Source organism: Salmo salar, chromosome ssa01, assembly GCF_905237065.1.
Source record: "Salmo salar chromosome ssa01, Ssal_v3.1, whole genome shotgun sequence".
Taxonomy (NCBI): domain Eukaryota; kingdom Metazoa; phylum Chordata; class Actinopteri; order Salmoniformes; family Salmonidae; genus Salmo; species Salmo salar.
In genome coordinates, this window is record NC_059442.1 from 164909915 (window position 1) to 165054093 (window position 144179).

The 144179-nt window shown below is 41.3% G+C and overlaps 4 protein-coding genes across 25 annotated transcripts; 3 read left to right on the forward strand and 1 right to left on the reverse strand.

Annotated features, from left to right (window-relative positions):
• Window positions 1-298: 298 nt before the first annotated feature.
• Window positions 299-87866, forward strand: ppip5k2 (diphosphoinositol pentakisphosphate kinase 2). Of its 18 annotated transcripts, none has more exons than XM_014145523.2 (33): window positions 299-679; window positions 3709-4300; window positions 5603-5798; window positions 9804-9894; window positions 18036-18121; window positions 22601-22755; window positions 25861-25962; window positions 26692-26853; window positions 27504-27625; window positions 33521-33622; window positions 33901-33987; window positions 34128-34203; window positions 34303-34412; window positions 34505-34590; window positions 34740-34865; window positions 43186-43307; window positions 43891-44073; window positions 44428-44569; window positions 47235-47458; window positions 47898-48025; window positions 48367-48481; window positions 48748-48855; window positions 49473-49589; window positions 50015-50188; window positions 54111-54152; window positions 54298-54471; window positions 63011-63086; window positions 65322-65441; window positions 72802-72864; window positions 73774-73794; window positions 79933-80076; window positions 80166-80261; window positions 86570-87866. In XM_014145523.2, the coding sequence occupies exons 2-33, from the start codon at window positions 4127-4129 to the stop codon at window positions 87181-87183; spliced, it is 4338 nt and encodes a 1445-aa protein (XP_014000998.1). In that variant the 5' UTR covers window positions 299-679; window positions 3709-4126; the 3' UTR covers window positions 87184-87866. The 18 variants fall into 18 exon arrangements, with proteins under 18 accessions (XP_014000998.1, XP_045549707.1, XP_014001016.1 ...); XM_045693751.1 differs by having other exon boundaries at window positions 26692-26835; XM_014145534.2 differs by having other exon boundaries at window positions 300-462.
• A 22287-nt stretch (window positions 87867-110153) lies between these two features.
• macir (macrophage immunometabolism regulator) lies at window positions 110154-117961 on the forward strand. Its single transcript, XM_014145509.2, has 2 exons — window positions 110154-110273; window positions 112766-117961. The coding sequence occupies exon 2, from the start codon at window positions 112769-112771 to the stop codon at window positions 113453-113455; it is 687 nt and encodes a 228-aa protein (XP_014000984.1). The 5' UTR covers window positions 110154-110273; window positions 112766-112768; the 3' UTR covers window positions 113456-117961.
• Window positions 117962-126029: 8068 nt separating this feature from the next.
• lyz (lysozyme) lies at window positions 126030-129685 on the forward strand. 4 transcript variants are annotated; one of them, XR_006758701.1, is made up of 5 exons: window positions 126030-126329; window positions 126509-126670; window positions 128643-128721; window positions 129084-129314; window positions 129397-129685. XR_006758701.1 is itself a non-coding variant. In XM_014145497.2 (4 exons), the coding sequence occupies exons 1-4, from the start codon at window positions 126203-126205 to the stop codon at window positions 129148-129150; spliced, it is 435 nt and encodes a 144-aa protein (XP_014000972.1). In that variant the 5' UTR covers window positions 126030-126202; the 3' UTR covers window positions 129151-129685. The 4 variants fall into 4 exon arrangements, 1 of the variants encoding a protein (XP_014000972.1); XR_006758699.1 differs by having other exon boundaries at window positions 129084-129310; window positions 129393-129685; XR_006758702.1 differs by having other exon boundaries at window positions 129084-129310; window positions 129396-129685.
• A 44-nt stretch (window positions 129686-129729) lies between these two features.
• Window positions 129730-142415, reverse strand: pdzph1 (PDZ and pleckstrin homology domains 1). 2 transcript variants are annotated; one of them, XM_014145476.2, is made up of 13 exons: window positions 142249-142415; window positions 139998-140096; window positions 137157-139382; window positions 136867-136992; window positions 135986-136150; window positions 135365-135466; window positions 134927-135037; window positions 134372-134550; window positions 132982-133139; window positions 132461-132503; window positions 132003-132192; window positions 131295-131430; window positions 129730-130814 (listed from the first exon to the last, which is right to left on the reverse strand). In XM_014145476.2, exons 2-13 carry the CDS (start codon window positions 140059-140061, stop codon window positions 130544-130546), a joined length of 3771 nt encoding a protein of 1256 aa, XP_014000951.1. In that variant the 5' UTR covers window positions 140062-140096; window positions 142249-142415; the 3' UTR covers window positions 129730-130543. The 2 variants fall into 2 exon arrangements, with proteins under 2 accessions (XP_014000951.1, XP_014000958.1); XM_014145483.2 differs by having other exon boundaries at window positions 129730-130798; window positions 142249-142409.
• Between the last annotated feature and the right edge of the window lie 1764 nt (window positions 142416-144179).

The window sequence follows — 144179 nt, forward strand, 5'->3', positions numbered from 1 at the left end:
AATCAATACTTTCACCAAAGAAGATCCTGTATACTCTGCTTCTTGTTTTTCAAGTTTGCTTCTACCCATACTTGTGTTTTTGAGGCTTTGGAGGAATTATGTCTCTTTTCCCGCCCCTTAGTGACGACATACAAATTACGTTTTTTGGTTATTGGGGTGTATTCATTACGACAATTTTGTTGCAAAACGTTTCTTAACCGGAAGCACACTGAGCGAATTTGGGGCGGGACCTACCTGAATTAGTCCAATAGAAACTCTCGTTTTGCTCTGTTTGCTTACTTTTGGTTCTTAAACGGTGAACGGTTTCCGTAATGAATTAGCCACCATGGAGTGGAGTTTAGTCCGCTAGTAATGAATACGCCCCTGGTATGTTGAGATTTTTAATGATAGCTGTGATAGCGCAAAATGAACATCACCATGCATAATTGGTAGAGTAAAACTGCAAAACACACTTGGAATAAGGTAGCTAAATCAGCATCCCTGCTAGTAACAGTGTCGGAACAATGTTGGCTACAAACTAGCAACAACCTTTTTTTCAATGCACACACATTCAGTAAGGTGTACTACTGTGTAGTTGGCAGGCTAGCTAGCTAAGCTGTCCGTGTTGTCAGAAGCCAAGCAGGACTAACTTACTTTGAAGGCATACAGACTCGACTAAGGGCGTTTCATATTAGATAAGGTAAGAGACATTTTTTTTTTTACATTAAGTAAAAAAAACAACACATTTGACATTAAGTTCACTAAGCCTAACATAAGAAGGGGAGGCACGCGTGCCTGGCCAGTGTTAACAAGTCGAAGCTAGACATTTGTCAGGAAGTACAAGCTAACTGTGCTAGGTAGCTAACGCCGTTAGCCATGGACTAGGCTAACGTTAGCGAGGTGATGTTGCACCTGTCTGGATGGAGGAAGGCCGATGAGTCATTCAATAATTTTATCTGATGAAAAGCTTTTTGAATTCCCCATTCAACTGAAGAAGAAAAAAATGCTAGTTAGCTAACCATAAGAAGGTTTGGAGAAGCATATCATCCAACGCCGATGTGATTTAGAACTGTACACGTCCTTTCCCGTTGCCCGAGTGAATGTTGATTTTTTTTTTAACGTCGTTAATATTATTACACTGTCTGTGTCAGCTTGTCATCATTACATGTTGTAGAAGCTAGTTTACTAATGGAAAGTATCAGACCCAATGTTACTCATATTATTCACAGACTAATAATCCTGATCAGAATGCGTTTCTAGGACACAGTCAGAGAACTGGTTCACTATCAGAAGGCTATTCAATACATCTTCCTTGAACCCCATTGCAGTCTAGCCTAGTGTGTATGTATGTATGTATGTATGTATGTATGTATGTATGTATGTGTGTGTGTGTGTGTGGTCCACACAGAAAGGAAAAAAACATAAATCAGTAGCTACATTCCAACCTGGAGACCTTCCCTTGCATTTCAAGGTTGCACGTGTTTTGGATTGGGCATCATCTAACTATCCTGGGCTGATTGTAGCATCCTGGTCGTGCTGTGACTGACAGTTTGTTCCCATGACAGATGTCCAGTCTGAGGGTGATGGAAGGTTGCATGGTGGTGTGTGTGTGTGTGCCCAGGCAGATAACAGTGTGTCACGAATAGCCCTCCCTATACACTACTTCTGACCAAAGCCCGATTGCACTGTATAGGGAATACGGTGCCATTTGGGACACAGCCAGTGTCGTCCAGACCGGTTTGTCTGTTTATTGAACAGACTAGCGGGAGGTGTGGGTGGAGCGACAACAACGTCAAGTAGTCACTGGCATTTGAGTGGGATACTGTTATTTTATTGTTGCTCTTTTTTTTTCTCTTTTCCCCAAATATTTTAGTAAATACTTTAACACTTATTTTTCCTTAACTTGCATTGTTGGTTAAGGGCTTGTAAGTAAGCATTTCACTGTAAGGTCTACACCTGTTCTGTTCCGCGCATGTGACAAATACACTTTGATTTGATGTCAGCGAAACGGTGTGGTCTTATCTCTGTCAAGCAAAAGAAGGAGAATGCTGCTGAATGCACATTTTCAGCAAAATGCTCTATTTGAGCTTTCTAGCCTGTGTTCATTTGTGTTGAAAGTCACTGATAAAATGTAGGTCCTTTCTAGATGACAGCTGAGAGTAGGCTACTTCCTAGTCAGGTGAACAGGATGTCAGCTAGGCCTAATATCGATGTGGAAACATTCGAAAGAAAAACAGATATATAATTGGTTGATGGTTACAGTGCTAGAACAACATAATACACATTACTGTTATTTAACAAGGCTATTTTTGGCTAGTGTTCAACCTTTGGAAAGTGTGTCCATACTCTCCTGTTATAAATCCATCATGGAACCTTTCACTTCAGGTGAGTGGCTAGCCACTGCCGCATTAATCCTGGTTCACTTGTGTCCCAGTTCAGCTGTAGACCTATGCAATTCACTATGTTGTTTTTCTCTGCATTGGGCTGTATTCAAATCAATTCAATTGTTATTGGTCACATACATATATTTAGTAGATGTTATTGCGTGTGTAGCGAAATGCTTGTGGTCCTAGCTCCAACAGTACAGTAATATCTAACAATTCATAACAATACACACATCTAAAAAAAAAAAAATGGAATTAAGGATATTAGGACGAGCAATGTCTGAGTGGCATTGAATAAAATACAGTAGAGTACAGTGTATAAATATGAAATGAGTAAAACAGATTGGAAACATTATTCAGGGTAAAATGAGCGCGCACACAGTGTCTGTTGCACCCGTTCATAGTTAGCTACCCTTTAGTTCTTCAAAAGAGCAGATCTTGAAAGGGCATCGTTTTCCCAGAGCTGTCAACAGCCTGGAATATTTATGGTGGGTGAATTGGCTCAGTTCTTGTGGGCATTTGTTGAGCTACAACGACCCCAGGTGTATTTCACTCCAGAAATCCATTAGTTTTTTTCATGAGGAATATAAAAAAAAAAAAAAAGGCCTATGGCAGGAATAGTTAGGATGATAATGTATTATACAGACAATTCTGCTGCTAACCTGGATCTAACATGGATCTAGCATGGATCTAGCATGGATCTAGCATGGATCTAACATGGATCTAGCATGGATCTAACATGGATCTAACATGGATCTAGCTCTAGTGTCATTTAATTCAAGCTCCTTTTCCCTTGCCCCCTCATCTCCCTCTCAATGTCTCTTCACTGAATTAGGTCTATTCATTTGTGCCATTCTGTCAGACAATGCCCTCCATTTTATTTTTACTTCAGTGGCATTCCTCCCTTCCTCTCTGCTCGCTCAGACATGAGGATTACCCGGCTATAGCCGATAAGTACCCAGTGAAAAACTTCCAAAGTGTCTCTCATCCTGCACCGTTAAAGGGAGGTTCTTAGGACAGCACACGTAACGATCTGACCTTCCCTGTAATCTGTGTTTCACGTTCACTGTCTGCAATGACGTGACCCTGTTTGATAGTCCGCTCTGCTTCTTAATCAGCGGGAACCGGGAGGACAGCCGTGTGCGTCATGTTTCATTGCCGTCTTCCACTGTGTGTGTGTGTGTGTGTGTGTGTGTGTGTGTGTGTGCTGTATTAATGCTCACAATATGACTCATGTGGAGGATGGACAAGTTCAAATATCCTTATTGGCCTCCAAACATTTGGGGCCTTTGATCATTTATTTTGTGGTGGACAAATAAAGCACATACATGTTTGTGTGTTTCAGGCAAGATAGTTAGAGGACAAAAACAACATGCTGGGCTGTAAGGAACAGGACGGAGGGAGCATAGCACCAGCTCACTGGCTGTGACCCTCTAACGGAGTACGGTAACCCAGCACCCAGATAGTACAAGTAGACATGCACCAGGGATAAACACATTTCCTTCCCCATCAAGTTCTTTAAACTACCCCCACCTCTTTCTCAGGGGGTCTAGTGGACCGGTTTGGGTGCCAGACAGGCAGGCCCTGAGGTAGGGAAGAGAGGGTGAGGGATAAAGCCTAGTTCTTTGGGGGCTGGGAGGTGAGGTGAGTGAGAGGTGTGGCATTTGGGGGAGGGAGTGCAGCAGGAGGCACAGGGCCAGCCACAGACAGGTCTGAGGGACAGGCTTCAGCTCCAGGGTCCCCAGCCACAACACGGCCCAGCCATGTCTAAAGGAGGTGATGCTCCAGACGGCGGGGAACACCCTCGCTTCTTCGTAGGCTGCGACGACAATGAGGGCGAGGAACTGCTGGACCCCGGGCGGGTCATGGGCTACGACTGCCTCTACGAGAATGTGGAAGAAGAGGAGGAGGACGAGGACGACGAGATGTATGATTCGGTGAGTTGATTTGCCCATAGAGATTGTCAGTGACTGAAGATAAAGTGTCCATCTTTATAAAGAGAAGATCATCCAAGTCATAACACAAAGCCTAATAGGCACAACTGCAGTGGAGGCACTTCATTCTGCACTAAATGTAAATCTATGGCTTTTGATCGAAGTCCATTTTTAGGTGTAATATGCTCACGTATAAAGTTACTTTCCAGGTTCTGAATTGAGCAAAGGGTTCACACACAACAAAGGGAATCCTCAGTCTGTTCAAATCTTCACACAGACTGTTTCATTGTGTTTTTGGAGCATCTAATAGTACAACATCATGGAAATGAGAGATTTATGTCACAGTACATGTTATAGGATTTGATCAGGATTTGGCTGAGATGTTGCAGTGGAAATTTGGAGTTGATCTCATATATTTGCATTAGGCATCTTTCTGAACATGCATATCATTTGTAATGAATTGGGTATGTAACTCGAGAGACACCCAAATGAATTGCCTTCCATTCTAACGCTTGTGATGGTTGAACATTCTATTCTGAATCAGCTTTGCTGAATATTGTCAGTTGTTATATAACTGTCGATGCCGTTACATCTACTGTATGAAGAATTGATCGGCTTACATTTCCCCCCAAAAAATGTTCTTCTGTAATGTACCTTGAACAATCCTAAATACAATGGTTGGTTTACATAACAAGTGTGTTGTACCATTGTCATGCACGGTAAAATACTGGTATGATGACATCGTTTTTAGAAAATGACCCAGAGTGGAAAGTCAGTTGTCTAGAAAGAGGCTCATTAGGAAGTCTACCACCTGACCTAAAGTAGACAGACTGATAGCTGTCTAGGGAGAGTCTCATAGCATCAAGTTCCTCTCCCCTCCCTAATCTGTAATGATCTCAAACCAAATGGTTGTCTCCTGGGAATTGGCTTTCACCTGTCCAGTTTTTGCCCACGAGTGAAACTTACTAAAAGAAGACAAGGCGAGGAAAGCACTTGAGACTATTGAGATGCACCCATTGGTGCCTGTTCCTCCATCTCCTCTCCCTAGCGAGGGAGGCACACGAGAGACTATTGAGATGCACCCATTGGTGCCTGTTCCTCCATCTCCTCTCCCTAGCGAGGGAGGCACACGAGAGACTATTGAGATGCACCCATTGGTGCCTGTTCCTCCATCTCCTCTCCTTAGCGAGGGAGGCACACGAGAGACTATTGCATTGCACCAAGGTTATAGGCTGTGTTCCAATACTCTATAGCATCCTGTCCTCATCTCCTTAACCCCTATTCCTCCCATCTTTTCTCCCCTAGCCTCCTGAGAGGCAGATCGTTGTGGGCATCTGTGCCATGTCCAAGAAGTCCAAGTCCAAGCCCATGAAGGAGATCCTGGAGCGCCTCTGTCTGTTCAAGTACATCACGGTGGTGACCATCGAGGAGGAGGTCATCCTCAACGAGCCTGTGGACAACTGGCCACTCTGTGACTGCCTCATCTCATTTCACTCCAAAGGTGAGCGCTGGGTTACCATGCACGTGCGCATGAGCGTATCAACAAACACACAAGCGCATAAACACACGTACACATGAATAAACACACACGTACACCCTGGGTTACCATGGACACGCTGGGTTACCATGGACATGTGTGGACACACAAACAATTTATAAACAAACAAACACAGTAGGGATGTGGCAAGTGTACAATGTTTAAATGACCATTTTTTAAAATCTGTTTTCCATTAAAACAGTAAGTAAAATTCCATGTGAATTCACAATGCAGATGGTCTACATCGTGCTGCCCATGGAGAGAGAGAACATTTTATAATTTATGCTGCTCTTGCTTTTCACGAGAGTGGCGTGTGTAGGTTATTGTCGTCCAATCACAAGGCATCAAACCGGCTAGTAATCAGGAGATATCTAGGCTAATAGATTGGAAGGCTAGTTATCAGGAGATATCTAGGCTAATAGATTGGAAGGCTAGTTATCAGGAGATATCTAGGCTAATAGATTGGAAGGCTAGTTATCAGGAGATATCTAGGCTAATAGATTGGAAGGCTAGTAATCAGGAGATATCTAGGCTAATAGATTGGAAGGCTAGTAATCAGGAGATATCTAGGCTAATAGATTGGAAGGCTAGTTATCAGGAGATATCTAGGCTAATAGATTGGAAGGCTAGTTATCAGGAGATATCTAGGCTAATAGATTGGAAGGCTAGTAATCAGGAGATATCTAGGCTAATAGATTGGAAGGCTAGTAATCAGGAGATATCGAGGCTAATAGATTGGAAGGCTAGTTATCAGGAGATATCGAGGCTAATAGATTGGAAGGCTAGTTATCAGGAGATATCTAGGCTAATAGATTGGAAGGCTAGTAATCAGGAGATATCTAGGTTAATAGATTGGAAGGCTAGTAATCAGGAGATATCGAGGCTAATAGATTGGAAGGCTAGTTATCAGGAGATATCTAGGCTAATAGATTGGAAGGCTAGTAATCAGGAGATATCTAGGCTAATAGATTGGAAGGCTAGTTATCAGGAGATATCTAGGTTAATAGATTGGAAGGCTAGTAATCAGGAGATATCTAGGCTAATAGATTGGAAGGCTAGTAATCAGGAGATGTCTAGGCTAATAGATTGGAAGGCTAGTTATCAGGAGATATCTAGGCTAATAGATTGGAAGGCTAGTAATCAGGAGATGTCTAGGCTAATAGATTGGAAGGCTAGTTATCAGGAGATATCTAGGCTAATAGATTGGAAGGCTAGTAATCAGGAGATATCTAGGCTAATAGATTGGAAGGCTAGTAATCAGGAGATATCTAGGCTAATAGATTGGAAGGCTAGTAATCAGGAGATATCTAGGCTAATAGATTGGAAGGCTAGTAATCAGGAGATATCTAGGCTAATAGATTGGAAGGCTAGTTATCAGGAGATATCTAGGCTAATAGATTGGAAGGCTAGTTATCAGGAGATATCTAGGCTAATAGATTGGAAGGCTAGTTATCAGGAGATATCTAGGTTAATAGATTGGAAGGCTAGTTATCAGGAGATATCTAGGCTAATAGATTGGAAGGCTAGTTATCAGGAGATATCTAGGCTAATAGATTGGAAGGCTAGTTATCAGGAGATATCTAGGTTAATAGATTGGAAGGCTAGTAATCAGGAGATATCTAGGCTAATAGATTGGAAGGCTAGTTATCAGGAGATATCTAGGTTAATAGATTGGAAGGCTAGTAATCAGGAGATATCTAGGCTAATAGATTGGAAGGCTAGTTATCAGGAGATATCTAGGCTAATAGATTGGAAGGCTAGTAATCAGGAGATATCTAGGCTAATAGATTGGAAGGCTAGTAATCAGGAGATATCTAGGCTAATAGATTGGAAGGCTAGTAATCAGGAGATGTCTAGGCTAATAGATTGGAAGGCTAGTTATCAGGAGATGTCTAGGCTAATAGATTGGAAGGCTAGTAATCAGGAGATATCTAGGCTAATAGATTGGAAGGCTAGTTATCAGGAGATATCTAGGCTAATAGATTGGAAGGCTAGTAATCAGGAGATATCTAGGCTAATAGATTGGAAGGCTAGTTATCAGGAGATATCTAGGCTAATAGATTGGAAGGCTAGTAATCAGGAGATATCTAGGCTAATAGATTGGAAGGCTAGTTATCAGGGATTTTTTCAACATTATCGATCCCAACTTTGTTGAAACTTTCACACTCCGAACACATGCACATACATAAACACATATTTAAACACACGCACACACACATATAAACAAACTCATACATACTCACTTACCCACGCCCTCGCATACACAGCCCTCATTGTTTAGGTTGACACTGCTGTTCATTCATCACAAGACGGTCCAGTGTTTTGAAGTTTGCAACAACAGTAACCGTTACTGGAAGGAGGCATGGGGGTGTTTTTAAGAGGCATGTGCTTCAGCTCATACACTATTTCCTTTATGGGATACTTTACCCAAATTACTCAATTACATATTGTTTTCCTTATCCTTTTTCACGCTTCATGTGCAAATCATCCTAAAGTATCTTACACTGATTGTGTAGCTCAAAGTTACTTATAGATGATTTGGACATGAAGTGCAAAATACTCATATTGATAACATTGACTTGCATTGGATATGTGCCACAAATGCTGAGAAGTTTGCATTTGGAAACAGTGGCCAGGTAAACAAAAGACTAGACAGCTTACAAGGTATAACAACAGGGTAATGGAAACTACACATATTTTTATTTTATTTGGGTGAACTATCCCTTTTAAGGAGTTACAGCACCGGTGCTTCTGACTTTGTGTTGTAATTGACATGCAATGTGTACTCATTGTTTCCTGTGTCTGCACGTCCAAAGTTAAATGGGGGGGGGTGTCACCCTGCTTTTCTCCAACCATTGCTCCGTCCCAAATTAGGGCTGGGAATTGCCAGGGACCTCATGATACGATATTATCACGATACTTGTGTGCGATACAATATATATTGCCTATCTTTGTATTGCGATTCGGTACTGTGATATTATTGCGATTTGATGTTCCAAACATATTGCTGGTGCTGGGGGACAAGAGTGCCATGAGAAAACGAGTTTTGATCAGTCTTGGAAATAAAAGTGCTGAAAACACCTTGGCTACCTATTTAAAAGAAGATGAACGAGATATATGAAGAAAAAATACAGAGATGTTGGTGCAGGTACAGCAAAGTAGCGCAAAAATTATATTGCGATATTGTCAACAATATAATATATCGTCAAAATTAGCATCCTGATAAATAACAATCAAACCCCCCCCAACCCCCTTTCCAGCCTGCAATGCTTTGGACCAGGGCCCGTATGTAAACAGACCTCTCTCCAGACAAGCGATTTATTTACTACATAGACGTCGTCTGTCTGGCGCACCACACCTATGTCACCCAAGAAGCTGTGATGTGATTTGGTCAGCTGCCAAGCGGCCTGTAGTTAAGTTTGTTTACGGCTGGTGGTTTATTTCAGCTTGTTGTTTAGACTCGTCCCCCTAGTCATTGGTGGATAACTCTAGCTGGTAACCTAAGAGGTTTAGGCTTTGTCCCAAAATGCACCCTATTCCCTACAAAGTGCACTATTTTAGACCAGAGCTCTATGGCACCCTATTCTCTACATAGTGCACTACTTTAGACCAGAGCCCTGGTAGTGCACTGTGTAGGGAATATGATGCCATATTAGACGCTCATTAGTCATTTTGTCATATGAGCTAAACAGTAAAGCAAACATGTTATCTCTCAATGCATTGTAGAGAGAGAGAGAGCAACACATGCCTGTTCAGTTCACGCAATCTCTGCTAGTAAGGCCTTTAAAGCAAGGGCTTTACAAGAAAATGCCTTTGTATGAAGTGAAAAAGTTTCAAATGTTTTAGGAAATTAGCCGTTAGCAAATGTGCTTTCCTCCGTCCTCCTGGCACAGAGGTCTTTTGAATGAGCTTGACTTCACCTCTGTTCTCCTACAAACACATGTTGTTTTTATTGGTCTTTTTTTTCAGGTTTTCCATTGGACAAAGCAGTGGCCTATGAGAAACTCAGAAACCCGTTTGTAATCAACGATCTGGATCTCCAGTACTACATCCAAGACAGGTAAGGTGATTGACAGTTGCTATGGGAATCATGACCATATCTGGTCAAAAGAATGTGTTGGACAATAGGTCCTGACATGCTGTTGCCCATTCTTCACATTATGGTTGCTAATAGTCATTGGTGGATAACTGAGCAATGCTGAAGTTTATAATCAAAGGGGGAATGATGTTCCCTTCTGCCGATGTTTGATGTCTTGGTCTATGTCCCAATCAAGAGAATCTAGCGTTTTCATTTCTCATGAAACGAATACCACTGTTTCACTAAAGGCAAAGGTGTACAACTCTTGTCAGAGGGTAGCAGTGTATGCTTCCTCAAATGAAACTTGGGTTGGGTGATTGATCATTAATTAATCAATCATGTTGAATGAAACACTAGAAATACTCACTATAGACCATCCACAAAAATGTCCTTCACTCTTTTCTAAACTTTTGCATCGTTCAATAATCCACTAGACAATAGACCCTGACATGCTGTTGCCCATTCTTCACATTATGTTTGCTTTTAAAAGGGTTCCCGAGTGGCACAGCGGTCTAAAGCACTGCATCTCAGTGTTATAGGTGTCACTATAGACCCTGGTTCGATCCCGGGCTGTATCACAACCGGCTGTGATCAGGAGTCTCATAGGGCGGGCACACATTTGGCCCAGCGTCGTCCGGTTTAGGGGAGGGTTTGGCCGGGGTAGTCCGTCATTGTAAAATAAGAATTTGTTCTTAATTAACTTGCCTAGTTAAATAAAGGTTAAATAAAAAAAATAATACAATAAAAGCACTGGTGGTTTATTACTTTTGACCACAGCCTTTATGGACTCTGGTCGAAAGCTACGTGTTGGACAGTATCTCCCGACATGCTGCTGCCTGTGTTTTTACTGCAGCAATGGAAACATTAGAGGTTGCTTTCATTCTTCACATTATGGTTGAAACATTGGAGGTTGCTTTCATTCTTCATATTATGGTGGAAACATTGGAGGTTGCTTTCATTCTTCACATTATGGTTGAAACATTAGAGGTTGCTTTCATTCACTGCTAATGCTAATGTTTAGAAACGAGTGAAGGACATGAATCCCTTTTTGAGGGTGGTCTATAGTGAGTATGTTTAGTGTTTTCATTTTCTCATGCTTGATCAATCACCAAACCCAAGTTTTAATTTGAGGAAGCATGCAAACTAGCGTACACTGCTGCCCTCTGATAAGAGTTGTGAAACAGTTGTATTCATAATGTCTCTGTGGGTGGGTACAGTTTTATCATTCATGGAGTTTGTTCCAAATGGCACCCTATTCCCTATATAGTGCACTACTATAGGGCTCTGGTCAAAAGTTGTTTATTATTAAGGGAATAGGGTGCCATTTGGGATGCATACATACATGCTAGTGATGCGCAGGTTGACTCAGAACCCACGGTTATATCCGTGGGGTGGGCGGGTTTAGGGTCATGACATTTTGTGTGTGTGAACGATGGGTAAGTGGCGGGCGGGTTGAATAAAGATTAAACAATGCATTAAAACAAAAATCTATAAATGTATATTTTTTTGTGTAATTCATACCTATCGGCTAGATTGTTTAATTCATACCTATCAGCTATATCGTGTAATTCATATCAACAGGCCTTACACCGTTGCGCCACTCGGGAGCCCAAGATTAGTATTGCCGCCACACCGACGGTCACGGGTCATTGGAGGCAGTGAAATTCCACATGACCGTTTAGTCACGGTAATTAGGCTTCTCCAAGCTCTGATGCTGATGCTGGTCATTAGTAGCCTACCAAACTTACTAACTGCCTGGTACTCAGCACTCTCTTGTCCCTCTAATCACCCTGACATCAATGCAAATGTAATCGGAAATCGAATCAAACACTTCATGAGCTCATGTTGCGCAACATTTCTTTAGGCTATGAAATTGCAGGAGAAAACAAGAGTGATGGCCGCTAATAAAAAGAGGATCTCATCAGCTTTCTATAGACTAGGTCTACTATATTTCTCAACTTTCCTAATATTAAGCACATTGCTTATATTTACAACAGGAGTATAGTCTACCTGGCTGGCATGAAAATAAACCACGGGGAAAAGCGTCGTCCATTCGCTATTTTTTTAATTGAACCTTTATTTAACTAGGCAAGTCAGTTAAGAACAAATTCGTATTTACAATGACGGCCTACCCCCGGCCAAACCCGGACAACGCTGGGCCAATTGTGCGCTGCCCTATGGGACTCCCAATCACGGCCGGATGTGATGCAGCCTGGATTCGAACCAGGTACTGCAGTGACATCTCTTGCGCTGGGATGCAGTGACTTATGCATAGATTACATATTTGTTCCTGCTGCCCCTGTTTCGATACAGGTGCATGATAATTGTCCATTCTAAATCTAAGCAAATGTCACACATATATTGTTTAGTATATGTAAATACAAGTTTAAATCAAGAATAGTCTGATTACTTGTGAATTATATCTTGTGAATGATGCCCAACATAAGAAACAATGCCTTTTTTTTTGCGACTTGTTTGAGTCATAGTTGCACACCTCATGTAGTCTAGCCCATAGTCCTATATGTTTTAATAAGGTTTGTATCACACCTCATGTAGTCTAGCCCATAGTCCTATATGTTTTAATAAGGTTAGTATCACACCTCATGTAGCCTAGCCCATAGTCCTATATGTTTTAATAAGGTTAGTATCACACCTCATGTAGCCTAGCCCATAGTCCTATATGTTTTAATAAGGTTTGTATCACACCTCAGGTAGCCTAGCCCATAGGCCTATATGTTTTAATAAGGTTAGTAGCCCATAGTCCTATATGTTTTAATAAGGTTTGTATCACACCTCATGTAGCCTAGCCCATAGTCCTATATGTTTTAATAAGGTTTGTATCACACCTCATGTAGTCTAGCCCATAGGCCTATATGTTTTAATAAGGTTTGTATCACACCTCATGTAGCCTAGCCCATAGGCCTATATGTTTTAATAAGGTTAGTATCACACCTCATGTAACCTAGCCCATAGGCCTATATGTTTTAATAAGGTTAGTAGCCCATAGGCCTATATGTTTTAATAAGGTTAGTAGCCCATAGTCCTATATGTTTTAATAAGGTTAGTATCACACCTCATGTAGCCTAGCCCATAGGCCTATATGTTTTAATAAGGTTAGTAGCCCATAGGCCTATATGTTTTAATAAGGTTAGTATCACACCTCATGTAGCCTAGCCCATAGGCCTATATGTTTTAATAAGGTTTGTATCACAACTAAAGTTGCCAAATAAAATTAAGCGCATTAATCTGTTTTACAAGGGGTGTAGAGCCTAACTGGCATATATAAGCAGTGCGGAGTTTCAAGTTTGGGGAAGATCATTTTCACCATAAAAATGCACCTTTATAATAAAAGCATTACATGCATAATTGCATTTGCGGTCACTTTTGATAATGTTTTTTTTTCTCTTAATGGAACATTAGCACTTATAGCCTACTACCACGTGTGCATTGCTGTGCTTATAATGTGAAGAAATAGCCTAATAGTTTCTAACATTTCAAGCTAAATGTTCTGATCTGTTTAAAAAAGGTTTTTTGATGTTAGTGGTTGTATTCATTTGGGATCTATTGCATCCCACAACTGTCCCAGACTGTTGGGAATATTGAATGAATGTCTTGGAAGATAATGATTCATAACAGATATATATATTGGCCATATACCACAAACCCCCGAGGTGCCTTATTGCTATTAAAAACAGGTTACCAACGTAATTAGAGCACTACAATGATTAGTGCTCTTATATATATATATATATATATATATATATATATATATATATATATATATTATAAACTGGGTGGTTCGAGCCCTGAATGCTGATTGGCCTAAAGCCATGGTATATCAGACTGTATACCACAGGTATGACAACATTTTATTTTTACTGCTCTAATTACGTTGGTAACCAGTTTATAATAGCAATAAGGCACCTCGGGGGTTTGTGGTATATGGCCAATATACCACGGCTAAGGGCTGTATCCAGGCACTCCGCGTTGCGTCTTACGTAAGAACTGCTCTTAGCCGTGGTATATTGGCCATATACCACAAACCCCCGAGGTGCCTTATTGTTACTGATACACCAAACACACCACCTCATTTCCACGCACGAATGTCAGTTACTAGGCAGAATGAGCTTTTGATTGAAACAGCATGTGAATGCAGGTTACTAGGCAGAATTAGCTTTTGATTGAAACAGCGTGTGAATGCAGGTTACTAGGCAGAATGGGCTTTGATTGGAACAGCATGCGAATGTCGGTTACTAGGCAGAATGGGCTTTGATTGGAACAGCGTGCGAATGTCGGTTACTAGGCAGAATGGGCTTTGATTGGAACAGCGTGCGAATGTCGGTTACTAGGCAGAATGGGCTTTGATTGGAACAGCATGCGAATGTCGGTTACTAGGCAGAATGGGCTTTGATTGGAACAGCATGCGAATGTCGGTTACTAGGCAGAATGGGCTTTGATTGGAACAGCGTGCGAATGTCGGTTACTAGGCAGAATGGGCTTTGATTGGAACAGCATGCGAATGTCAGTTACTAGGCAGAATGGGCTTTGATTGGAACAGCGTGCGAATGTCGGTTACTAGGCAGAATGGGCTTTGATTGGAACAGCGTGCGAATGTCGGTTACTAGGCAGAATGGGCTTTGATTGGAACAGCGTGCGAATGTCGGTTACTAGGCAGAATGGGCTTTGATTGGAACAGCGTGCGAATGTCGGTTACTAGGCAGAATGGGCTTTGATTGGAACAGCGTGCGAATGTCGGTTACTAGGCAGAATGGGCTTTGATTGGAACAGCGTGCGAATGTCGGTTACTAGGCAGAATGGGCTTTGATTGAAACAAAATACAGGAAGGTTATATGTAAGCATTTCACTGTAAGACCTACACCTGTTGTATTCGGCGCATGTGAGAAATAAAATTTGATTCGAAAATTTGATTTGATTTATATAGTAAACACCATCTGCTCTAATTTTCTTACAAAACAGTTGCAATAAGATCTACATGCATATTCCGGTCCGCATGTAGGCTACGCTGGCCCACAAAACCATCCTGTTGTCCCGCATTTGAGTGTTTTTAAATGTGGTCACCCTAAAAAAGAACCTGCTGAAAAGTAGCCTCCATCTGCTATTGTATTGCAATGGATGACATGTCTTTATCCCCTGCCCCTGTTCCTGCCCATTTCCTAATGGTCCACTCTCAGTCAAAACTCATTTTACATATTAGTAAAGATGAGATTCAATTGAGAATAGTGTGATGGGTGAAAATATGATCACTTGATGAGAGAACAGTTTGTGCAGCCTGAGGCAAGGAACAGAGATCAAGTATTATTTTTTGTTGTGATTTTTCTCAAATCATCAATAGCCTATAGTCGCATCATGCAGCCCATATATGGTTTGATTTCTAAGACATTTTAAGGTTTGTATCATTCACAACTAAAGTTGCCAAATAAATCTAAATCTAGCATATAGGACCTGTTTCGAATGATCACTTTTACACTCAACATCAACACTTCATATGCTTGCGCACTTGCTCTGGAATGGGAGAAATATCCTTTCCATTTTATTCAGGTAAGTTTAATAATATTATTCTTAATATAAAATAAGGGCATGGGACTTATAAACCTATTTTGGGACTTATAAGACTTATAAGCCTTATAAGCCTATTTTGTCAGCTAAACAAATTAAACAGGAAAAAAATTAAACAGGAGTTGTTCAATTTGATAAACTCTTTGGTTAGTGTCAGTTGATCTCAAAATGTATTTGTATAGTTAGACAACCTTACATTTAAAAATATGAAATGATACCTCTTCAGCCCATGGCATGGAGCATAGCCAGATAACGTTAATTAAACAGGAGTTGTTCAATTTGATAAACTCTTTGGTTAGTGTCAGTTGATCTCAAAATGTATTTGTATAGTTAGACAACCTTACATTTAAAAATATGAAATGATACCTCTTCAGCCCATGGCATGGAGCATAGCCAGATAACGTACAGTATCTAGTCTGCTAAATGAACATGCAGTAGGCCAACTCATATTCTGCTCTTCTGAAATACATTTTCTTCATATCATAATGTTTCTTTAGACCTGCCTAAAATAAAAAATAGGTTTATTGTAATGGGGTTTATTAAAATGATTTATTAGGCTTTTATTTTTAGATGTAGATGTTCCAAAGACATGCATCAGTAGCGGCGTAATTAACGGTCGATTACCGTGAGACTGGCAGTCTTCTGCATGACCGGCTGACAAAGTTCAATGTCCACCGCAGCCCTAGTAGAGTCATCAAAGACATTAACATGATGAACCATATTAAGTTTGGCATTGATATTGTAAAAAATAAGGAAATTATTAACTATTAACTTTTTTGTCTGAAATGCTTAAAATAATCATAAATAAACCTTCTCATGGACTAAGTCAGATTCACTCCAAATGTACTCTTTGGACTCATCACAATAGTCCCTAAAGAGTTTCAGAAAGAAAAATGTTGAGGCATTGAGACGAACACACTATACAAGTAGATGCATATTAGCGCATACCCAGCTAAAAATGTAGGCTATTGTTTGAAATGTTTTGTTTCATCGAAACATTAGGCTGCTGTGCACTAGGGATGTGACAAATGGAAACATTTTCTGAACGTTTTAAACTGCAATTTATCAGTTTTCCGTTAAAAAAAAGTATAAAATTCCATATGGTTCACAATGCAGCAACAATGGTTTCAGAACGTTAAGCATTGCACCTGGACTAGCACGACTGACCTGGACTAGCACGACTGACCTGGACTAGCACGACTGACCTGGACTAGCACGACTGACCTGGACTAGCACGACTGACCTGGACTAGCACGACTGACCTGGACTAGCACTAGTGACCTGGACTAGCACGACTGACCTGGACTAGCACGACTGACCTGGACTAGCACGACTGACCTGGACTAGCACGACTGACCTGGACTAGCACGACTGACCTGGACTAGCACGACTGACCTGGACTAGCACTAGTGACCTGGACTAGCACTAGTGACCTGGACTAGCACTACTGACCTGGACTAGCACGACTGACCTGGACTAGCACGACTGACCTGGACTAGCACGACTGACCTGGACTAGCACTAGTGACCTGTATTAGCACTAGTGACCTGGACTAGCACTAGTGACCTGGACTAGCACTAGTGACCTGTATTAGCACTAGTGACCTGGACTAGCACTAGTGACCTGGACTAGCACTAGTGACCTGGACCACCATTACTGAGCCTCAATTCCACCCTGCAAAGTTTCCTTCTCATTTAACTTCTAAAATTATTGCCATACAGGGATTCACTTCTGTCCCTTGCCTTTCTCGGATTGTTCCAACTGTTAACGACGGCGGCGTTGTGGTGGAGAATCGACTCCAAATGTATTGATTCCTCGACTCTTTGCACGTCAACTCCCGATGTTGACTCCCATTTCTGAGTGTCGATGGTAAAAAGTAGTGCACTATATAGGTAATACTGTGCTGATTTGGAAGCACCCTATTGCTGATTGGCTGTACAATGGACCTATCTTATATTTACGATATGAAGAAACAAAACTTGACACCCACCACTTGATATAGTGTAAATGCTAAGTCAATAGATGCCATTGTACAGGCTAGTGAAAGGCCAGTTCAATCAAGAAGCAAGGTGAAAAGGGATACTTGGGGATTTTGCCAATCTACTTCCAAAAAGTAAATGAACTCATGGATACTATTTTTATGTCTGTGTCCAGTATCAAAGAAGTTAGAGGTAGTTTTGCGAGCCAATGCTAACTAGGGTTAGCACAATAACTGGAAGTCAGATACCCATAGACTTCGTCATTGCGCTAACGCTAGCTAGCGATTGCTCTAGCACTAGTTAGCAACTTCTATAAAACTACATGCAGAGACAGAACATTGGAATCCATGAGTTCATGTAACTCCGGGGAAGTGGATAAAGGGCTAAAATCCTGAAATATCCCTTTAAGAAAGTGGTCACATTCAAAAAGACTTGAAACGGCACACAGCTGTTTAAAGGTGAAGCCTTGCTGCAGGCTAACTGACTCCACACAGCTAATGAAAAGAGTGGTTCGATCCCTGTGTTGTTGATGCTCAGTCAGCTGATCTAGCATTTCTCTTCCTCCAGGAGGGAGGTGTACCGGATCCTGAAGAACCAGGGCATCCTGCTCCCACGTTACGCCGTTCTCAACAGAGACCCTGCAAGACCAGAGGGTTAGTACTCAGTACCTTAAAGGTCAAAGCAGTGTTTCTCAATCCTGGTCCTGGCAACCCAAAGTTGTGCACATTTTTCTTTGTTTGTCCCTAGCACTAACACAACTGATTCCAATAATCAGAGGCTTGATGATGAGTTGATTGGTTGAATTAAGTTTTTTGAATGCTAGGGAAAAAAATCTATAATGTGCTTTCAGACTTCAAAAGTAATCTAATGTCAAGATGAGTACTTATCATGTTAGATTACACCTCTAAACTTTACATTGTTTGCCAGTTCAGACATAATATCACCATAATCCGAATGTTCATTTTCGGAAGTTGCTTTCATTTCAGCTCATAGTTAAATAAAGGTTCAATTAAATAAAATAAATACAAATACATTAATTAATGTTATCTAATTTGTAAACATTTCAACCCCAAGATGAATGGAAAAGATGAGCACAGCCAATCTTTAAATCAAATGGTGCTTCTCTTTTCCATTCATCTTGGTATTGTGGCATATAGCTGGATCTACAAAAGGGATGGCCTGGGATGTGGACTTACCTCAACAGAAGAACAGGTTTGACGTTTGTAAACATCAGGCATGCTTTGAAGTGTAAATGTCCCTTTAAGTTTATTCATAGAATATGGGGCATGTTCTCAAATGCACCTCTGTATACCTTAATGATGGTGACACAAAAAAGTGTTTCAGTATAGGAATATAACATTATGAATCAGTGTCAGATCAGTGTTTAGGCCGTTGTTATTCTCCATTTGATTTCTGCCCAGCACCTCGTGTTAGACTGTAAACACATCGTGGTTCCTGTTGCGCTGCTTTGGTCTGTGCCATCGTTTTTTGTTGTTGTAGTTTATTCTTATGATAATCCAAACCAGAAATTGTGTTCAAAGATTTACTCACGAACCACGTTTCCATCCACAGTTGTTATGCAAGTAAAGTTCAACCGTGTGGAAAGGAAATGATGACAGCTGTGATAGAAACAGGATGTTTCGGTACAATTGTATTAATGACAACAGATAAATTGTTTGTTCAACATGGTTGGATCTTTTTGTGTCTGTAAATTGAATTATGTGAGAAATGGTGGCGGAAATGCCTTTTATGTGCAAATATTGATGAAATAACCACTTATCCATAATAATCTCATGTAGACTAGCCTACCCAACACATCCCACCGCACTATATCGGCAAGCTGTTGGCTGGAGTGCCAAGACCAGAGGAGGCACCTTTGCTATTCAACGCAACAGTTTTTTTGTGACAAAACTATCAGTACAGTTGAAAATGTGATGGAAACACATTGACCTTTAGATTTTTATTCGGTACGTGAAAACTTAAGCGAAAAGGTACATTTTCTCTGCACTACTTTCATCACGCACTCATTTCTATCCTCAACGAGTCAGTTTGGTGGAAACACCTCTGGTGGGGAAATGCGCATATTGTCTTTATGTAGATTTTAGAATATTTGCATGAAAACCTAGCCAGTGATGTTATTTGTCTAGTCTAATATGTCCCCCTTTTTTTTCTCCATGTCTACTGGCATGATTTTGACAGAGCTCAATGTACAAACAAAGTTTTTACATTTTCAAATCTGTCGTATCTGGAATGGAATCAATCAGGACTGCTAAAATTCCTCTCGTCCTTTAGATTGTTACAAACATCAAGATTACTGGCATGTAGAAAGGTTACAGAGATAAAACTGTTTTACATTTCAGTCTTATTAAAATGGCAGCTAGCCATGACTGTGAAACAGATGGGGAAACAATACTGTTTTAGCGGAAACAATCCTGTCATAAAGGACAATGCAGCCATTTGGCATCTGAAATGAACCCCTGCCATCATGTTCAAATCCAATAGGAATATGAGCTACGGCTGGATAGACCTGCTCACACCACATCTGTTGCTGTTGGCAAATAAAGGCCATTCAGCTACTGCATACATTTTGCTCATTCCCTTGATGGTAGGGCTTTATCTTTTGGCAAAGTGCCCTAATCGCGTCTCTTAACATATTATCTGCTAGCCTTTCCCAAGTGTACGTCATCAACACTTCTCTGAGATGAATTTAGATCAGACCATTGATCATTCAGGATGCCTCATTGTCTAGATTGGATGCCTCATTGTTGTTTGAGTGGCTACCACACAATGTTTGAATGGGCACCAGGTCTAATCCAGTCCTGGTACACAGGGTTGTGTTCATTAAAATGAAAACGTTCAGATAGGCCTATAGGCACAGCTGTGTAATGTAGCGGCAGTGAACCGTGTGTGTGTGTGTGTGTGTGTGTGTTAGCAGCTGTCTCGTTCCCGTCCACCCCCAGCTCTGAGGAGTAAAACTGGAGCACCACTAGGCCTGGGAGACCTGCTTCCTGTCTCAGTCCTGTCTCAGCTCTGCACTGCTTAGTGATTATACACCCACTCACACTGGTGTTTCTATCTGTCTCTGCCACGTTCCCTCTCTCTCGCTCTCTCGCTCTCTTGCACACGCTCTCTCGCACTTGCTCTTGCTCTCCCTTTTCCAGGATTATGTACTGTAGACTAGTCCTTCTGTCTCCTCTGTCTTCTGTCTTTCTCACTCTCCTCTCTTTCCCTGTTTTTCTCTACTGGTTCTCTAGTATGGGTGGCCAATTTAAGGAGGCCATCTGTTGACATGACAGCTGTCTGCTTTGACCTCTGGCTCCATTGTGATAAATGGGATACACTATGGTGTTTCTTTTTCTGAAATGGAATCTCTACTAGAATTCCATGTTGTTTCATCTCTACGTTCATATTTATTGAAATAAACTGTGTAGAATTACATTTATTTACCAGAGGATGTTGAGAAGGCCTATTTAGAACGGCCAATGGGCATTAGTCAAGTGAACTTAAACACCCCGCCCATCGTGTCAGAACACTAAGGGGACTTTTCAGACCAGCATCCTGTTAATAGGTCTATTAGCCTAAAATGAACCCTTAGCATAATCTCAACCAATTCGTAAATGTAATATCAGTCTGCCACGTCCACTTAGTTTTTCCCGTTGGAGCAGGTCTTTTCAGACACGCAGCAGTAAAGTGGCTGTGAGTGACGGCTGCTGTGGAATCGAACAGATAAGCCTCTGTGCAAACGGAGAGAACTTCCCTCCTAAAGTCAGGTTGTGTCCTAGCCAGTGGGGTCACCGGTACTTTACTCATACATAGTCACTGCCATGGAGGCGTTAATTAGATATTAGGTTAATGGGTGAGAAACCATCTGGCCCCATTTTAATTTAGCAGTTTAGATTAGTGACTGTGCTGTTTTTTGGGGGGGGTTTCAGTGAGGTACATGCAGATGGGCAACCCTATGCTTTAGCCAATTTATTTAAAGCCGCTATGCTGCATCAGTTAGGCAACAGGTTATAATGCTTTTAAAGGGAGCGTTATATTTCAGATGGTTGACAACATAATTGAATTTTCATTCATTTTAAAGCAGAATGTCATTTTTAAGTGACCTCCTCAGTTCTACACAAAAAATATCGCAGGGGTGCCCCCCCCAAATACACTCGCTTACTTTGCCTCCGCTGCTAAACTAAAATCCTAAAGGAAACACTGCCTTTGGCATAAGAAGATTACAGTTTCCCTTTCTGTTGGATAAAGCCAGATTATAAAGGGAGAAAAGCATCAATGTATGAAATTCTCATTCTGCCGCACCGCAAGAGGCCTTTGAACTGTCAGGATATCCAAGAACACTTCTGTTTTTGTCCATTTTCTATCTCTTTTGCATCTTTCTTTCTTATCTCCGTTACTACGGTGTCTGCATCACAGAATAGTCGTTACCATAGCCCGTTTTACCACCTGCCATTCAAATAACAATTGCATCATTCATCCACTCTCCGTTCAAATCGGGTGAAAGAATCCGTCTAAAATACTCTTTGTCGAGTTATCAACCATTGTTTTAGATATTTACCGGATGTGCAGAATTGCAGTCTCTTTCTACTCTCTTGCCAACTCTTTATTGTAATTCCATTTTTTTAGACAGATTTTATCAAGTGAGTTGAACGGAGAGTGGATGACAATGATGCAATTGTTATTTGAATGGCAGGTGATAAAAATCTAATCAAATATTATTTGTCACAAATGCGCCGAATACAACAGGTGTTGACCTTACAGTGAAAGGCTTACTTACAAGCGCCCTCAAACCAACAATGCCGTTAAAAAATAAAAATACCTAAAGAAGAATAAGAAATCAAAGTAACAAATAATTAAAGAGCAGCAGTAAAAGAGGCTATGGTAACAACTCTTCTGTGACGCAGACACCATAGAAACACTGTACTAACACCAGCACAAACAGATCTGGGACCAGGCTACAGAATTGGTTGGTTTGGTGCTGGACTATTAAATGGCTGCACAGGATATATCTCTTTGACCAGGGTTAGTGACCACTGTTGTACGTAAAGAGTTGCTGCTAAGGGGTCTGAATGAAGATCAAGGCCTGCTAATCCTATAGATAACCAGTTGTATGTGCCGTCTCTGTCCAGAGTGTAACCTGGTGGAGGGGGAGGACCACGTGGAGGTGAACGGTGAAGTGTTCCAGAAGCCCTTTGTTGAGAAGCCTGTGAGCGCCGAGGACCACAATGTCTACATCTATTACCCCACCTCGGCTGGAGGAGGCAGTCAGAGGCTCTTCCGCAAGGTTAGGATGCACACAAATGGTCATGACATCCATCCATACACTAATAGGCCCTAAGTATGTGGACACCTCTTCAAATTAGTGGATTCAGCTATTTCAGCCACACCCGTTGCTGACAGGTGTATAAAATCGATCACACAGCCATGCAATCTCCATAGACAAACATTGGCAGAAAAATGGCCTTACTGACGAGCTCAGTGACTTTCAATGTGGCACAGTCATAGATGCCACCTTTCCAACAAGTCAGTTTGTCAAATTTCTGCCCTGCTAGAGCTGCCCCAGTTAACTGTAAGTGCTATTATTGTGAAGTGAAAACGTCAAGGAGCAACAATGGCTCAGTCGCAAAGTGATGGGCCACACAAGCTTACAGAACAGGACCGAGTGCTGAAAAATAAAAATAAATGTAAAATCGTCTGTCCTCTGTTGCATCACTCATTACTGAGTTCCAAACTGCTTCTGGAAGCAACTTCAGCACAATAACTGTTCGTCGGGAGCTTCATGAAATGGGTTTCCAAGGCCAAGCAGCCGCACGCACACAAGCCTAAGATCACCATGCGCTATGCCAAGCGGAATGGTGTAAACCTCACTGCTATTGTACTCTGGAGCAGTGAAAACTCGTTCTCTGGAGTGATGAATCACGCTTCACCATCTGGCAGTCTGACGGACGAATCTGCGTTTGGCGGATAACAGGAGAACGCTACCTGCCCCAATGCATAAAGCCAACTGGAAAGTTTGGTCTGGGGCTGTTTTTCGGGCTAAGGCCCTTAGTTCCTGTGAAGGGAAATCTTAATGCTACAGCATACAATGACATTCTAGATGATTCTGTGCTTCCAGCTTTGTGGCAACAGTTTGAGGAAGGCCCAAGGCGAGGTCCATACAGAAATGGTTTGTCAAGATCAGTGTGGAAGAACTTAACCCTATCAAACACTTTCGAGATGAATTGGAACGCTGACTGCGAGCCAGGCTTAATTGCCCAACATCAGTGCTCAACCTCACTAATGCTCTTGTGGCTGAATGGAAGCAAGTTCCCACAGCAAGTCCCTACAGCAATGTTCCAACATCTAGTGGAAAGACTTCCCAGAAGAGTGGCGGCTATTATAGCAGCAAAAGGGGGACCAACTCCATATTAATGCCCATGATTTTGGAATGAGATGTTCGACGAGCAGGTGTCCACATACTTTTGGTCATGTAGTACACATACACACACTTTGCTGTCAACATTCATAACTAAAGCCATAACTCAGTGCTCTAGCAACATCTCTGCAGTGTTAACAAGCCCCTAATGGCATGTAATACTAACTAGAGCCTGCTAGAACCTCTAACACCATGCAAGACTAGCTAGAGCCTGCAAGAACCTGTTAGAGCCTGTACAAGCCACTAATACCATGTAAGGCTAGCTAGAGCCTCTAATACCATGCAAGGCTAGCTATAGCCTCTAATACCATGCAAGGCTAGCTATAGCCTCTAATACCATGCAAGGCTAGCTATACCCTCTAATACCATGCAAGGCTAGCTAGAGCCTCTAACACCATGCAAGGCTAGCTATAGCCTCTAATACCATGCAAGGCTAGCTATAGCCTCTAATACCATGCAAGGCTAGCTATAGCCTCTAATACCATGCAAGGCTAGCTAGAGCCTTCTAGAGCCTCTAATTCCATGCAAGGCTAGCTATAGCCTCTAATACCATGCAAGGATAGCTATAGCCTCTAATACCCTGCAAGGCTAGCTATAGCCTCTAATACCCTGCAAGGCTAGCTATAGCCTCTAATACCCTGCAAGGCTAGCTAGAGCCTTCTAGAGCCTATAATACCCTGCAAGGCTAGCTAGAGACTCTAATACCATGCAAGGCTAGCTTGAGGCTCTGATACCCTGCAAGGCTAGCTAGAGCCTTCTAGAGCCTCTAATTCCATGCAAGGATAGCTAGATTCTTCTAGAGCCTCTAATTCCATGCAAGGCTAGCTAGAGCCTCTAATTCCATGCAAGGCTAGCTAGAGCCTCTAATTCCATGCAAGGCTAGCTAGAGCCTCTAATTCCATGCAAGGCTAGCTAGAGCCTCTAATTCCATGCAAAACTAGCTAGAGCCTCTAATTCCATGCAAGGCTAGCTAGAGCCCCTAATACCCTGCAAGGCTAGCTAGAGCCCCTAATACCCTGCAGGGCTAGCTAGAGCCCCTAATACCCTGCAAGGCTAGCTAGAGCCCCTAATACCCTGCAGGGCTAGCTAGAGCCCCTAATACCCTGCAGGGCTAGCTAGAGCCCCTAATACCCTGCAGGGCTAGCTAGAGCCCCTAATACCCTGCAAGGCTAGCTAGAGCCCCTAATACCCTGCAAGGCTAGCTAGAGCCCCTAATACCCTGCAAGGCTAGCTAGAGCCCCTAATACCCTGCAAGGCTAGCTAGAGCCTTCTAGAGCCTCTAATTCCATGCAAGGATAGCTAGAGCCCCTAATACCCTGCAGGGCTAGCTAGAGCCCCTAATACCCTGCAAGGCTAGCTAGAGACCCTAATACCCTTCAAGGCTAGCTAGAGCCTTCTAGAGCCTCTAACACCATGAAAGGCTAGCTAGAGCCTCTAATACCATGCAAGGCTAGCTAGAGCCCCTAATACCATGCAAGGCTAGCTAGAGCCCCTAATACCATGCAAGGCTAGCTAGAGCCCCTAATACCATGCAAGGCTAGCTAGAGCCCCTAATACCATGCAAGGCTAGCTAGAGCCCCTAATACCATGCAAGGATAGCTAGAGCCTCTAATACCATGCAAGGCTAGCTAGAGCCTCTAACACCATGAAAGGCTTGCTAGAGCCTTCTAGAGCCTCTAATACCATGCAAGGCTAGCTAGAGCCTCTAATACCCTGCAAGGCTAGCTAGAGCCTCTAATACCCTGCAAGGCTAGCTAGAGCCTCTAATACCCTGCAAGGCTAGCTAGAGCCTCTAATACCCTGCAAGGCTAGCTAGAGCCTCTAATACCCTTCAAGGCTAGCTAGAGCCTCTAACACCATGAAAGGCTAGCTAGAGCCTCTAACACCATGAAAGGCTAGCTAAAGACTGTACAAGCCACGGTACAGCATTCATGGCTGTCCATGTTATTTCTCTCCACCTGATCTTCCCTCTAGATTGGAAGCAGAAGTAGTGTTTATTCGCCCGAGAGCAATGTGCGAAAAACTGGATCCTACATTTATGAAGAGTTCATGCCAACGGATGGGACTGATGTGAAGGTACATCCCATTAGCCAACAGCCATTTGTGTTAAACAAGTGTTAAACGTGTTTACTTCAGTGTTTTCCATTCTACTGTCTAAAAAGTATGGCATCCTCAGGGGTGAATTTAGAGTCAATATTTGCCTTAAATAACAACATAATAGGATTATGTGTTATGCCTCGCGGAAGACTGTCTCGGTTTCAAAAATGATGAGAGGAGAATGACTGTGCACATCTAGACTGCGGAGTCCGCCGAAATAGGAGAGCTCCAACCCAGCAGTATATATATCATCCTGCTTATCTCATGGGCTCAGCTGAAAAGGGATCTAGCTAAAACTGCATATTATGTCTATGTTCCAAATGGCGTAGGGCCCATAGGGTACCACTTGGGACAAGCTATATTTACTATCTCGGACCAGCTGAAATAGGGCAGCTAAAAATGCTCATTATATTTACTTTGCAGGATCAGACACCAGCTTTTAGTTACACAGCTGAAAAAAGGCGAGGACAGTGAGGCCACTAGATTCAGTGTGTATGTCCATGGTCTTTGCTTTGAGCACCACAGTCAGTCTGTGTCCCGAACTGCACCCTATTCAGTGCACTACTTTTGACCGGGGCCCCTACTCTCAAGGAACAATGGAAGTGGAATAGAAAAATACATTTTTTAAACGCTGGATAGGTAACCATAGTTTTGTGGGTGTGTGTGGGGGGCGGTGTCTGTGTGTGGGGGGGTGGGTTTGGTCCTTAGGTGTACACAGTGGGGCCGGACTACGCCCACGCGGAGGCCAGGAAGTCCCCGGCCCTGGACGGCAAGGTGGAGCGGGACAGTGAGGGCAAGGAGGTGCGCTACCCTGTCATCCTCAACGCACGCGAGAAGCTCATCGCCTGGAAGGTCTGTCTGGCGTTCAAGGTAACCAGGGACAACACGCTAGCAACCGGTAACAACACGCTAGCAACCATGACCTTAAGCTCGGCCAAGACTGCGTCTATGTCCCAAATGGCACCCTATTCCCTACATAGTGCACTACTTTGTACCAGAGCCCTGACCCTCTGATCCAAAGTAGTGTACTGTGTAAGGAATAAGGTACCATTTAGGACAAAACCAGGGGGCTTGACTCATTATCCCTAGTCTGACTTGATTAAGTTGGACAGCCCTGTGGAATCGACCAAGCAAAGGTGATGGGGGTTGTCTAAAGAGAGACAAGTGGCCTAAATGCTAGGAAACACAAAGTAGAAGTGCCCTAAGTATCCAAGTTCCCTAGAGACTAAATAGAACGTAGTGCCCAAATTGTAACACATTATCAGAAATATATCAAGACATTACGTCTGTTTTCAATTATGGCCCAATAATGTGCATTCCATCTGATTAATCAAATAATGTATTTTAATATTTTTTGATACTGTGTACAATAAACTGCTTTCAATGACGATAGGTTTCAATTCCCGTATCTGCCTTACCAGTGAACCGTAAAGGCATGCTTGCAACTTTAGATAGTGAGGTTTAAATGTCAGATCTCGGATGCTCAGATTCTCATTTTCACTTCTCCTTTTTCTTGACAGCAAACTGTCTGTGGTTTCGACTTGCTACGTGCCAACGGCCAGTCGTACGTGTGCGACGTCAACGGCTTCAGCTTCGTGAAGAACTCCATGAAGTATTATGACGACTGTGCAAAAATACTGGGGTCAGAATCCACAATTTGGAGAGAAAAAATGACTAATTATTGTTGCTAAAATTGATCATTTTACAGTTTGCAAATTATCTTTTTGGAATGTGGTAAATAATTAGTTATGGGTATTCCTAAATGAATGAAATAGGTTATGTAGTACTTTAGATGGAAGACGCTTCATATGATGTCTAATGTTGTCTTATAAAAACACTGAAGGTTTTTTTTGGTTCATTTTTATTAGTGTGTGTGTGTATATGTATGTATGTATGTATGTATGTGTGTATATATACATACACACATACATACATGCATACATACATACAGTGGGGAGAACAAGTATTTGATACACTGCCGATTTTGCAGGTTTTCCTACTTACAAAGCATGTAGAGGTCTGTAATTTTTATCATAGATACACGTCAACTGTGAGAGACGGAATCTAAAACGAAAATCACATTGTATGATTATTAAGTAATTAATTTGCATTTTATTGCATGACAAAAGTATTTGATACATCAGAAAAGCAGAACTTACTATTTGGTACAGACACCTTTGTTTGCAATTAGAGATCATACGTTTCCTGTAGTTCTTGACCAGGTTTGCACACACTGCAGCAGGGATTTTGGCCCACTCCTCCATACAGACCTTCTCCAGATCCTTCAGGCTTCGGGGCTGTCGCTGGGCAATACGGACTTTCAGCTCCCTCCAAAGATTTTCTATTGGGTTCAGGTCTGGAGACTGGCTAGGCCACTCCAGGATCTTGAGATGCTTCTTACGGAGCCACTCCTTAGTTGCCCTGGCTGTGTGTTTCGGGTCGTTGTCATGCTGGAAGACCCAGCCACGACCCATCTTCAATGCTCTTACTGAGGGAAGGAGGTTGTTGGCCAAGATCTCGCGATACATGGCCCCATCCATCCTCCCCTCAATACGGTGCAGTCGTCCTGTCCCCTTTGCAGAAAAGCTTCCCCAAATAATGATGTTTCCACCTCCATGCTTCACGGTTGGGATGGTGTTCTTGGGGTTGTACTCATCCTTCTTCTTCCTCCAAACATGGTGAGTGGAGTTTAGACCAAAAAGCTCTATTTTTGTCTCATCAGACCACATGACCTTTTCCCATTCCTCCTCTGGATCATCCAGATGGTCATTGGCAAACTTCAGACGGGCCTGGACATGTGCTGGCTTGAGCAGGGGGACCTTGCGTGCGCTGCAGGATTTTAATCCATGAAGGCATAGTGTGTTACTAATGGTTTTCTTTGAGACTGTGGTCCCAGCTCTCTTCAGGTCATTGACCAGGTCCTGGCGTGTAGTTCTGGCCTGATCCCTCACCTTCCTCATGATCATTGATGCCACACGAGGTGAGATCTTGCATGGAGCCCCAGACCGAGGGTGATTGACTGTCATCTTGAACTTCTTTCATTTTCTAATAATTGCGCCAACAGTTGTTGCCTTCTCACCAAGCTGCTTGCCTATTGTCCTGTAGCCCATCCCAGCCTTCTGCAATTTTATCCCTGATGTCCTTACACAGCTCTCTGGTCTTGGCCATTGTGGAGAGGTTGGAGTCTGTTTGATTGAGAGTGTGGACAGGTGTCTTTTAGACAGGTAACGAGTTCAAACAGGTGCAGTTAATGAGTGGAGAACAGGAGGGCTTCTTAAAGAAAAACTAACAGGTCTGTGAGAGCCGGAATTCTTACTGGTTGGTAGGTGATCAAATACTTATGTCATGCAATAAAATGCAAATTAATACTTAAAAATCATACAATGTGATTTTTGTTTTAGATTCCGTCTCTCACAGTTGAAATGTACCTATGATAAAAAATTACAGACTTTTACATGCTTTGTAAGTAGGAAAACCTGCAAAAGCGGCAGTGTATGAAATACTTGTTCTCCCCACTGTGTGTGTGTGTATGTATGAATGTATGTCCACCATATACACTGCTCAAAAAAATAAAGGGAACACTTAAACAACACAATGTAACTCCAAGTCAATCACACTTCTGTGAAATCAAACTGTCCACTTAGGAAGCAACACTGATTGACAATAAATTTCACATGCTGTTGTGCAAATGGAATAGACAACAGGTGGAAATTATAGGCAATTAGCAAGACACCCCCAATAAAGGAGTGGTTCTGCAGGTGGGGACCACAGACCACTTCTCAGTTCCTATGCTTCCTGGATGATGTTTTGGTCACTTTTGAATGCTGGGGGTGCTTTCACTCTAGTGGTAGCATGAGACGGAGTCTACCACCCACACAAGTGGCTCAGGTAGTGCAGCTCATCCAGGATGGCACATCAATGCGAGCTGTGGCAAGAAGGTTTGCTGTGTCTGTCAGCGTAGTGTCCAGAGCATGGAGGCGCTACCAGGAGACAGGCCAGTACATCAGGAGACGTGGAGGAGGCCGTAGGAGGGCAACAACCCAGCAGCAGGACCGCTACCTCCGCCTTTGTGCAAGGAGGAGCAGGAGAAGCACTGCCAGAGCCCTGCAAAATGACCTCCAGCAGGCCACAAATGTGCATGTGTCTGCTCAAACGGTCAGAAACAGACTCCATGAGGGTGGTATGAGGGCCCGACGTCCACAGGTGGGGGTTGTGCTTACAGCCCAACACCGTGCAGGACGTTTGGCATTTGCCAGAGAACACCAAGATTGGCAAATTCGCCACTGGTGCCCTGTGCTCTTCAAAGATGAAAGCAGGTTCACACTGAGCACGTGACAGACGTGACAGAGTCTGGAGACGCCGTGGAGAACGTTCTGCTGCCTGCAACATCCTCCAGCATGACCGGTTTGGCGGTGGGTCAGTCATGGTGTGGGGTGGCATTTCTTTGGGGGGCCGCACAGCCCTCCATGTGCTCGCCAGAGGTAGCCTGACTGCCATTAGGTACCGAGATGAGATCCTCAGACCCCTTGTGAGACCATATGCTGGTGCGGTTGGCCCTGGGTTCCTCCTAATGCAAGACAATGCTGGACCTCATGTGGCTGGAGTGTGTCAGCAGTTCCTGCAAGTGGAAGGCATTGATGCTATGGACAGGCCCGCCCGTTCCCCAGACCTGAATCCAATTGAGCACATCTGGGACATCATGTCTCGCTCCATCCACCAACGCCATATTGCACCACAGACTGTCCAGGAGTTGGCGGATGCTTTAGTCCAGGTCTGGGAGGAGTTCCCTCAGGAGACCATCCGCCACCTCATCAGGAGCATGCCCAGGCGTTGTAGGGAGGTCATACAGGCACGTGGAGGCCACACACACTACTGAGCCTCATTTGGACTTGTTTTAAGGACATTACATCAAAGTTGGATCAGCCTGTAGTGTGGTTTTCAACTTTAATTTTGAGTGTGACTCCAAATCCAGACCTCCATGGGTTGATAAATTGGATTTCCATTGATTATTTTTGTGTGATTTTGTTGTCAGCACATTCAACTATGTAAAGAAAAAAGTATTTAATAAGATTATTTCTTTCATTCAGATCTAGGATGTGTTGTTTAAGTGTTCCCTTTATTTTTTTGAGCAGTATATATATATGTGTGTGTGTGTGTGTATATGTATGTGTGTGTATATATATATATATGTGTGTGTGTGTGTATATATGTGTGTGTGTGTGTGTGTGTGTGTATATATATATATATGTGTGTGTGTGTGTGTGTGTATATATGTATGTGTGTGTATATATATATAATTTATTTTCAATTTTTTGTTATCTTTTTTTCTTTGTTTAACTAGGCAAGTCAGATAAGAACAAATTCTTATTTTCAATGACGGCCTAGGAACAGTGGGTTAACTGCCTTGTTCAGGGGCAGAACAACAGATTTTTACCTTGTCAGCTCAGGGATTCGATCTAGCAACCTTTCGGTTACTGGCCCAATACTCTAACCACTAGCCTACCTGGACCGAACCGTTGGCTGTGAAATCAATTCAATAGTTTATGGAGCATCTTAGATCACCAGTGTCATGGAGCTTCATTGTTTTATATTTTTTATTTCACCTTTATTTAACCAGGTAGGCTAGTTGAGAACAAGTTCTCATTTACAACTGCGACCTGGCCAAGATAAAGCAAAGCAGTGCGACAAAAACAACACAGAGTTACACATAGAATAAACAAACAATCAGTCAATAATACAATAGAAAGTCTATATACAGTGTGTGCAAATGAGGTAGGATAAGGGAGGTAAGGCAATATATAGGCCATAGTGGCGAAATAATTACAATATAGCAATTATACACTAGAGTGATAGATGTGCAGCAGATGAGTTCTTCTATTGTTTTACAGACAGGATGGAGTTGGAGCATTATCTAACTATGTAAGGAGAGATACTGTTCACTGTATATCACACACGCTTGTGCTTTATTATACAGCAGGATGTTACGATTCCCATCGGTCCCCGATTTCAAATGTTTCCGCGGACCCCAAACTGATCCAAATGTAGCATGCATCGGTCAGAAAATCAAACGTTAATCAAACGTTACGAATCACCGGTTTAATTATAAATATTTTTTGCTCATATTACTTTCTTTCTACCGAAATTATCGAGTCTTTTGTGACAACTGATACACATCAGTGTCGAACTAAGCATGTACCTGTGTTGACAGTCATTGATCTACAAGTCATTTTGTGTGCTGAACAAACACAGAATATCAGTAGCCTAGTCAAACTGCTGCGCTGGGCCCAGCTTCGTGCTGACCAGACTGAGGTAATATCAGTAGCCTAGTCAAACTGCTGCACTGGGCCCAGCTTCGTGCTGATCAGACTGAGGTAATATCAGTAGCCTTGTCAAACTGCTGCACTGTGCCCAGCTTCGTGCAGACCAGACTGAGGTAATATCAGTAGCCTAGTCAAACTGCTGCACTGTGCCCAGCTTCGTGCAGACCAGACTGAGGTAATATCAGTAGCCTTGTCAAACTGCTGCACTGGGCCCAGCTTCGTGCTGATCAGACTGAGGTAATATCAGTAGCCTAGTCAAACTGCTGCACTGGGCCCAGCTTCGTGCTGATCAGACTGAGGTAATATCAGTAGCCTAGTCAAACTGCTGCACTGGGCCCAGCTTCGTGCTGACCAGACTGAGGTAATATCAGTAGCCTAGTCAAACTGCTGCACTGGGCCCAGCTTCGTGCTGATCAGACTGAGGTAATATCAGTAGCCTTGTCAAACTGCTGCACTGGGCCCAGCTTCGTGCTGACCAGACAGAGGTAATGTTAGTGTCGGCCTGTTCTGATCTTGAACTTCTGCACAGCACCTTCTGCTTTAAAATGCTAAAATGGCTTGTGGGATATTAGGCTTTATTAGTTGAGTGACAACCTATGCATTTTGCTTTAAGCTATTGTTATCTATGTGCTGTTAAATTGTGTTTTACCATAATAAAAGTACATTACCGGAGACAACTCATCTCTGTTTAGGCTACCTGCTGAACGGCCTTACAGTAGATTTCATTTAGATTCTTCAGGATCACCATCGGCAATAGTGTTGGTAGTTTTACTTTAAACAATCAGTGTATATAGTTATCTTTTGAGAATATATATATATATATATATATAGGGTAAAGTTTATAATTTCATCACAAGAACTGCATGGGCATATCAGGAGAAAATAAGCTATTTAAAAACTTACCAACAGTCAATCATTCCATTTTGCAGAATTTAATTTAGAATGGAATATGAATGTGTTTATGCAACAGATGTTAGTGCATCGATTCGTTCTCTAAATAAACCGACTCCCCCCGAATCGTTTCAAACTAAAACGTATCGGAAAAGATGCACATCGCTATTATACAGATTCATAATGGTCAGAAACAGCTTGTTTTAAGATGAATATATGTATTAGGCAATGTAGCACTAATAAAACCCAATACATCACGTAATAAGAATGATCTTCAAGTAGTTACCAAAGTTTCTTTGCCCCTGAACATCTGTCCTCTCCTGTAGAAATATCATCATGAGAGAGCTGGCTCCCCAGTTTTCTATCCCGTGGTCCATTCCTCTGGAGGCTGAAGATATCCCCATTGTCCCCACCACCTCTGGAACCATGTGCGTATTTCCACACATTTTGATGCGTTCGTAGTGAATATAGCTGTTTAGCCATAGCAAATGTAGCTGTAAATTGGTGCAGTTTTAGGCCCCAACTTCACTTCCATGTGCATAACTCAAATGTTCCTGCATATCCATTGACATAATTGTATACATTTAAGTCAAGCAAAAATATAAGCGTACATCTCAATAGGATTTAGCCAGCAATGAATAGAAAATGGCTAAACTCCACTCATATGGTAAGTTGATATTTTTAACTGTTGCTACTCTTAACTCAGGATGGAGCTACGGTGTGTTATCGCTGTGATTCGTCATGGCGACAGAACTCCCAAACAGAAAATGAAAATGGAGGTTCGGCACCAGAGGTAAATGACAGCTGTTCCACACAGTCAATGTACAGGGCTACTGTCACACTACAGGACTGTTAACATGGTGATTCAGTATTGGTGAATGTTTTCACCACTGTAATGTATCGCCTCTTTATTTGTATTTTTTTTTGTTTTAGGTTTTTTGATCTATTTGAAAAATGTGGCGGGTACAAAAACAAAAAACTAAAGTTGAAAAAGCCAAAGCAATTACAGGTAAATAAAAACCTATTTGTATCCTTTGCACGTTGTAGCTTCATCACGTGTTGTACAGTACAACTTAGATGCATCTCATTTGTTTATTTCCAAATCCAGGAAGTGCTAGATATCGCAAGACAACTCCTAGTCGAAATCGGACAGAACAACGATTCCGAAATCGAAGAATCTAAAGCAAAACTTGAACAACTGAAAACAGTCCTTGAAATGTATGTGTTACTGCACATTCCCAAATGTCTTTCTAATGATTGAATATTTGATTTAACAAACTGCTCTTAGAACAAAATGTGTTTTGCTTTAGGTATGGCCATTTTTCTGGCATCAATCGCAAGGTTCAGATGACGTACCTTCCGCATGGGTGCCCCAAAACATCCAGTGAGGAAGAAGGTAGGATTTGTTCTGTCATGTGGCCTTTATATAAAATGTTCTCTAGTCTGTGAGCTGATTGTATGTGTTTGTGTCTGTGTGGTTCTCTGTGACTTACTGACTCATTATGTGTGTTTCTCTGTGTTGTCTGTGCTTGCTGTGCCCGATAGACGTGCGTAGGGATGACCCCTCTCTGCTGCTGGTGTTGAAGTGGGGCGGGGAGCTGACCCCGGCAGGCAGGGTACAGGCTGAGGAGCTGGGGAGGGCCTTCCGCTGCATGTACCCTGGAGGACAAGGTAACAACCTCTATACACTCAGTGTTTATAGACAAGGTAACAACCTCTATCCTCCACTCAGTGTTTATAGACAAGGTAACAACCTCTATCCACCCAGTGTTTATAGACAAGGTAACAACCTCTATCCACCCAGTGTTTATAGACAAGGTAACAACCTCTATCTACTCAGTGTTTATAGACAAGGTAACAACATCTATCCTCCACTCAGTGTTTATAGACAAGGTAACAACCTCTATCCACTCAGTGTTTATAGACAAGGTAACAACATCTATCCTCCACTCAGTGTTTATAGACAAGGTAACAACCTCTATCCTCCACTGTGTTTATAGACAAGGTAACAAGCTCTATCCTCCACTCAGTGTTTATAGACAAGGTAACAAGCTCTATCCTCCACTCAGTGTTTATAGACAAGGTAACAACCTCTATCCACTCAGTGTTTATAGACAAGGTAACAACCTCTATCCTCCACTCAGTGTTTATAGACAAGGTAACAACCTCTATCCTCTGTGTTTATAGACAAGGTAACAACCTCTATCCTCCACTCAGTGTTTATAGACAAGGTAACAACCTCTATCCTCTCAGTGTTTATAGACAAGGTAACAACATCTATCCTCTCAGTGTTTATAGACAAGGTAACAACATCTATCCTCTCAGTGTTTATAGACAAGGTAACAACATCTATCCTCCACTCAGTGTTTATAGACAAGGTAACAACCTCTATCCTCCACTCAGTGTTTATAGACAAGGTAACAACCTCTATCCTCCACTCAGTGTTTATAGACAAGGTAACAACCTCTATCCTCCACTCAGTGTTTATAGACAAGGTAACAACCTCTATCCACTCAGTGTTTATAGACAAGGTAACAACCTCTATCCTCCACTCAGTGTTTATAGACAAGGTAACAACATCTATCCTCCACTCAGTGTTTATAGACAAGGTAACAACATCTATCCTCCACTCAGTGTTTATAGACAAGGTAACAACATCTATCCTCCACTCAGTGTTTATAGACAAGGTAACAACCTCTATCCACCCAGTGTTTATAGACAAGGTAACAACCTCTATCCACCCAGTGTTTATAGACAAGGTAACAACCTCTATCCTCCACTCAGTGTTTATAGACAAGGTAACAACCTCTATCCACTCAGTGTTTATAGACAAGGTAACAACCTCTATCCACTCAGTGTTTATAGACAAGGTAACAACCTCTATCCACTCAGTGTTTATAGACAAGGTAACAACCTCTATCCACCCAGTGTTTATAGACAAGGTAACAACCTCTATCCACTCAGTGTTTATAGACAAGGTAACAACCTCTATCCACTCAGTGTTTATAGACAAGGTAACAACCTCTATCCACTCAGTGTTTATAGACAAGGTAACAACCTCTATCCTCCACTCAGTGTTTATAGACAAGGTAACAACCTCTATCCACCCAGTGTTTATAGACAAGGTAACAACCTCTATCCACCCAGTGTTTATAGACAAGGTAACAACCTCTATCTACTCAGTGTTTATAGACAAGGTAACAACATCTATCCTCCACTCAGTGTTTATAGACAAGGTAACAACCTCTATCCACTCAGTGTTTATAGACAAGGTAACAACATCTATCCTCCACTCAGTGTTTATAGACAAGGTAACAACCTCTATCCTCCACTCAGTGTTTATAGACAAGGTAACAAGCTCTATCCTCCACTCAGTGTTTATAGACAAGGTAACAAGCCTCTATCCTCCACTCAGTGTTTATAGACAAGGTAACAACCTCTATCCACTCAGTGTTTATAGACAAGGTAACAACCTCTATCCTCCACTCAGTGTTTATAGACAAGGTAACAACCTCTATCCTCAGTGTTTATAGACAAGGTAACAACCTCTATCCTCCACTCAGTGTTTATAGACAAGGTAACAACCTCTATCCTCTCAGTGTTTATAGACAAGGTAACAACATCTATCCTCCACTCAGTGTTTATAGACAAGGTAACAACATCTATCCTCCACTCAGTGTTTATAGACAAGGTAACAACATCTATCCTCCACTCAGTGTTTATAGACAAGGTAACAACCTCTATCCACCCAGTGTTTATAGACAAGGTAACAACCTCTATCCACCCAGTGTTTATAGACAAGGTAACAACCTCTATCCTCCACTCAGTGTTTATAGACAAGGTAACAACCTCTATCCACTCAGTGTTTATAGACAAGGTAACAACCTCTATCCACTCAGTGTTTATAGACAAGGTAACAACCTCTATCCACTCAGTGTTTATAGACAAGGTAACAACCTCTATCCACTCAGTGTTTATAGACAAGGTAACAACCTCTATCCACTCAGTGTTTATAGACAAGGTAACAACCTCTATCCACTCAGTGTTTATAGACAAGGTAACAACCTCTATCCACTCAGTGTTTATAGACAAGGTAACAACCTCTATCCTCCACTCAGTGTTTATAGACAAGGTAACACTTCTATCCTCCACTCAGTGTTTATAGACAAGGTAACAACCTCTATCCTCCACTCAGTGTTTATAGACAAGGTAACAACCTCTATCCACCCAGTGTTTATAGACAAGGTAACAACCTCTATCCACCCAGTGTTTATAGACAAGGTAACAACCTCTATCTACTCAGTGTTTATAGACAAGGTAACAACATCTATCCTCCACTCAGTGTTTATAGACAAGGTAACAACCTCTATCCACTCAGTGTTTATAGACAAGGTAACAACATCTATCCTCCACTCAGTGTTTATAGACAAGGTAACAACCTCTATCCACTCAGTGTTTATAGACAAGGTAACAACCTCTATCCACTCAGTGTTTATAGACAAGGTAACAACCTCTATCCTCCACTCAGTGTTTATAGACAAGGTAACAACCTCTATCCTCCACTCAGTGTTTATAGACAAGGTAACAACCTCTATCCTCCACTCAGTGTTTATAGACAAGGTAACAACCTCTATCCTCCACTCAGTGTTTATAGACAAGGTAACAACATCTATCCACTCAGTGTTTATAGACAAGGTAACAACCTCTATCCTCCACTCAGTGTTTATAGACAAGGTAACAACCTCTATCCTCTGTGTTTATAGACAAGGTAACAACCTCTATCCTCCACTCAGTGTTTATAGACAAGGTAACAACCTCTATCCTCCACTCAGTGTTTATAGACAAGGTAACAACCTCTATCCACTCAGTGTTTATAGACAAGGTAACAACCTCTATCCTCCACTCAGTGTTTATAGACAAGGTAACAACCTCTATCCTCCACTCAGTGTTTATAGACAAGGTAACAACCTCTATCCACCCAGTGTTTATAGACAAGGTAACAACCTCTATCCTCTCAGTGTTTATAGACAAGGTAACAACCTCTATCCTCTGTGTTTATAGACAAGGTAACAACATCTATCCTCCACTCAGTGTTTATAGACAAGGTAACAACCTCTATCCTCTGTGTTTATAGACAAGGTAACAACCTCTATCCTCCACTCAGTGTTTATAGACAAGGTAACAACCTCTATCCTCCACTCAGTGTTTATAGACAAGGTAACAACCTCTATCCTCCACTCAGTGTTTATAGACAAGGTAACAACCTCTATCCACTCAGTGTTTATAGACAAGGTAACAACCTCTATCCTCCACTCAGTGTTTATAGACAAGGTAACAACCTCTATCCTCCACTCAGTGTTTATAGACAAGGTAACAACCTCTATCCACCCAGTGTTTATAGACAAGGTAACAACCTCTATCCTCTCAGTGTTTATAGACAAGGTAACAACCTCTATCCTCTCAGTGTTTATAGACAAGGTAACAACATCTATCCTCCACTCAGTGTTTATAGACAAGGTAACAACCTCTATCCTCCACTCAGTGTTTATAGACAAGGTAACAACCTCTATCCTCCACTCAGTGTTTATAGACAAGGTAACAACCTCTATCCTCCACTCAGTGTTTATAGACAAGGTAACAACCTCTATCCTCTCAGTGTTTATAGACAAGGTAACAACATCTATCCTCCACTCAGTGTTTATAGACAAGGTAACAACCTCTATCCTCTCAGTGTTTATAGACAAGGTAACAACATCTGTCCTCCACTCAGTGTTTATAGACAAGGTAACAACCTCTATCCTCCACTCAGTGTTTATAGACAAGGTAACAACCTCTATCCTCTGTGTTTATAGACAAGGTAACAACCTCTATCCTCCACTCAGTGTTTATAGACAAGGTAACAACCTCTATCCTCCACTCAGTGTTTATAGACAAGGTAACAACCTCTATACACTCAGTGTTTATAGACAAGGTAACAACCTCTATCCTCTCAGTGTTTATAGACAAGGTAACAACCTCTATCCTTCCACCCAGTCTTTATAGACAAGGTAACAACCTCTATCCTCCACCCAGTCTTTATAGACAAGGTAACAGCCTCTATCCTCCACTCAGTGTTTATAGACAAGGTAACAACCTCTATCCTCTCAGTGTTTATAGACAAGGTAACAACCTCTATCCACTCAGTGTTTATAGACAAGGTAACAACCTCTATCCTCCACCCAGTGTTTATAGACAAGGTAACAACCTCTATCCTCCACTCAGTGTTTATAGACAAGGTAACAACATCTATCCTCCACTCAGTGTTTATAGACAAGGTAACAACCTCTATCCTCTCAGTGTTTATAGACAAGGTAACAACATCTGTCCTCCACTCAGTGTTTATAGACAAGGTAACAACCTCTATCCTCTCAGTGTTTATAGACAAGGTAACAACCTCTATCCTCCACCCAGTGTTTATAGACAAGGTAACAACATCTGTCCTCCACTCAGTGTTTATAGACAAGGTAACAACCTCTATCCTCTCAGTGTTTATAGACAAGGTAACAACCTCTATCCTCCACCCAGTGTTTATAGACAAGGTAACAACCTCTATCCTCTCAGTGTTTATAGACAAGGTAACAACATCTGTCCTCCACTCAGTGTTTATAGACAAGGTAACAACCTCTATCCTCTCAGTGTTTATAGACAAGGTAACAACCTCTATCCTCCACCCAGTGTTTATAGACAAGGTAACAGCCTCTATCCTCCACTCAGTGTTTATAGACAAGGTAACAACCTCTATCCTCCACTCAGTGTTTATAGACAAGGTAACAGCCTCTATCCTCCACCCAGTGTTTATAGACAAGGTAACAGCCTCTATCCTCTCAGTGTTTATAGACAAGGTAACACTCTCTATCCTCCACTCAGTGTTTATAGACAAGGTAACAACCTCTATCCTCCACCCAGTCTTTATAGACAAGGTAACATCTATCCACCCAGTGTTTATAGACAAGGTAACAACCTCTATCCTCTCAGTGTTTATAGACAAGGTAACACTCTCTATCCTCCACTCAGTGTTTATAGACAAGGTAACAACCTCTATCCTCCACCCAGTCTTTATAGACAAGGTAACATCTATCCACCCAGTGTTTATAGACAAGGTAACAACCTCTATCCTCTCAGTGTTTATAGACAAGGTAACAACTATCCACCCAGTCTTTATAGACAAGGTAACATCTATCCACTCAGTCTTTATAGACAAGGTAACAACCTCTATCCTCTCAGTGTTTATAGACAAGGTAACAGCCTCTATCCTCCACTCAGTGTTTATAGACAAGGTAACAACCTCTATCCTCCACTCAGTGTTTATAGACAAGGTAACAGCCTCTATCCTCCACTCAGTGTTTATAGACAAGGTAACAACCTCTATCCACCCAGTCTTTATAGACAAGGTAACAGCCTCTATCCTCTCAGTGTTTATAGACAAGGTAACATCCTCTATCCACTCAGTGTTTATAGACAAGGTAACAACCTCTATCCACTCAGTCTTTATAGACAAGGTAACAACCTCTATCCTCCACTCAGTGTTTATAGACAAGGTAACAACATCTATCCTCCACTCAGTCTTTATGGACAAGGTAACAGCCTCTATCCTCTCAGTGTTTATAGACAAGGTAACAACCTCTATCCACTCAGTGTTTATAGACAAGGTAACAACCTCTATCCACTCAGTGTTTATAGACAAGGTAACAGCCTCTATCCTCTGTGTTTATAGACAAGGTAACAGCCTCTATCCTCCACCCAGTCTTTATAGACAAGGTAACAACCTCTATCCTCCACTCAGTGTTTATAGACAAGGTAACAACCTCTATCCTCCACCCAGTGTTTATAGACAAGGTAACAGCCTCTATCCTCTCAGTGTTTATAGACAAGGTAACAGCCTCTATCCTCCACTCAGTGTTTATAGACAAGGTAACAGCCTCTATCCTCCACTCAGTGTTTATAGACAAGGTAACAGCCTCTATCCTCTCAGTGTTTATAGACAAGGTAACAGCCTCTATCCTCCACTCAGTGTTTATAGACAAGGTAACAGCCTCTATCCTCCACCCAGTCTTTATAGACAAGGTAACAACATCTATCCTCCACTCAGTGTTTATAGACAAGGTAACAACCTCTATCCTCCACCCAGTGTTTATAGACAAGGTAACAGCCTCTATCCTCTCAGTGTTTATAGACAAGGTAACAGCCTCTATCCTCCACTCAGTGTTTATAGACAAGGTAACAGCCTCTATCCTCCACTCAGTGTTTATAGACAAGGTAACAGCCTCTATCCTCCACCCAGTGTTTATAGACAAGGTAACAGCCTCTATCCTCTCAGTGTTTATAGACAAGGTAACAGCCTCTATCCTCCACTCAGTGTTTATAGACAAGGTAACAGCCTCTATCCTCCACTCAGTGTTTATAGACAAGGTAACAGCCTCTATCCTCCACTCAGTGTTTATAGACAAGGTAACAGCCTCTATCCTCCACTCAGTGTTTATAGACAAGGTAACAACCTCTATCTACTCAGTGTTTATAGACAAGGTAACAACCTCTATCCTCCACCCAGTCTTTATAGACAAGGTAACATCTATCCACCCAGTGTTTATAGACAAGGTAACAACCTCTATCCTCTCAGTGTTTATAGACAAGGTAACAACCTCTATCCTCCACTCAGTGTTTATAGACAAGGTAACAACCTCTATCCTCTCAGTGTTTATAGACAAGGTAACAACTATCCACCCAGTCTTTATAGACAAGGTAACATCTATCCACTCAGTCTTTATAGACAAGGTAACAACCTCTATCCTCTCAGTGTTTATAGACAAGGTAACAGCCTCTATCCTCCACTCAGTGTTTATAGACAAGGTAACAACATCTATCCTCCACTCAGTCTTTATAGACAAGGTAACAGCCTCTATCCTCTCAGTGTTTATAGACAAGGTAACATCCTCTATCCACTCAGTGTTTATAGACAAGGTAACAACCTCTATCCACTCAGTCTTTATAGACAAGGTAACAACATCTATCCTCCACTCAGTGTTTATAGACAAGGTAACAACCTCTATCCACTCAGTGTTTATAGACAAGGTAACAACCTCTATCCTCTCAGTGTTTATAGACAAGGTAACAGCCTCTATCCACCCAGTGTTTATAGACAAGGTAACATCCTCTATCCACTCAGTGTTTATAGACAAGGTAACAGCCCCTATCCTCCCAGTGTTTATAGACAAGGTAACAGCCTCTATCCTCCACCCAGTCTTTATAGACAAGGTAACAACATCTATCCTCCACTCAGTGTTTATAGACAAGGTAACAACCTCTATCCTCCACTCAGTGTTTATAGACAAGGTAACAACCTCTATCCTCTCAGTGTTTATAGACAAGGTAACAACCTCTATCCACCCAGTGTTTATAGACAAGGTAACAACCTCTATCCTCCACCCAGTCTTTATAGACAAGGTAACAGCCTCTATCCTCCACCCAGTCTTTATAGACAAGGTAACATCTATCCACCCAGTGTTTATAGACAAGGTAACAACCTCTATCCACTCAGTGTTTATAGACAAGGTAACATCTGTCCTCCACTCAGTGTTTATAGACAAGGTAACAGCCTCTATCCTCTCAGTGTTTATAGACAAGGTAACAACCTCTATCCTCCACTCAGTGTTTATAGACAAGGTAACAACCTCTATCCTCCACTCAGTGTTTATAGACAAGGTAACAGCCTCTGCCACTTTAAAGTCTGAGTGGATAATCAGCAGTTAAAACAATAACAAAGCTTTTTCCCTGATACCCCAAATGACCCCAATCCTGACTTACATCAATTTGTCAACCTAGATAAATACAATCCACTTCAATACCCATCTCATGTTCCATATTTAGGTTGTGATGGGAACCACCTTAATGTTAAATTAGTGGACGTCCTCACAGACTCTCACTGATGTGTAAAAGCTGATTTGGTATTTTCCAGGCGACTACGCTGGGTTCCCAGGGTGTGGCCTGTTGCGCCTCCACAGCACGTACAGACACGACCTGAAGATCTACGCCTCCGACGAGGGACGCGTTCAGATGACAGCCGCTGCCTTCGCTAAGGTCTGTCTGACAGTACAGCTTTTTAAAGAGACATTTCACTCCAAAATGAACATTTGTCCGATGTTTTTAGACCCCAACATTTTTTTAATGTGAAGATAAATCTATGTCCCATGCCTTTGGTTGAGACGATCCAGCTATTTGCCTCTTCCCAAATGAATGGAAAATACTAACTCACAATAACATCTGGAAATTGAATGGCGCTTATCTTTTTTTCCATTTCATTTTGGATTGAGGCATATCTCGATCTACTCAACAGATGATCTGAAGTGTGGATTTATCTCAAAATTTGTTTATTTTTGACGTCTAAATAGAAACATCTGACACACTTTCTTTTTGGAGTGAAATGTACTTTTAAGAATGTTGTCTCGTTAGTCAATCAAGTTATAATACGTAGCCTAGTGGTTAAGAGCATTGGGCCAGTAACCAAAAGGTTGCTGGTTCGAATCCCAGAGCAGGCTACGTGAAAATATGTCGTTGTGCCCTTGAGCAAGGCACTTAACCCTAATTGCTCCTGTAAGTTGCTCTGGATAAGACCATCTGCTGAATGACTAAAATGTAAATATATCTGGTGGCACCCATTCAGGGACTGCTGGCGCTGGAGGGCGAGCTGACGCCAATCCTGGTGCAGATGGTGAAGAGTGCCAACATGAACGGGCTGCTGGACAGCGACAGCGACTCTCTCAGCAGCTGCCAGCAGCGTGTCAAGGCCCGTCTCCACGAGATCCTGCAGAGAGATAGGGACTTCACTGCCGAAGATTACGAGAAGGTTGGGACTAAATCATGCAGTCTTAAAATGGATCGGACAGGACAGAACTTGTCTGTGACTGTTGTGGCTCATACGGGCTGTGGAGAAAGCCACTCGGTGACAAAATATACATTTGCGTTTGATCATTATAAGTACTACTGTTGTAAATAGATTCTTGCTAAAATATTATTTTATAAAATGTCCAATGACCCATTTTTTTTTCTTGTCCTAATGAAATAGTCCAAGCAGGATACCTAAGCTGACATGGCTCAGAGATGTATAAAACCCTGTCTCTGACTGTGGGTCGTCGTCTGCACCATCCCTAATATTTCCCCCCTTCCTAGTGCTCATAGTATTTTGTCTTTCTGTTCCTAGCTGGCACCCACCACCAGCTCCTCCTTGATCAAGTCCATGCAGATGATCAAGAACCCGGTGAAGACGTGTGACAAGGTGTACGCTCTCATTCAGAGCCTCACTCTGCAGATCAGACAGAGGATGGAGGATCCCAAGTCAGCTGGTAAACACTCTGCTCATATCTCCAGCGAAGATCCCCATTGAAACTAATGAACTCCAGGGATGATCCCAAATGGTACCTTATTCCCTTTTTTAGTGCACTAGCTTTGACCAGGACCCGTAAGGCACTGTCGGGAATAAGTTGCCATTTGGGATGCTCCCCAAAATTTGCTCTGAAACCCCATTTTAAAATCCATAATTAAGTGGGATCATTATCGTGGGTCACTAAGTCAATGGCTTGAATTGAAAGTTAGAGCTCTGATTTGGAGCAACAGGGGTTTGAATGTGAGGTTAGTGAGGGATGAGGAAAAGGAGACCTTGATTCTGGTTTGGATTCTATGACACATCCCACTTAATGAGTATGAATCAACCATGACACTCCCTCCATAGACAAATGGGTTGTTAGTCACTGTATTTTGACTATATGTACAGTACCAGTTAAAAGTTTGCACACACCTACACATTCATGTGTTTTTCTTAATTTGTTACATTTTCTACATTGTAGAATAATAGTGAAGACATCAAAACTATTAAATAACTCTTATGGAATCATGTAGTAACCAAAAAAGGGTTAAACAAATCAAAATATATTTTATATTTGAGATTCTTCAAAGTAGCCACCCTTTGCCTTGATGACAGCTTTGGCATTCTCTCAACCAGCATGGAGGTGTGTTGGGTCATTGTCCTGTTGAAAAACAAATGATAGTCCCACTAAGTGCAAACCAGATGGGATGGCGTATCGCTGCAGAATGCTGTGGTAGCCATGCTGGTTAAGTGTGCCTTGAATTCTAAATAAATCACAGACAGTGTCACTAGCAAAGCACCCCCACACCATTTTATAAAGGAAAACCCTGGAATGAGTAGGTGTGTCCAAACTTTTAACTAGTACTGTATATGTCACGCGACCTTGATGAAATTGAAAGACAACACCCATCTTTTGTATTTTTTTGTACCATCGTCTTTGAAATGCAAGAGAAAGGCCATAATGTATTATTTCAGCCCAGGTGCAATATAAATGTTGGCCACTAGATGGCAGCAGTGTATGTGCAAAGTTTTAGACTGATCCAATGAACATTGCATTTCTGTTCGAAATGTTGTATCAACATTGCACAGATATGCACAAATATGCCTAATTTCTTTATTAATAACTTTTTGTGTTCAAAATTGTGCCCTCCTCAAACAATAGTATTCTTTCACTGTAATAGCTACTGTAAATTGGACAGTGCAGTTAGATTAACAAGAATTTAAGCTTTCTGCCAATATCAGATATGTCCTAGGAAATGTTCTTGTTACTTACAACCTCATGCTAATCACATTAGCCTACGTTAGCTCAACTGTCCCGTGGAAGGGACACTGATCACGAAGAAGCTTTTAACTACGCAAGTCAGTTAAGAACAAATTCTTATTTACACTGACGGCTTACCGGGGAACTGTGGATTAATTGCCTTGTTCAGGGGCAGAACGACAGATCTTGTCAGCTTGGGATTCGATCCAGCAACCTTTCGGTTACTAGCCCAACACTCTAACCACTAGGCTACCTGCCGCCCCAAATATATACACTAAATGACTGATGGGGCCTCTGTTTTGAAGCTACCGCGTCTCAAGCTTGGTACTCCCCCATCATTGTTTAAAAAAAGTTAAAAGTTAAAGAAATGCATTTAATAATGTCTACATTTTGTTTTTGCCACTTAATTGAAATACTGTAGAATTTCATTCATTCCTATGGAGGCCTGCTCCTACTGGGGAGTGCAAAGATGGCCGACCGGAGGCTTCAACGCCTCTCATTGGCAAATACATCAGCAATACAGGGTTTGGTAATGATGACTCATTAATGTTAATGTAACATATACACAGTGAAATGTATGTACCAGGCCTTATGAGTGGCAGAACGGTCTAAGGCACTGCATCGCGGTGTTGGGGCGTCACTACAACATGGGGTTCGATCCCATGCTGTGTCACAACCGGCCGTGACCGGGAGTCCTATAGGCGGCGTACAAGGGGCCCAGCATTGTGTAGGTTAGAGGAAGGTTTGGTCGGGGGGGCTTTACTTGGTTCATCGCTCTCTAGCAACTCATTGTGGCGGGCCGGGCACCTGCAGGCTGACTTTGGTTGTCAGTTGAACGGTGTTTCCTCCGACACATTGGCCCAACTAGCTTCCTAGTTAAGCGAGCGGGTGTTAAGATGCAGGGATTGGCGGGTCATGTTTCAGAGGATGCATGACTCGACCTTCGCCTCTCCCGAACACGTTGGGGAGTTGCAGCGATGAGACAAGATGGTAATCATGAAATTGGGGAGAAAAAAAGGGGTAAAAATTGCAACAAAAAATAAATGTTTGTACCGGATGAAAGTAGATTAAACTGATATTCACAGTTACTAAATAAAGTAGTTTTGACTCAGTTCTTATTCATTATTTGACATGCCATATTTTACCACAATATCTGAAAGTTATTGGGATATGAATGAAAGACACAATATTAAACCATTGTTTAAATTACATTTTTTAACTACATTTTGAAATTATGTTTTGGTCAAACTGTCATCTAAATGTGGTAGTCGCAGTATTTGTGTGCATGCCTTTTTAACAGTAAAAATAAAATTCAAATTGTTCATATAACTTGTTGTCCTGCACCTATAGTGTAATGTTAATTTGAAAAAAATGTACTTTCTAGACATCCAATTGTACCATAGCGAGACTCTGGATCTGATGCTGCGGCGCTGGGCCAAGCTGGAGAAGGACTTCCGGATGAAGAACGGCCGCTACAACATCAGCAAGATCCCCGACATCTACGACTGCATCAAGTACGACGTGCAGCACAACAGCTCCCTCAACCTGTCCAACACTATGGAGATCTACCGCCTGTCCAAGGCCCTGGCCGACATCGTCATTCCACAGGTATGTTCCAGGTTTGGATCAAAGATTTTATGATTAGCATTTATGTAGCTAGCGCACGTACAGCAGACGTACAGCACCAGTATACTCTCCATACATCGTGGTGAAGTTTGGAGTGATTGAAGCATTTAATAGTGGCAGCCCCTATTACATTCTACTTATAGATATAGTTTATTTGGTAAATATTTTCTTAACCAACAGCGCAGTTCAAGAAGAGTTAAAGGCTTGTAAGTAAGCATTTCACGGTAAGGTCTACACTTGTTGTGTTTGGAGAATGTGACAAATAAAGTTTGATTTATATTTTGTAGTGTCACCAGATGGACTAGTAATAGGTGTTTGATTAAAGCGACATTTGTTTTAGTGGCCACTGTTATGCTCTTGTTGAATTGGCAATGTTCTAAAAAAAAAAAGAAACATGTTTTTTACACCCCTGTCCTATCAGGAGTATGGTATCGCTCAACCTGAGAAGCTGGACATAGCCAAGGGCTACTGCACCCCCCTCATTCGCAAGATCCGCTCCGACCTGCAGAGGACACAGGACGACGACACCGTCAACAAACTGCACCCTGTGTAAGACACACACCATCTCCATTTCTCTGACACTCCAGGGTGGCGCAGCAGTCTAAGGCACTGCATCTCAATGCTAGAGGCGTCACTACAGACACCCTGGTTCGAATCCAGGCTGTATCACAACCGTCCGTGATTGGTAGTCCCATAGGGCGGCGCACAATTGACCCAGTGTTGTCCGGGTTTGGCCGGTGTAGGCCGTCATTGTAAACAAGAATTTGTTCTTAACTGACTTGCCTAGTAAAATAAATAAAAAAAACATGTGGAGTCGGCATCCTCAGAGCTGTGTCCATATCGGTCTCCCTATGAAATACAATTACAGTTGTCCCATGTGTGTTGTCCAGGTATTCCCGTGGAGTCATGTCCCCAGAGCGTCATGTCAGGACCAGGCTGTACTTCACCAGTGAGAGCCACGTGCACTCCCTGCTCTCCATCCTCCGCTACGGAGCCTTCTGTGACGTGAGTCCTCTCTAACATTCGTCCTGAACTTCCTTACTTTAAAATTTCTGTATTGTATCTATTGAACCAGTTTTAAAGGCCATGTTTCACATTAGAATCCACCAAACATTGTGTAGTGTATTAATATGATATATATCAAAAAATTTTTGGAGGGTTTATATAATTTTTTTGTCTACCAAATATAACCACATTTTAACCAGAAACATCCTCTTTAATATGGCTTAAATATGTCTGAATCCCATATTTAACTGTTGCTCATATCCCAGGAGACCAAAGATGACCAATGGAAGAGGGCTATGGAGTACCTCAAGGTGGTCAGCGAGCTGAACTACATGACACAGATTGTAATCATGCTTTACGAGGACCCTAACAAGGTACTGTAAGGTCCAAGTATATGCCTGTGGGTTTTTGGTTATATTAACTAGCAGCCTGAAGCTATAGCTGCTTACACCAGCTAAGTCATCACACAGCCGCTGTAAGTGGGATTGTTGGAGTAGAACCAGATTTTACTTTCATAGCCGATATAGGATGGATCTCTTTCGTGTCTATTTACTGAGGAAGGCATAATGGTCATACTCTAATGTTGCATATATAGTATGGGTTGTTTTGGCGCTCAGTATTATGGGTCATAGAGGCAACAAGGCGCTTTCATCTCTAATTGTTTTGTGGTGTGTTTTTGAGGGTAACACATCAAGGTTATTATAATATTAATATAATAATAGTTAGGTGGGTGCTTATTATTTGTCCTATTTGGAAATGTTTTTTTTTTTGCGTATCCCAACTTCTCCTCGGGGAGTGGGGTCACGGGCCTGAGTCTGCCATTATCAACGAGACTACCCTGTAGCAAATTAGGGCTCACGGGCACATCAGCATATTTTTTTCACCTTGTCGGCTCTGGGATTCAGACTAGCAACCTTTCGGTTACTGGCCCAACACACGCTACGCTGCCTGCCACCTAATTATTACCAGCACCATTGTATCATTACTCTAGGACCCTTCATCTGAGGAGCGCTTCCATGTGGAGCTGCATTTCAGCCCGGGAGCCAAGGGCTGTGAGGACGACAAAAATCTGCCCTCAGGGTTTGGCTACAGACCAGCTTCTCGAGAGGTAAGGGGTCCCAGTTTCTGAAGAAACCATGTGTGTGTCATTAAATACAATTCATGTCTTTGTAGAACTGTGCAACCACTTTTAGGGTGGCATATGGTGAATGCTGATGTAGTTACTGGGAAAAAGTTGATAGAAAAGCTTATTGAGGTTAAAAGTGTTTTATGAGTGAGTTGTGTAGTTAATATTAGTATTCGGCTTACTCACATCTTGACAGGAAGTAGTTCATCTTAGAGGCAACATGAATGGGCCTATGCCCTGTTTTTTTTTAACTGCATTGTCTGCGTTTTTCTGATTAATCAGGAATTTCAGATTTTTTTTTTACCTCGGGGAAATCGTCTATTTATTTTTCTCATGATTAAAGTGGACTATAACCTTCCTTTCCCTTATACATGATGTTCTACCAATTGTATCCCTGTCATCTCCAGAACGAGGGATCGAAGAAGAAGTCTAAGGAAGACAACGACGAGGAGTCGGCCAACGCCAAGCGGGACGAGCCGGACCGAGCAGCCCTAATGATGTTCAGGCCCCTGGTGTCTGACCCCATCTACATCAACAGGAAGTGCCCATTGCCCCGCTCCAAAAAGATTGGCTCTGTGGAAGTAAGTGCCACCTTCAGGTCCAGTTCAGAATACACAGGTGGTATACAGGATAGACTGTATACGCTAAGAGTTATAAAGTGTCACAACAAACGTACACTATGGTAGTCACCTGCTAGCTACATAGGTGATAGAAATGCCTGGTTAGTGGTACTGCTCTTGCATGTAATTGGCTTGAATTAGTTTTGGGGTTAGTACTGTGTAGTGTTGTATGTTTACAGCAGAGCTATGCAACAGAGAATAACAATGTGCACTGTAAAGGGTCACATGACTAGTCACCAGCCCCCTTTGGAACGTAAGCTTACTGTGGTACTTATTACACTAATATACCATCACACTTAGAACAAGGATTGATTTTTAAGGTCTCAAAACAATGCTGGTGTGACTAACTTCTCTCAATAGCCCATCCGCGAGCAAGTAACAATTGTAAAATGTACACTACCGTTCAAAAGTTTGGGGTCACTTAGAAATGTCCTTGTTTTTGAAAGAAAAGCCAATTTTTTTTGTCCATTTAAAATAAACATCAAATTGATCAGAAATACAGTGTAGACATTGTTAATGTTGTAAATGACTATTGTAGCTGGAAACGGCTGCTTTTTAATAGAATATCTACATAGGCGTACAGAGGCCCATTATCAGTAACCATCACTCCTGTGTTCCAATGGCACGTTGTGTTAGCTAATCCAAGTTTATCAGTTTTAAAAGGCTAATTGATCATTAGAAAACCCTTTTGCAATTATGTTAGCACAGCTGAAAACTGTTGTTCTGATTTAAAGAAGCAATAAAACTGGCCTTCAGTAGACTAGTTGAGTATCTGGAGCATCAGCATTTGTCGGTTTGTTTACAGGCTTAAAATGGCCAGAAACAAAGACCTTTCTTCTGAAACTCATCAGTCTATTCTTGTTCTGAGGAATGAAGGCTATTCCATGCGAGAAATTGCCAAGAAACTGAAGATCTCATACAACGCTGTGTACCACTCCCTTCACAGAACAGCGCAAACTGGCTCTAACCAGAATAGAAAGAGTGGCAGGCCCCGGTGCACAACTAAGCAAGAGGACAAGTACATTAGAGTGTCTAGTTTGAGAAACAGACGCCTCACAATTCCTCATCTGGCAGCTTCATTAAATAGTACCCGCAAAACACCAGTCTCAATGTCAACAGTGAAGTGGTGACTCTGGGATGCTGGCCTTCTAGGCAGAGTTCCTCTGTCCAGTATCTGTGTTCTTTTGCCTGTCTTAATCTTTCATTTTTATTGGCCAGTCTGAGAGATGGCTTTGTCTTAACAACTCCGCCTAGAAGGCCAGCATCCCGGAGTCGCCTCTTCACTGTTGATGTTGAGACTGGTGCTTTGCGGGTACTACTTAATGAAGCTGCCTGTTGAGGATTTGTGAGGCGTCTGTTCCATTCCTCTTTCTATTCTGGTTACAGCCTGTTTGCACTCTTCTGTGAAGGGAGTAGTACACAACGTTGTATAAGATCAATTAGCCTTTTAAAATGATAAACTTGGATTAGCTAACACAACGTGCCATTGGAACACAGGAGTGATGGTTGCTGATAATGGGCCTCTGTACGCCTATGTAGATATTCCATAAAAAATCAGCCGTTTCCAGCTGCAATAGTCATTTACAACATTAACAATGTCTACACTGCATTTCTGATCAATTTGATGTTATTTTAATGAACAAAAAAATGGCTTTTCTTTCAAAAAGAAGGACATTTATAAGTGACCCCAAAATGTTGAACGGTAGTGTATCTTTGATGGTCCATCTTTGCATGAACACACAAAATTCCTCAAAGGAAGCACTTTGCTATTCTACAAGTGGCGTTGGCCTTGGTCGTTGAGAGAAATGAAGTGTCACTGAAAGTTGTTACCTGTAATTTGAAACTTGATGTTTTTATCTGCATCTACAACTTCTTTGCTTGCAATATACAGATCTTTCCCTGCAGGACTTACTGAATGATCAGTATGTCTGTATATTCATGTTGATATATTTAATGTAATATTGAAATCTATTTCTGTGTACCCACCCACACACAAAACATTGCTGTATGTTGGTGAGTGTGGTGAGTGCATGGTAACTTCTACTGATCTTTGAAAATGTTGTTTAAACTAATCAATTTTCACTTTTTTATCTTAAAAAGTGGTGGTCACCAACACATGTTTGTAGAAGAAATGTGATATTTTTTACATCTGTATTCTACACTTTACCTTTATAAAATTCAGCTCGATGCATCACTCAGGTTATAAGTAATAATATAAATTATTACAAAATATATATTTTTTGTCTAAGTCAATGTTATTTGCTAAATTCATATTTACTGTACCTTCTAATCTCCATTGCACATACTTCACTAATGCACTAAGTCACACCCCCACATTACACCTTGCATGTGCATAAGAGTGCAAAATATATATTTAAGTTTGTTTCCTTAAGATCACAAAGAATGTTCTGCAAGCAGCGTGTACCATCACTTTTGCCAAACAACAATCCCTATGTTTCAAATTCACCAGTTACACAGCAAAATTGCAAATGTTAAATCAACTCTCATAGTGTTAAAATTAACACTGTGTCCATGTTGTTCCACACTACACAGAGCTAATGTTAGACTTTCAAAAATGTTAGCTTTTAATACTGTACTTTCAGTTTCTAACTGTAAATAGTTGAAAATGTATATTGACCAACACTGATTATTGTGTTGCATTCACTTCACACTCATGTAAGTGTTAAAATTATACTCTTGTTGAGTTGATTTTAACTTTTGAATACATTGTAATACCTGGCGGCAGGTAGCCTAGCGGTTTAGAGCGTTGGGCCAGTCACCAAAAGGTTGCTGGTTTGAATCCTTGAGCCGACTAGGTGAAATATCTGTCAATGTGCCCTTAAGCAAGGCACTTAACCCTAATTGCTCTGGATAAGAGTGTCTGCTAAATGATTAAAATGTAAATGTAATACTGCTGGCTTTTAAGGGTATATATCACAAAAGCAACTATCTCTGTACATCTTTTCACTCTAATAGTATTATAGTGAGTATTGTCCCTCACCCACTGTATTGTAGGGAAGATTGTCCCTCACCCACTGTATTGTAGGGTAGATTGTCCCTCACCCACTGTATTGTAGGGAAGATTGTCCCTCACCCACTGTATTGTAGGGAAGATTGTCCCTCACCCACTGTATTGTAGGGAAGATTGTCCCTCACCCACTGTATTGTAGGGAAGATTGTCCCTCACCCACTGTATTGTAGGGAAGATTGTCCCTCACCCACTGTATTGTAGGGAAGATTGTCCCTCACCCACTGTATTGTAGGGAAGATTGTCCCTCACCCACTGTATTGTAGGGAAGATTGTCCCTCACCCACTGTATTGTAGGGAAGATTGTCCCTCACCCACTGTATTGTAGGGAAGATTGTCCCTCACCCACTGTATTGTAGGGAAGATTGTCCCTCACCCACTGTATTGTAGGGAAGATTGTCCCTCACCCACTGTATTGTAGGGAAGATTGTCCCTCACCCACTGTATTGTAGGGAAGATTGTCCCTCACCCACTGTATTGTAGGGAAGATTGTCCCTCACCCACTGTATTGTAGGGAAGATTGTCCCTCACCCACTGTATTGTAGTCACTGGTGTTTCACATTATCACATTGTGTTGGCAGTACACTGTTTGATGATTTTACTTGACTTAATACATTACACCAGCTGTATGTTGACACTAATGCTGAGAGAATAGTCTGCACACATCAGCTAAAGTTGCCCAGGGCTACATTTACTTTAAAATGTATGTATTGATTGTTAATTAGCTGATCAACCAACTTGTGCCAGGAGCACAGAATTGACCTGCATGTCAATGTGACCCGTAAATGGACAGTCTAACAATTGCTAGTACATTGATTTGTTTCTCCTTTGTTTTATTTTTTACTTTCCTTTTAGTCCCCATTGCAGCCAGACTTTATCAAGACCGCAGCTGGCAAAGTATGACGATACATTATACCAAACCTAAACCAAAAAGTTCCTACTTGTGAATGTTGATGGGACACACATACATTAGCTGGAGACTGTTCTTTTTTTTTGTAATGTTGCATGACTGTGCTGTTTTTGCCCCCTCTCTCACTTCCAGGAAGAGAGCCCCCTGAGTGTGTCTAGCCCTGACTCTATTGGTACCTGGCTTCATTACACCTGTGGTGTTGGTACTGGGCGTCGAAGACGCAGATCAGGGGACCAAATCACTTCCTCCCCTGTCTCCCCCAAATCACTGGCTTTCACATCCAGTATTTTTGGCTCATGGCAACAGGTTTTTACCCATTTTAATTGATTATCCACACAAACAGATGACACCTACTCTTGTTCATGTGCACTTAAAAACACTGCTGCGGTCAGCAAGGACACCTAATCAGCAGATTAATGTAAAGATGCCATTTTTACCCCTATTCACGTAATTTAAAAAAATGTGTGCCATTTTCATAATTTTATAAAAAACCTAAATGGTCCTGTGAAGAATGATTCCTTTTTGTCTTGAATTTTTTTTGGGGTCATTTGGCTCATTGGGTCCATACAGTGAAGATGATAACTCTTAACACAAGAATGTTAGATTTTAGTGTGTTCCATTGTAATAGCATTGCAATTCAAAGATTGCTGGCTATGGGATACTCATTTTGCACTGTATTTAAAAAAAATCTAAATTTGCAACTGACGTTGTTGCTCTGCTGCCTTGGTGGAATTCACGCTTTCCTTACAATGTGGCCACAATGTCTAAAGCGTTTAGCACCAACCAGCTAATGAGACACTGTCTGTGGCTCTCTCCCTGGTTTCATCTTTGTTGAGGTTTCTCCCTGTTTTGTCGTTGTTCCCCGGGTAAATATATTTAAAAAAAAAAATGTTTTATCAAATACCTGCTCATGGACTCTTTCAATTATGGCTGTGTGAAATACATTTCCAGTCAAAAGTCTGGACACACCTACTTATTCAAGGGTTTTTCTTTATTTTTGACTATTTTCTACATTGTAGAATAATAGTGAAGACATCAAAACTATGAAATAACACATGGAATCATGTAGTAACCAAAAAAGTGTTCAACAAATCAAAATATATTTTATATTTGAGGTTCTTCAAAGTAGCCACCCTTTGCCTTGATGGCAGCTTTGCACACTCTTGGCATTCTCTCAATCAGCTTCACCTGGAATGCTTTTCCAACAGTCTTGAAGGAGTTCCCACATATGCTGAGCACTTTTTGGGTGCTTTTCCTTTACTCTGCGGCCCAACTCATCCCAAACCATCTCAATTGGGTTGAGGTCAGGTGATTGTGTAAGCCAGGTCATCTGATGCAGCACTCCATCACTCTCCTTCTTGGTCAAATAGCCCTTACACAGCCTGGAGGTGTGTTGGGTCATTGTCCTGTTGAAAAGCAAATGATAGTCCCACTAAGCGCAAACCAGATGGGATGGCGTATCGCTGCAGAATGCTGTGGTAGCCATGCTGGTTAAGTGTGCCTTGAATTCTAAATAAATCACAGACAGTGTCACCAGCAAAGCACCCCCACACCATCACACCACCACCTCCATGCTTCACGGTGGGAACTACACATGCAGAGATCATACATTCACCAACTCTGCATCTCACAGACACAGCAGTTGGAACCAGATTTGGACTTATTAGACCAAAGGACAGATTTCCACTGGTCTAATGTCCATTGCTCGTGTTTCTTGGCCCAAGCAAATATCTTCTTATTGGTGTCCTTTAGTAGTGGTTTGTTTGCAGCAATTTGACCATGAAGGCCTGATTCATACAGTCTCCTCTGAACAGTTGATGTTGAGATGTCTGTTACTTGAACTCTGTGAAGCAGAGGTAACTCTGGGTCTTCCTTTCCTGTGGAGATCCTAATCAGTTCCAGTGTCATAAAAGCGCTTGATGGTTTTTGCGACTGTACTTGAAGATTACTTTCAAAGTTCTTGACATTTTCCACATTGACTGACCTTCATGTCAGTAATGATGGACTGTTGTTTCTCTTTGCTTATTTGAGCTGTTCTTGCCATAATATGGACTTAGCCCTATTTGGTAAAAGACCATCTTCTGTATACCACCCCTACCTTGTCACAACACAACTGATTGGCTCAAATGCATTAACTTCTTACATCTAGGGGTTCCGCTAGCGGAACGCCTCGCCAATATCCAATGGAAGAGCGTGGCACGAAATACAAATACCTCAAAAATGCTATAATTTCAATTTTTCAAACATATAACTATTTTACACCATTTTAAAGATAAGACTCGTTAATCTAACCACATTGTCCGATTTCAAAAAGGCTTTACAGCGAAAGCAAAACATTAGATTGTTAGGAGAGTACATAGCCAAAAATAATCACACAGACATTTTCCAAGCAAGCATATATGTCACAAAAACCCAAAACACAGCTAAATGAAGCACTAACCTTTGATGATCTTCATCAGATGACACTCCTAGGACATTATGTTATACAATACATGCATGTTTTGTTCAATCAAGTATATATTTATATCAAAAAACAGCTTTTTACATTGGCGTGTGATGTTCAGAAAATGTATTCCCACCGAAAACTTCCGGTGAATTTACTAAATTACTCATCATAAACGTTGACAAAATACATAACAATTATTTTAAGAATTATAGATACAGAACTCCCTTTATGCAATCGCTATGTCAGATTTTAAAATAGCTTTTCGGCGAAAGCACATTTTGCAATATTCTGAGTACATAGCTCAGCCATCACGGCTAGCTATTTTGACACCTGCCAAGTTCGGGGCACACTAAACTCAGAATTAGTATTAGAAAAATTGTATTACCTTTGCTGATCTTCGTCAGAATGCACTCCCAGGACTGCTACTTCCACAAGAAATGTTGTTTTTGTTCCAAATAATCCATAGTTATGTCCAAATACCTCCGTTTTGTTCATGTGTTCAGGTCACTATCCAAAGGGTAACGCGCGAGCGCATTCTCGAGACAAAAAAATTCTAAATGTTACATTACCGTACTTAGAAGCATGTCAAACGCTGTTTAAAATACATTTTTATGGTATTTTTCTCATAAAATAGCAATAATATTCCAACCAGACAATAGTGTATTCATTCAAAGAGGAAAAGAAAAAAACGTATTTTTGTCACCAGGCAGACCACTGAGAAACTGAGCTACTAAACTCTGCCCAGAGACAGGAGACGCCTCAATCCGCTTTCTGAAGGCTTTAGAGAGCCAATGGAAGCCTTAGAAAGTGCTACGTAACCCCACAGATACTGTAGTTTCGATAGAGAATCAAAAGAACTACAAATTCTCAGACAGGCCACTTCCTGCTTGGAATTCTCTCAGGTTTTTGCCTGCCATATGAGTTCTGTTATACTCACAGACACCATTCAAACAATTTTAGAAACTTCAGAGTGTTTTCTATCCAAATCTACTAATAATATGCAAATATTTGACTCTGGGCCCGAGAAGTAGGCCGTTTAATTTGGGTACGTTTTCATCCGGCCGTGAAAATACTGCCCCCTATAGCGAAGAGGTTAAGGAAAGAAGTTCCACAAATTAACTTTTATCAAGGCACATCTGCTAATTGAAATGCATTCCAGGTGACTACCTCATGAAGCCAGTGAAGAGAATCTCAAGTGTGCAAAGCAGTCAAAGCAATAGATGGCTACTTTGAAGAATCTCAAATATGAAATATATTTTTATTTGTTTAACCCCTGTGCGGACATCCAGCGAAAAGTCATATCGCCATTAGCATAACAAAATGTAATATCTATTTATTTTTTTCATTTTTTTTTCAAATTATATCGTTTTATAGATACACCTCTCCTGAATCAAACCACGTTGTCCGATTTAAAAAAAGGCTTTACAGCAAAAGCAAAACATTAGGTTATGTTAGAGGAGTATATCGTAAAAGTAGCCACATAGCCATTTTCCGACCAACCACATGCATCACAAATAACCAAAAAACAGCTAAATGCAGCACTACCCTTTGACAATCTTCATCAGATGACACACCTAGGACATCATGTTACACAATACATGCATTCTTTTGTTCGATAAAGTTCATATTTATATATAAAAACAGCATTTTACATCGGTGCGTAACGTTGACTAACTATTTTCCCTCAAATGCATCCCATGAAACCGCTACAATTTACTAAATTACTATTCGAAAACATTTTTAAAATGTAATATTGTCATTCTAAGATTTATAGATGAATATCTCTTAAAAGCACCTGTAATGCCAGATTTAAAAATAACTTTACTGGGTAATCACACTTTGCGATAAAAGGGGATGCGATACTCAGAACAATAGGCTAGCAATAGCAATAGGCTAGCCATCTTGGAACAATCGCATATCAAATCTAGTCTTGTATACTATTGTCAATAATCCCTTACCTTTGATTATCTTCATCCTTAGGCACTTCCAGGAATCCCAGGTCCACAACAAATGTATTTTCGTTCGAAAAAGTTCATCCTTTATGTTCCATTAGCTTGTTGTTGTTAGCGCGTTCTGAAGGCTGAACCAAAAGTTCCGATGTGCGCGGGGCTACTCTTTCAACAAAATGCATTTTTTTCTTATTTAGGTTCGTTCAAACATGTCAAACGTTGTATAACATAAATCTGTATGGCCTTTTTCAACGAGAGCTCCAATAAGATTCGAGGGGGACGATTGCATTGTGTTTCAAAACGTTTCGAAAGGGGAGGGTAACCAGGGGCGCCGGCGTCATAATGGTGATGGCCCTCTCGGTGTGACCACGTTCCACAGCGTGTCATTCTGTCAGTTTTCACAGTAGGAGACTCAAATCACTTTGTAAAGACTGGGGACATCTAGTGGAAGCAATAGGAAGTGCTCAATGAACCATAGCTCACGGTGTGATTAATAGGCAACGTGATGAAGTTGAGTTCGCAATTCAGAATTCCACTTCCTGTTTCGATCTGTCTCGGGGTTTTGACTGCCATATGAGTTCTGTTATACTCACAGACATCATTCAAACAGTTTTAGAAACTTTAGGGTGTTTTCTATCCACAAGTATTAATTATATGCATATCCTAGCTTCTGAGTTTGAGTAGTAGGCCGTTTAAAATGGGCACGAATTTCTTTCAAAATGCGCTGTGGCGCCCCCTATCCTAGGCGACCGTCAAGAGGTTAACACATTTTTGGTTACTACATGATTCCATATGTGTTATTTCATAGTTCTGATGTCTTAACTATTATTCTACAATATAGAAAATAGTAAAAATAAAGTAGAACCCTGGGATGAGTACGTGTGTCCAAACCTTTGACTGGTACTCTATATTCCACTATATTGGTATCGCCAAGTACGATGTATAGTTAAAACTGGCCGTGACATGCAACCAAGTATTCCTTCACTCATTCATAACTTGAACAACAGAATGTATGTCTTGCTTTTGTCATGCATTTTCCCCTTTTCCCAACATGAAAAGCCATAATCGAACCAGTCTGCACAGTTTGGTGTCGTTCTTTTCATCCATCTAAGAAACTAGGTAAAGAACACTCTTTATATTAATCTGCTGAAACAGACATTAGCTGTCCTTCGCGACCCGCTCGGATTTGCTGTTGAGTGAGAATTTGAGTAATCTGGGCCACTGTCAGAGTGACTAACTAACATGCAGATTTTGGAGATCTGTTTGGGGTGGGATGTCCGTCCTAAGCTTGCCTGCCGCTTATGTCTCCAAGAAATTTGGCCCAACTCGGCTGCGATGGAACTTAACACACTCTTTTCTAATGGGTCACTGCTTTGCTCAATTAAAATGTAAAGCAGGCTATTTCAACTACATTTCTCGCCCCATTTGTCAAATGGACACACAACCAGATTTTAACGTGAAATTGGCTGTATTTTATACTTTTGACCAGATTATATTAACGATAGGGCCATTGAAGTCATCCTATAAAGGGGAAATGCAGTGTGAACATTTAAAGCAGGTCAAAGTTTGACACTAAATCATATATCGAAAGGCAATAGCTTTCAATTATAGCAGTGATCAATAATAGTATGTATTATAGAATATATGTGTATAATAGTATGTATTATAATATCATATATTATAATAGTATGTATTATAGTATATTAAACAGTGCATTCGGAAAGTATTCAGAACCCTTCCCTTTCTCCACATTGTTACGTTACAGCCTCATTCTAAAATGGATTTAAAATAATAGAAATCGTCAATCTACACACAATACCCCATAATGATAAATTTGCAACAACAAAAAATGTTTTTGCTTTATAAAAAATATAAAACAGAACTTATTTACTGAAGTATTCAGACCCTTTGTTATGAGATTTGAAATTGAGCTCCAGTGCATCCTGTTTCCATTGATCATCCTTGATATGTTTCTACAACTTGATTGGAGTCCACCTGTGGTAAATTCAATTGAATGATTTGGAAAGGAAAACACACCTGTCTGTATAAGGTCCCACAGTTGACAGTGCATGTCAGAGCAAAAACCAAGCAATGAGGTTGAAGGAATTGTTCGTAGAGCTCCAAGATATGATTGTTGAGGCACAGATCTGGGGAAGGGTACCAAAACATTTCTGCAGCATTGAAGGTCCCCAAGAACACAGTGGCCTCCATCATCCTTAAGTGGAAGAAGTTCAAGACTCTTCCTAGAGCTGGCTGTCTGGCCAAACTGCGCAATCAGGGGAGAAGGGCCTTGGTCAGGTAGGTGACCAAAAACCCTATGGTCACTCTGACAGGGCTCCAGAGTTTCTCTGTGTAGATGGGAGAACCTTCCAAATGGACAACCATCTCTGCAGCACTCCACCAATCAGGCCTTTATGGTAGAGTGGCCAGGCGGAAGCCACTACTCAGTAAAAAGCATATGACAGCCCACTTGGAGTTTGCCAAAGGGCACTTAAAGAACTCTTCGACCATGAGAAACAAGATTCTCTGGTCTGATGAAACCATGATGGAACTCTTTGGCCTGAATGCCAAGCGTCATATCTGGAGGAAACATGGCACCATCCCTACGGTGAAGCATGGTGTGATGTTTTTCAGAGGCAGGGACTGGGAGACTAGTCAGGATTGAGGGAAAGATGAATGGCGCAAAGTTCAGAGAGATCCTTGATAAAAACTGGGGTGAAGGTTCACCTTCCAACAGGACAATGACCCTAAGCGCACAGCCAATATAACGCTGCAGTGGCTTCGAGACAAGTCTCTGAATGTCTTTGAGTGGCCCAGCCAGAGCCCGAATTTGAACCCGATCGAACATCTCTGGAGAGAACTGAAAATAGCTGTGCAGCGATACTCCCCATCCAACTTGACAGAGCTTGAGAGAATCTGTAGAGAAGAATGGGAGAAACTCCCCAAATACAGATGTGCCAAGCTTGTAGCGTCATACCCAAGAAGACTCGAGGCTGTAATCGATGCCAAAGGTGATTCAACAAAGTACTGAGTAAAAGGGTCTGAATACTTATGTAAATGTTATTTCATATTTTTTTGTCAATATCGGGTGTTGTGTGTAGATTGATGAGAGAAAAAAAAACTATTGAATCAATTTTAGAATAAAGCTGTAACGTAACAAAATGTGTGAAAAGTCATGGGGGTCTGAACACTGTATATTATAATAGTATGTATTATAGAATATTATAATAGTATGTATTATAGTATAATGTATTTGCTGTCAGAGGTCATGTGAGTGAGTTAAAGGTGCTTATACTATGCCTGTATGCTGTGGCGGCACTTAAATGTCTTCATCACACCGTCTGTACAGTACCTAACCACCTACATTTACATCACACTGATGTCATTTACTACAACTGTAGCGTATAGGCTATACCCTACTGTACATAATTAGAAAAGGCATCATTGTAGGCGAACATACAATGATGGACAATTTATGTATATTTGCCTCTGACTACTTGCATTTGAGAGATTTTCCGAGAAACTTTTATCTCTCAGCCAAACTCACAGCAGGCTAGGCCAGTGCTAGAAGAAGCTTCCAATTGGCTCATCCACCCCCCCCTCCCCTGTAACTATTCCCCAGGTGATTGCTGTAAATGAGAATGTGTTCTCCGTCATCTCACCTGGTAAAATAAGGGTTAAATAAATACAAAATAAACACACCACTTCCTGTAATGTGGGTTTTCTGTATGGAGCCTGGTTGGTTCTAGTCACTAAGGTGGGTCTTCTGCCCTACTAGACAGGGTTTACCCTCCCTGGTCCTCCAGGTGAGCAATGTGAGGTGTGAGAATGGGCTCACAGTGTGCTCATTGTCTTCGCGCTCTCATGACCTTTCAATCCACTGACACAGACCAGGATCCTGCTGTGAGGTCCGCCCCACTCCACCTCCCTTCACCCCCCTAAAAAAAGGGCAGAGGATCCGCTCATTTCAAGTTTGTCTCGTTTTTTTTGTCCGTGCACGAAACGGTGATATTAACATCTTGGATGGGAAAATGAGAACACCAAACTCAACTTCTTACTTCATGTTTTGTCTTCACTTGGACTTTTTTTTGTTTTGACACGGGTGTAATGTGTATCTTGGTTAAAGTTCTGCAGTCTTGATTGTTTGAAACCTGATTTTCTGCGAACTGTTGCCACGTCCATCCTCGTCCCTCAACTCCTGCATCTCTTCTCACCCGCTGTGTCCTCCGTAATGTCCAAACTCTCACGTGGCATGGACTTCGTGTGGCCATAGGGATGTTGCATGTTCATCTTTCCTTTCTTCTGCTGATTAGTCTTGGTTGGCGTCTGCACTACCATTTCCCACTGCTGCTTATTAACATGTCTTTCCAGAAAAAGGCATCCGTTTGAGTGAGGTTGTGGACGAGTTTCAGTGAAATGTGGTAATATAGTTATTTTTTTTCTCCTCTAGGTTCTGTCAGAGAACAATGCCCATGCCCAGCGACCTGGTAGACTATACTCTGAACACAAACTCACCCCAGGAGTAGGTAAGCATAATCACTGCTTTTAGGACGTTTGAAACAAATTTGCTCCAATTTATCACTTATTATTATTATTATTATTAAGAAATGTAAAAATATGAAAATTCTCAATGTTTTAGTGTCTTCACGTTACTTTAGCACAACTTCAATGTGAGGGCAAATATTGGAAGTAACTTTTTTTTAGGATGTCAGATTTGTTCTGTACTGTATGTTTTCTGCCGCATCTAAAATCTTTGCTTTGTGTTGACGGAGCCTCAAGCACCTGAAGTATCATACACTGGCTGCTCTCTTCACAATTAATGATCAATTACTACATCTGTGATGTGGAGCTTGTTTGATCAAGTAATACTGTCAACAAGCTGTTAAGCATACTTTAGACAAAGATTTTTGACCACACAACTAATACAGTGCTGACTCAATTTCTCATACATGCTGGTAATGTCCTTAGTGACCTAAAATGTTGTAGCCACAGCAAATTCTTAGCAAAATATTAGGGATTTGTTGCTGGCTACCATTTTAGATATGGCTGTCCTACACCTTCATTCTGTTCTTTCACTTTTTTCTTCAGTTTTTATCTTTTTGTATCACTAAGTAACGCTTTGATATTACAAACTATCATGTTTGAATTGTGTTATTATTTATCTTCATTTGATCGTATTATTTGTGATGGTATCTAGTAGTTAGTAGTTTATGCCTGTGTATCGTACCAGGTTCTTGGCTCATAATTAGCTCTGCAATGAAGATGACAGTTATCAAGATGCGTAGCAACTGTATAAAAGCCTAGTGGTTAGAGGACAGTACATAGTTATTAACTTGCAGTGACCTGGATCAGGTTTCCCAATAGCGTTGGAAATTAGGCTTTTACCAATGTTCTAACAATGCATCGTTCATAACGACCGAAGAAGCTGTAACATGCGTTACCCAAAACACCACGTGAATAACACTCGCTAAGTGCATCTTTACATGCGTTTCCCATAACACCACGTAGATAACACTCGCTAAGTGCATCTTTACATGCGTTTCCCATAACACCACGTAGATAACACTCGCTAAGTGCATCTTTACATGCGTTTCCCAAAACACCACGTGAATAACACTCGCTAAGTGCATCTTTACATGCGTTTCCCATAACACCACGTAGATAACACTCGCTAAGTGCATCTTTACATGCGTTTCCCATAACAGCACGTAGCTAACACTCGCTAAGTGCGTCTTTACATGCGTTTCCCATAACAGCACGTAGCTAACACTCGCTAAGTGCATCTTTACATGCGTTTCCCATAACAGCACGTAGATAACACTCGCTAAGTGCGTCTTTACATGCGTTTCCCATAACACCACGTAGATAACACTCGCTAAGTGCGTCGTCGAGAGCATGTGTCAATACCGAAAGGATTGAAAGAAGGCAGCGCTGATCTCTGATCAGTTTTCTCCATTCAAATTCTTACCCTGCCATTTTAGAATGAATGCGCAAAAATGACGCCAAACCAGCTCTTGGAGAAACTATCACATATGGCTGCAATAATTTGAGTCATTTTATTCTAATGGCTTACCCTATGATACTGCACTAAATCACAGATTTGGCACATCATTGCGCACATGTTTATGCATAATTTAAATGTATTGAGGCACAATTACATTAGCCTGCAATTAGAAAACTATAACTCAATATGATTTAAATATTTAGGCCTGATAAGTAGTTTAAATTTTTATTTGATTTTTTTATCCTTGCTTGGCTAGTTTGTAACAATTGCTAACTTTGTATTTGTACTGTATATTGATATATTAAGATATTGGCGGTCAAAGATAGAATATGTGTTTCTGTCTATGTTTAGCAGAGATATTTGTTGTGTAGGGGAGGGCAATAAATAATCGAACAACGCACTTAAATGTTATACAAGTGGTTTGAGGCAGTCGTTAAATTACAAGCATTTTCAAGTGCAAGTTTAGTAACAAAGGTTTTGGTCAACAGCTCGGAGATATAACATTGCTCCTAGGAAGGTTTTTACAATTATCCCAGGTCTCTAATGTCGGCCCAAAAGTTAGGAATTATACCACCCCTCCTCCCCCTCCCACAAGGCCATCCTCATGCCAAGTGACATTACTGTCATTATGTGAAGGCTCTTATGAGGCTGCACAAGGTCTTTTTGTGGCAAGAATCTCCTAGAAATGCATGCTGCATGCATTCCAATGGTGTGGACCAAATGGTTGTTGTATGTATCTTCTCTTAACTCCCACCAGGGTCTCATTGCGCTGGTCTCTTTAGCACCATGGTGCTCGGGGCTTCCTCCAGTGCACCTAACCTACAAGATTATGCTCGCGCGCATCGTAAAAAGCTGACCTCTTCTGGCTTCTTAGATGGTATGTGCAAACACGCACACACATCTTTAAAAAAAAGATGAACCCTTGCTCATTTTTCTAAAGGAATCCTGTAATTTCCTCCTGTGTATTTCAATAGGAAATATATGAATGTATTCTGACACTTTGTGTCGGTCCCTCTAATTTACCGTATTGTGTTTTTGGACAGAAGCATAATTCATGTTATTGGGAGAAGAAATTGTAATCATCTTTTTAGCTAATATGGTGAAGTCCATTGTTTTGGTAGTGAATTTAAGGTTTATTCATACAAAATAAGATGTATTTTTCCGGAGTTGTGTACAATGTTGCACTCAGTACTGATCCCCCTCATAACTTCTTTTGATAATCAAGGTCATATTAAAGTATCTTACTTTCAATTCAAATAAATTGCGGGTCAAATATTCCGGTCTCAGAAATCTTGTACTATATCGATTTAGCTAGACAATGAGGTGTGAACATCCATTATTTCATTCATTACTCATTTAAAAATAATCAATTACTCAATGCAAACAGTTTCTTATGGCTAGAATCCGAACCAGACATCTGCACATGTAACTAAGCATACATTTTGCTTTGATTTCAAAGAGTTGCGTGTTTCGGATCTCAAGTAAGGACTTGGCCCTCAATCACAGTATACCTTCAATCAATTTAAATCATCAGTGATTATTTTTGGGGGAAATTTATTCTTTTGGAATTTGTATTAGAAATAAAAAAATTAAATGGAAAACTTTGTTATTGTAGCTAGCTGTAAAGCGCATATGTAGTAATATGCTTGGAAAGTAGATCACAGCTGGAGACACCTCGTCATTTTTGGGGATATTTTTTTTACACGACAGGTAGCAAGTAAAAGTGTGTGAACGGTTGCTAACTGTCTGTAAATATCTTAAGCTAACTGGCTAATTAACTTAGCTAGCTGGCTAACTTTGGGGCGAAACAATTAACGCATTTACAGTTGGTTAGCTACCGCACCACTCTTTGCTAGCAAACTTAATGCTCCCTTCAAAACTAGTAAAGTGTCTCCACTGTCTACATTTTGGCATCTCCACTTAACGTCCATATTATTCAGTGTTGGGTTCCATTCCATTTCAATTCAGTCAATTATAAATTGGAATTGGAATTTCAGTTTACTTCTGGAATTGACTTAATTCAAATAGAATTGACCACGTCCCTGGTTTTGTTGCCATATTACACTCTTCAAACAGCTGTCTACAAATACTTTTTATTGTAATTTTGTTATGAATATTGTCGTTGAATACGTTTTTTTTGTAGTTTTCTTATGCTAGTGTTTGTAGCTTTTCTGTATTTTTATGCATTTTGGATCTTTCCAGACATTTTTGATAGAGCTTTTATTAAAACAGATAGCCCTATTCCACAAAGTTTTGAAAATTATTTTTCTATTATGCTGGCAGATCTGTGGAATAATAATATTTTTGTTTTTATTTGATTGCTCACCCAGTTTTAGAACGCTACGAAGTACTACATGTTATAGCACTTTTTCACAGACTGTTTCTCTGTTGTCATTTACATGGGCATTTTGATTTCAAGCCGGAGTCATTCCACCTCAAAAAGCACAAGAAATAGGATTTCGCCACCCACCATCTCAGATTGTTCTGAAATCATTTGTATAGTTCGAAACGGATAAGAATAGCTTTCCTGAAACATAATTTTTTTGAAATACACTACGTTACCAAAAATATGTGGACACCTGCTCGTCAAATATCTCATTCCAAAATCATGAGTATTAATATGGAGTTGGTCCTCCTTTTGCTGCTGTAACAGCCTCCACTCTTCTGGGAAGGCTTTCCCCTAGATGTTGGAGTATTGCTGCAGGGTCTTGCTTCCATTCAGCCACAAGAGCATTAGTGAGGTAATCGCTGATGTTTGGCGATTAGGCCTGGCTCGCAGTTGGCGTTCCAATTCAACCCAAAGGTGTTCAATGGATTTGAGGTCAGGGCTCTGTGCAGGCCAGTCAAGTTTTTCCACTCTAATCTTGACAAACCATTTCTGTATGGACCTCACTTTGTGCACGGGGGCATTGTCATGCTGAAACAGGAAAGGGAGTTCCCCAAACTGTTGCCACAAAGTTGGAAGCACAGAATATTCTAGAATGGCATTTGGCACCCGCCAAACCCGGATTCGTCCGTCAGACTGCCAGATGGTGAAGCGTAATTCATCACTCCAGAGAACACGTTTCCACTGCTCCAGAGTCCAGTGGGGGCGAGCTTTACACCACTCCAGCTGACGCTTGGCATTGCGCATGGTGATCTTAGGCTTGTGTACGGCTGCTCGGCCATAAAAACCCATTTCATGAAGCTCCCGACGAACAGTTATTTGGCTGGTGTTAATTCCAGAGGCAGTTTGGAACTCGGTAGTGAGTATTGCAACTCAAGACGGACGATTTTTACGCCATGCGCGCTTCAGCACTAGGCGGTCCCCTTCTGTGAGCTTGTGTACAGCTCTAGCAGGGCAAAAATTTGAGGAAGTGATTGTTGGAAAGGTGGCATCCTATGATGGTGCCATGTTGAAAGTCACTGAGCTTGGCCTCCCGAGTGGCGCAGGCGTCACTACTGCCTGTGGTTCGATCACAGGTTGTCACAGCCGGCCGTAACCAGGAGTCCCATAGGGCGGTGCACAATTGGCCAAGCATCGTCCGGGTTTGGGGAGGGTTTGGCCCGGGGGCTTTCCTTGACTCATCGCATTCTAGTGACTCCTTGTAGCGGGCCGTGCACCTGCAAGCTGATTTCAGTTGAACAGTGTTTCCTCCCACAGATTGGTGCGGCTCGCTTCCGGGTTAAGCGACCAGATGTTAAGAAGCAGCTCGGCTTGGCGGGTCATGTTTCGAAGGACGCATGACTCGACCTCTCCCGAGCCCGTTGCAGCAATGAGAGTTGCAACAATGAGACAAGATCGTAACTACCAATTGGATATCACGAAATCGGGGAGAAAAAAGGGATAAAATTACAACAAACAAAAAAAATGTATAATCACTGAGCCATTCTACTGCCAATGTTTGTCTATGGAGATCGCATGGCTGTGTGCTTGATTTTATACACCTGTCAGCAATGGGTGTGGCTGAAATAGCCGAATCCACTAATTTGAAAGGGTATCTACATACTTTTGTGTATATAGTGTAATTTGATATCTGAGCAATTAAGATAATTGATTGTACCCAAGTTGTCCATTTTTTAATTTATAGGATTCATATAATCTTCAATAAATATAGTACCTAATATCTGATTTAGACCATAATTCTTCCTAACAATGAGTAAGACATGAGGAATCCAATAAAATGGTAAAAAAGCCACCCACGGACACACCACGCCGATCCCACCCCAACAACCACGCCGATCCCACCCCAACAACCACGCCGATCCCACCCCAACAACCACGCCGATCCCACCCCAACAACCACGCCGATCCCACCCCAACAACCTGTATACAGTATCAGGTCTCTGTTTGACAAGTAGTATGGATCTGCTACTTGGGCTATTGATTATTCATAATTTGTAGTGTATTCCCTGTGAATCGGGTGAATTTTGTTCTGAGAAATTGGCCATTGAAGTCGCTTGCATTGTTTATAATAAATTAGTTTTGCCCACTAGATGCCGCTGTTCCTGATGCTTTTATCCGTTTTGTTGGTGTTCTCTTGTGTTTATTAAATGGATCACAACATTTTCTTTGCAACTTTGGGTAGAAAACCAATAGCTTTTCCTCATGATGAAAATACATTGTGTGGTCATCCTCACAATAGAAACCAGTCCTCCATGAAAGTGATTCAGTTTGTCCTTCTCTTAGGCTTAACTTGTCTCCAGGAAACAGCCCCTTAGTGTGTTTTATTCCCTTAAAAAAAAAGGTATGGATTAGTTAGACCATTCCTGGCGAACAAGCAAACCATTAGGCTACATCAATTCTAATGGTTTCAATTGTAAAAGTCCCAAACACATACTCTATAGTGTTTTTCTAAGGGTAATGGTATTGGGCTGGGTTTAATGGTAAATGTCACTAATCACACTAAATATTAGGAATGCAACGGTACACAGTATGTTGTCGAACCGTTTGGTACCCTCCCTATGGGGTTCAATACGCACACATGAACCGCGGAATTACGATATGCCTGTCATTTTCCTATATATTTCCAAAACTTGCTTATTGCGCTGCAGACTACACGCACGTTGTACATTCAGATCCACAGAACCAGACGCGCAGTTTGTGAACAGGCAAGGCAGGCAACTGCTTGGGGCCCCAGGCTGTTAGGGGGCTCCTGAGGGCTCCACAGCAATGTCTCAAAATGTGGCGACCGCAGTGACCGCAACCCCCCTCCCCCTTAAACAACCAATGGACGATTTGCAATGACATCTCAGTAGGAAACTGCCCTAAAGGGGCCCCATGAAGAGAGGGGAAACCCCCAAAAAATATTCTCTCAGCTCCAACGTGACAATGGCTAGCGAGACAGCGAGAAGCAAATTTGAAGAGGTACCGCTGTCTTTCAAATCCGCTGTGTGGAAAAATGTTGGATTCAGCGTGCAATACGACGACGAGGGTAAGAAGACAGTAAACAAAGAAAGTACAGTCTGCAAGCATTGCTTTGCCACTGTCAGTTACTCGAGTGGAAACACATCAAACATGATGTCATTTACGTGGCCATCACCCGGCCGGCCGTATCCCTTGCCGGTGGAGTTGAAGCAAGGAGAGTCCACTCGTTTGCGAAAACACAACAATCACTCGCTGCTGCCTTCCAACAACAATTTGCGACAAATTCAGAAAAACTAAAAACTAACAAAAGCAGTGGGGGTATTCATAGCCAAAGATTTGCAGCCCTGTTCAGTGGTTACTGACTCGGGATTTCGTCACCTGATGATTTTTTTTAAACCGCGTTACAATGTCCCCTCCCGCACACATTTCAGTAGCAAAGTAATTCCCCAACTCTGTGAAACATCACAGAGAGAAATTGAAAAGGAATTGATACAGACATCCTATCTAGCTCTCTCCACAGATAGTTGGACCTCCAGAGGAACTCAAAGCTACCTCACTGTGACGGTTCACTATGTACTGGAAGCTACCTCACTGTGACGGTTCACTATGTACTGGAAGCTACCTCACTGTGACGGTACACTATGTACTAGATTGGGAGATGAAGAGCTACGTGTTGCAAACTCTTCCCTTGTATGAGAGTCATACAAACGCACACTTTACTTAAGTACAAAGATACCGAAACCGTACCGTTGCCCACAAACTGTGATGCATACCAAACCGTGGGTCTGCTGCCCTGTTGCATCCCTACTAAATATGGAGATGTGTTTTTCAATACAATTATTAAAAAACAACTGCCATGCAATGGTTTATAATTTCATTAGAGTTGTCACATTTTAGTCACAAACTAATTTATCCATCAAAGTTTTGGGCTTGTTTGAAAAGTATTTTGAGAATTGCGTAGGGATAGCCCTCTGAGAGGCCACTTGTTGGACTGTTCAAGGAGAGTTGGGTTGCAGCTTTAGGTTTATAAGAGAAGGACAAACTGCTTTCGGAAACTGGCTTGAATTGTGAGCATGATCACACCATTTATTTTCATCATGAACCCAATCTATTGATTTTCTACCCAAAGTTGCAAAGAAAATGTTGTGTTCCATTTAATAAACACAACAGACCAGCAAAGTGGATAAAAGGGTGTAGCGGCAGTAACAGGAACAGTGGCATCTAGTGGTAAAAACTTGGTACTTTCACACTGATTTATGGTAAATAATACAAGCGATTTCAATTAATAACAGGGGGAATAAAAACATAGCCAGATTTGCAGGAAATGCATTACAAAGGGTGAAGAAGCAATATAACAAACCGCAGCTTCATACTACTATTCAAACGTAAGAGAAATTCTACTATATACAGGTTGTTGGGGTGGGATTGGCGCTGGGGTCCATGGGTGGCTTTTGGACCATTTTATTGGATTCCTCATGTCTTACTCAGTGATGGGAAAAGTACCCAACTGTCATACTTGAGTATAAGTAAAGATACCTTAACAGAAAATGACTCAAGTAAAAGTCACCCAGTAATATACTACTTGAGTAAAAGTCTAAAGGTATTTGGTTTGAAATATACTTTGTAAGTCGCTCTGGATAAGAGCGTCTGCTAAATGATGTAAATGTAAGTATCGGAAGTAAATGTAATTGCTAAAATATACTTTAAGTATCAAAAGTAAAAGTATACATTTCAAATTCCTTATATTAGGCAAACCTGACGGTACGATTTTCATTTTTTTATTTAGGGATAGCCAGGGACGCGCTCCAACACACAATTAATTTATGTTTAGTGAGTCCGCCAGATCAGACACAGTAAGGATGACCAGGGATGTGAATTGGACCATTTTCCTGTCCTGCTAAGCATTCAAAATGTAACAAGTACTTTTGCATGTTAGGGAATGTAATGAAGTAAAAGTAGTCAAAAATATAAATAGTGAATTTAAAGTACAGATTCTTCCAACAACGACTTAGGTAAAAATACTTTAAAGAACTACTTAAGTACTTTACACCACTGGTCTTACTCAGTGGTAGGAAGTTTGGTCCAAATTGAATGTTGGGTACTATACTGTATTTGTTGAATATTATGTGAATCCCACAAATCAAAAGGGCAGATTTGGGTGCACTGAAATTATAAGAGATTCATTTAAAACAAAATAATGTTTCAGGAATGCTATTCTTATCTGTTTATAACTACAGAAATCATTTCAGAACAATCTGAGATGATGGGTGTCATGGCTTGTTGAAATAAAGTAAACCATCTGTTTGAGTCATGAAGAAAATCCAAATTTCTAAGATTATGGCTGTCAAAAATGAACAGCTTTTCCTTTAGTTTGAAGCAAATTGATCAGGATCATCAAACTTTTAATTGATTAACCCATAAAATCCAGGATTCTTTGCGCAGTCACCTAGAATGTATCCTATTTGTAATAATTTATAGCAGTGGAAAGATGCTGAAGCACCAGCAAGGTAATTGTAGAAAAACGGCAGGTGGTGAACGTACAGAGGCTACAGTAGATGTGGTTTGGGTTGGATTCTGCCATATGCAAGGTCCAATGAAGTGTGGGACCAACAGGTGTCCATTGGCCTTTCTAGAGATTGATGTTTCCGTCAACCCCCCCCCCACCCCCGACTTTTAATTTCTTCAGCAGATAACCATAACAATTGTTAATCTTCACAAACTTTGCTCTGGCTGAGAGAATCCCAACAGTTAACACACTACTAAAACAAACGCTCCGTTTCCCACCCTTCTCACCTGCATGCCTTCTAATACTTGATTTCTTTTGCCTTTTCCTAACCTCTATTTCTGTTAGCTGTTGTACATTTCAGGTACCTGTTTTTCTCTTTCTCAGAGGCCACGCGTGGGTCTGCTGTAAAACGATTTTCTATCTCATTTGCGCGACACCCAACCAATGGTATGTTTGCTTTTGTTAATTAAGATGCATCCTTACCTCATCCCTGTTGTCATTTTGATCTGGATAGAATCTTCCCTCCTCATGAGACCCTCTGCTAGTGTCAAAGCAGTGCACATGGAATGTGATCCTAAATATTGAGACTTCTGAATGCTCATGCAGCCCTCCAAGACCATGTGCTTCTTTTGATCGCCTGAAAATTCCTCCTGTTTGTCACCCTATAGTTTAGGATTACATGGAGCTATTTTGTGACTAGCTAGGCTAGCTAGACCTGTCCCCTGCTTATCTGTTCATTTTAATAGTCGCAGTGCTGTAGTTTGTTTGGTTTGAATATAGCCTTCAATTTTTTCTTGATGACTTTTGTTGTGTCGGAGTTGGGTGACTGTATCACAACAATGTTGCCTATCTAAATGTTCCTTTAGACGTATGGCAAATGGTTATACCGTTGATCTAGTCAAATATGGTAAGGCTGCTAATCTAGTCAAATATGGTAATGCTGCTAATCTAGTCAAATATGGTAATGCTGCTAATCTAGTCAAATATGGTAATGCTGCTAATCTAGGCAAATGTAGTAATGCTTTTAGTCTATGGCAAATATAGCAATGCTGACAATCTAGTCAAATATAGTAATGCTGCTAATCTAGTCAAATTTAGCTATAGTATCTATTGCACTTTTATATTTTTTTTATGTAAAGGCAACTTTTTACATCAATGTGATATCTGGGATTAATATTTTATTACATTTGGGCCGCATAAACCTGTCAGTCACCTCAGCTTGTGGTTAACGCTGTAATTTTGATGCAACAAAATATGATTTTGTATTTAAAGTACATTCTTTGTACATTAAACCAATTTGCACTAATTTGATCATTTTGGATTATCGTTTTTTTTCTGCTTTTCTAAATGGGTCAGTCTTTTCCAGTATGTTCTGTGGTAAGTGTTTTATGTTTAATTTACCCATTTTTATCTTGTCTGAACGTTGTTTGGTGTTTTTAGTTCATATAGATTTCTGTTGTGTATAGTTCAGCTTCCTTTATCTTTCTCAGTTTTCAGTCTAGACCTCCACAGTCTCTTAAACATAGTCTTCCCTGTTTTCTCCTTTCCTCAGACCCTTGGCTATGGAAATACCTTGAGTAGCTGTGTGCTTTAGTCCTGCCCCTCAGAACACTTTTGCTCATGAAAATGATATTTCTATTTGGTGCTATTGACAGGTGCTATCTATGATAAATAATCTAAGCCACAGCCATACAGTACATGTCCTACAGTCCAAAAAGGTTTAGTATATTTATTGATAAAATATTAAGATTTGTTATCATTGTTACTGTGAATTTCAAGCATATACAGTACCAGTCAAAAGTTTGGACACACCTACTCAAGGATTTTTCTTTATTTTTACTATTTTCTACATTGTAGAATACTAGTGAAGACGACATCAAAACTATGAAATAACACATTAGGACTCATGTAGTAACCAAAAAAGTGTTAAACAAATCAAATATATTTTATATTTGAGGTTCTTCAAAGTAGCCACCCTTTGCCTTGATGACAGCATAGCACAATCTTGGCATTCTCTCAACCAGCTTCACCTGGAATGCTTTGAATAGGTGTGTCCAAACTTTTCACTGGTACTTTAAATATTTACTTAATATACAGTTGAAGTCGGAAGTTTACTTACACTTAGGTTGGAGTCATTAAAACTCGTTTTTCAACCTCTCCACAAATGTCTTGTTGACAAACTATAGTTTTGGCAAGTCAGTTAGGACATCTACTTTATGCATGACATAAGTAATTTTTCCAACAATTGTTTACAGACAGATTATTTCACTTATTATTCACTGTATTCCAGTGGGTCAGAAGTTTACATACACTAAATTGACTGTGCCTTTTAAACAGCTTGGAAAATTCCAGAAAATGATGTCATGGCTTTAGAAGCTTCTGATTGGCTAATTGATTTGAATCATTTGAGTCAATTGGAGGTGTACCTGTGGATGTATTTCAAGGCCTACCTTCAAACTCAGTGCCTCTTTGCTTGACATCATGGGGGAAAAAAATTAAAAATCAGACAAGACCTCAGGAAAAAGAATTGTAGACCTCCACAAGTCTGGTTCATCCTTGGGAGCAGTTTCCAAACGCCTGAAGGTACCACGTTAATCTGTAGAAATAATAGTACGCAAGTATAAACACCATGGGACCACGCAGCCGTCATACCGCTCAGGAAGGAGATGCATTCTGTCTCCTAGAGATGAATGTACTTTGGTGCGAAAAGTGCAAATCAATCCCAGAACAACAGCAAAGGACCTTGTGAAGATACTCGAGGAAACGGGTACAAAAGTACCTATATCCACAGTAAAACGAGTCCTATATCGACATAACCTGAAAGGCCGCTCAGCAAGGAAGAGGCCACTGCTCCAAAACCGCCATAAAGCCAGACTACGGTTTGCAACTGCACATGGGGACAAAGATTGTACTTTTTGGAGAAATGTCCTCTGGTCTGATGAAACAAAAATAGAACTGTTTGGCCATAATGACCATCGTTATGTTTTGAGGAAAAAGGGGAAGGCTTGCAAGCCGTAGAACAACATCCCAACCGTGAAGCACGGGGGTGGCAGCATCGTGTTGTGGGGGTGCTTTGCTGCAGGAGGGACTGGTGCACTTAACGAAATAGATGGCATCATGAGGAAGGAAAATTATGTGGATATATTGAAGCAAAATCTCAGGACATCAGTCAGGAAGTTAAAGCTTGGTCGCAAATGGGTCTTCCAAATGGACAATGACCCCAAGCATACTTCCAAAGTTATGGCAAATTGGCTTAAGGACAACAAAGTCAAGGTATTGGAGTGGCCATCACAAAGCCCTGACCTCAATCCTATAGAAAATGTGTGGGCAGAACTGAAAAAGAGTGTGCGAGCAAGGAGGTCTTCAAACCTGACTCAGTTACACCAGCTCTGTCAGGAGGAATGGGCCAAAATTCACCCAACTTATTGTGGGAAGCTTGTGGAAGGCTACCCGAAATGTTTGACCCAAATTAAACAATTTAAAGGCAATGCTACCAAAAACTAAGTGAGTATATGTAAACTTCTGACCCACTGGGAACGTGATGAAAGAAATAAAAGCTGAAATAAATAATTCTCTCTACTATTATTCTGACATTTCACATTCTTAAAATAAAGTGGTGATGCTAACTGACCTAAGACAGGACATTTTTACTAGGATTAAATGTCAGGAATTGTGAAAAACTGAGTTTAAATGTATTTGACTAAGGTGTATGTAAACTTCCGACTTCAACTGTATTTTTCTTGTTATAGGGAAAATTAGAAGTTTAATAAGAAAGGGGGCAGATCCAATCTATACCTTTTCCTGAGGTATCATATAGTGTAACTACTGTGTTATACATCCCTGCAAATATTTTCATATTTGGCCAACAAATAAGGTTTTGTTGAAAAAGAAACTTTGTTCAAATCTAATATTTTTTATATGAATTTACATCATATCCCAAAATGTGTCTTTCTACAGAGTACCGAGGTTTTTCATCCATGGTGTGTTAGACTCATTGGGGGGGTATTCATACAAATAAATATGTGGTTATTACCTCAAATGCTAAGCTCAATTGATTTTAGCTATGTATTTAGCAAACATATTTTGTTCAATGAATTGCCTCAATGACATGCAAATGGGGAAGATTTTGATGCTGTTATTAGTGATCATAAAAATGTCCCCTTTTGCCCTCCGTTGTATTAACCAGAGAAGCCATGCTCATCGTAACATACTAACCGAAAATGTTTTCTGCATCATCACCTTTGTCTGCAGTGTCTCAGACACATTTATTTACGCTTTGGTGTTAGTGTAATGCCTAAATATTATTTTCTCAGTTACTTGTTACCTTCTCAGCTGTCAAATTCGACATACTTTGGAAACTGAATCTACCACAGCTCTTTGTCATGAAAATACACACTAATGTTAAAAACCTGAAGTATTATTTATATATTAATGCAATAATTTAGAAAATAAGTATATCTAACCAATTCCAATTGTATACAGTGCATTCGGAAAGTATTCAGACCCCTTGACTTTTTCCACATATTGTTACGTTACAGCCTTATTCTAAAATTGATTTAAATGTTTTCCCCTTCATCAATCTACACACAATACCCCATGATGACAAAGCAAAAACAGGTTTTTAGACATTTTTGCAAATATATTAAAAATGGAAATATTACGTTTACATAGTTATTCAGACCCTTTACTCAGTACTTTGTTGAAGCACCTTTTGCAGGGATTACAGCCTTGAGTCTTGCTGGGTATGATGCTACAAGCTTGGCACACCTATATTTGGGGAGTTTCTCCCATTCTTCTCTGCAGATCCTCTCAAGCTCTGTCAGGTTGGAAGGGGAGCGTCGCTGCACATCTATTTTCAGGTCTCTCCAGAGATGTTCAATCGGGTTAAAGTACAGGCTCGGGCTAGGCCGCTCAAGGACTTTCAGAGACTTGTCTGCAAGCCACTCCTGCTTTGTCTTGGCTGTGTACTTAGGGTTGTTGTCCTTTTGGAAGGTGAACCTTCGCCCCAGTCTGAGGTCATGAGCACTCTGAAGCAGGTTTTCATCAAGGATCTCTCTCTTTCGTCAATGATCTCTCTCTTTCATCAAGGATCTCTTTGTACTTATCTCTCTGTGCTCCGTTCATCCATCCCTCAATCCTGACTAGGCTCCCAGTCCCTGCTGCTGAAAAACATCCCCACAGCATGATGCTGTGACCGCCATGCTTCACCGTAGAGATGGTGCCAGGTTTCCTCCTGATGTGACGCTTGGCATTCAGGCCAAAGAGTTCAATCTTGGTTTCATCAGACCAGAGAATCTTGTTCCTCATGGTCTGAGTCTTTGCATGCCTTTTGGCAAACTCCAAGCAGGCTATCATGTGCCTTTTACTGAGGAGTGGCTTCCGTCTGGCCACTCTACCATAAAGGCCTGATTGGTGGAGTGCTGCAGAGATGTTTGGCTTTCTGGAAGGTTCTCCCATCTCCACAGAGGAACTCTGGAGCTCTGTCTGAGTGACCATCGGGTTCTCGGTCACCTCCCTGACCAAGGCCCTTCTCCGCCAATTGCTCAGTTTGGCCGCGCGACCAGCTCTAGGAAAGAGTCTTGGTGGTTCCAAACTTCATCCATTTAAGAATGATGGAGGCCACTGGGGACCTTCTATACTGCTGTTTTCGTACCCTTCCCCAGATCTGTTCTTTGACACAATCCTGTCTCGGAGCTCTATGTACAATTCCTTTGACCTCATGCCTTGGTTTTTGCTCTGACATGCACTGTCAACTGTGGGGCCTTTCCAAATATTTTCCAATCAATTGAATTTATCGCCGGTGGACTCCAATCAACTTGTAGAAACTTCTCAAGGATGATAAATGGAAACAGGATGCACCTGAGCTCAATTTCGAGTCACATAGCAAAGAGTCTGAATACTTATGTAAATAAGGTATTTGTAACGGTTGTCGTCGGGAATGGAGGACCAAAACGCAGCAGGAATGTGGATGCTCATCTTGTATTTTATTTTAAATTAAGAGAACACCAAAATAACAAACGAACAACAAAACAGTCTTGTCAGGCTCACACATGCAAAACAAGAAACAATCTCCCACAAACACATACCCCTATATAGGACTCTCAATCAGAGGCAACTAGAAAACACCTGCCTCCAATTGAGAGTCCAACCCCAATAAACTAGACATAGAAATACAAAAGACTAGAGACCACATAGAAATACAAACCTAGAACATAACCCCGGAAATAATAAATCAAACACCCTACTACATAAAACACCACCCCGAACCACATAAACAAAATACCCTCTGCCACGTCCTGACCAAACTACAATAACAAATAATCCTTATACTGGTCAGGATGTGACAGTATTTCTGTTTTTTATTTTGAATACATTTTTTAAAAATCTAGCAACCTGTTTTTCGCTTTGTCATTATGAGGTATTGTGTGTAGATTGAGGACTTTTTCAAATGTAATTAATACATTTTTGAAGAAGGCTGTAATGTAACAAAATGTGGGAATATTCAAGAGCCCTGAATTCACTCATTACCCACAGTCACTAATCGATTACCACTTAAGAATAATGCTAGACCCGCCAAAGAGCAAGCCAACTGGAAAAAGAGATGAAACCAGAAAAAGAAAGTAGCCCCATATTCTTTTGTATGTATTGTCATTTCTAAAACGTCTTAAATAGTTGCCATGTACATTAATGCCATTTTCTTACATTATGGTATTTTATTAAATGTGCATTATGCAGATATCGCTCCACCATTTCCTGGTTGCTAAAATTCTAATAGTTCTCCTAATTTCAATTTGTGGCAAAACAAGCAAGAATCATTGTACCATCTAAACCACTGTGAAAATATTTTCAATAACCACAAATATTGTATTTTCAGCTTGTTTGAAGCTGGTGTACAAACGGAAAGTAAAAGATGCAAAAATGAAACTTAAGAACTGGAATCATAGAAATGGCACACAGAACAGATGTACCGCTTCTTGCTTCCAATGAGTGATAGATCTATAACTCATATTTTTATGCAAATTTCATCAGGTTGCCTAAAAAGTTACAACTTGTAGCTTTTAAATCAAATGTAAAAAAATGTATTTAAAAAAGTCAGCTTTTCTCCTGAACGATATTGTGGTGTTTGTTAGACCACTTTGTTGAATCTCGCCCCAACGTCCATCAAAGGCTTTAGGGCTATATAAACCAAACTGTAATCCCAACTAGGTTAAGTTAACATTCACTCTTGTGTTTCTTCTCATCCTGGCTGTGACAGTCGTGATGGGTATTGCTTTCAGTGGGATATACTTTGTGTCATACATCTGCCTGCATCCTACAGTATTCACCTCAATCAGATCTGATTTTTGTCGGTAGTGTTTTATTTTGTTTGCTGTCACTTGGAGATAATGGAAGCCTTGTGATTTTTGTCTGCCGATTTCAAATAATACAATGTTCTCTGTCATGAGTAGTCTCCAGAGGGCTTGTAGTGTTCTCCGTATTGTCGGCTTGTCATCTGGAGGCGTTTCCACCCTCTAGGTTTTGAGCTGTACTCCATGGTTCCGTCCATATGCCCCCTGGAGACCCTGCACAACTCGCTCTCGCTGAAACAGATAGACGACTTCCTGGCTTCCATCGCTGCATCCCATGAGTCACTCCTGGACATCTCTGCCTCCTCCCCAGGTACATATCGCTGCTCATCGTACAGTACAAATGATCAACGATCATTTGTTGCCGCTCGCATCTCAATATATTTTTTTTGTGTTCGACAGCTGCGAAGAAAACTCCTTTGAACACTTACACTCCTGCAAAGATATTGCCCTGCCCTTTCACGCAAGGCAAGAAGAATGTGGACAAGGCTGCAACTGGTAAACGATTTAGTGTTGATTACCCATCACTTGCTATAGTAGTACTGTAACTAATTGGCTTGCTCTGTTTATGTACTCTTTTTATTTGACCATTCTTTGGGCTATTCCAGCATTATAGATGTGACATAAGAAATAAAGCAATTACGCTTTTGCTCCTGAGTGGCGCAGAGGTCCGCAGCACTGCTTCTCAGTGCTAGAGGCGTCACTACAGACCCTGGTTTGATTTCAGGCTGTATCACAACCGGCCGTGATTGGGAGTCCCATAGAGCGGGGCGCAATTGACACAGCGTCGTCCGGGTTTGGCCAGGGTAGGCCATCATTGTAAATAAGAATTTGTTCTTAACTGACTTGCCTAGTTAAATAAATAAAAATGGATGTGACATATATTTTCGTACAAGATTTAAGGGGAGACTGAACATATTAGCATATTAACATATTAGCAAAAAGTCTGAGTTGGTAAGTCTTTTAGAATGAAAGGCTTGACTGAACACAAAAACAACAATTTTGAAAAGATTGTCTTGCATTATTACTTTGGAGAGGAGAAGCGACGATTATGAATGTGACACACTATGTTATGGATGTGACACTCCGTTATGGATGTGACAATCTGAAACAGTCAGATTTCTTGATCAAAATCTATCGTACTGTAACAAGTGTTGTCATCTGGAATGTTTTTTATAATGTCAACAGAAGTGGAACTACATAATTATGTTCCAAAATACTGAATGGTATTCTGCACCATAGTCTAATAATGCAAGGCAACACTCCGAACAGAGTATTTAAAAAAATATATCAATGACCATTACTAGTTGAATGTAGACATGAGACAATTTATTCTATTCTATTTTTTTATTTTCTTAAAAGGGTGGATCAGCTTTAATATTGCGGATAGATTGTAGCTTCCATCAAAGTAATTGTCTGCATCACTTCCAATCTCCCATATATTTTCGGGGTAAATATATTTATATATATACACTACCGTTCGAAAGTTTGAGGTCACTTAGAAATGTCCTTGTTTTTGAAAGAAAAGCATTTTTTTTTGTCCATTTAAAATAACATCAAATTGATCAGAAATACAGTGTAGACATCGTTAATGTTGTAAATTACTATTGTAGCTGGAAACGGCTGCTTTTTAATGGAATATCTACATAGGGGTTACAGAGGCCCATTACAGTGAGGGGAGAAAAAGTATTTGATCCCCTGCTGATTTTGTACGTTTTCCCACTGACAAAGAAATGGTCTGTCTATAATTTTAATAGTAGGTTTATTTGAACAGTGAGAGACAGAATAACAACAAAAAAATCCAGAAAAACGCATGTCAAAAATGTTATAAAATGATTTGCATTTTAATGAGGGAAATAAGTATTTGACCCCTCTCAATCAGAAAGATTTCTGGCTCCCAGGTGTCTTTTATACAGGTAACGAGCTGAGATTAGGAGCACACTCTTAAAGGGAGTGCTCCTAATCTCAGTTTGTTACCTGTATAAAAGACACCTGTCCACAGAAGCAATGAATCCATCAGATTCCAAACTCTCCACCATGGCCAAGACCAAAACTCTCCAATGATGTCGGGGACAAGATTGTAGACCTACACAAGGCTGGAATGGGCTACAAGACCATCGCCAAGCAGCTTGGTGAGAAGGTGACAACAGTTGGTGCGATTATTCGCAAATGGAAGAAGCACAAAAGAACTGTCAATCTCCCTCGGCCTGGGGCTCCATGCAAGATCTCACCTCGGGGAGTTGCAATGATCATGAGAACGGTAAGGAATCAGCCCAGAACTACACGGGAGGATCTTGTCAATGATCTCAAGGCAGCTGGGACCATAGTCACCAAGAAAACAATTGGTAACACACTACGCCGTGAAGGACTGAAATCCTGCAGCGCCCGCAAGGTCCCCCTGCTCAAGAAAGCACATATACATGCCCGTCTGAAGTTTGCCAATGAACATCTGAATGATTCAGAGGACAACTGGTGAAAGTGTTGTGGTCAGATGAGACCAAAATGGAGCTCTTTGGCATCAACTCAACTCGCCGTGTTTGGTGGAGGAGGAATGCTGCCTATGACCCCAAGAACACCATCCCCACCGTCAAACATGGAGGTGGAAACATTATGCTTTGGGGTGTTTTTCTGCAAAGGGGACAGGACAACTTCACCGCATCAAAGGGACGATGGACGGGGCCATGTACCATCAAATCTTGGGTGAGAACCTCCTTCCCTCAGCCAGGGCATTGAAAATGGGTCGTGGATGGGTATTCCAGCATGACAATGACCCAAAACACACGGCCAAGGCAACAAAGGAGTGGCTCAAGAAGAAGCACATTAAGGTCCTGGAGTGGCCTAGCCAGTCTCCAGACCTTAATCCCATAGAACATCTGTGGAGGGAGCTGAAGGTTCGAGTTGCCAAACGTCAGCCTAGAAACCTTAATGATTTGGAGAAGATCTGCAAAGAGGAGTGGGACAAAATCCCTCCTGAGATGTGTGCAAACCTGGGTGGCCAACTACAAATCAAATGTATTTATATAGCCCTTCTTTAATCAGCTGATATCTCAAAATGCTGTACAGAAACCCAGCCTAAAACCCCAAACAGCAAGCAATGCAGGTGTAGAAGCACGGTGGCTAGGAAAAACTCCCTAAAAAGACCAAAACCTAGAGAGGAACCAGGTTATGAGGGGTGGCCAGTCGTCTTCTGGCTGTGCTGGGTGGAGATACAAGAAACATCTGACCTCTGTGATTGCCAACAAGGGTTTTGCCACCAAGTACTAAGTCATGTTTTGCAGAGGGGTCAAATACTTATTTCCCTCATTAAAATGCAAATCAATTCATAACATTTTTGACATGCGTTTTTCTGGATTTTTTTGTTGTTATTCTGTCTCTCACTGTTCAAATAAACCTACCATTAAAATAATAGACTAATCATTTCTTTGTCAGTGGGCAAACGTACAAAATCTGCAGGGGATCAAATACTTTTTTCCCTCACTGTATCAGCAACCATCACTCCTGTGTTCCAATGGCACGTTGTGTTAGCTAATCCAAGTTTATCATTTTAAAAGGCTAATTGATCATTAGAAAACCCTTTTGCAATTGTTAGCACAGCTGAAAACTGTTGTTCTGATTAAAGAAGCAACAAAACTGGCCTTTAGACTAGTTGAGTATCTGGAGCATCAGCATTTGTGGGTTCGATTACAGGCTCAAAATGGCCAGAAACAAATAACTTTCTTCTGAAACTTGTCAGTCTATTCTTGTTCTGAGAAATGAAGGCTATTCTATGCGAGAAATTGCCAGGAAACTGAAGAACTCGTACAACGCTGTGTACTACTCCCTTCACAGAACAGAGCAAACTGACTCTAACCAGAATAGAAAGAGGAGTGGGAGGCCCCGGTGCACAACTGAGCAAGAGGACAAGTAAATTAGCGTGTCTAGTTTGAGAAACAGACGCCTCCACAAGTCCTTAACTGGCAGCTTCATTAAATAGTACCCGCAAAACACCAGTCTCAACGTCAACAGTGAAGAGGCGCCTCCGGGATGCCGGCCTTCTAGGAAGAGTTGTAAAGAAAAAGCCATATCTCAGACTGGCCAATAAAAAGAAAAGACTAAGATGGGCAAAAGAACACAGACACTGGACAGAGGAACTCTGACAGTATCCCGGATTTCTATTTGCCATATATTTTTCAACTGTACTGAACCTTTCGATTCAAAAGTTCTGAACCTTTCTATTCTCATAGTTTCTACAGATTGTAAATTAAAGATGAACGTTTTTGCTAAAATAATAATTATATTATTGATCGATTGACTGACTTTTCAAATCACCCTGTATTGCTATCTGCAGCGTTAGCTCTAGGTAAATGTTGCAATTCTTCAGCCATTCCTAGACCTGTGACCAAAAACGAGCTACATATGGACAATACCAAAATAAATGATCTGCAGAGCTGGGAAGGTTGTATCCCCTATATAAACTCATCAAAAAAAGAAATGTCCTCTCACTGTTAACTGCGTTTATTTTCAGCAAACTTGACATGTGTAAAGATTTGTATGAACATAACAAGATTCAACAACTGAGACATAAACTGAACAAGTTCCACAGACATGTGACTAACAAATGGAATAATGTGTCCCTGAACAAAGGGGGGGGGTCAAAATCAAAAGTCAGTCAGTATCTGGTGTGGCCACCAGCTGCATTAAGTACTGCAGTGCATCTCATGGAATCTGCCAGATTTGCCAGTTCTTGCTGTGAGATGTTACCCCACTCTTCCACCAAGGCACCTGTAAGTTTCTGGACATTTCTGGGGGGAATGGCCCTAGCCATCACCCTCCGATCTAACAGGTCCGAGACATGCTCAATGGGATTGAGATCTGGGCTCTTCGCTGGCCATGGCAGAACACTGACATTCCTGTCCTGCAGGAAATCACGCACAGAAGGAGGAGTATGGCTGGTGGCATTGTCATGCTGGAGGGTCATGTCAGGATGAGCCTGCAGGAAGGGTACCACATGAGGGAGGAGGATGTCTTCCCTGTAACGCACAGTGTTGAGATTGCCTGCAATGACAAGCTCAGTCTGATGATGCTGTGACACACTGCCCCAGACCAAGACGGACCCTCCACCTCCAAATCGATCCCGCTCCAGAGTACAGGCCTCTGTGTAACGCTCATTCCTTCGACTATAAACGCGAATCCGACCATCACCCCTGGTGAGACAAAACCGTGACTCGTCAGTGAAGAGCACTTTTTGCCAGTCCTTTCTGGTCCAGCGACGGTGGGTTTGTGCCCATTGGCGACGTTGTTGCCGGAGATGTCTGGTGAGGACCTGCCTTAGAATAGGCCTACAAGCCCTCAGTCCAGCCTCTCTCAGCCTATTGCGGACAGTCTGAGCACTGATGGAGGGATTGTGCGTTCCTGGTGTAACTCGGGCAGTTGTTGTTGCCATCCTCTACCTGTCCCGCAGGTGTGATGTTCGGGTGTACCGATCCTGTGCAGGTGTTGTAACACGTGGTCTGCCACTGTGAGGACGATCAGCTGTCCGTCCTGTCTCCCTGTAGCGCTGTCTTAGGCATCTCACAGTACGAACATTGCAATTTATTGCCCTGGCTACATCTGCAGTCCTCATGCCTCCTTGCAGCATGCCTAAGGCACGTTCACGCAAATGAGCAGGGATCCTGGGCATCTTTCTTTTGGTGTTTTTCAGAGTCAGTAGAAAGGCCTCTTTAGTGTCCTAAGTTTTCATAACTGTGACCTTAATTGCCTACCATCTGTAAGCTGTTAGTGTCTTAACGACCGTTCCACAGGTGCATGTTCATTAATTGTTTATGGTTCATTGAACAAGCATGGGAACAGTGTTTAAACCCTTTACAATGAAGATCTGTGAAGTTATTTGGATTTGTACGAATTATCTTTGAAGGACAGTGTCCTTATAAAGGGACGTTTCCTTTTTTTGCCGAGTTTATATAACATTCTATTGGTTGCAATAATTTGGTATAATTTAAATTGAAAAAATTCAACGTTTTGAATCCGGCGTCGTTTTGCATGTCAATTCATAAACCATGTGCCATGGAATTGGTACATCGAAAATCTCTTCCCAACTATTTAGCTATTTATATTGCACAGCTGTCAGAGTTCCTTACTTTTTCCCCCTTTCACTTGCCTCTTCCATTTTTGCTGTAATGCTGCAATTAGTTGGTTGTAATAGACATGAGATTATTTGTATTACACCTTTTCTGAAATATTGTGTAATGTAAATGTAAAATAGACATGAATATGCAAATGAAGCTATTTGGTATTTTTGGGGGGATCCCCACTAGCTGTTGGGGGGATCCCTACTAGCTGTTGCAAAAGCAGCAGCTACTCTTCCTGGGGTCCACACGAAACATGACATAATACAGAACATTAATAGTCAAGAAGAGCTCAAGGACAGAACTATATCAATTTTAAAAAAGGCACATGTAGCCTACATATCAATACATACACACACTATATAGGTCAAATAGGGGAGAGGCGATGTGAGGTTTTGCTTTATCTGTTTTTTGACATGTGCCTACTGTTAGTCTGCACTCCAAAATATAATTAGGAACGTGGCTTCATTCTGAAATGATTGACAAGTTTTTCTCAGGTTGACCTTCCGCTGGAACTTTTTTCCTTATTTTTCAGTCACAATGTTCTTGTGAATGGAGAATGCCAAGTTGAAACATCTGAAAGCTCAGTAACAGCTGGAGATTAACTCTACAATTTGAAATGAACTGAAGTCCATTTCACCAGCGGTGTGAGCTATGCTCACAGTTGACCATGCTCATTGCGCTTCCTTTTCTCCTTCACAGGGATCAGCTCATCGCCCACCAAAGATCCCCGGTCTGGCCCTGCCGACCCTTCCCCAAACGCTGCAGCCGGGGATAAAGCATCCCAGCCGTCCCCTTCTCAGCCCACCACAGAAAGCAAAGCAGCCCTGCAATCCTCCTCTGAGGACCTGGAACCTCCTGCTGGACTCTCAGCCACCCAGAACCCAGCAACTCAACACGCCTCCAAAGACAAACTGGAACCCTCAACCCCTGACAAATGTGTCAAGCAGACTCTGCAGCATGATGCCCAAAGTTGCAAAGTGCCACCACAAACCCAGAGTGGTGACGTATCACCACAATCCCCTGCCCAAGGTGCACCAAGTGGCAAAGTCCCTTCAAAGAACCCTACCCAAGATAACCTGACTTGTAAAATGTCCCCACACTCACCTTCCAAAAAAATCCAAACGTTTCCCCAGGATGCACCAAGTGGTAAAGTAACAACGCAAGCCCCTTCCCTAGACCCCACAGAAAAAGGGTCCAAGACTTCACCCCATGACAAAGTTCACCAGGGACTGAATTCTAAAGGTACTCTTGGAGAAGGTGCCATGTCTTTCACCACCAGCAAGGAAAGGGAGGCAAAGCTGGACTCCAAATAAACAAATGTTCTGTTCTAGGTCAAAACAGTGTTGCAATTGTTACATAATTAGGATTAGATTAACCAGAAATCACAATCTCGTCTAGACTAGGGTTATTTGTTACAAAATGCTGTTACTCTTTTAGCTGAGCTTACAACATGTTAATTTCATGAAGTTTCAATGTTTCTGGGGGGGTGTCACTGTTGCACAGTGTGTGTAAAAGGCACACTTACCTAAGACATGCAATGTGTTTGTGATTGTCTCTGCTACTGTATGACTGCTTCCCATTTGATTCACCTTTTGTTAGTGTCTTGTATATTTTAATGTAATGCCGATGTATAGAATTTAAATGTTGAATATTCTGCTGCCTACATCTCACTGGATTCCAGAACTGAGACTAATGGAATGGATGTTCTGGCTCATCTTGAGTCTACAAGGTCCAAGCTATGTTTTTAAAGGGTCAGATAAAATATACCTGTTTCCTGTACAGGGTACATATGTTTTTCACCTATATTTTCAGACCTACTCTGAGCTTGCACTTCATTTCCCATTCATGAAACTGGAATCAGAAGTGTCTGCCTTGTGCACACTGTAATGACCATCGTTTTCACTCTTTATTACATTGTAATCAAACATATAATTGTTGTGTATGTATGTATGTATATATATATATATTCAGAATAAAAATTCAGGGAAAATCCTAATCTTTGGTTTAACTGTCACTTCATTAGTTCTTTACTACAAGCTGTGCTTGTTGTTGTGCAACAACTGTCATTAATGGGTCTATTTGTCTGTGAAAACCATTCTATTTTTTTTGGTATGAGAGGTACAATTATGGAAATATTGCTCTAGATAATGTTATTCCCACAGTATATACACTGGGGCAAAAAAAGTATTTAGTCAGCCACCAATTGTGCAAGTTCTCCCACTTAAAAAGATGAGAGACGCCTGTAATTTTCATCGAAGGTACACTTCAACTATGACAGACAAAATGAGGGAAAAAAATCCAGAAAATAACATTGTAGGATTTTTTATGAATTTGTGGGAGAACTTGCACAATTGGTGGCTGACTAAATACTTTTTTGCCCCACTGTATGTGTTAGTAGGGGAAACACGATTACACCGTATTACACAAAACATTTAGCAGGCCTATACATTGGAGTAATGATGACAGGTAAAGGATATGGGAGATGATCAGACCTGGGTTCAATCTGTATTTGATTATTTGTTATTTAAATACTCACACCAAAATAATGTGGCCCGAATCAAGTACTTCTATTGGAAGTATTTTCTAATAATTTCCTATAGATATCCTACTGCTTAAAAGTATTTTCCAATACTTATTTAAAATATCTGGGTTAAATGCATCGGAGTGCATTTAAGTCAGTGTATTTGAGTATTTCCAAATACATTCCAATATTAATACATTACATTTAGCAGACACTTTTATCCAAAGCGACTTCGTCATGCGTGCATACATTTTACGTATGGGTGGTCCCGGGAATATTCAACTATTTGTCTTTTCAAAATAAATCTAAATATCAAAATACTTACCCCAAAATGTCTTTGAAAGTAATTGATATCTTAAATCGGGGATTATCAACTAGATTCAGCCGCGGGCCAATTTTGATGTTGAGCGGATGGTCAGGGGTCTGGAACTTAATAATAAAATAAAACATTTGATTGCGAACTGACCGCAAAGAAGCCTAAACAAGATGGTACATAATCATTTCCGATGGTCACTCTGGCAGAGCTCCAGAGTTCCTCTCTGGAGATGGGAGAACCTTCTAGAAGGACAACCATCTCTGCAGCACTCCACCAATCAGGCCTTTTATGGTAGAGTGGCCAGACGGAAACCACTACTCAGTAAAAGGTACATGACAGCCTGCTTGGAGTTTGCCAAAAAGTCACCTAAAGGACACTTAGACCATGAGAAACCCAATTATCTGGTCTGATGAAACGAAGATGGAACTCTTTGGCTTGAATGCCAAGCGTCACGTCTGGAGGAAACCTGTCACCATCCCTACGGTGAAGCATAGTGATGAGCATCATGCTGTGGGGATGTTTTTCAACGGCAGGGACTGGGAGACTAGTCAGTGTTGAGGGAAAGATGAACGGCGCTAAGTACAGAGAGATCCTTGATGAAAACCAGCTCCAGAGCGCTCAGGACCTCAGACTGGGGTGAAGGTTCACCTTCCAACAGGACAACGCAGGAGTGGCTTCTCTTTCTGCTGTGCTCATATTTCTGACCAGGAGTTTCATCTTTTCCATGAAAGAGTCTAGGAATCTGGGTTTCAAAATAAAATAATATCATATTTTAGATAATTTCTGAAAACATGCAGTCCAATAAATGAATCCTCTTGTAAGAGCAAAATGCTATATTTATTCTTACAGAAAATAAACAAATGGTGCGTGCGATGGAGGGTACTTCGGGATGGTAGGATACATTTTGTTCCGCAGAAATCTGTAAGTGGAAGGACTGTTATGGTACATCTGTATTCCAAGTTGTTTTATCTCCACGGAGAACCTCCGCCTCTCTTATTTCTCTGCACACTGCTCTGTAGTTTTAATAAGTCCTTTATATGTGGAGGTAGTGACCCCATGGCCTCCAACATTGGATCTTGTTTTGTTCTACAAATTATAAAGAGGATAGATGGATGATGATGATGAAATCCCCATATAAATGTATTATCAATCCTGATGTTGTCTATTAGAATTCAACATATGCTTTATTCCAATCTATAGGATTTTTTTTAGGTGTGAATTTGACAGCTTCTTTTCCAGGAACTGTATTCTATGAAAAATCTATATGAGATTAACTTTGTGATATTTTTGTTTCAATGTGTGTGCAATCAATTACTGCGAGTGTATTATTATTATACTATAGACCTCCTTCCAATGGATGATGGCCTCCTGCCCTGTGCTACATGCTGCTTCCTTTGACACCTAAGCTTCCCGTTTGCTTGTGAGGACACCTCCTTCTGCCACCTCTGTCATCTGACAGACCACCTTCTGCAGACCATCTTCTGCTTCCTCTGATGAAGCTGGGTCTATGCTCTCCTTCACTCTCTTGTTCTCTCTGTCTTTCTCACCTAAAACTCCTACATCTGCTGCTTCCTCTGATGAAGCTGGGTGTACGCTCTCCTTCACTCTCTTGTTCTCTCTCTTTCTCACCTAAAACTTCATCTGCTTCCCTGTCTTCTCCTTCAAAAATAGACAATCCAAGACTTTAAACCCGTTGTATTGATATAAAACAATAACGATGCATCTTTAATTGCTACGAACTTCGTAGTAGGCTTACTTATTTTTCTACTACGCCGTGCATCTGTTGGAGATTGAGAGGGTGGATTCTTGCTATTTATTCTGGTAGGTACTGCCTCGGAGGACAGTGTCTTCCATGTGTCATATGACATGAAATGTATTTTTGTTGGCAAAGATAGTAGCTGTACCAGAATCAGAATAAAACACTCTTCAAAGTGCTCCTCGCACATAGCATAACCCCCTTTTCTTTAGGTCCTCAAAGGACTTCTGCAGACTGATGTCTCTATGCCTGATGTTTCTCAGCCATATCTTCCTCCGGAGTAATTTATTTATTGAATATAACAACAACAAAAAAATTACTGGCTTTTTTTTTCTTCTTCATTTTATGGAAATATGACTGACTCTCTCTACACTTTCTAGGAGCAGAAGAGACCTCAGCAGTTTCTGGAAAACTACAACACCAGCAGTTGTTTTTTAACCTCTTCTCTGGGACCCCAGCCATTGTTTATACATTCTCTATATTTTCCATGGAGGGCCACATTAGAATATATTTTTGCCATCGTGGGCCAGAATCATATTACAGGATTATACATAATGACTGTGTTGACAGATATATCTACTGTAAATCACGTCCAGATATGCTACTTATTAAACATGCACGGAAATAAACCACATCCATGTTCTCCTTTTGGTAGGTATTTTCATTATTAAACATGCAATGAACTACACGAAGGGAAAAGTACTCTTGTTAACGGGTATGCACAAAAACCCAAGAAAGAGAGAGCGCTCAACATTACATTTAAACTACTCAATCAGTGTGAGGAGCGAAGTCTGATGGGCATTGACTAGAGCAGTGAAGTCGGGCATAGTTTCTGACGTCGCTATGCGCAGGATTGCTGAGAGTCAGTAAGAGATGCCCGTCCGTCTAGCATCACTACTCTGGACGGTTCTGACTTAGAATATGTGGACAACTACAAATACCTACAGTTGAAGTTGGAAGTTTACATACACCTTAGCCAAATACATTTAAACTCAGTTTTTCACAATTCCTGACATTTAATCCTAGTAAAAATTCAGTTTTAGGTCAGTTTGGATCACCACTTTATTTTAAGAATGTGAAATGTCAGAATAATAGTAGAGAGTGATTTATTTCAGCTTTTATTTATTTCATCACATTCCCAGTGGGTCAGAAGTTTACATACACTCAATTAGTATTTGGTTGCATTGCCTTTAAATTGTTTAACTTGCATCAAACATTTCGAGTAGCCTTTCACAAGCTTCCCACAATAAGTTGGGTGAATTTTGGCCCATTCCTTGACTTTGTGGTCCTTAAGCCATTTTGCCACAACTTTGGAAGTATGCTTGGGGTCATTGTCGATTTGGAAGACCTATTTGCGACCAAGCTTTAACTTCCTGACTGATGTCTTGATGTTGCTTCAATATATCCACATAATTTTCGCACCAAAGTATGTTCATCTCTAGGAGACAGAAGGCGTCTCCTTCCTGAGCGGTATGACGGCTGCGTGGTCCCATGTTGTTTATACTTGCGTACTATTGATTCTACAGATGAACGTGGCACCTTCAGGCATTTGGAAATTGCTCCCAAGGATGAACCAGACTTGTGGTGGTCTACAATTTTTTTTCTGAGGTCTTGGCTGATTTCTTTTGATTTTCCCATGATGTCAAGCAAAGAGGCACTGAATTTGAAGGAAGGCCTTGAAATACATCCACAGGTACACCTCCAATTGACTCAAATGATGTCAATTAGCCTATCAAGCTTCTAAAGCCATGACATAATTTTATGGAATTTTCCAAGCTGTTTAAAGGCACAGTCAACTTGGTGTATGTAAACTTCTGACCCACTGGAATTGTGATACAGTGAATTATAAGTGAAATATTCTGTCCTGTAAACAATTGTTGGACAAATTAATTGTGTCATGCACAAAGTAGATGTCCTAACCGACTTGCCAAAACTATAGTTTGTTAACAAGAAATTTGTGGAGTGGTTGAAAAACGAGTTTTAATGACTCCAACCTAAGTGTATGTAAACTTCCGACTTCAACTGTAGGTGTCTGGTTAGACTGTAAACTCTCCTTCCAGACTCACATTAAGCATCTCCAATCCAAAATTAAATCTAGAATCGGCTTCCTATTTCGCAACAAAGCATCCTTCACTTATGCTGCCAAACATACCCTCATAAATCTGACTATTCTACCGATCCTTGACTTTGGCGATGTCATTTACAAAATAGCCTCCAACACTCTACTCAGCAAATTTGGGGCGGCAGGATAGCCTAGTGTTGGACTAGTAACCGAAAGGTTGCAAGATCGAATCCCGAGCTGACAAGGTAAAACAAGGCAGTTCAGGACCCACTGATCCTAGGCTGTCGTTGAAAATAAGAATTTGTTCTTAAATCACTTGCCTAGTCAAATAAAGGTTAAAAAAAAATCATAATAATTAATTGGATGCAGTCTATCACAGTGCTATCCGGTTTGTCACCAAAGGCCCATATACTACCCACCACTGTGACCTGTATGCTCTCGTTGGCTGGCCCTCGCTTCATATTCGTCGCCAAACCGACTGGCTTCAGGTCATATATAAGTCTTTTCTAGGTAAAGCCCCGCCTTATCTCAGCTCACTGGTCACCATAGCAGCACCCACCCGTAGCACGCGCTCCCGCAGGTATATCTCTCTGGTCACCCCCAAAGCCAACTCCTGCTTTGGCCGCCTTTCCTTCCAGTTCTCTGCTGCCAATGACTGGAACGAACTGCAAAAATCACTGAAGCTGGAGACTCTTATCTCCCTCACTAGCTTTAAGCACCAGCTGTCAGAGCAGCTCACAGATCACTGCACCTGTACATAGCCCATCTGTAAATAGCCCAGCCAACTACCTCATCCCCATACTGTATTTATCTTGCTCCTTTGCACCCCAGTATCTATACTTGCACATTCATCTTCTGCACATCCACCATTCCAGTGTTTAATTGCTATATTGTAATTACTTCGCCACCATGGCCTATTTATTGCCTGACCTCCCTTATCTTACCTCATTTGCACTCACTGTATATAGACTTTTCTTTTTTTCTACTGTATATTATTGACTGTATGTTTATTTATTCCATGTGTAACTCTGTGCTGTTGTATGTGTCAAACTGCTGTGCTTTATCTTGGCCAGGTCGCAGTTGTAAATGAGAACTTGTTCTCAACTTGCCTACCTGGTTAAATAAAGGTGAAATAAATAAACATTCTAGCGCTCCGGCGTGAAGATCACTGACGTCGTGATGCAACCTTGTTTTTTTTGCCCAAGTTCCGAGTTGTCTTGAAAACACCATAAATCCATAGAATGCCAGACTTTGATGACAAAGTTGGATGACAACATTTGCCCACAAGAAGGACTGCCACCTTCCTGTTCAAGTGAGCACAGCACAACAAAAGTGAGTCCAGAAATTGCTGCATAAATTATGTAATATGCCAGGGAGATATGTATACTGTAGCTAAGCAAGTAATACTAAGTGTATGTTATGTAGTAAGCTGTTAGTAGCCCATGTACCTCAACCTAATAATTGGGCCCTTTCCCCCTTTTCAGTTCTGACTTGGTGGTGCACATGTAGCTTATAGCCTGTTTTGGGGAAATATCATTGAATATTGTAAGAGCTTTCACTGTCTTCTTATATGCCCCCGTTATTCTGACTTGGTGTATAGGGAGAATACTGTAAGAATGGCCCATGTTCTGAATTCTGTCGCTATACCTTTCAAAAGTGCTGAACAAATAGTTATATTGACTACGTCCATCTTACCTCGCTCATTAATGTCTTGATCGAAATTACGGATTGCCTCTTATCCGCTCACCGTTCCCTTATGCCATAGTTTGTACATCTCAATTGTCAGTAGAAACCACATTGTTTAAGCAAGTCAGCCATATCAGCAGTTTTTTTAAAGGCAGTAAATGAGGCTGAATGAACTGTTTGGCTGCCAGACAAGGCTCCGCAGATAGCCAGGTGTAGCAGTGCTAAGGATTCACTCCATGGTGCTGAAAAGAAAGCTCTGCTGTTGGGACTGCTTTATGTAGGCCCTAACAGTTTGTGGGCACCGTTTGTCATCGTTATAGTGCAAGTAATGTATTGTTCAGTGTTGTGTAGTGGCCTTGCTGGCATGCATCTAAAACATTTTTGGGGGGTTTGCCCCACCAAGATTTACATGCTAAAATCGCCACTGCTCCAAATGCATCTCTTTATTTATTACATATCTTTTAACATCTGTTGGAAATCGGGACATTATCACAGCCGATTGCTGCACATAGAAAATGAGGCTATCTTCGTAATAATTGTGACAAACATGGTGACACTTTTTTTTTGCAATGAAACATGCATTAGTTAAAAACTGGAAATGCAAGGTTATAATATGATCTACATAATCAGTCTCTGTGTGTAAAATAAAAAGTGGTTAATGTGAACCTAACTCACAGCAAAAACATTTAAAGAAATCAATCCAATGTTATTTGTTGCCTAGACTTTACTGCAAATGACACTCTAGTCTTGAGAAGAAAAAAAAACTAATATTGCAGTTAGCCATGACAGCCTTTATAATAGAACACTTGTGACCACACATACATCTAAATATTGCACTTGGGAAAGAAACATCTTAAAGTAGAAATAGAATGAAACAAACAGGCATTCTATGTTTGCTCTATTATAGTGGCCACTATAGTAGACATCGATCAAGTGCACAAGGCTACATGTGTAGAAAAATAACATCCACTGAGTAAAAAATGTAATAATCCCCCCCTCACTCACACACACGTGTCACTGTCAAGTTCAACACAACAAAAACAATATATTTGGCTACACTGCACATTATTACATTGTACACTTTCTGCCTGTGGACATCTGTTCTACAATGTGCCAGCAGAGCATGATACCCTTTGTTGGCATAATTGATCTCTTTCAGGCAGAGAGTACACCTGGTATACCCCTTTTATCCACTGTATTGAAAAAGTGAGAAAGAGGGAAAGTGTGTGGTGTTCCTTTCACCTCTATAGTGGCATCCAGCTTAAACCAGGTCCAGGCCCAGCTCCAGCTACACTTGTTTAACAAGCAACGCCTCATTTTCACCTAATTCTCTCATTCATAACAATTAACCACATACTGTAGAGGAAAAAACTGTTAGTTCACAGATAGTAGTAAGTTTGTTAGCTAGTTAACATTCCACACAGATTGCCAGGGTCCAGCAGTAAGCACGGCAAGGAGTCGTATAACGTTACCAGTTTATACTATAGCGAATTGGTTAGGTTACTAACGTTAGCTCATCTCATGTTGTAACGTTAGCGAGCTAACGTTAGCTGTCTGACTTTATTAGCCAGCTAATTTTCACACCATAAACTCAATTATTTGATTGGTTAAGTTGGCTAATGTTGCTCAACATTTCTCTGGCTAGCTAACGGATCATTCGATCCAGCTAGCAAGATACTTAATGCTAACAATACCACACTTTCTCCCTCACCTCAAACTTTCCAAATGCCAGTTGTTTTTTGGTTACAGCTCATGAAGTATGCTTCATCACCTTCTCACCCCCATCTCCGTAGTCAGGCTTCTCACCCATCTCTTCGTTATCGTTCAGAGGATGCGCTGCTGTGAGTTAACTGACAAACTGCCATTCCACTCTCCCGCTGTCTTTCCTGATGCTATAACTAGCACATTGGTTGTCTCTTCTCTCTTCAGTCGCGTGCTGCATTCTGTTATGTGAACGATTGGCTGAGCCTTAGATACAGCCAGTATTGCTCCAAATGTGTATCACTGGTTAACATACAGCCAGTAGTCATCCAAAGCCCCCCCCCCACCCCACTCCTCGCCCAAACTTTTCTCATCAGATCTACACGAATCACATAGGTCACCTATTTTGGATTCAAAACAGCGAATTTCGCCGAAAGGTGACTAGTTTGCATCCCTGATCTGTGGCGACATAGCACACGGTGTCGCCCCCACCTCCCATGTACCAGAGAGAACCGTGCCTAACAGGTGTGGGGGCAAAGGCTACTGTATTGTACCGGTTGTCACCGCCTCCAGCGCTAGCACAGCAGATGGGAGGCTAGGGCGACAAAGTGTACTAGCCAGCTTGATAGTTAGCGACAACATGTGCTAGGTAGCTTGCTAGTTAGCTAGCACACGGTGTCGCTCCTGCTTGCAGTGTACCAGAGTCTTCCTTAGGACTAGCTGGCTACAATTGTCGCTCCCGCCTCTTCTTCTGTGGGGCTTATCGATGGCTGTCATCCAACGTTATTGTGCATTAAAGCCACCTAATGTACTGGTTCGCCCTCGCCGTCCTCCTGTTCTAACTTAAAAATGGACAAATATAAGTATAAAGAGGGGTTCCTGCAGATGGTTGCAATTGCACCCTTCTCAACCTACCTGCAGAGCCAACCCACACTGTATCCGCAAGCTATTGGCTAGAGCGCACATGCCATGACCAGTAGCGGTGTGTTGGTAAAATCAATGGGGAAGCCAAACAAGCAAAAAGCCATAGTACAGCCTGAGTGTTGTGATAATTGCTTTGTTTGCTCTATACCCTGTTAATGCATATGCCTTGACACCATGATATATAGGCCTAGCGGTTGAGCGTTGTGCCAGTAACCGAAAAGGTCACTGGTTCGAATCACTGAACCAACTTGTTGAGAGACGCCAATGCCATCCTCCTCTCTTTCATGTTGATAAAATTGTCTATGACTGTCATACAGTCAGGGGCGGAAATCCCGGGGGGGGACACGACCCCCCCCATCCTGGGAAAAATATGATTTGTCCCCCCCAATATATCACTGAAACATAACTATGTAATTTAAATAATATTAATAATACGCAATGAAAGCAATTGTGCTGATTATAGACACTTAATCGCGCGTTTTTAAGTTTCAAAAGATTGCGACCCCCCCACCCTTTGCCTCACAATGGTTTGATCCACTGCCAGTTCCTTAGCTTGCTAGGTAACAGAGAGGTCGTATCTACTGTCTGAAAGGCACTCAATGCACGTAACTGACGTGAGGTTAATCCAGTCAATCGCGCACACACACTAGCTGAATATGCAGAGCTAGCGCGCAAATATTAACTATTAAGCTAGCTAGTACCTATTCCATTTATGTGGCGTCGTCAAAGATGGAATCTTTGCTATCATCAATTTATTCCAAGATCAGCATGCAGATGATGTAAGTTAGTGCTTCAAAGGTTAGCGATAAACTGAAATCCAAACTGAACAGAACTACACTCTCTTCTACCATTGTCTTAAATATATTTAATGGTCTCGTTGCAAAAGCTAAATTGTCGCAAGGGAACTTTTATTTATTTATTTTATTTCACCTTTATTTAACCCGGGTAGCAAAGGTTATAGCAAACACCACTGAAACTGAATTGGTGCTCGCTAGCTTTGCAAATTCAGCTATTGTTGGATGCCAGCCAATATGAAACAAACTATTAAAATTACAAAAGGTTGCAGCATATGTTGTGTAAATGGTGAACTCATACAGCTGTCAACTCTTGTCATTTTAATCCGTTTCACATTTGCTAGCTACCTTTTAGATCAAAGCCCAAATAGAATGATTGAAGATGATAGAAGCCCATCTCCTACTGTAAATAACCTACACACTGTGTGTGTAGCCAGCCAGACAGCCAGCCAGGTAGAAAAATGGCAGAAAAATAAAAGACGGACATCAGAGTATTTTTCAATACACCAAAACGCATAGTAAGAACCCTAGTAGCCTAATATCTCAAAGACTAGTTGATAAAATGTTCATAAGAAAGAAATGAAATTCTAATGGAAATGTTTCACAATGATGTCATTAGGCAGAGCAGGCATCAGATGGCACACAGACAGCAGAGTTGGGGACAGATATGCAGGGACAGACTGGCAGAGACAGGGAGTCTCAGGTAAGTTTGTTGAGTCTTTGTTTGGCAACATTATGAAAGGTTCTCAATTTTTTTGACATGTAAAATAGGAACATAATTGGAAAATGCCATGGATAACCCCACTCTCAACTTAAACTGGTGACTGAACTAAGATTTGTTAAAGGCAATGGTATTGCTGTTGTGATTAGTTGTGTAGTTTTGGGTACCGGTAGTTAGGAGTACGGCAAACACCTTATTTCTTTGGTTCCTCAATATACATTTACCATATTACAATGTAGGCTATGTGTTACAGCACTACTTTTGGTGTCCCCCTCAGGAATTGCTCTTGAGAAAATTTCATGTAATTGTCCCCCTCCAAAGTTGATATCAGATTTTCTCCCCTGCATACAGTACACACTTTTAGTTTTTGTTGTCCTAGGCTACCTGGCTAAAAAGCTTGCTCGCTAGCCTATCTTCCTTTCATGGGCAACGTTGAACCAGCTAGTTAACATTAGCCTACTACATCTAGCTACATATTGAAGTTCCATCCTCTCAGGCCAGGGACACAATGTATATATTTATGGTTGGATCAGAATCGCCGTTATAATCATTGGCCAGTACGAGTCCAAATCCCTATCTCCAACCACGGCTAAAAGGACAATTTTAGCTAAGATGCAACAATTATTTATTTTTTGTTTTGTCAATGACCTTTTGCTATGATTGGTGTGAAGACAAATTCAAACTAGCTTCCCTTGACAATTTTTTTGGGGACCATTCACAGTTGAGCTCACTTAGTTTATCTCAACACTGATTGGTTATTATTTTTTACCTTTTTTTACCAGTGAAGGCCAAATGCTTGCTGGCTTCCCTAACGTTCAAAGCTACGGGCGGCAACATTGTCATACTCTTTTTGACCAGACAGTATAAAAAATATGGGCTACACATACAGAGACAGAGGGGCGCTGTTTCACTGGCTCGGATGATTTCTCCAGTGAGATACATTCAGTCTCTTGCGAATTGAAGGAAAATTGTGTAACACAGATAAAAACATAAAAATTTCTTGGTATATTTTTGGAGGAAGCCTGACTTCCCTTGACATCCATTAATACACGCCATGGGCACATTTTCTATTTAATGCAACAGTTTGTGACAAAACTATCGGTAGAGTTGAAAATGCGATGGAAATACGTTGAACATTCAATTTTTATACGGTACATGAAAACTTTTTTTTTGTGTGCATTATGCCATCACGCACTGATTTCTACCTGCAACAAGTCCGTTTGGTGGGAAAATGCGTATATTTTCGTTATGCAGATTTTAGAATATTTGCATGAAAGTCTCTAATTGGATGGAAAACTAGAAACTAGGCAGGTTTCCATTGACCCAGGTTTGTTCTACAAAAGCGATGTCAATGTGGAATGGAAAAGGCATTGCCTTTCATACACCTTGACTTATTCTACGTTTTGGTGAGTTATAGCCTGAATTCAAAATGGATTAAATAGATTTTTTTCTCACCCATCTACACACAGTAACCCATAATGACAAAGTGAAAACATGTTTTTAGACAGTTTTGCAAATGTATTGAAAATGAAATATATATAATTTACATAAGTATTCACACCCCCCCTGAGTCAATATATATTAGAATCACCATTGGCAGCGATTGCAGATGTGAGTCTTTCTGGGTAAGTAACCTGGTGTCACGGCTGTCGCTGGTAAAGGAGGACCAAAATGCTGCAGGACTGTGTTTGTTCATCTTGAACATTTATTAAACTCCTAAATGAACACCAAAACAAACTCACGATCACCGAACAGTCTTCTCAGGCTCATACACGCTAGACAAGAAACAATCACCCACAAAATCCTACACCAAACAATTACCCATATATAGGACTCTCAATCAGAGGCAACGAGGAAGCACATGCCTCCAATTGAGAGTCCCAAACCCCAATCAACCTAACATAGAAATACATTAACCAGACTACACATAGAAATACATAAACATAGACCATAAACCAAAAACCCGGAAATAATAAATCAAACGCCCTTTTACCAAAACACCGCCCCGAACCACATAAAACAAATACCCTCTGCCACATCCTGACCAAACTACAATAACAATTAACCCTTATCCTGGCCAGGACGTGACACCTGGATTGTGCAATATTTGCAAATTATTAAAACAATTCTTCAAGCTCTGTCAAGTTGGTTGTTGATCATTGCTAGACAGACATTTTCAAGTCTTGCCATAGATTTTCAAGCAGATTTCAGTCAAAACTGTAACTAGCCCACTCAGGAACATTCAATGTTGTCTTGGTAAGCAATGCCAATGTATATTTGGCCTTGTGTTTTAGGTTATTGTCCTGCTGAAAGGTGATTTGTCTCCCATTGTCATTTGGAAAGCAGACTGAACCTGGTTTTCCTCTAGGATTTTGCCTGTGCTTAGCTCTATTCCGTTTCTTTTTATCCTAAAAAAACCTCCCTAGTCCTTGCCGATGACAAGCATACCCATAACATGATGCAGCCACCACCATGCTTGAAAATATTGGGTGGTACTCAGTGTTGTCTTGGATTTGCCCCAAACATAACGCTTTGTATTCTGGACATAAAGTATATTTCTTTGCCACATTTTTTTGCAGTTTTACTTTAGGTCCTTATTGCAAACAGGATGCATGTTTTGGAATATTTTGTTGTTGTTGCAATTACCACCAGTTACATGTTATTACAGTGTAACTATGTATTATAACAATTAATTACAATAGTTATTAAAGTGTAATTACATATGTAATTCCACTAACAAGGACCCCTCTTAAAATGAAGTGTTACCTATATATATTGTTACGTTCCCACAAGACAAACTCAGTATGTCACTCACAACAAACAGAACTAACAAAGAAAATCACTTTGACAACCAAAACAAAACAGAAAGGGGTTCAAAATGGGTTTTGAAAGGCACCCATGTGGGTGCCCACTGAAAGTTGGCAAAGCCACTAGTAAAGGGTTTCCACTAGGTTTGCCTCTGAAAAGACAAAATAAAATAAAAACCCACAACAACTTAAGATAGGGAATAAAAAGAATATGGTGCTAAACAAACATGGGGAAACACCACAAATCAGGCTTCTTTCAAACTTAAAAGGTTGAGCTCGAACTCATACCTCAGCTGACGTGAAGTGTAACTCTCCCAACATCTCTCAAGCTCAACTGGAGCACTGGGCCAGCCACTCTTAAATATCACCTGGGCCAGCCCCTCTTAAATATCACCTGGGCCAGTCAATCTTAAATATCACCTGGGCCAGCCACTCTTAAATATCACCTGGGCCAGCCACTCTTAAATATCACCTGGGCCAGTCACTCTTAAATATCACCTGGGCCAGTCACTCTTAAATATCACCTGGGCCAGCCACTCTTAAATATCACCTGGGCCAGCCACTCTTAAATATCACCTGGGCCATGGGCCAGCCACACTTAAATATCACCTGGGCCAGCCAGTCTTAAATATCACCTGGGCCAGCCACTCTTAAATATCACCAGGGCCAGCCACTCTTAAATATCACCTGGGCCAGCCACTCTTAAATATCACCTGGGCCATGGGCCAGCCACACTTAAATATCACCTGGGCCAGTCACTCTTAAATATCACCTGGGCCAGGCACTCTTAAATATCACCTGGGCCAGTCACTCTTAAATATCACCTGGGCCAGTCACTCTTAAATATCACCTGGGCCAGCCACTCTTAAATATCACCTGGGCCAGCCACTCTTAAATATCACCTGGGCCAGCCACTCTTAAATATCACCTGGGCCAGCCACACTTAAATATCACCTGGGCCAGCCACTCTTAAATATCACCTGGGCCAGCCACTCTTAAATATCACCTGGGCCAGGCACTCTTAAATAACACCTGGGCCAGCCTCTTGTGACTTTTTCGGAATCGGTGTCCCTTCCACGAGACGGTTGAGCTAACGTAGGCTAATGCGATTAGCATGAGGTTGTAAGTAACAAGAACATTTCCCAGGACATAGACATATCTGATATTGGCAGAAAGCTTAAATTCTTGTTACTCTAACTGCACTGTCCAATTATCAGTAGCTATTACAGTGAACGAATACCATGCAATTGTTTGAGGAGAGTGCACAATTTTGAACATGAAAGTTCTTAATAAACAAATTAGTCACATTTTGGCAGTCTTGATAAAACATTTTGAACAGAATTACAATGGTTCATTGGATCAGTCTAAAACTTTGCACATACACTGATGCCATCTAGTGGCTAAAAATCGAAATTGCACCTGGATTGGAATAATACATTATGGCCTTTCTCTTGCATTTCAAAGATAATTGTACAAAAGAAAGGTTGTTTTTTTTCTTTGTATTATCTTTTACCAGATTACATTTTGTGCACTTAAACGTCCGAAGCCTACTACTGAAGATCGAGGAGATATGCCTGTTGGTTTGCAAATCAGAGGTGGGTGTCTTATGTTTTACTGAGACATGGTTGGATTCATCTGTTTGTGACTCAGAAATTGAGATGGGTAATTACTCTGTTGTCAGGAAGGATCGGAATCGGAACGGTGGGGGGATAGGTGTATTTGTAAGATCGGATCAAATTTAAGCGCTGATCTGGAGATTGTCTGGCTGGATATCTGCCTTCCCAAAACCAAGCCGATTTTGTTGGGGGTGTGTTATAGGCCGCCCAAGCAGAATGCATTCTATGAAGGTCTTGAAATTGTGTTGTCAAACTGTAATGATTCCCTGTTGAGGAAATCATTTTGTTAGGGGATTTCAATACTGATGTCTACAAAAAGAATAGCCCAACCCACAATGTATTTATGCACTTTTGTAGTTCACTTGCTCTGACCCAAATGATAGAAGATCCCACCAGGATATGTGAAACAGTGCAAAGTACGACTGACTTAATATTGGTGTCTGATAAATCTAAAATATCGCAGTGGTGTAATAGTATATGGAATCAGTGATCATTTTATTACGTTTTGCAAAAGGAGGATTTTTAAAAATATATTTAAGTGTCACAAAACCGTTAGAATCAGAGGACTCAAAAAATACTTTGTTGAAAAGTTTAGGGAGGAAGTGGGTAAAATTGAATGGTCACCTGTGCTAGATAGTGTAGGGATAGACAGTGCCTGGGAAGTCATTAAATGTAGATTCCTTGATGTGGTGAATGTGATGGCTCCCATTAGACGGGTCAGGGTAAAGCAGAGATCTAGCCCTTGGTTTAATCATGAGATTCTAGAATCTATCCATGCAAGGAATAAGGCCTTTAAAAAATGTAAGAACTCTCAAGAGCAGCCTGATTTTGTCCCATATAAACGTCACAGAAATGAAGCACAGAGCGAGCAAATTTTAACAAACAGGGTCTAATGTATGATTTTCAGTCAGGTTTTAGAGAAACATACTCCATTGATTCATGTATACTTGAATTGACTGACTTCATCAGGAAAGAGATTGATGAGGGAAATCTGTATGCAATGGTACTGCTTGACCTACAGAAGGCCTTTGATACAGTTAACCACTGTCTCCTAATCTCCAAACTGGAGGCACTGGGGTTAAGCAGTGTCCCTCTAGGCTGGGTAAAGTCCTACTTATCAGGAAGGGAGCAAGTGTGGGAGATAAGCAGCTGTGCTGAAGGAGAAAGAACATAAATACTTTGGCTATAGGAGGAGAAGAAGACTTCTGGTTCTGATAGAGCAACAGGCCACGGTGGGAGGTATAGCGACCTGACAACCAGACTTGAGTTATGCAGAAAGGGTCCCAAATACTCAAGATAGCCAGACAAAGGTGCACAGAGGAAAGGATGAGCATGCACTGCATGCATTATTTTTGTACCACATGAGGTGGCCCTGCTAGCATTATAACCTATACAGCTGTCAGATGTGGGCGTTATCAAGCAACAACTCATATGGAGAGATAATGGTAAAGAACGGTCAAGGGAAGCTATTTTCATATAGAGGGAGGGGACTCTATACGTTATGCAAAGACAGAATCCTATAAAGATAGGACTCTGTAATATGAGAATTTAGTCTTTTCCATGGAGGGGCTTGGCTCTGTTACGTGTGTAATAGGATCCTTCCATGGAAGGGCTCGGCTTTGCTACTCTGTATTAAAGTCTTTATTGAATTCACAAAGTTCTTGTAAGAGTATTATGTTCTTAAGACAATTTTCCACGACACAAGTAGTAGAGGTTAATGGTTCACTGTCACAGGCAAAACCAATGAGTTGTGGCGATCCGCAGGGGAGCGTGCTTGGGCCTGTTTTTATTGTATGTTAACGATATGAAAGATGCTTGTTCTTGCCATCTTTTTCTTTATGCAGATGACTCTACACTTCTGGTGTCTCACAAAAGTAAAACTATGTTGGAGAGCATACTTATCACAGAGCTTACTAACATTAGCAAATGTCTTGGAGATAATAAGCTATCTCTGCACTTAGGGAAACTGAAGCAATTATTTTTGGATCCAGACCTAAATTGTGTAGGTCGTCTGAAATCAGAGTGGAGTTAGGGGGTGAGGTGCTGACTACTAAAACCTTTGTTAGCTACTTGGGATGTATCCTTGATGGAAGCTTGGGAGGTGTGAACATGGCCAATAAAGTGCTAGGGAAGGTTAATGCCAGGACTAAGTTTTTGGCTAGAAAATCCAAGCTGCTTGATAACGACTCCATGAAAGTGCTTGCTACTTCCCTCATTCAATGCCATTTTGACTATGCTAGTACTTCCTGGTTTGGGGGCTTATCTAAACTCTTGAAGGGGAAGCTTAAGATAGCCCAGAATAAGCTGATCAGGGTAGTATTGAAGGTGAGTCCACGTACTCACATAGGGAGGAGCTGCTTTCAGGAACTAAACTGGCTGCCTGTTGAGGCTAGGGTGTCCCAGATTAGACTAGGTTTGGTTTACAGGAGTATTTATGGTCCTGCGCCCAGATATCTAAGTGATTACTATCCTCGTGTTAGGGATGCACACAATCACAGCACCAGATCAGGTGTTGTTGATGTGTGCTTATACAGGTTCAGGAGTAATGCTGGGAAAGGTACTTTCTTGTATACTGGAGCCTCAGAATGGAATGAGTAGCCTCTGCCCATAAAAACAACGTCCTCTCTGGGCAGCTTTAAAAAATAAAGTAAAAATAAGTTTGATGTCTTCTGTAGCCATATGAATAACCCCTATGATGTAACTGGAATGATGAGATAGATGTTGTTCTTCTCTGTGTTTTTGTTTTATTATTTCGCTGCCATACTGTGTTCGATCTTGTCTAGCCATCTTGTCTCAAGAGGACCACAATGGAAATAAGTCCCAGACTGTTTTGTGTGTTGTCCCCCATGATTTTATTCATGTGCATGTATGGCTTTTTCAAGTTTTATGTGTGCTTGTTTTTTTTAAATGGTCGAATTAATAAACTAAACTAAACTAAAATATCTATTGTGTTATATTCTACTACATTCCTTTCACATTTCCATAAACTTCAAAGTGTTTCCTTTCAAATGGTAACAAGAAAATGCATATCCTTGCTTCAGGGCCTGAGCTACAGGCAGTTAGATTTGGGTTTGTCATTTGAGGTGAAAATTTGAAAAAAAAGGGGGTAATCCTTAAGAGGTTTTAAATATCACCTGGGCCAGTCGCTCTTAAATATCACCTGGGCCAGTCGCTCTTAAATATCACCTGGGCCAGTCGCTCTTAAATATCACCTGGGCCAGTCGCTCTTAAATATCAGCTGGGCCAGTCGCTCTTAAATATCAGCTGGGCCAGTCGCTCTTAAATATCAGCTGGGCCAGTCGCTCTTAAATATCAGCTGGGCCAGTCGCTCTTAAATATCAGCTGGCCCAGTCGCTCTTAAATATCAGCTGGGCCAGTCGCTCTTAAATATCACCTGGGCCAGTCGCTCTTAAATATCACCTGGGCCAGTCGCTCTTAAATATCAGCTGGGCCAGTCGCTCTTAAATATCAGCTGGGCCAGTCGCTCTTAAATATCACCTGGGCCAGTCGCTCTTAAATATCACCTGGGCCAGTCGCCTTAAATATCAGCTGGGCCAGTCGCTTAAATATCACCTGGGCCAGTCGCCTTAAATATCAGCTGGGCCAGTCGCTCTTAAATATCAGCTGGGCCAGTCGCTCTTAAATATCACCTGGGCCAGTCGCTCTTAAATATCAGCTGGGCCAGTCGCTCTTAAATATCAGCTGGGCTAGCACAGGACGGACAAGCCAGCACAGGTGTAACACATGCAATCGGTGTGCCCTACGTGCTAATGTGCTACCTTGAAATATAAATAGAAAAAACAAAACAATTAACAATATATATATATATATATATATATATTAAAAAAAGCTGTATCCCAGGGATCATCAACTAGATTCAGCCGTGGGCCATTTTTTTCTGGAGCGGATGGTCGTTGGGCAGGAACATAATTTTAAAAAATGTAGACTGAAAATTGACAGCAAGAAGCCCAAACAGATATAATATTGGACTAAAATATAATAATTTCAAACCTTGATTACATTTGGGGACATTGACCTACGTAGGGTGCTGTCTTTTGGATGGGACGTTAAAACGGGTGTCCTAGCTCTCAGTGGCCATTCAAATTCCCATGGCACTTGTTGTAAGAGTAGGGGTGTTCACTCCGGTGTCAAGGCTAAATTCCCAACCTGTGGAAAACAGAAAGGAAAACGCTGCACACTGCTGCTCATGCTCCCAGGTGATATTTATTTATAACAACGTTTCGACCCTTACGTCTTCATCAGGCATCCATAAATTCCCATCCTGGCCACATTCCATCATGGTCACCTAATCATCCCCCTCATTCCTAATTGGCATATATCACTCCTCACCTCTCCACCTGAGAGCTGATGTGTGGTGAACGTTCTGGCCCAAAAATGGTCGTCGTGCATCACTGAGGTGGGTGCTACACATTGATGGTGGATGATGTGAGTTTCCCCCTACTATGTAAAGCACTTTGAGTACCTCAGTTGGTAGTAAAGTGATATATAAATCCAATCAATTATTATGTATTATTAATATTATTTGTTTGTCTCTCTATTATGCGTGGGAATACTTTGGAACAGATTACCAAAATTAAAATCACTTGAAGCTGATTTCCTGGTGTTTTTACAGGTTTTTTTATGTAAAACGATGAACATTAGAAAAAAATACACTCTTTTTTGGCTCAGAAAACTTGGGGGGGCCAAATCTAACCAGCCGCAGGCCAAATTCCCTCCTATTCCTCTCTTCGGATTGCTGGATAAAGTGGTTTTTTGTGGGATGCCACCTGCAGTGGCGATTTTAGTATGTAAATCTTGGTGGGACCAACAAAAAAAAAAGAAGTGGGATGCATGCCAGCAAAGCCACTACACTACACTAAATGCACTATAACGGTGGCAAATGATGCCCAAAAACTGTTAGGGCCTACATAAAGCTGTCCCAACAGCAGAGTCCCAACAGCAGTCCCAACATCTTACCACTGCTACACCTGGCTATCAGCGGAGCCTTGTCTGGCAGCAAAACAGTTCATCCAGCCTAATTTACTGTCTTTTAAAAAAACATAGCTGATATATTTTACATTTTACATTTTTAGTCATTTAGCAGACGCTAATATCCAGAGTGACTTACAGTAGTGAATGCATACATTTCATTTCATACATTTTATTTTTTTCCGTACTGGCCCCCCGTGGGAATCGAACCCACAACCCTGCGTTGCAAACACCATGCAATGCCAGGGTTGTGGGTTCTGAGCTACAGGGAAGGCTGACTTGCTTAAACAAATGTGGTTCTACTGACAATTGAAAAGTACAAACTATGATATAAGGGGACGACAAGCGGATAAGAGGCAACCTATAATTTCGATTAAGACATTAATGAGCGAGCGACGACGGACATAGTCAAAATAACTATTTGTTCAGCACTTTTGAAATGTACAGCGACAGAATTGAGAACATGGGCCGTTCTTACATACTCCCTGTACACCAAGTCAGAACCGTAGGTTAAATAGAATGGGCATATAAGCAGACAATGAAAGCTCTTACAATATTTGATGATTACATTTCTCTAAAACAGGTTATAGGCTACATGTGCACCACCAAGTTAGAACAGTAGGCGAAATTAAGAGATGAAAATAGACTAAATTATTAGGGTGAGGCACATTGAACGCCGTTTGGATCTTTGCGTATCAAAAAAAGATACACGTCAAAAAACACTATTTGACGCGTTAAATAAGCTTTTAATTTGACACGTCAAATAACACAATTCTATTATAGAATGTTGTGTGTGCTGAATTTGCACGTGCAAGCCAAACGCCACCACTACTATCAGTAACACTGTCAAAGCTGTACAAATAAAGTCTGCAAACAAGCACACACCGGCCACGAACAATGTGTTTACAGTACCGCGTTGGTGAAAATAGACCAAATTATTAGGGTGAGGCACATGGGCTACTAACAGCTTACTACACAACATACACTTACTATTACTTTCTTAGCCACAGTATACATGTCACCCTTGAATATTACATTTATGCAGCGGCATAACGTTACTGTCACGCCCTGACCTTAGAGAGCCTTTTTATTCTCTATTTTGGTTAGGTCAGGGTGTGACTAGGGTGGGTACTCTAGTTTTTTGTATTTCTATGTTGGCCTGGTATGGTTCCCAATCAGAGGCAGCTGTCTATCGTTGTCTCTGATTGGGGATCATATTTAGGCAGCCTTTTCCCACCTGTTGTTTGTGGGATCTTGTGATTTTGTATTGTAGCTTTTAGCCCTACAAAGCTGTACGTTTCGTTGGTTACTCTTTATTGTTTTGTTGCCGGTTATCATAAATAAAAAATGATTAACCTACGTGGGGTATTTATTTATTATTTATGATAACCGGCAACATCTGCATCTTGGTCCGACCATCATTACAACGACGTTTGTGACAGTTACAAGACATTTTTGGACTCATCTTGTGCTGTGCTCACTTAAACAGGAAGGTGGCACAGCAGTCCTTTGTGGGCAAATGTTGTCATCAAACTTTGTCATCAAAGTCTGGCATTCTCTGAAAATCCACACAGCCACTCTACTGAATAGCAGGCTAGTGGTTGCTTTGCAATGCTTACAGTTAGCCACTGATTACTTCCAAACCACTCATTGTTGAATTTGCGATTTCCAACTTGTTGTGTAATGTTTATGTCCAATTGCCAATGAGCACCGATACGTTTTATCTACAATTTCTCTTCATTATTTATCTTCATATGACAAGGATTATAAAGGATTTGCTAGCAGATTGTTGACTTGATTCCTGATAACTGCTAGCTAATATTTTTCACATGATCAGTCCAATCAATGCTACTGTACATATAACATGATTTGATGTCATTTTATCTGTGGCCAATGACCTTGAGCCTTCCTCTATGGCAGGACCCAAAGGGCTTAAATGTTTGATGTCTACCCTTACTAAGGATTTAGACTTGGCCTGTGACGTATTGTCCCCATGAGTGACAGAACACTGAGCCAATCACAGCTCAATGCTCCTATTTTCTTCTGGCTTGCCCCACCACCACAGAAAGCTCTGAGCTAGGCTGAAACACCTGTTTGCATGTGGCTTTATTAACTCAATTATATATATATATATTTTTTTACATTGTTTGAAAACTGATATGTGACACGTATTAATGCCAAAATAACATGTAAAATAGGCAAGCCCAAAAAAATATATTTATTTTATTTTGCTGAAAATGTGCGGCTCTCCCCCAACAGCCAAAGCATTACGAAACTTCTATTAGATCAAATAAGCCTCACGTATCAAAATAGAAATGCATTTTTTTATATTGAATAAATTCGACACTAAATGTCTCCCATACAAAAACTCTTCACTTGCTTAATAATTAATTATTTGCTGAACGTGGAGAGATTTTGGGCGGAGTAAACCATCTCGTGTTGCCTCTTCCTCTCCGATTTGGCTCAAATAAGAAGAGGCGTGAACGTCGGGTGGCTTTGCTGTTGAACAGGTTTGTTTCCCTTGTTATATCGTTTTAACTTGTTTGGAGATGTATTATTCGAATTAAACACCTATATTTAAAAATGTTGTTTCAATAGACTACATTTAATCAACCGAATAGTCATATTTAATGGGACCATATTGTAATGGTGGACAACAGACTGCTCTCTACCCGGAAAGAATAACACCAGTTTTATTAGTATTCATGTTACGATTGATTTTGCAGATTGCTTTTTTTTTGTCCATGCATACGGTTGAAAACGAAGTCTATGTTATCTCTCCATGTTGATTTTGTTCCATGGTGGTCTTTCTTGCCTAATATTTTCCTCCCAGCCTGCCAGCAGGGGAAAAACAGGATAAAACCGGCCTGTGTCGAATGGTTTTGTTGTGGGAAAGCTGTTTTAATATATCTCTATAATTATATTAAAGCTTAAATGAACGTATTTTATTCATAATACTGCGTCAAATGATCATAAAAAAAATGTATTAGTCCGAATCCCTTTCGTAGCCTATATTCTATTGAGAGCGCGTATGGATTTCAGATGAAGGATTTCAGATGAAGGATTTCAGATGACAGGTGTGTGAGACGGGATGCACAGACGGACATCTATTTATGACTTGGAAACATTTACGTTGCAATAATGTCTATATAATTTGCGACGCCAACATAAATTACAGTTTGCTCTCCGCTGACATTTAAACGGCCTTGAACGTAGAATTCTATAATTCATACAGGGATGGGCATGGGCCTCATTTGAAAGGAAAATGAAGATGCCAAGCATGACGCAATAGTATTATTTGTCTCGTTTTTTTTTTAGGATGGGCCTCCTTTCATCTGATTGAATGAGGCGCATCAACCACCACAAGCTGTGCATTAGTGATATTATAAATAGCCTGTCATTACCATAAAAAAATCTACTGTGTGTAAACAGACGAGCTTAAAGCCCTATCAAATGCTTATCTTTTTTCCCTAGACATAAATGTCACAATAGTGTTAAGGGGATGAGAAATGAACTTAGTTCACAATTATGTTAAATGTATTTTGGAGTAAGGCCTGGAGTGTAAACACCCACAGTTGCATGCATGGTTGTATATATATTGTGATGTATACCTCAGCTGGAAGCCGGTGTTTGGATGATATATTGGCACGGTTTCCCGGCCCTCGTGCTACCTTGACTTCGTCTCGGGCCTAACAACACCGTGCCAATATATCCTCCAAACACCGGCTTCTCGGGCATTATCACTTAATATAAACGGAATTGTCCCTAGAAACATGTATTTACATGGATATTACATTGGGAGGTACAGTGACGTTAACGAGTAGGTCACTTATAACTGTTATCTGGATGTTGCTTGCACACCTTGAGAGATGTGTCAAATAAACTGTAGTGTTAGTGTGATGGTTCTACTATGTGGGAAGCTGCAGGTCATTTCAATGTGCAAGCAAGCACCAAAACACAATGTGCAATCACACCAATGCATTGTAAACACGTGTACCTGCAGGTCTGCCTGCCTCCAAATGATCAATATCAAGCACATACTCTTCCCAATGATATCTAATATGCATGAGTGAAATTACACATGCAAGAAAATGAATATTACAAATGATGTAAAGGACGATGGATACCACTAGATTTTCACTGCAAGTGTTTTGTACATATTCGTTTTAGAACATTAAGCTACATTAAGTATTGTTTTCCTCACCAAGTAGTTTGTTAAATATGTTTGTCGTGCCCTTCCCACATTCCTGGACAGCACTCAACAGTCTAAGTCTAATGCTTTCCAGGTATTTGTTATCTCTTTCTGTTTTTGATGTCTGGATACTACTGTGGCTCCAGATATTGTGCTCACTAGGACCTATATCTGTATACTACTGTTGCTCCAGATATTGTGCTCACTAGGACACATATCTGGATACTGTTGTTGCTCCAGGTTTTGTTTTCATCTCAAGGACTGAAAGGTATTTTTTTTCATTCGCTCTGCTGCTGATTTCAATCTCCTGTTCTCTCAACCAATATCACATTACCATATGTTCATTTTAAGCTAGTAGGGCTGGGCTGCTACACATTGGATTTAGCGCTAGCTTTAGGTGATGGCCTCCGTCATCACCTTTTTAAAGGTACGAGGGTTAAGAGATGTGGATGGGATCTCCTCTAAATGTTAATGAATGGAAAGACCTACAGTATGTGATTTGTCAGACTAATTCACATCTGGGAGAATTCCACAAGGTCAAAGGAAGGTCAAAGTGTTATTACATTAATCTGAAGGATCAAACCATTGCCACCATGGCCAATCACTAACAATTAATTCCTTGAATAAATTTTGATTTAAAAAATCTGTTACAAAGTGTCACTGTGTAGAACATGTCTCTGAGAATGGTTTGAAATATTTGAATGATGAATTATATATTTTACAAAAGAGGATGACTTTTGTAGTTATTATTTTGTTTTTGCCCATCCCCGTCTCTCTCTCTCTCATATATATATTTATTTCTCTCGTCAGGTCATGTCGGTAAAGATGGAAATGGATGTCAGTGGCGTGTCCAGGACACCCATCTCTGTTCTACCTGCTGCTGCAGAGGTCAAAGCCATGCTGAAACCCGATACAGGGGACCGGCCCCGCTGTGCCAGCACCCCCTGCTCCCCCATCAAAAGTACTGTTTCAGGCTTCCAGATCCTCCACATGGACTCCAACTACCTAGTCGGCTTCACCACCGGCGAGGAGCTGCTAAAACTAGCCCACAAGTGGTCTCCCAACCCAGAGAAGACCCTTATCACCACACCGACCACCACAACGTCAACAGCATCAGAGGCCTTGCCCAGTTCTGTCCCCAAACCCATGGACCTGGGCATCCACCGGGCATCGCGGATCTACAAAGCCAAAAACCGCTACTACCAGCCATACGACATCCCCGTGGTCAACGGGCGCCGGCGGAGGCGCATGCCCAGCTCAGGTGACCCCTACCTCAGGCCCCTGTCCCAGGGGGAGGGTGGCCCAGGGAGGGCCCTGCACCACGGCCCCCTGCCCCTCTGCCTTCTCAAGGGGAAGAGGGCCCAGTCCAAGTCCCTGGACTACCTCAACCTGGACAAAATGAGTGTCAAAGAGCCTCCGGCCGACACAGAGGTGCTGCAGTTCCAGCTCCAGCACCTGACGCTGCGGAGCGAGCGCATGTTCACCAGGAACAAGACATGAAGCAACACCAGAGTCACTCCCCTGTTCTCTCATCCACTCCCATGGGATTTGGGTGCTATTTCCGGCTGTGCGTTTCTCTCCCTACTCAGATCATAGGATAGTCCTTTAAGGGGACACTTGCGGAGACCACTAATCTTGTTATTATTATGAAGCGAGGGTGACAAACTAAGCGGGTCTCTTGACGAAATGAGACGCATGCTAACGTATACGTAAAAATCCAGTGAACACAAATTGTTAAGTTAGTACACTGAAAACGGGGGTTGTTTAGATACAAAAATGTGAAGTTCGTCAGGATTAGCAATAACTGGTAAACTTATTTATTGACAGTGTGTGTGTGTGTGTGTGTGTGCGCACCTTTTTAAAAATGGTAAGGGATGTGTAACCAATGCCTCTCAAACTGGCCCCTTTTTTTCTGCATTGGACTGCACTGTTAGACGTGATGTTTTTACAGACCTTGCATCCTCAACTACAGCACACCTTTACTTTTTAACCACTATACATCCATAGCAATTAGCATTAGCCCCAGCAGTACTGCACTATACATCCATAGCAATTAGCATTAGCCCCAGCAGCACTGCACTCTACATCCATAGCAATTAGCATTACCCTCAGCAGTACTGCACTCTACATCCATAGCAATTAGCATTAGCCCCAGCAGTACTGCACTGTACATCCATACCAATTAGCATTAGCCCCAGCAGTACTGCACTCTACATCCATAGCAATTAGCATTAGCCCCAGCAGCACTGCACTCTACATCCATAGCAATTAGCATTAGCCCCAGCAGTACTGCACTATACATCCATAGCAATTAGCATTACCCTCAGCAGTACTGCACTTTACGTCCATACCAATTAGCATTAACCCCAGCAGTACTGCACTTTACATCCATACCAATTAGCATTAGCCCCAGCAGTACTGCACTATACGTCCATAGCAATTAGCATTAGCCAAAACAATACTGCACTATACATCCATAGCAATTAGCATTAGCCCCAGCAGTACTGTATGTAAGCTACTGTATGTCTGTATGTGTGTGGATGTATAGGGGCGGCAGGTAGCCTAGTGGTGGTGTGTTGGACCAGTAACCGAAAGGTTGCTAGATCGAATCCCCGAGCTGACAAGGTAAAAAATCTGTCATTCTGCCCCTGAACTAGACAGTTAAGCCAACTGTTCCTAGGCCATCATTGTAAATAAGAATTTGTTTCTTAACTGACTTGCCTAGTTAAATAAAGGTTAAATAAAAATAAAAAATGTGAATGCTCACTCAGCTACACTACTACTTTGCTCTTGCTAAGCACCAGGGAAATGTGGGTTTAATGTAAACCACTGACTGTTACACAATCAAAAGGTTATTTAAAACAGAATCCTGTAAAGGGGCAATCTGCAGTTACTACATCCATTTTTGGACTTATACATTTATGATACCCATTGATTCTTGAAGAATATAACATTTAAATGCCACATGTCGTAGCCCATCAGAACTCAAAAGATATGCTTGTTTTACTCCACTGTTTGTAAACAGTAAATATAAACAATATAGCCTCAAAACATGGTTAAAACTATCATTTTTCTATCATTGGTGGTCAGTCCTTGCATCCATATCTATGAATTTGAGTGTGGTTACATTTCTGCAGCCCCATCCCTCAGCTTTTTACCGAAACGGGGGCGGGGAAAACGCTTTGTTATTGCTTCAACTGCTGATTGCTGCTCTAAGAGGATTTGTGAGGGAGAGGCTTACCGTCAGAGTGCCTGAGGTGAGATTAGCTCCTTATATACAGAATTAATCCCCTCACTCCATTTCTCCCAGTCAGACTGAATCCTCAGCAGGGGTGAGGGGTTGAATTAGGAGATTCCAGATTTTCTGCATCTAGACGTTGTGTCCATTATTCTGAATCCCAGTCATTTTCATTTCCTGAATGGGAGGGATGGGTATTTTAGCCTAGGTAAAAGGTTATCAATTTAGTTTTGGGTTTTTGCCTCCCCTTCATAAAGGTATGTAGAGCACCTGAAACACGTACCATAGCTATGGAAACCAAAGGAGGATTATTTTGGGGTGCCCTAGGAAAACTTGACCACATTGTTTCTGTAATAAGATCTATTTGGGGTTTCGTAGGACACATGACAATCATTATGAGGAGTGATCTTGGAGAACACCTTACTTGAAGTAGCCCTGACCTAATGCCCTCATAACAAAATCATTTGCATGATATAAATTCTCTGATAGTCTCTTACCATTGACAATTTACCTATTATAAGCCATATGACATGTAATGGTAACTATACACTGAGTGAACGAAACATTAAGGACACTTTACTAATTTTGAGTTGTCAACACATGACAGTAAAGCGCACCATCTCATGACTATACAATTCTGGTCTTTCTCAATACTGTAATTCACCAAGCGACCAAAAATTGTGACATTTTTGGAAAGGTCACCTTCTTTTCCTCCAGACATGGAAAACTACAGCTAGGCAGGGTATTGGTCCAGACAGTACATTTACACTGAGTGCACAAAATATTAAGAACACCTTTCTAATATTGAGTTGCACCCCCTTTTGCCCTCAGAACAGTCTCAATTAGTCGGGGCATGGACTCTACAAGGTGTCAAAAGCGTTCCTCAGGGATGCTGGCCCATGTTGACTCCAATGCTTCCCACAGTTGTGTCAAGTTGACTGGATGTCCTTTGGGTGGTGGACCATTCTTGATACACACGTGAAACTGTTGAGCGTGGAAAAACCCTGCAGCGCTGCAGTTCTTGACACAAACCGGTGCATCTGGCACCTACTACCATACCCCGTTCAAAGGCACTTAAATATTTTGTCTTGCCCATTCACCCTTTGAATGGCACACATACACAATCCATGTCTCAAGGCTTAAAAATCCTTCTTTAACCCGTCCCCTCCCCTTCATCTACACTGATTTGAAGTGGATTTAACAAGTGACATCAATAAGGGATCATAGCTTTCACCTGGGTTCACCTGGTCAGTCTATGTAATGAAAGACCAGGTGTTCTTAATGTTTTGTACACTCAGTGTATAAAGATATGCCTTTTCATGCTTTATATGGTTTGGTGTGACTTTCAAATTCTACTATTATGGGTTTAAGCTCTTTTTCATCATGCTTCTCTTTTCCACGCTAACCTCATTGTGTCATAGTACAAGAAAATAACCTCCAAAAAACATCCAAGGAAATATTTTCAAAGTTAGGAACTGCATCCATCTCCTCTGTGTCTTCTCCATTGTGTTTGTGTCTGTGTATTTTCAGTAAAAGGTTATTGCACCACACATTCCCTTCTAGATGGTTCATGGTTTAGTGTCAGTCACCTGTCTGTCTTCACTCTAAATGGGTTCACAGAAATTGCTTAATCTGTATTTCCATTTTTAAAAAAAATTGTGTTTAATGTAACTATATTGAATTATTATTTATTTATTTTTGATATCATTTTTTTAATAGTTTATTAATTAATTTATCTGAAGTCATGGAAGACATCGTTATTGGTTTAATATAAAAATGGCAGTATGTTGCATATAGGCTATGTTTACCTGGAGTGGACACTTAAAGGCACCTTAACCCGACATATGAACGGTGAAGTGTAGTTATTTAAGGGTGCAGATCACAACAGCAGCTAAAGATGAAAACTCATTCATTTGAACAATCTGTCCATGAGTAACGGTGATATGTTTTCACCAAACACTTGGAAATGTTCTCTGGTGAAATATATTCGGTATTATCAATAACCGTCAACGATTTGCTCACAGATGTGACTGTGTTTGCAGTGAATTTTTGGTGGCTTCTTAGTTGTAATGTTTAGAATGTGTTGATTTAACAGTTTAACCTTATCAGTGTTCGTACCGCATCAGGTTAATAGTATACAGTAGAAATGAACAGTTTTACTTTGGCCGTCATGAAGGAAAAATGCTACTTGAACAACACACGTTTTAATATGCTATACAATTCAAGAAAAAATGTAATATTGTAAGACTGTGGCAGTTCTAAACAGGAATACCCAATGCATTATGGGAATTAATAATAGACTACAGTAATTCTGGACTGAGATGCCCGTTTAATAGAGAATCTCCATTGAACATGGTTTTTAGGCCAGGACTGTTCTTAATCTGTGCCCTGGAAACAGGCCCTCAATGTTCACAGTAAAGCATTGTCTTCATAATTACAATGTGGGTTGAAATGTGCTATTTTCCTGCATGACTATTAACCACAGCAATGGAACAAGAAAGTTGCATCGCAGGTAACAGTGCTTTTCAGTGACTCATTTTGATTTAGTGTTCATAGGCTTGTGTGGAACTTTGTCATTTTATTCCTACAAAAGCTTTATTGTCATTTTGACTTTCTGGTCAAATCTTTCACGCAGCTTGTATACTGTAGTTTAGCTACCTAAAAGCATTTGTTTTGTTTTCTACTGTGTCTATTTATGCCCTGCAATGCGACTGACTTAAGTTTTATTATCTTTCACTTGACATTGTTATTAAAACACTACTACGCTAGGATGTGTGTGTCTCAATTTTTTATGACCAAATAAGAAACAGTTCTCAAATGTCATCGGGACAGGATGTGTAAGATTGTTTCAAAGTGCTGTAATTTTTCCTTCCTTCACGTATGGGATGTGACAGATTAAACGTTTGTTCCCTAGAATGTTTTATAAAGATGCTTTCCCCAGCATTATGTTTTCTGTAATGTCTTTTTCTTAAATCATACAAGCTTTGTGTCTGCCAGTGAAAAGCACTATTTGCTAAATTCAACTCTTTGACTGTATTTGTAGATAAATCAGTTGTAATCATTTAAACCCTAATGGAACATGACAGAGAAGGTACTTATAGAGCACGTCATGAGAGACATTAGTAGTGTCAAACCACATGTGATGATGTCAAATTTGGTCTCTGAAGAGAGGTCAAATTAAATGACGGACAGACTGCTGATAGGTGGCCTGTGTTAGACTGCTGATAGGTGGCCTGTGTTACAGACTGCTGATAGGTGGCCTGTGTTACAGACTGCTGATAGGTGGCCTGTGTTACAGACTGCTGATAGGTGGCCTGTGTTACAGACTGCTGATAGGTGGCCTGTGTTACAGACTGCTGATAGGTGGCTTGTGTTACAGACTGCTGATAGGTGGCTTATGTTACAGCCTGCTGATAGGTGGCCTGTGTTACAGACTGCTGATAGGTGGCTTATGTTACAGTATCTGCTCTTTGTGTTCTGAGCTCCTCCATATTTCCACAAGAGGGAGAAATGTTTCAGCTCTCGGGGGAAGTTCACTCTAGGTGAGAATCTAGCATCAGCTTCCCCTCCCCAAATCCTAACCTTAATCATTAGTGAGGGAAATGCCTAACTGACTCAAGATCAGTGTCTAGGTGAAACTTCACCCTACACCATCTTGTTTCTTTACATACACTATATATACAAACTATGTGGACAGCCCTTCAAGTTAGTGGATTCAGCTATTTCAGCCACACCCGTTGCTGACAAGTGTATAAAATCGAGCACAAAGCCATGCAACTGTAAAGTTTGGTGGAGGAGGAATAATGGTCTGGGGCATTTTTTTATGGTTCGATCTAGGGAAGGGAAATCTTAACGCTATAGCTTACAATGACATTTTAGACCATTCTATGCTTCCAACTCTGTGGCAACAGTTTGGGAAAGGCCCTTTCCTGTTTCAGCATGACAATGTCCCCATGCACAAAGTGAGATCCATACAGAAATGGTTTGTTGAGATTGGTGTGGAAGAACTTGACTGGCCTGCACAGAGCCCTGACCTCAGTCCCTTCGAACACCTTTGGGATTAATTGCAACGCCGACTGCGTAATCACCCAACATCAGTGAGCGACCTCAGCAATGCTCATGGCTGAATGGAAGCAAATCCCAGCAGTAATGTTCAGACATCTAGTGGAAAGCCTTCCCAGAAGAGTGGAGGCTGTTATAGCAGCAAAGGGGAGACCAACTCCATATTAATGCCCATGATTTTGGAATGAGATGTTCGACGAGCAGGTGCACACATACTTTTGGTCATGTAGTCTGAATGTTAATATCTCTCAGTTTCCTTATAATGCCGTGCCCCACAAATCTATAATTAGTATAATCATTTTAAAAATCTGTTTAAGCTAGAGATATCAGTTTTTTTTTGCATGGGCTGTGTCTCAATCCATTACATCCGCCGATGTTCTACTAAGCTAACAAAGGGACTTGTTTTAAGATGGTCATACCAAGGATTATTTAGCTTTTTGATTTAGATTTTTAGGACTCCTTTAGGTATACAAAAAACAATGGGTGGGATGAAACATTGAATTTGGCCTTACTGCTATTATCCCATAGAAATACATTGAATAACAGATGAATACATTGAATAACAGATTAATTCATTTAATAACAGATAGTCAACAACAAAAAAATACAGAACTTTGTTTTGAAGTGTCTGTCCTATATCTGAGAGATATAAGACAGATCAGGATTATTATAAAAAACAAACATTTATTGAATTTTAATTTGCCCCTTTTTTTAAGGCACTAAACTACTTCCATATATGATGTTTGTAAATGTAAACAAGTTGGAAGTAGAGGATCTACACTAAGTGTACAGAACACCTGGTCTTTCATTACATAGACTTTCCAGGTGAATCCAGGTGAAAGCTATGATCCCTTATCGATATCACCTGTTAAATCCACTTCAATCAGTGTAGATGAAGGGGAGGGGACAGGTTAAAGAAGGATTTTTAAGCCTTGAGACAATCGAGACATGGATTGTGTATGTGTGCCATTGAAAGGGTGAATGGGCAAGACAAAAGATTTAAGTGCCTTTGAACAGGGTATGGTAGTAGGTGCCAGGTGTACCGGTTTGTGTCAAGAACTGCAACGCTGCAGGGTTTTTCCACGCTCAACAGTTTCACGTGTGTATCAAGAATGGTCCACCACCCAAAGGACATCCAGCCAACTTGACGCAACTGTGGGAAGCATTGGAGTCAACATGGGCCAGCATCCCTGTGGAAAGCTTTTGACACCTTGTAGAGTCCATGCCCCGACTAATTGAGACTGTTCTGAGGGCAAAAGGGGGTGCAACTCAATATTAGGAAGGTGTTCTTAATATTTTGTACACTCAGTGTAAATGTACTGTCTGGACCAATACCCTGCCTAGCTGTAGTTTTGCATGTCTGGAAGAAAAGAAAGTGACCTTTCCAAAAATGTCACAATTTTTGGTCGCTTGGTGAATTACAGTATTGAGAAAGACCAGAATTGTATAGTCATGAGATGGTGCGCTTTACTGTCATGTGTTGAATGGAGAACTATGTGTCCAGCAGACCTGGGTTCAAATACTATTTGAAATCACTGATTTCTGGCCAGTGGTACTTTACCCCAGAAAATCACCTAGGCTGCGTTCAGTACAGAAAAATGTCATAGAACGTTAAATTGAGCGCAAACGGTGCTGTACTGAACGACCAGTTGAAAAACGGGGCGGGGTTAGGGTAAAAAAAATGCACCGCTGCCCCTTTAAAAATGTCACTCGTTGCTTCAAGCCACTCCCCGGCATACCCACTGAACGGAGCAAACGTATCTCGGTCTGTTCAAGAATGTTTTGAGAAAACGTGTCGTTCAGTAGAAACTGTTCTTCAAACGTTCAAGCGAACTGAACGCACCCCTGATTAGCAATTAATCCCATAATGGGATAGTTGTACAAGGTCTTATGAGCGAGCTCAACAAGGTGTTCCTCCTCAAAGACAAACTTGTGCCTCAATCTGCATCCCAAATGGCACCCTATTCCCTAAATATTGCACACTTTTGTCAAGGGCCTCTGGTCAAAAGTAGTGCACTACGTATGGAAAAGGGTGCCGTTTGGTATGCAACCCCTGTATTTGTGAAAAAGTGTTGTCTGTCTCTTACTTTATCACTTTTCACTGTTGTTCCTTTTTAATCCCATGAAGAAGGGTCCAGATTGAAGGGGTGCACCAATCCTAAACTTAATCATTAGTAGGGAAAATGCAAAACTGGTCCAAGATCAGCGTCTTAGGGGCATGGACAATTCGTTTTTTTCTCTGAATTAATCAGCATTAGAGAGCTGCACCGGGGTCAGGTTGTCACCACACTTTCCAAAATCAAATCATATTCTATTCGTCACATGCTTGCTAATAACAGGTAATAATAAAGTAATAATAAATAATAATAAACATACACAACGAGTAATGATAACTTGGCTATATAGACGGGGTATCAGTTCACCTGGAGAGGATTGACCCAAGAGACACGTGTAAGAAGGGGTGTGTTATGTTGGCTGTCATGGACAAAGTGGAGTTTTTATTGGTAAAAACAATAAGATAAATACACAGTGCATTCGGAAAGTATTCAGACCCCTTGACTTTTTCCACATTTTGTTACGTTACAGCCTTATTCTGGGCACCCGAGTGGCGCAGCGGTCTAAGGCATTGTGTCTCAGTGCTAGCGGCGTCACTACAGACACCCTAATTCGAATAACTGACTTGCCTAGTTAAATAAAGGTTACATTAAATATATATATTTTTTTATTCTAAAATGGAGTCGATTGTTTTTTTTCCCCTCATCAATCTACACACAATACCCCTTAATGACAAAGCAAAAACCTTGTTTTTGTGTGCAAATTTATAAAAAAAAATTACTCAAATATCACATTTGCATAAGTATTCAGACCCGTTACTCAACACTTTGTTGAAGCACCTTTGGCAGCGATTACAGCCTAGAGTCTTCTTGGGTATGGTGCTGCAACCTTGGCACACTTGTATTTGGGGAGTTTCTCCCATTCTTCTCTGCAGATCCTCTCAAGCTCTGTCAGGTTGGATGGGGAGTGTTGCTGCACAGCTATTTTCAGGTCTCTACAGAGATGGTCGATCAGGTTCAAGTCCGGGCTCTGGCTGGGCCACTCAAGGACATTCAGAGACTTGTCCCAAAGCCACTCCTGCATTGTCTTGGCTGTGTGCTTAGGGTCGTTGTCCTGTTGAAAGGTGAACCTTCACCCCAGTCTGAGGTCCTGAGCACTCTGAAGCAGGTTTTCATCAAGGATCTTTCTGTGCTTTGCTCCGTTCATCTTTCCCTCTATCCTGGCTAGTCTCCCAGTCCCTGCTGCTGAAAAACATCCCCACAGCATGATGATGCCACCACCATGCTTCACCATAGGGATGGTGCCAGGTTTCCTCCAGACGTGACGCTTGGCATTCAGGCCATAGAATCTTGTTTCTCATGGTTTGAATCTTTAGGTGCCTTTTGGCAAACTCCAAGTCTGGTGTCATGTGCCTTTTACTGAGGAGTGGCTTCCGTCTGGCCAGTCTACCATAAAGGCCTGATTGGTGGAGTGCTGCAGAGATGGTTGTCCTTCTGGAAGATTCTCTCATCTCCACAGAGGAACTCTAAATCATTTCCAATCAATTGAATTTACCACAGGTGGACTCCAATCAAGTTGTAGAAACATCTCAAGGATGATCAATGGAAACAGGATGCACATGAGCTCAATTTTGAGTTTCATAGCAAAGGGTCTGAATACTTACGTAAATAATTATTTAAGTTTTTTATTTTTAATACATTTGCAAACATTTCTAAAAACCCGTATTTGCTTTGTCATTATGGGGTATTGTGTGTAGATTTATGAGGGAAAAAAATGTATTTAATCAATTTTAGAACAAAGCTGTAATGTAGCAACATTTTGAGAAGGTCAAGGGGTCTGAATACTTTCTGAATGCACGGTAGGTAAAGTCCATTCTCTGTTATTTTTTTCTCCTTTTCTTTTAAGAGCTTTGTCACAATGGATAGATATGTAGGGGAGAGCCGGGACGAAAGTAACATGCCCATTTTCTCAGATAACACAGAACCTAGAATGTTGTAGTGAAGTCAGCATGTTCCAAATGTGGAGGATGACCTCCCTGCCAAAAAAGATCCCCATCTGACCATGTTTCTCAAAGTTATCAACAAAAAGTGGTTTTGAGCCACGTAAGTAAAAAAAAAACATACCCGGAAGTGTTTTTTTGTTGTTGTAGAGTTGTGTTTAGTTATTTAAGGTTCCAAACATATGTTGTTGTCTGAACACTTCTAGTGACTTTATTACAGAATCGGTTTCAAGTATCACGCTAACTAGTCTTGGGTGTGTCCCTAGGAGAAGTTACAGGAGAGACGGGTGGGACGAAGGTCACACAATATAAACTAGTGACCTGGGCCAGTAACCGAAAGGTTGCTGGATCGAGTCCCCGAGCTGACAGGGTTAAAATCTGTCATTCTGCCCCTGAACAAGGCAGTTATCCCACTGTTCCCCGGTAGGCCGTCATTGTAAATAAGAATTTGTTCTTAACTGACTTGCCTAGTTAAATAAAGGTTAAAAAATATATAATAATTTCCAACCTCATTATTCAAATCGACACACAAATGAAATGATGTCTGATAGAACATTTGTTGAAAGTAACGAGCATTACAAACCAGAAACGTAGAGATAAGACAGATATTGCGCACTTCTCCCATATGTTACTCCCGCCCCACCATCAGGTACAAAGTAAGGTTGCGGTAGGTCTGTTCTCTGTCTATTTAATTTAAACTAATTTACCCTAGGAAGGAAATTACAGTTGCTAATGGTAGAGGACATATTGTTTGTCATAATATATGGTGTCTCTAGCTCTATCGAGTAATTAGGGAAAAAACTAAAAGTGTTACATTTTCGTCCCGGTTCTTCCCTACATATAACTTAGTGACTGCAACAGGATAGATAATAAACAGCACCGTCGTATGTGATGAGTCAAAAAAGTTAGTGCAAAAAGGGTCAATGCAGATAGTCAGGGTAGCTGCTATTTGGTTAACTACTGAACTACCTATTTAGCAGTCTTATGGCTTGAGGGTAGAAGCTGTTCAGGGTCCTGTTGGTTCCACACTCTGGTACAATTTATAACTTGGGTTGCTGGAGTCTGACAATTTTTAGGGCCTTCCTCTGACACCGCCTGGCATAGAAGTCCTAGAAGGCAAGGAGCTCGGTCCCAGTATGCACTACCCTTTGTAGCACCTTGCGGTCGGATGCCAAGCAGTTGCCATACCAAGCGGTGATGCAGCCAGTCAAGATGCTCTCAATGGTGCATCTGTAGAACTTTTTGAGGACCTGAGGGTCCATGACACATTTTTTTCAGCCTCCTGAGGGAGAAGAGGCATTGGCGTGCCATCTTCACAACTGTGTTGGTGTGTGTGGACCATGATAGATCCTTAGCGATGTGGATACTGAGGAACTTGAAGCTCTCGACCCACTTCACTACAACCCCGTCGTTTCCTGTAGTCCACAATCAGTGCTGCCATGCAGTAGTGACTGAACAGGGAGTACAGTAGGGGACTATGCATGCACCCCTGCGGGGCCCCCATGTTGAAGGTCAGTGTGGCAGATGTGTTGTTGCCTGGCAGACATATCAGTGTGGATGACGGATCACCACCTCAAGCTGAACCCCGGCAAGACGGAGCTGCTTTTCCTCCCGGGGAAGGACTGCCCGTTCCATGATCTCGCCATCACGGTTGACAACTCCATTGTGTCCTCCTCCCAGAGTGCTAAGAACCTTGGCGTGACCCTGGACAACACCCTGTCATTCTCCACTAACATCAAGGCGGTGATCCGATCCTGTAGGTTCATGCTCTACAACATTCGCAGAGTACGACCCTGCCTCACACAGGAAGCGGCGCAGGTCCTAATCCAGGCACTTGTCATCTCCCGTCTGGATTACTGCAACTCGCTGTTGGCTGGGCTCCCTGCCTGTGCCATTAAACCCCTACAACTCATCCAGAACGCCGCAGCCCGTCTGGTGTTCAACCTTCCCAAGTTCTCTCACGTCACCCCGCTCCTCCGCTCTCTCCACTGGCTTCCAGTTGAAGCTCGCAACCGCTACAAGACCATGGTGCTTGCCTACGGAGCCGTGAGGGGAACGGCACCTCCGTACCTTCAGGCTCTGATCAGGCCCTACACCCAAACGAGGGCACTGCGCTCATCCACCTCTGGCCTGCTGGCCCCCCTACCTCTGAGGAAGCACAGTTCCCGCTCAGCCCAGTCAAAACTGTTCGCTGCTCTGGCACCCCTATGGTGGAACAAGCTCCCTCACGACGCCAGGACAGCGGCGTCAATCACCACCTTCCGGAGACACCTGAAACCCCACCTCTTTAAGGAATACCTGGGATAGGATAAAGGAATCCTTCTAAACCCCCCCCCCCCCCTAAAAGATTTAGATGCTCTATTGTAAAGTGGTTGTTCCACTGGATATCATAAGGTGAATGCACCAATTTGTAAGTCGCTCTGGATAATGTAAATGTAAAATCTAATCTACTGGGCATAATGATGATACTGAAAAATACAGTACCTAAAATCTAATCTACTGGGCATAATGATGATACAGAATATATCATTTTTAAACACTGAATGAAGCCTTTGTCTTAAAAAATACCCACTATGCATTTAATACTGTATCTAAATCATATGTTATGACATTTTGGGACTGTCATATCTTTGAGTGTCCTTTAAGTAAGCAAGCAACCACAAAGCAAAAAAAATCTGCCTAACAAAAGGTTAAATGGGAAAACCCTCAGTTTCACAACCACTACTTTTTGCAGAAGTTGTTGGCACATATCTATTGTGTAAATAGTGTGTTATCAATGTCTCTTTCAACCTGAGCCTTTATAAGGAAAGCTGAAGTTGACTTGATCCCACTTTTAGAGACACAGTTCTTCTTTTCATCCAAACCGTTAGACATAGCTGTCTGTCTGTTCAGAATGAGAGCTGTTGTTGTTCTCCTGCTTGTGGCTGTGGCCAGTGCTAAGGTGTATGACAGATGTGAGCTGGCCAGAGCGCTGAAGGCATACGGAATGGATGGCTACGCTGGAAACAGCCTGCCCAACTGTGAGTGATAATATTCTTGATCGTGGTCTTTGAGGATGTGTGTGTGTGTGTGTGTGTGTGTGTGTGTGTGTGTGTGTGCATATCGTTGTATGTTTCTGACCTCCAAAAATATGTTACCATAGCTAACCTTACACTGAGGATAATGTTGACATCCACCGTGTGACTATCTGTCCTCTAAGGGGTGTGCCTGTCTAAATGGGAGTCGAGCTACAATACCCAGGCCACCAACCGCAACACCGACGGCTCCACCGACTATGGCATCTTCCAGATTAACAGCCGCTACTGGTGTGACGACGGACGTACCCCGGGGGCTAAGAACGTCTGTGGTATCCGCTGCAGCCGTGAGTAGCCTGCATACCGAATGTCATCGCATACATAGTGCATTACTTTTGACCTGAGAAATGTGCCGGGTTGAGGGCTATTGGCAGTGTAACTGTATGAGAGGTTAGAGGAGGTTCGTCCGAGGACGAGAAGGATGATGGTCCTCCTCAAAATGGTGTTTTATTGAGAGGCAGGGGCAGTAACGTGAACTAGAAACAGTGGCTTCAGAAAGTATTCATACCCCTTGACTTATTCCACTTATTTTGTTGTGTTATAGCCTGAATTTAAAATGGATGAAATAGAGATTTAGGGTCACTGGCCTACACACAAAATACCCCATAATGTCAAAGTGGAGTTATGTTTTAAGACATTTTTACAAATTCTGGAGTGCAAATATGCTTAACAAGTCACATGTGTTGTGTGCAATAATAGTGTTTAACATGATTTTTGAATAACTACCTCATCTCTGTACCCCCACACATACAATTATCTGTAAGGTCCTTCAGTTGACCAGTGAATTTCAAATACAGATTCAACCACAAACACCAGGAAGGTTTTCCAATGCCTTGCAAAGAAGGGCACCTATTGGTAGATGCTTAAAAATAAAATAAAAAGCAGACATGGAATAACCCTTTTAACATGGGGAAGTTATTAATTATACGTTGGATTGTGTATCAATACACCCATTCACTACAAAGATACAGGCGTCCTTCCTAACACAGTTGCCAGCGAGGAAGGATACCGCTCATTGAGTCCAATGGTGACTTTAAAAAGTTACAGAGTTTAATGGCTGTGAAAACTGAGGATGAATCAACAACATTGTAGCTACTCCACAATACTAACCTAAATGAAAAGAAGGAAGTCTGTACAGAATACAAATATTCTAAAACATGCATCCTGTTTGCAATAAGGCACTAAAGTAATACTACAATGTGGAAAATAATTAACTTTATGCCCTGAATACAAAGCGTTATGTTTGGGGCAAATCCAACACAACACATCACTGAGTACCACTCTTCATATTTTCAAGCATGGTGATGGCTGCATCATGTTATGGGTATGCTTGTCTTTGGCAAGGACTAGGGAGTTTTTTTTAGGATAAAAAGAAACGGAATAGAGCTAAGCACAGGAGAAAGCCTGAAGGAAAATCCTAATCACTTCCCTGATTACTTCCTCTTTATTTAGCCCTCTGTGTTCATCAGTCCTTAGGTGTTATTGATTGTCTCTCACGTTCAGTACGCTTCCCATGTTTGTTCTTTTGTATCGGTTCCGTATTAAACTCACCTTCTGCACCTGCTTTCTGACTCCCAGCGTATACGTAACACTGGGAGACAAATATACCTTTCAGCAGGACAATAACCTAAAACACAAGCCCAAATATACACCGGAGTTGCTTACCAAGAAGACAGTGAATTTTCCTGAGAGACATAGTTATACAGTTTTGACTTAAATCAACATGAATATTCATGACAAGACTTGAAAATGACTTCAAAAATCTCGCAATGATCAACATCCAACTTAATAAACAAAGAATAATGTGCAAATGTTGTACAATCAAGGTTAATAATACTTATGTAAATTAGATACGTCTGTATTTCATTTTCAATAAATTTGCACAAATTTCGAAAAACATGTTTTCGCTATTGTCTGTAGATGGGTGAGAAAAAAAATCTATATAATGAATTTTGAATTTAGGCTGTAACACAACAAAATGTGTAATAGGTCAAGGGGTATTAATACTTTCTGAAGGCACTATAATGTTGATCTTACATAATTCTGATGTTACATTTGAATACAGTCAAAATGAGAATAAACAGACACTGGGGCTCCCGGTAGGCCTACTTCTCTATCATAAACCCGGAACCAACTTACCTGCATTGTTTCATTGTACAGTAATCTGCTTTTGTTCTTGTTGTTTTCTTAGCTTTCGGTTCCTCCTGTTTCCCAGACGGTACTATGACTAAAGGTTTCTCTTCCTCTTTCTTCTGACAGAGCTGCTAACTGATGACATCACAGTGGCGGTCAGTTGTGCCAAGCGTGTGGTGTTGGACCCGAACGGAATCGGGGCATGGTAAGGTGGCAGGTTTCCCTGAAAGTACTATGTTACAAAAACATTTAAGTTACAAAATAATTAACCATACTTTATGTTACCTGTAGCCCAATATCACTCTACAAGGCTATGTATAAATGGGATAACCTGTAACAAATTAGCTCTCGCCTTTTAGAAGAACTTAAATGTTAAGGACTGCCTGTACATGGTAATTATCTAACTGATATACTCCCTTAAAATGACCCTGAATGAATGCCTACGTACTGTAAACCGTTTCCAAGTCTTCTATCATCCTTCAATTCCACATTATGTTCTGTTGTCTTATATCTGATATTTAATGTCTATATATCAAATATCAACATGATGGTGTGTGTACGTTTTAGGGTGGCTTGGCGCCTTCACTGTCAGAATCAGGACCTGAGGCCCTACGTGGATGGCTGCGGGGTCTAAGACCATACTGGAGCAGCTGAACACTTCTCAACCCATTCTGAAGCAGACTTAACTAATAGGATGGATCCATTCTGTACTATCCATCAGTATCTGCAGCTTTAACTAGTACATTTTCACATATTGATACATTTTAGATTTAAGCAATAAGGACCTAGGGGGTGTGTTATATGGCCAATATACCACGGCTAAGGGCTGTTCTTACGCACGACGCAACGCTGAGTGGCTGGATACAGCCCTTAGTCGTGGTATATTGGCAATGTACCACAAACCCCCGAGGTGCCTTATTGCTGTTATAAACTGGTTACCGACGTAATTAGAGCAGTACAAATAAATGTTTTGTCGTACCTGTGGTATACCACGGCCAATCACCAGTCAGGGCTCGAACCACCCAGTTTATAATACAGAGTAAATCACTAATAATCAGGTTTTTTTGTATCAAATGTATCATCATATATAGTGTATAATATTACTTCATGTCAAATCAGTAAACAGCTCAACATGCTTACCCATAAAAATAAAACAAGTTCATGTTTTATTTGTTGTTGGTGTTGTGTAGCAATGATAGATGATAGAATTGTCTTATTATAGTCAAACTGTCATGTAATTTATTATGTATTTATTATTCAGCCAACATCCTCATCTCTGAAATGGTGTAGTGCAGGATCGCTAAGGAAGCTAACGGTATCAAAACATACAGCAAGCCCATAGCAACAATTCAAAATCCTCCAGACAACTCCATCCATATCATATGTTTACAAATGCATATAAAATGCATAATGCCAGAAACTCATTCAATTACCAAATACTTGCAGACTGTTCAGTGAGAATCTGGAGAAATTGTTGAAAAAGCATACGAATAGCAGCAGCAATTACTTCAAAATGTGAATGGATCTGTGAAAAACATTCTATCTTCTTTTCCAACATACTCTACAATACTCCCAAGGTCTATTTAAAAGAAAAAAATATTTTCCCTCCAAAATTAAAAAATAAAGACTATGGACATCTTCAAAGTACACTGTTAGTTAAAGAGTAGTTTTCCCAAAGTGCCGGTAATAATGATTCTGAAGTGAACATACTGTAAATGCCTTGAACAGCTGGTCGTCCAACAAGGGTAAGACTGGTCCCAGATCTGTGTGTTTGGACTCTTGCATGATAACGTAAACTGACTGACACTCAGGGTAGAGTAAAGCGACCTGAAGTTAAACTGCATTGAAATACTCAAATTCCCATTCAATTTTCAGCTTTACATGGAATCCTTCAAGGAAAGTCAAACATAACCAATATTAAAGGGATAGGTCACTCAAAAACTATATACTTTAGTATTTTGATCATAAGTTCACTGTTAATACAATCCCCCCCCAAAATCCCATTGTGCATGTCAGTAGTCAAGTTTTCAGTACAGAGTAAAAAACTGTGATGATGATGATGATATGTTTTGCATCATAACAAGTTTTTGAGTAAAGTGATCCTTTAACATGCTTTTGGTTAAACCAAACCAGAAGCTAGGACAGTAAAGGTTGGTTGCGATGCGAGGAGTATCCATCGAGCTCACATTCTGGTCTCCTCTGGTGGTCGATTCATGTAGTCCTGAACGGCCTGATGGTACGGTAGCCATTTTTTGGCGGATGCTTTTATAGACAAGATCCATCTGTGAACATGAACTTCTGAATTGATTAATTATCGCAAAGGTATTTCCAAGCATACAGTATTATGTAATGTTAAAAAGCTGTGCCTTTATTCCTTCCTAAATCAATGCAAAAAGAGTCTACTTTGTGTAAAATGTGTCAAAAGTTTATTTATCACGTGCACAGGATACAACCCACTGGGCAAAAACGGGGTAAATCAACATTGTTTCCAATTTCGACAACAGAAAACGTTGAATCAAAGTGGAAAATTGTTTGGATTTGCAAAAAGTCCTCAACGTTTTTTTCTTTTTTTCAACCAACTTTTAACCTAAATCCAATGACATGGTGAACTTTTTGGTTGATTTCACGTTGAATTCACATTAGTTGACAAATCAACCAAATGTAAATCAAAACTGGACATTGAAATGTTGTCTGTGCCCAGTGGGAACAGGTGTAAACAGTACAGTGAAATGCTTACTTAAAATGTGCCAACATGTGTAAAATGTGTGAACATCTCACCGTTTATTTTCCATGGGGTTTTCAGCACAGAGATAGAAGGTTTTGTACTCTTCCGAAGGGGGTTTCAGTTCAATGGTGGATTTCTTGGATCCCAAGGACTGTTCCCTCACAGTGTACCCATGTAAGTAGATCCCCCCTGGAGGGAGTCATATATATTTTACAGTATTTAGCAGAGGAGGCTTCTAGAGGCAGTCAGATACGGTATATTACAGTATTTAGCAGAGGAGGCTTCTCCAAGGAGTGCAAATAATGTCATGTAATCGGTTAAAAAACAGAACCTCGCTAATAAGTTATTGACAACAAAAAACACCAAACTAATTATGATCTCTGACATTGATATCCATTCATTGACATATGGGTTAAACAGAATATGGTTTGTCATCTAATTATCATATCATCATACATTTATAATTTTTCTTTTTCATCAATAACTCCTAAGCAATTTTCCTAGACAGATAGTCTCCTCAGTGTCAACATTATGGCAGCAGGTAGCATAGTGGTTAGAGTGTTGGACTAGTAACCGAAAGGTTGCAAGATTGAATCCCCGAGCTGACAAGGTATAAATCTGCCGTTCCCTGAACAAGGCAGTTAACCCACTGTTCCTAGGTTGTCATTGAAAATAACAATTTGTTCTTAACTGACTTGCCTAGTTAAATAAAGGTAAAATGTAATAAAATAATCAATGTGAGCCATGCCATCACAACATACCCAGAGCGTGAGTTGAGCGGATGCCTGCGTAGAAGTAGAGACAGCCGTCCTTCAGTGTACAGTAGTGCTGCACCCATGTGTCCTTGTTATTCCTGTCGATCTGGTGAAGCAGGCCCAGACACTCTGGGTTCTTCACGGCCAGTGGCGGGAGGCTGGCGTTGTGGCGAGTCACATCCACCCACACGTGATTCTGCCACATGAGAGGTCAGGGCAGGGATTAGTTCTATAGGCTATAGTCTCAGCATGGACAACAACATGCCTCATTTATCTGAATCATTCCCCCCGAAAACCAACTTACATTATATCCTCCACGGTTAAAAATATGCATGATGGAATGTAATAGTGTATTGTAGCGAGACAGAATTTCAAGAAAGATTGTATATTTTATTTTAGATTAGCTTGTAAGAATAACTGGATATAAATTCTACATGTTTTCAGTGTTTGACAACAATCCTTACCTGTGTTACAGGATGAACAGCTCTGTCCATAGCATCTAACCACCTAAAATAATGAAAAACAGCAGGTGAGCAATATCACAGATATTTATTTCAATAAATAACTTGTTATTGGCGTTGTATGTACAATTTAGTGCTCTGCTATTTCCTGGTTTCTACAATTCTAAAATGTTTCAAATCTAATTTCAGTTTGTGACTACAAGCAATGTATAGCATAGCCGTAGAGAATCATGGTACCGTCTAAACCACTGTGAAAAATATTTTCAATAACCCCAAATATTGTATTTTCAGCTGTTGTAGCTGATGTACAAAAACCGAAAGTAAAAATAAACCAAAAAAAGGAATGGAGAAGAAGCGTAGAAATACGGCACATAGAATAGATCTAGCACCTTATCATACTTTCTTTTAATGAGAATGAATGATAGATCTATAACATGCATTTCTATCTGAAATTAGTCTGGTCATACACAAAACTACATAAAAATGCAATAAACACTATGCAAGGACTACTACTTTATCGATACCTTTTCATCTCCAGGTTGGATGTAGCAGAGAAGTAGTACACTCGGTTGGCAGACAGGGGGCAGCACTTGAACACAAAGGGTTTCCCCAGCGAGGGGTCCCCTGCAACATCTGCTCCCTCTAGCTTAAAAGATGACAGAGCTCGCTTCCTCCCCTCATCCTGCAACAGAAATACACTGGCTGTCAGTGGAGATTGTAAGTGAATAGTTGGTGTCTTGATGATGACTGTTAGAGTGGTGTCTTGAGGATGACTATTAAAGTGAAGGAGTGGTGTCTTGAGGATGACTGTTAGAGTGGTGTCTTGAGGATGACTGTTAGTTTGAAGGAGTGGTGTCTTGAGGATGACTGTTAGAGTGAAGGAGTGGTGTCTTGAGGATGACTGTTAGATTGAAGGAGTGGTGTCTTGAGGATGACTGTTAGAGTGAAGGAGTGGTGTCTTGAGGATGACTGTTAGAGTGAAGGAGTGGTGTCTTGAGGATGACTGTTAGAGTGAAGGAGTGGTGCCTTGAGGATGACTGTTAGTTTGAAGGAGTGGTGTCTTGAGGATGACTGTTAGAGTGAAGGAGTGGTGTCTTGAGGATGACTGTTAGAGTGAAGGAGTGGTGTCTTGAGGATGACTGTTAGAGTGAAGGAGTGGTGTCTTGAGGATGACTGTTAGAGTGAAGGAGTGGTGTCTTGAGGATGACTGTTAGAGTGTAGGAGTGGTGTCTTGAGGATGACTGTTAGAGTGAAGGAGTGGTGTCTTGAGGATGACTGTTAGAGTGAAGGAGTGGTGTCTTGAGGATGACTGTTAGAGTGAAGGAGTGGTGTCTTGATGATGACTGTTAGAGTGAAGGAGTGGTGTCTTGAGGATGACTGTTAGAGTGAAGGAGTGGTGTCTTGAGGATGACTGTTAGAGTGAAGGAGTGGTGTCTTGAGGATGACTGTTAGAGTGAAGGATTGGTGTCTTGATGATGACTGTTAGAGTGAAGGAGTGGTGTCTTGATGATGACTGTTAAGCCATGTTTATCTGGACACTCTTTCATCCACTTAAAGAGAATACCACAATCCACACATGTCATAGTTACTGTAGGCCCTTCAAAGAAAACTAATATCATACGTGACTTCCTGTTAATTGATTTCCAGGCCCAATTCACCTTTTCTAAATGAAACTTCTGGGAGAATATTGTTGTGGAAGAAAGTAGGGATAGTTCACCTCATATGTAATGTTGTCCTACAGGGGCATTTACACAACACATAGTGTGGAACATAAAACAGCTTGACCGAAGAGCAATTATGATGTATGCAAAATGTCTGACAAACTTTGAATTTGAAATGTCCCTTTTAGATCCAAAACACAGTAGTGTAGTTTCTCTAAAGGCACGTGACGAGTTACCAGGATGCTGTGCTCACCTTTTTATGTCTGTAGTAGTACAGGCAGCAGTCATGTCTGAGCACGAACCACCTCCTTCTCCAACCCTTAATCAGGCCAGACTGGGTGCGTTTATGGAGGTAGCCCCGGCAGGTAGGTCTGGGGGTGTTGGGGCCTCGACCGATGTCTGAGCCAATGGTCATAGTCAGGAGGTCTGGGCCTATCAAAAACCAAATAATAGGGGATCCCATTCTCAATCACATACTAAAACAACTAAACATGATAGCAAAGTGTTTGTCAGTATATGCTGTCCTTTAAGTCAATTTTGGCTTGTGAAGAGGTACCTGATGGGCACTCCACAGGAGGCTGCTGAGGGGAGGACGGCTCAAAGTAATGGCTGGATAGGAGCGAATGGAATGGCATGTATTTCAGAACCATTCCAGAGATTCCGCTCCAGCCATTACCACGAGCCTGTCCTCCCAAATTAAGGTATCACCAACCTCCTGTGGTGCATTATCCTTTATAGCAAATTCTAACTACATACATGTGCAGTACCATGATCTAACAGTTAACATGTTGGCCTATATTATTCTTACCTTGTCTTGCCAGGTCAGCTGCCTCAGAGTGGGGGATACTGGTGACATCGATCCCATTGACGGCCATGACGAAATCTCCCACCAATAGCCCCGCCTCCTCGGCTGCTCCATCTGAAACCAGAAGGGAGGAGCTTGGCTTACAGCTGAGCTAGCAGTGTGGTTTGCTAAATACTGCCAACGGACACTTGCAGCAGTGATAATATCTGTCAAAAACATCAAACTGCTTGACAATTTCTGCAGTGACACAAAATGTCCGCCTTAAAATGAAAAATATACTAATCAGTCTCTTTTAAAAGGATAGCAAATTCTTTGTTGAGCAAACTGCATCTTTATCAAGCAAACAATACAATTGAAAATATTGTCTGAGTAACCGTTGCTGTGCATTTATTAGCATGATAAGTTGCACATAGTACAAATACGGTACACAAGTGGACTTACTTGTGTCGACCTCTGTGACCACAATAGGTTTGGAAAACTGTATTCTGAACCCCCAGGGGTACTCTCCCATTCCTTTCCAAATCTTGACCGTCCTCTCACGAACTGCAGAGAGAAGAACCAATTAAGTAAGAATGGTCCATCTATGTTTTCACCTTCATGAGATCTATTAAATTGTTGATAACATAAAGAACATTGGTGGTGGTAGGAGTAGTAGTAGTAGTAGTAAAAATATGAAAATGTATGCACTCACTATTGCAAGTCGCTCTGGATAAGAGCGTCTGCTAAATGACTAGCATGTGCATGTAGAAGTAACATCAGTAGAGGTAGTAGTTGTTTTTGTTTTACAGGACCTCCTTAGATATTTTAGTAACATTTTCTTGACAGTACAGCGGGAAAGGTAGAGAGGGAGACGAATAGTATGGCCATAGACAAACCTCTGTCGCCAGGTGGTATACATCGGCCAGAGTTGGGAGCTTAGAACGCTACGCCAAACTCTTGCACGTTGATTATTTTCTTAAAGAAGATTTTAATTTGTTAACTGATTTTCAATCTCTGAACTGACTGACTTTATTGGAGAAGGCCCCAACACCGTGATGTAAGAAATGTAGAAAGGTGTCCTACTTGTGACAGTTCGAGGTTGGAGACCAGGAGGAACTGGCCCAGCAGTCGGACTGACTTCGTCTCCACTGTAAATCCAAGACGCACAGTGGAAGGTTTCTGTGTAGAAACCCTTATCTCCAAGGTCCCTTGCAGCCATGTCAACAGAACGACTGTCTTCTGAAATTCCTACACAGTGACATAAGCACACATAGAATGACATGACATGACATCCCATTACTAGTTTTCAGAAACAAGTTTTCTGTTAATGACTTATACATCATTGGTTCCGGTATTCCAGAAAAGTCAAAGTGATAGCATCTGCCATAAATAACCACAACAACAACAACATGTTTAGTTCACGGAGTTCTGTTTTATTTTTAAAAAGTGGGCGCATTTCAACTTTCGACTTCGTCAAAGCTTGCTTTTTTGGGGGGGGAGGGGTGTTGGGCACCTTTCTTTGTAGGAACGTAGGCCTTCCGTCAGCAGGTGCAATCTGAAAAACAACAAATAGTAAAGTAGGTGGAATTGTTGTTGTGTTTTTTTCCAGATTGCACCTGCTGACAAAAGTCAAAACACATAAGCTTTTTTGAAATAAAAAAGAGCATGAAGTTAAAGCGTTGTTGTGCTTATTTATGGGAGATGCCATTGCCTTCCCTTTTCTGAAATACCTACAATAGATTTACAATGACTACATCCCAATTGTGAAAACCTATGGTATCGCTGACACGCCTAAAATACAACTTATATCATATTCTACCTCCTGTTCATACAGTTCTGATTGCCTTGTTATGTCTGGTCATAGCAATAAAGGCATACCACTCAATATCTGTGTTGTGGCTGGTTATAGACCAACAAATTAAAGCTGTGTCTGGTTGTAGATTAGGGGACATTAGCGTGCCTACCTGACTCCTCATTGATGCTGCTGGTTATGGAGCTTCCTCCTACAGAGCTCCATTGCTTGCTGTCCTTGAAGAGATTCCGTCTCTTAGCCCAGTGCTCGGGGCCGTTGTCCTTGACCTCTAAGGAGGCTTCAGAAAATAAATAAAGGATACCCATATGAGAACACTTTCTGACCCCCCTATATCCTCTAAACCAAATGATTGAAACTGGTGGTCCCTCTGGGACAAGTGAGGATTTGGAATCAATGTCTTAGGCTATGATTAGTGAAAAACGTGAGATTGGTACAACTCACATTTGGACACACTTTGTTTTTCCGCTGTAGAATCTGACTGATATAGCTTGGGCTTCCACTTGCTTTCTGTCTCTTGGTCTTGAGATTCATGATCTGGACTGGGTGCCTCTGCAATTTCCATGCCTGAATCCTCTACAATCTTGTATTTTGAAGGAGGTTCTTTCCCCTCCTCAATCTGTGAAAGAGTAGGGCTGGAGATGCTAGCTCTTACAGTAAGAGACCTTTTCGGGGTTAGTCTAACTTCCTCTGTAGCTTTACTTGTGATTCTTGAGTCCATCTCCATGTTCAGTATGGGGAACACAGACCGTGCCTCTGGGATTACGTTGAAGGCGTCCCAGTGGGGACTATTCAGAGCTGCGCTCTCTGCTAGTTTGGAGACACTCTGCAAGAACCTTTGCTCAGTGCCCCCTGTTGTTATGGCCATGACTGATCCTCTTCGCCGCATGGATTGAAGATCGGTAACTGAATTCTCTTCGGATGACAGTTTGGAAGGGGAGGGAGGGAGGACCTGAACAAGCAGGTCCCTCTGAGTGAGCTCCTCCATCGTGGGATCTAGGCTGTGGTCCTCCACTTCCCCCATGTCTTCATCAAAGCCGCTCTCTGCCACTTCGATCTGCTCCACTCCAAAAGCCATGTCCGCCAATGCATTCCCTCCGAAGTCCAGGTCGGGTCCTCTGGGTTCTTCACATGGTAGGTGCCTTGGCTCTGGTAACTGGAAGACCTCCTGTACAGCCTCCACGGACGTAGATGCGTATGACGGATTGATCAGTTGTTGCTGTGGCTCGAGGTGGCTGTTTACATTGCTGGAGCTGGGTCTGTAACTGCAGCTGCTTTGGGAGGATTTACAACTCAATGCACTAAAGGGACAAAGCCTCTCATCTTCCTGGTGGTCTGCTGTCAGTCTCCTTAGTCTCTCTGCTTGGAGCGGAAGGGACTCCATCATGTAAGAGGAGATGGTGCCAGACGAAAAGGACTCCCTTCCCTCCCACGAAGGTAGGCCCTCCTGCATTTGACTTGGTTCTTCTTTCACTCCTGGGAAAGTCCGCCGCCTCTTCGTCGGCTTTTGTAGATAACTGGACGACAAGCAGGTTTTGCATTCTACGGTAGCTATGCTATTGTTACGCATCTGGGTCTTCATCTCGTGGTTTTGGATGAAGTCTTTGGTGTAACTGGACCTGCTTACTGACAATGGTGGTCTCATGAACATGGGTTCATAGTTGTCTGATTCCGATACGCTGTCGAAGAAAGATGCCAAATGGGCACTGTCTTCACCATCAAGTGAGTAGGGGCAACCAGAGTCTTTATGGTGCCTCATGGAGGGTGGTGGACTGAATACCCATTGCTGTTTGTCCATAGTACAACAAGCTCCAATCTGACAGGAAGCTATGTCTTCGGTAAGGTCTGCCAGGGGTTCATATTTACGGTCGGAAAACTCACATGGTGGGGGAATGTCACACAGTGCATCTGTGCTTTTCCAGAAGTCAGGCAAAGGGGATGGGCTGGAGGACCCACCTGCCATTGTGAAGTCGGTGTCATTGTTGCTGGGCGAACGGTGAAAAGCAAATTGATCATCACAGCAGCTTTTGCGGCAGGCCAATTCCCCACAACACCTTGAGGCAATGCTATGTCTTGCTGTGACCCTTGCATCCTTGCTGCTTTCTGGAATGCTAAATTCGTAGTTGTGCTTCCTGTTTTGACTGTGCACTGTGATGTTTACATTTGGGTTTAGAGTCCATGACTGCTGAATTAAATCATTATTTGGACTGAGTCTCTTCTCACGTTGACTCTGGACACAAGGCTCTCCAGTAGCCCCCTGTTGACTTTCGAACACATATACTGTCTTGATCCCTGAGTTATCGGACTGTAGAATTTCTTGAATTTCAAACTTCATGTTCGAGCCAATACGAGAGTGCTGAAAGATGATTTTTGAAGATGATGGTTGCAAATCGTCAATGGTTACCAAAGTTGTGAATTTCACCCCCCTGTCTATGTTCTCTTGCTTTGCAATGCTAGGTGGCCTTTTGTTTCGAGAGGACTCCCCTTGACTGTCTCGCCTGACTTTTTTCTCTTTGCTTGGAATCTCACTGTATTTTCCCTCTTCATCAGAGTCTGACAAAATATTTTCTTTACGTAATGATTCAATTTCTCCTTTCTCAGTGATATCATCCTGGCAAACCACACTGTTACTTTTGTTTTGTTTTTGAAAAACGCATTGAGAGGCACTCTCTGTAAGGAAGACAAAAATGAATACACCTTAACATTTTAGGAATGCAGAGATAGAAATACCAGGTAGCCTACATCAAAAACTACAACAACAACTATTAATACCACTGTACGGCCGCAATGCCACAGCATGGATATCACTGCACAAGACAAGCTATGAGACTGAGGAACTAAATCTCTCAAAAGGTATCTAAAAGGTTGATCCTTTCTATGTTCCCTGAGATTGAATTGATTAATACATTGTAGTGAGGATTGTGGTTGAATATTTTCCATCTCTTGCATTTGAGTATACGCCTTATAGGCCTTGTGGCTGCTGAGCCATCCTCATATACACTACTGACCCTTTTCTGTGAAGCATTTCTGTGAAGCATTTCTCTCAAGCAAAATGGTACCTTATCACAATGTGTGGGATTCATTCCAAGATGGAGCCTCTTGGCTCTTGTCCATTAGCTGTGGTTACATAGACGAGACCACAGTAATCCTCACCTGCTCCGATTGGCCAAACATTGGCAGGCTTAATAGTGAAGGTGTGGGTGGATGGGCCGGACGTGACTCAGCCAGCCATGACAGGATTAACCCCATTTCTCTAAAGGATCCGCCCCAATAACCTCCACTCACGTTTACTGCTGGTGGGGCTCTTCCTCCTCCGACTGTTCCTCCTCCTGCTCCCGCGACGACTCATTCTTCCCTAGGCCTCAGCTTCCAATCTCCCATACACTGCAACAGACGATTACAAAATCATGAACAACTTTATTGTTCATTAGCCGTTTAACCCAATTAGTCCCACCGTGATGCCGGCGTGATTTGGACTTTGTGTGTTTGACTTCTGGGTTGTACCTTTTGGATTCGTCTATTTCTTCTGCATCCGTTGGTACCGACCATTAGTCTGTGTGATTAAAGAGGGTTGAGCTGGAGCGGTGTTTGTGAGACAAGGGCAGTTCCCGAAATGGCCCCGGATCAGGTATTTTTTTTACATAATCGTCCGTGGAGTTCGAATGGCACATGTAATATGTTTTGCTCTATTAAAGCTCACAAGCTACACAAATGTCGTTAGTAGGTAAAGGAGTTTTTCTACACATCGAAGATGATAGAATCCCTAGGACATAATGTCTATAATACTGTAATAAGCTGTCACAAATCTCCAAACTCCACACAGTTGTTACTGACTAGTTGGTTATTAATTTCCCACTGAGCAAACAACTTCAGTATAAATGCATTTCTATCACGTTTTTGCTTTGGCTGACCTTATTTTTTTTTAATTGACATTTGTTTATGTCAAATAGTTTTTGTGTTCTAGTCCTGGTTGTTGTGAAAATATAATGGTAAAAACACTTCATTGTACAGCTAAATATAAGGGCTATATAAAATATACATTTAAGTCAAATAAATGAAAAAGGCAATTTTTGCTTGGGTCTCAGGATTAAAAGTAATAACAGAATGAACAGTGTTTATATACTGTAGTGAATTCTGGGGGTAGCCCTGACCGGGAGTCGAACCCAGATCCAGTGGCTGTCAACCCACACCTTAGCCATTAAGCAACAAAAAAAAATCTGAACAGATTAACAAGCTCGCTAGGTGTTGGGTTAAGTGGGTTAACAGTTTTCTGATGTGATCATGTTGCATATAGATATGTGATAGTTGGTGTGAAATCCTACTGTCATCTTAAATTGAGGCTTAATGTCCACTCTCTCGTGCTGGCATAGGAAATAGGTATCCATTTCCCTGATTATGCTCAGGTCCAAAATGACAGATTTATTCAACCACTGAATTAGCCCAGAATTTAAAAAAGCATCACAATTGATACAAAGAGTTGACGTACCATACATTTATAAAAAATGTTTTTAAGATAAATTGGCTTAATTTAGGCCAAACTGCTTGACATGAATGTAATGTAATGTCTTGTCATATCACCTCATGTAATGTCAGCATTAGATAAGGAATGTGTGTCGATAGTGATACAACCAAAAATGCATATAAAATGTTGACTCATTTTCAGATAAAAAAATAATTTAATTAAACGTAATCCATAGAGTAGAATTAGCCAACACCAGGAAAGAACAGATAGCCTTCGCCACCCATATGTACATTTCATACTTACCTGGAAATATATATTATCACTATTTCCGAATGACCTGGCACACACAGCATGGTTGGGGTCAATTCCACAAATTCAATTCTAATTCAATTCTCTCCCTTTAAATTCCATTGAATTCAATTCCAGGTCAGTCTTTGAATTCAGATATAAGTTAATTCTTCTGAATTCCAATGTCAGGTCAATTCCAAATATTTAAATTATCCCCAACAATTCCACAAAATCAAATTCAATTCCTTCAGGCTTTCAGGCTGATCATGTCACTTCAGACAGCCTAGCTATACCGAAAATATAGTGATACAGGTTAATATGATTAAAAACACATCCTACAATACATTTTTGATACTTTGTGCACTAATTCCATTAACTGTGAAATGTAAAAATATTGAATTACAATTCAATTCAATTCCAAAGATTTTATGTTTTTACAATTCCAATTCAATTCCATAACTTGAAGATTTGTAAAATTAAAATTGAATTCAACGTACATTTTCCAACTAATAAGTGAATTCAAGAATTTAATTAAATTGCAATTGACCCCAATCCTTATACACGGTAACATTTTGCATGCTTTACTGAATCAGTTATTCATTTTAATGGTAAGAAACACATTTCCTCTAGAATCCCAGATTCCCAATACACTCCATTTTATTCTCCGTGACCATTTTCAATGCCTTCCGTTACATTCTCAGGTGAGCTATATGCATTCCTGGCATACACAACCTATATCTCAGAGACTCCGATGCAATGAACAACCAAGTAAATGCTCTAACTTACCGCTGAATGAATATGTCCAGAAAGGGGATATTTTTTTCCTCTTTTAGAATAGTCTGTCAAGTTGAAGAACGTTAGTCATACAGGGCATATCTTTCACAAAGACGCCACATGACCCGTGCACCTAAGACCGCTCCACTTCTTAATGTTTCTATTCCTGCAGCTAAAGCAGCTTAATGCATGTAATCTCATGAACCACTTGTGATGTCAGTGTGAAGCTGAAGTCTATTCAGTAGCCTTTGTCTACGGAATCACATCGTTAATAAAAGAGGACTATCACACGTAGAAGCTGAAACTTTTCATTTAAACTGGACAGATCAGGACTAATCAGATTTATGGTGGTTAATGAATGTGGGAAACATCAACTTTGGGGTCAGATTCATGACTAGGGCTAGTTGAGGGTAAGGTCGTTGATTGGCTCTAGTCCAGTCTTGACAAGTCAACAGACATAAATAGGAAGTTATTGCAGCCTTGTGACCATTGCAGAGCTCACCAGTGTATAACTGAGTTCTAAACATACACTACCGTTCAAAAGTTTGGGGTAACTTAGAATTCATAGTTTTTTAAAGAAAAACAATTTTTTTGTCCATTAAAATAACATCAAATTGATCAGAAATACAGTGTAGACATTGTTAATGTTGTAAATGACTAATGTAGCTGGAAACGGCAGATTTTTTATGGAATATCTACATAGTTGTAGAGAGGCCCATTATCAGCAACCATCACTCCTGTGTTCCAATGGCATGTTGTTTTAGCTAATCCAAGTTTATAATTTTAGAAGGCTAATTGATCATTAGAAAACCCTTTTGCAATTATGTTAGCACAGCTGAAAACTGTTGTTCTGGTTAAAGAAGCAATAAAACGGACCTTCTTTAGACTAGTTGAGTATCTGGAGCTTCAGCATTTGTGGGTTTGATTACAGGCTCAAAATGGCCAGAAACAAAGCACTTTCTTCTGAAACTCGTCAGCCTATTCTTATTCTGAGAAATGAAGGCTATTCCATGCGAGAAATTGCCAAGAAACTGAACAACTCTGTGTACTACTCCATACACAGAACAGCGCAAACTGGCTCTAACCAGAATAGAAAGAGGAGTGGGAGGCCCCGGTGCACAACTAAGCAAGAGGACAAGTACTTTAGAGTGTCTAGTTTGAGAAACAGACGCAGCTTCATTAAGTAGTACCCGCAAAACACCAGTCTCAACATCAACAGTGAAGAGGCGCCTCCGGGATGCTGGCCTTCTAGGCAGAGTTCTTCTGTCCAGTGTCTGTGTTCTTTAGCCCATCTTAATATTTTATTTTTATTGGTCAGTCTGAGATATGGCTTTTTCTTTGCAACTCTGTCTAGAAGGCCAGCATCCCGTCACTCTTCACTGTTGCACGTTGGCCAATACAACCGATGGTAGTGGTGATTTTCTCACTCGCCTACGAATCCTCACAAGGCACCCCGATCTTCGCCCCCTTTATCTCCGTCTTTTCTTCACGCGATTGATGGGGATTTGGGCCTGGTCTTTGGGAAGCAGTATATCCTTTTCGTCAGACTCATTAAAGAAAAAAATCCAGTTCGAGGTGAGTAATCGCTGTTCTGATGTCCAGAAGCTCTTTTCGGTCATAAGAGACGGTAGCAGCAACTTTATGTACAAAATGAGTTACAAACAATGTGGAAAAAAACAAAATTACACAGTTGGTTAGGAGCCCGTAAAACAGCAGCCATCTCCTCCGTCACCATTATATCACAAGTGTAGTGTCACTGTAATGTGTGTGAGTGTGTATGTGGTGTGTATACAGTATATAGTCTTGTGAGTGTGCATAGGGTCAGTGAAAATAGTCCAGGTAACCATTTAGTTAACCATTTAGCAGTCTTATGGCTTGGGGGTTAGAAGATTTCTCTGAGTCTTTTGGACGGAGAGCCGATGCTCTGGTACCGTTTGCCCGAC

What these genes read in the sequence shown, in the direction of transcription:
- lyz (XM_014145497.2), top strand. Translation starts at nt 126,203, where the DNA reads ATGAGAGCTGTTGTTGTTCTCCTGCTTGTGGCTGTGGCCAGTGCTAAG. An exon ending in TGGAAACAGCCTGCCCAACT is followed by an intron (nt 126,330 to 126,508) that starts GTGAGTGATAAT and finishes CTGTCCTCTAAG; the next exon opens with GGGTGTGCCTGTCTAAATGG. An exon ending in CTGTGGTATCCGCTGCAGCC is followed by an intron (nt 126,671 to 128,642) that starts GTGAGTAGCCTG and finishes TTCTTCTGACAG; the next exon opens with AGCTGCTAACTGATGACATC.
- macir (XM_014145509.2), top strand. Translation starts at nt 112,769, where the DNA reads ATGTCGGTAAAGATGGAAATGGATGTCAGTGGCGTGTCCAGGACACCC.
- ppip5k2 (XM_014145523.2), top strand. Translation starts at nt 4,127, where the DNA reads ATGTCTAAAGGAGGTGATGCTCCAGACGGCGGGGAACACCCTCGCTTC. An exon ending in AGACCCTGCAAGACCAGAGG is followed by an intron (nt 18,122 to 22,600) that starts GTTAGTACTCAG and finishes GTCTCTGTCCAG; the next exon opens with AGTGTAACCTGGTGGAGGGG. An exon ending in TGCGCGACACCCAACCAATG is followed by an intron (nt 72,865 to 73,773) that starts GTATGTTTGCTT and finishes TAAATGGGTCAG; the next exon opens with TCTTTTCCAGTATGTTCTGT.
- pdzph1 (XM_014145476.2), bottom strand. Translation starts at nt 140,061, where the DNA reads ATGAGTCGTCGCGGGAGCAGGAGGAGGAACAGTCGGAGGAGGAAGAGC. An exon ending in AAAACAAAGTGTGTCCAAAT is followed by an intron (nt 136,993 to 137,156) that starts GTGAGTTGTACC and finishes TATTTTCTGAAG; the next exon opens with CCTCCTTAGAGGTCAAGGAC. An exon ending in CCAACCTCGAACTGTCACAA is followed by an intron (nt 135,467 to 135,985) that starts GTAGGACACCTT and finishes TTCTCTCTGCAG; the next exon opens with TTCGTGAGAGGACGGTCAAG.